The 143,109-nt window shown below is 41.4% G+C and overlaps 6 protein-coding genes and 3 non-coding genes across 10 annotated transcripts; 8 read left to right on the top strand and 1 right to left on the bottom strand.

Annotated features, from left to right (window-relative positions):
• Nucleotides 1-50,437: 50,437 nt before the first annotated feature.
• Nucleotides 50,438-57,072, top strand: AHSG (alpha 2-HS glycoprotein). Its single transcript, XM_058031005.1, has 7 exons — nucleotides 50,438-50,706; nucleotides 52,023-52,133; nucleotides 53,274-53,358; nucleotides 54,175-54,338; nucleotides 54,623-54,736; nucleotides 55,526-55,606; nucleotides 56,445-57,072. The coding sequence occupies exons 1-7, from the start codon at nucleotides 50,503-50,505 to the stop codon at nucleotides 56,718-56,720; spliced, it is 1,035 nt and encodes a 344-aa protein (XP_057886988.1). The 5' UTR covers nucleotides 50,438-50,502; the 3' UTR covers nucleotides 56,721-57,072.
• A 3,740-nt stretch (nucleotides 57,073-60,812) lies between these two features.
• On the top strand, nucleotides 60,813-70,539 carry FETUB (fetuin B). The gene is made up of 7 exons (XM_058031258.1): nucleotides 60,813-61,034; nucleotides 65,367-65,477; nucleotides 66,804-66,891; nucleotides 67,425-67,591; nucleotides 68,418-68,531; nucleotides 69,461-69,544; nucleotides 70,017-70,539. The coding sequence occupies exons 1-7, from the start codon at nucleotides 60,813-60,815 to the stop codon at nucleotides 70,431-70,433; spliced, it is 1,203 nt and encodes a 400-aa protein (XP_057887241.1). The 3' UTR covers nucleotides 70,434-70,539.
• A 7,753-nt stretch (nucleotides 70,540-78,292) lies between these two features.
• HRG (histidine rich glycoprotein) lies at nucleotides 78,293-87,869 on the top strand. The gene is made up of 7 exons (XM_058031294.1): nucleotides 78,293-78,490; nucleotides 81,106-81,213; nucleotides 82,172-82,259; nucleotides 82,768-82,934; nucleotides 84,580-84,696; nucleotides 85,724-85,810; nucleotides 86,432-87,869. Exons 1-7 carry the CDS (start codon nucleotides 78,293-78,295, stop codon nucleotides 87,413-87,415), a joined length of 1,749 nt encoding a protein of 582 aa, XP_057887277.1. The 3' UTR covers nucleotides 87,416-87,869.
• Nucleotides 87,870-90,491: 2,622 nt separating this feature from the next.
• KNG1 (kininogen 1) lies at nucleotides 90,492-107,207 on the top strand. Of its 2 annotated transcripts, XM_058031125.1 has the most exons (11): nucleotides 90,492-90,686; nucleotides 93,528-93,638; nucleotides 94,544-94,628; nucleotides 96,858-97,030; nucleotides 98,742-98,849; nucleotides 100,890-100,971; nucleotides 101,471-101,637; nucleotides 103,064-103,171; nucleotides 104,124-104,213; nucleotides 105,679-105,838; nucleotides 106,184-107,207. In XM_058031125.1, exons 1-11 carry the CDS (start codon nucleotides 90,492-90,494, stop codon nucleotides 106,369-106,371), a joined length of 1,467 nt encoding a protein of 488 aa, XP_057887108.1. In that variant the 3' UTR covers nucleotides 106,372-107,207. The 2 variants fall into 2 exon arrangements, with proteins under 2 accessions (XP_057887108.1, XP_057887107.1); XM_058031124.1 differs by having other exon boundaries at nucleotides 105,679-107,207.
• Nucleotides 107,208-122,659: 15,452 nt separating this feature from the next.
• Nucleotides 122,660-129,532, top strand: EIF4A2 (eukaryotic translation initiation factor 4A2). Its single transcript, XM_058031121.1, has 11 exons — nucleotides 122,660-122,753; nucleotides 123,581-123,626; nucleotides 123,713-123,845; nucleotides 124,103-124,242; nucleotides 125,382-125,550; nucleotides 125,740-125,849; nucleotides 125,970-126,113; nucleotides 126,485-126,622; nucleotides 126,911-127,000; nucleotides 127,239-127,318; nucleotides 128,726-129,532. The coding sequence occupies exons 1-11, from the start codon at nucleotides 122,725-122,727 to the stop codon at nucleotides 128,868-128,870; spliced, it is 1,224 nt and encodes a 407-aa protein (XP_057887104.1). The 5' UTR covers nucleotides 122,660-122,724; the 3' UTR covers nucleotides 128,871-129,532.
• LOC131087872 (small nucleolar RNA SNORD2) lies at nucleotides 123,956-124,026 on the top strand. The gene has a single exon (XR_009115010.1). It is a non-coding gene; the product is annotated as a small nucleolar RNA SNORD2 (small nucleolar RNA).
• On the top strand, nucleotides 126,161-126,341 carry LOC131087869 (small nucleolar RNA SNORA81). The gene has a single exon (XR_009115007.1). It is a non-coding gene; the product is annotated as a small nucleolar RNA SNORA81 (small nucleolar RNA).
• On the top strand, nucleotides 126,704-126,831 carry LOC131087860 (small nucleolar RNA SNORA63). Its single transcript, XR_009114999.1, has one exon. It is a non-coding gene; the product is annotated as a small nucleolar RNA SNORA63 (small nucleolar RNA).
• Nucleotides 129,533-130,377: 845 nt separating the features above from the next.
• RFC4 (replication factor C subunit 4) lies at nucleotides 130,378-142,525 on the bottom strand. Its single transcript, XM_058031127.1, has 10 exons — nucleotides 142,289-142,525; nucleotides 141,637-141,715; nucleotides 137,243-137,322; nucleotides 135,967-136,086; nucleotides 134,958-135,101; nucleotides 134,548-134,668; nucleotides 133,983-134,108; nucleotides 132,332-132,412; nucleotides 131,331-131,447; nucleotides 130,378-130,593 (listed from the first exon to the last, which is right to left on the bottom strand). Exons 1-10 carry the CDS (start codon nucleotides 142,411-142,413, stop codon nucleotides 130,498-130,500), a joined length of 1,089 nt encoding a protein of 362 aa, XP_057887110.1. The 5' UTR covers nucleotides 142,414-142,525; the 3' UTR covers nucleotides 130,378-130,497.
• Between the last annotated feature and the right edge of the window lie 584 nt (nucleotides 142,526-143,109).

Below are 143,109 nucleotides of genomic sequence, written 5' to 3'. Positions count from 1 at the left end.
AACTGTACTTTCATTTAATGTTTCTTATGAAAAGCATTACAAACATATTTTAGTAAAATTCCAAATGTGTGTAACTCATGAAAAGTGATCACAGAGTTCTCCTTTCTCCCCTCCTCTGATTCTTCCAGTCCTTTCTCTTCCTTCTCTCACTGTTGCTGACACTTTGACACATGTGAAGAAGAGGTAACAAAGGACTCAGCAATGGAATGAACTGCTCCATGCTCATAAAATATTGGTAATAGTAAGACCTCAGTTTGGGGTGGAAAACCAGCTTCCAGACAGAGCTTCCTGGGGGTTAATAAAATCTGCTATACAGAAAGGAAAATCCAGGAGCAGGTGAATCATCTCATGCACTGGGAGCAGGCAAACAGGCAGAATCATGCACAGCACTGCACTGAAAGAGAATCTCCCTGTAAACACCTACATCTGGAACCTGCAGTGATTCTCCTCCACAGAACAAACATTTTAAAGCAATGATGTGAAAACTGCCCAGCAAAGCAGAGCACTAACCTGGACATTTGCTCTTTCCTCTGCTACTGTTACATCAGAAGAGCATGTTGCTGGTCTCCATTTTAACAAATATAGATTGAGCTCCTTGTGGCTCTCTGGGACAGGGTCAAAAAATTGTGTTACCTTCAATGAAGCAAGACCTCCAACAAGTCAACGGGATATATAAGAATATTTTTTATTTCTGAAGTGGCCAAGAAGCTTTGAAGTTACATTAATACCTCCAGATAGTCACACAATCCCTCCTGCTGCAAAGAAAACCTCAGTAAAATGGCTACATGAAAGTCAACAGCAAAATTCCCACCAGCTTCACTGTGAACAAGACTTCAGGCCATAAATCTGTTCTGTAAAGGGTTTCCTACCAAATGTTTGAAAATTATTTTTTCCAAAGGAAAAAAAAAAGATAATTGTTTCATTGTATTTTCTATAAAAAGCCGTAACCAAACATTTCATTTTAGATTGAGGTCGATCTCAGTTAAAAAATTTTCAGTTCCCACACACATTTTCACAAAGCAGTAGAACTCTGTTGGCTGACATGTTCTGTTGCTAGACTGAACTGACACACAAGAGATTGATAATGCAAGACAAAACGTTTTGAACTTTCAGCCCCACAAAAGAAAAAAAAAATCAGCATATCAGGGTTCTTCTCCAACCCTCACTCCCAAGTTTTCACAGTACAAATACATATGGTAGTACTGCAATTTTTGAAAGATATGTTAAAACTACAATTCACATCACAAATGGCTACCACCTGGCACAACCCTACCAAAGCTGAGAAGTTACTTTGGAAAACAGCATAATTTGGAACAGAAGTCAGCCTGAAGAGCTCCATTTCCCAAAGAGCCCAACAAAACCTTTCCCTTGGCTCTGCTCATTGCTTTCCAGGAGGAGCCCAGCGGAAGGGAGGCAGTCAGTGTGACTGCCAGTTTTGCAGAGTCCGTGAAACTCTTCAGAGACATGACCCCTGTTCTGGCTCCTGGATTTCCAACAGAGGACTCTATTAAAAATTATCCTCTCCAGGGCCCCAGCATCTTCACCCTTAACCTTTCTGAGTCATTAAAGAGTACTCAGCCCATAATACAACAAATACAAACTTCCATTTGCTGCATGCAAAGCAAACTTCCATTTGCTAGGGCACAGCAACCTCAGAAGCTGCTGAAACATGAAGTAACAGCCCAGACTTTGTTCTGCAAGGCTGAAGCCCCAGGAACTGAAAAGAACTTCAGCACTTGCTTAACCTTAAGCACAAGCTGAAATGCATGGCTGAATAGGAATGGCCTGAGGAATTATGCAAATGCTTAGCTGAATCCGGGTCCAAATATGAACTACTTTAAAAGATAGAGAAGCAAGCAGAGCAATTTAATCATTTTTATCTCCTTACCAAGAATGCACAAGTTCTTACAGCTAATATTACAGCATCTTCTGCTGCTGCCAGAAGCCAAATGACCTATTCTTTAACAGTCAAGCTCTCCTCATTTTCAAACTGAAGATTAGTCCATTTATGCTGAACAGTGGCACAGAATGACAATTTCATAATACACAGATTGAGAGCTATTCCATTCACATGTCACATTACCTTGCCCTTTATCCACTGCACTACCACTTGCAATTGACTATCATGATAATAAGGTGGAGCTGCCTCTAATCTCCAATTTTGTATGTTCTGGGACGCTGGCAATTCATTATACACTGCCACAGAGTGACCAGCTGGATCTGACCTTGAATCTGAACACAGAATCTGAACTCCAGAAAAAGTGGAGACATAACTTATTCATATGAACAGACTACAGTAAAGTTACAACATGAGCTGGGCACTTCCTTAAAATGCTGAATAAAATGAACCTCCAGCAATGGCACTGCCAAGGGCGGCCAGCACTTCCCAGCAGACTCTCAGCACTGTCCACAAGTGATCCCTCCCATAAACATGAAGGCTGATTGTGAAAATTTTTCTACACAGTCCTTACTTCTGCAAATATTCTCCCAGCCATGACCATTTTCAGGGTCAGATCCCACAGCTGTACTGCTAATAGGCAGTGCAGTAAGGGTCCAACACAGTTTCCAGTTTGCTCTCCTTGCAGGAATATCAGTGAATCCATAATATAATCTCTGATTATGTCACCATAGAAAACCAATGTGTTACAGTTGGCTATCATAACTGTTCCACACACTGAAGAAAGTCTGTATTTCACTGTGATCTGAGCAGAAATGCAACAGAGAAAGTGGAAAGCAATTAATAAATTCTGCTACCAGAAAGAGGATTGTGGTGATTACAGCACAATTGCCATAGAAGATGTACAAAAGAGCTCACTGAGAAAACATCCCAATTTAGACTGCACAACTCCAGGGACTTCTTGCTAACAAAATGCAGAGTATTTTACTTCTAGGTCACTGATTTCAATCTGGCCTCAAAGGAAAAAATGACTGGAAGTTAATGCCAGCTGACAGTGGTGTGAAAGCTGCAGGGTGGATCTCAGCCCACTTCCTAGCAGATTGGAGACCACAATCCAAGTATTTGTGATTTGTGTAAGCAATACGGCTACAAATTCAGGCTGTGATTCAATGATACTGCAAATCCAGCTGTAGGACTCTTAGGACAAGGAGCTGATATGACACACACAATTCTGCCAATTCCAGCTTGTCTGAAACCTTTTGACAAGTTAACAGTGCACAAACAGGTGCTGGGGCAGATCAGATATCATTATGCTTTTTACAGCTGTAAGAAAAATCCAGGTTGTGTGTGCCAGCCAGTCCAACAGGAATGTAGGTAAGTGCCACAGCTCGCTGGGTCCAGCCTGCCTGGTCTCAAGGGTCACCAATCCATGGCCTCCAAGCTCCATCCTTCAGTGACAGCAGGTGCAGGCTGTGTTGGAGCAGGCACATCAGAACTGAGCTGTTTTACTGCTGCTGGTCACTCTCTGAGCCAGAGACAAGTGAAGGTGCTGTCTACACCTCCGTCTGTCCTGCCACAGGGTGGAGGCTGCCAGATGGTTTGCAAGTCACCCAGGGCACATAAAGCCACACAGGCATTAAATAGCATAAATAGCGAGGCATTAAATGACACCATCCCTGCTGGCACCACATCCCTGCTCATCAGTGCTCCATTCATTTAAACACTTTAAAGAGAGCAGGGAAATAGGAGATTAGAGAGATGTGCTGCTGCCTTTGATAAGCCTGAAAATAGAAGCAATGTTTGTGTTAATCCTGTAGCACTAATATAGAAAAGGCACGATTAACTGCAGTTGCAGGAACAGTCTAGTGCAATCTATTTTGCCAGTGAATTTCTCCACGGAAAGATGGGTCACAGGGCACACCTGCAAAACGCATCCAGGCATTCATATCTGCATTGTGTCCATGGCCTCTGTTCCAACAGATGGTTGGCCAAAGGATTTCTTCTCCTTTTATTTTATTTTGAGTTTTTTTCTGAACACACAGGAGCAGAGCAAGCCCTCCTGCCAACAGCGCAGTGAATGCAGAGCATTCAGCAATGAAAGGGTGACCTTGATTAGTGTCTAATGTGTAAAAACCAGTTACTTTTCAGCACATAATAAAGTAGAAGAGTTCTGCTACGATCTGCCAGATTCTTCAAGCTGCTCTGAGGAATACTGTTGGAGATGCTGTCTATACAGTCTCTGCTTGAGGCACCAGCTAATCCTTGGTCCCTCCACCCTGGTGGTTTCTCCTGCTTCACTGCAAGATTGCTTCTAGAGAAGAATGTGTACTGCTTATTACATAACAGGCTATTCCTTAATCAGCAGCACAAATGTTAGGGCAGCTCTACCTGACTTGTACCTACAGATAGAAAATGCAGACAGCTTCTAGATTCCTTATTTTCTGTCTTATTTCCTTTTAAAATTATTATATTCTGTGAGCAGCATCCATCCCTCATTGCTGCTAGTAATGGAGAGGAGTGAGCAGCCCTGTAGGTAAGAAAATAAGAAATTCTGGATCCACTGATACTGAATGAAAATATCCTTGCTGGGTGCTCCCCTTAGAACTCTACACCTTTGGGAAAGAAGCCAAAAGAGGTTGGATTAGCTGGTGTGAAGGCTTGCAAGATCAACTGTAGCTTGGAAAGGCAATACCATCATAAAGGTGCTACTGAGAATAGAGGGGGATTAACACGGTGTTTGAATGGATCCACCAAGTCTTGGGATGAGGAAACATGAACAGTGTTGGCATTATGTGATTGTAATAAAATCAGGCTCATGATGGAGAGGGGGAAAAAGTGATACCTCATCTCTACTAAATAACAAGAAAAGAATGCTGGCTAGAAGGCTGCAGTCCCTGTGCACACAGCCACATTTCACTGGAACTGCAGAGAAAACCCCCATTTGGGACAGACTTTGTGTTAGCAGAGGCCACAGAGGAACAGGAATCAGGAACTGGAGGTAGCAGTACAGAAACAGAATAAACCAAGGACTTTCCACATTCTTTAAAAACCTAGGGCACTCACAGGACAAAAGCTTCCCTGGGGGCATGGGAGGGGGGTAAAATCTGTGCTTTGAAAGGGAAAAAATTCACAGCTTATAAAAAGGAGGGTGGGAATCACAGATCTGGAAACCAAATGCATACAGGGGCTGCACTCTGAGTGCAGGGGGAGGGGTGTTGCAAATGGGAGGAAATATTTTTGTGCTTTTCAGAGATTTCTAACCCATAAACCTACAGCCTTCCATAAGGTATTCTGCTCTCTCTCCTCCATTTCAGAGCTTATCTGGAGAGGAAAATGTTAAGTTGTTAGCATTAAAAAGAAGGGAAAAAAGTTAAGGTGTTTTTAATTTTAAAAAGAAGAAACTTCTTCATAGCTGCATGATCAGTTAAAAGTTGCCTGTGCTGTTATGTCCATGTGCTAAGTTTCCTTTGGGATCCACTTACATCTGCATAATCATCTATTTTAATTATATGATGCCATAGGGTATATGATACTGTATGGACAAGAAAAGAGACAAGGAGATGACAGTGGGACAGAAAATACAGCGACCACATTTCCATCAGCAAAAATGACTGTTGCATGCAGTCATGAGCATGGGATAGAGGAGGAAAAGTCATGTGAAACGAGTTACTTCAATCCTTCGCGTCCCTAAAATAAATTCCTTCAATCCCTGTGAGGCAGATTTTCTCTCTCTTCTGTTCCACATCTCAAACCCAGTATGATTTCTTGCTCCAGACTGTGACAGTATACTTCACACAAGGCATCCATCTTCTCCAGACTATGATCCCAACTCTTTGCCATTTCAGAAGCCTCCACCTCACAGCAACCCCCCCAGTCTCAACTCAAAATCCCACCATTTCTCCAACCTCCCTGTTATCACTTTAACATATATAAACATTGACATTATCTATACAAAAAAAGATCAGGAACTTCTGGTATCCGAAGAATCCCAGAGAACTCCTTCCAGCCCTGAAATGTTCCCATTTCCTAACCTCATTTGCAGTGGAGGTGATACAAAGAATGAGACTTGTTGACATCAACCACAGCAGAAGGATCTCCAAGCTGGAGAGAGATCAGGGGAATTTGGCCTGGGCACAGTCAGATCTCTGAGCAGCACATGCTGTTTATCACACCAAGCCAGAGTCATGACTGCATCTCTTCCTGGCAGATGAATCCTTTCTCTTCTCTTGTTTTTCTGCACCAGTGGCTGTTGTGCTCTCCCAGCACCTCTCCAGAGACCAGCAAACACAGTGGTTGGTACAGGGGCAGCACATCTGCATTAGTCATTTCCCAGGGATCTTTACTAGCTGCTCTGGCTCCTGTAAGCTTATGCAGATTTTGTAATGATGGATTTCTAGATCTCTTTTTGGAGGTGAATCCCAGCAAATTACAGCACTGATGAAGGCACCAGGACCAGTGACGAAGCTGTCCCACCTGAGATCCTTAGGGACACCAGGAGGTGAAGGGTCTACCTGAAAAACAGAGCAAGGCACAGGGAAGACTTTTCAAAAATTAAAATATTTCTAGCAGAAAGACAGACTGTGACATGAGCAGTCTAAAACAGCTGCCAGAGCTTGTCTTTCAAATGTTTGGGTCTAACTATCAGCACAGCACATCCAACCACTGAAAGTCAATTCAACAATATCTGGATTAGTAACTTTACATGCTCTATTACAGATTGAGACACACTTGGGTGGAAAGGAGTTTCCAAGCCTGGAACTGCAAGGGCTCAAATTTAGTTACAGATTGAGCTTTAACTCCTGAGCACACTTGAACTTTGCTCTAAGACAAAAGATGCACAAGACAGAACTAATCAGCTTAAAACAGTGCTGTTGACATTCAAAATTTCATAAAGAATGGTTTCACCTACCAAAGTGAAAAGATGATCATGCAAGTGGGTAAAATATATTAAACCAGGAAAACAGTGCTAGCATTCCCCATAAAGAAAATACTCTGTAATTACCAAGAGACAGGATATGGATAAGCAGTTTTCAAGAGGAAAGCCCCTCTATCTCATTAAACAGCTGCTTCGTTCCTGCATTTTTTCCCTGTTCAACTCTTCACCTTTAATCTGCAATCCTCAGCTATGCTGCACACACCAAGAATGCAAAGCTGACAAGCACAGGAGGGCCTCCCTTATCAGCTTAGGATAAAAGGAAGAGATCGAAAGGATGGATTGTCTGTGATTTTTCATTGCAGACTGGTAGATATTTTATGCTGGTTTCAGACAGGCTAAAGATTTGGAGATCTGAAGATTCATTTATCTTGAAAGATTTGGAAGAATATTGGTAGAAAATAACAGGTGAGGTTCCACATAGGAGAGAAGGAAGTGCCATGGTGTGGCTGTGTGGCAGGAGCTGGGGACCGCAGGGCGCTGCCCTTCCTCCCCCTCACTGAGGGCTGAGCATTCCCAGTGCTGCCAAGAGGAAGATGCAAATCAATGAGTCAGTCCTCTCTCCCCACAGGATGCAGAAAAGGGTACGTGCAGGTATAAAGTCTGCAGTAATATGCCAGCAAAGGAAGTTTCTTGCTAATCCCAGTGACTGCCTTATGGCCTTTAGAAGGAGGATTTCGATTTTTCCTGAGGGCAGCAGGTAACCCCAGAACACTGCTGAGCCACTGCGGCAGGCAAGAGGAGCACAGAGGCTCCCAGGCCCTCTTCCTTGCTGTCTGAATAAAGCTCCTGAGTGCAGAATAGACGACTTGGTCAGGGCCTTCCTTATCCTCCTCTCCCTGCTGTGATCACAGGGAGCTCCCACTCCAGGCCTCTGATGTGTTGGCAGCCTCTGTAATTTAGAGTAGCTGTGATTTATGCCTTCGACAGAGCCTGTACTTAGGGAGCACCAAGGCAGGGCTGGCCTGACCAGTATAACTGTGTCCTGTCCAGCCCTCTGTATTGATCCAATGAGTGATGGAAGTGAAGAATTCAATGGCCTTTGCTGTCTGTAAGGAACAGCAAAGGGACAGGAGCTGGGGTGGAGGCAGGGATTTAATTACCCCTCACACGCAGCAGCCAGAGGTGTGATGGTGACACTCTGTATTGATGGGGGAATCACTCTCTGCAACCTCCCCCTGCACCTCCGCTCGGTGAGGAAGGAAATGGGAACAAGAATGAGAAAATTTTTTGAATGCTTCATCCTGCATTAATCACGTACCATATCCTTCTCCTCATCTAGTCTCAGGGGGAATGTCACAGGCACTGGAACAAGAGAAATGAGGGGAAGTTTACAGTTGCCTAAATCTAAGAGAGAGAGAGGTGTTTGTGGCACACAGCATGTTGTAGCTCCCACTATAAATTCATGGGCAGATTTCCAACAAGTAATAGGGAGCCAAATCCAAACTATTCAGTGAAAGGCTTGAGCAACCTTTAATCAGACTCCTAATTGGTCTTTTCCTCTGTTTCAACATTTGTTGTTTGAGGAAACCAACAAAAGTTCCCAAATGAGCTTTTTAAAGTGCCATTCAGGATATAATCAGGTCTCTTTGAAAAGGGACAGCTCTAAATTCAGTCATAAATATTTAATACTGTTGTCTGCCAAATTTAGCAAATGGTTTTAGTGGGGACCTGTATTTATCAAATTACCACCTTCAAGACAAATGCTTGTGAGGAATGCTCAGTCTTCCTAGACCTTATTCTGCTAATGAGGGCATGCCCCATCTTTTCCAAAACACCACTTCTAAGACAATGGTCCAATTTTTACATTACAGCCATGTCTGCCTTGTACTGGCTGAGTAGCTGTCATTTGGATTCCTCCTATCAACTCTGAATTCCCTTTCATCTGGGGTCTGTGTTATGTGATGGCAGCCCAGAGCAGTGACCTATGACTATGCTTGACTTCTTATCTCATGACATGTGGACTAACTTACAAATGCAGGTAATTAGTTAAAGACGTTTCATGACAAATTAGACTAATGGAATTGTAATGGTTAAATTAAGTCCTGAGGTCAGTTTTAAGGTCCCTTGTTAGGGGTGATAGTTAAAATGCAAGCTGTCAGACTCTGGGAAGTATCTTGTTTCTTTTAATAAAGTGCTTATTTTGCATGTGAAAAGCCAAGGACATAACTGCTTCGATAGGGTCGGATCCAAGGGAAACAATCTGGTTGGCAGTTTTTGGATAAGTCCCCCAGACCTGCCCCCAAACTGTGTCCTATAGGCAAGACACACAGTGGAGAGGAGCAGTAAGTGTGCAGAAGGATCAAAGCACACAACTTTGCACTGCTCTGAACACTAATCTCTCACTCTCCCCTTGCACCTTTCAACTGAAAATTTCATCTGACATCTTTCTTCGGGGAGGAAGTTAATTTTGCAAAATCAAACAGTCCAACATAAATTAAACAGATAAATCATGTCCTGTTATCCACATCCTTCCTCCACAAGGAGTCTGCAAGGCTCTCCCTGTAGGCCCTTCTAACAACAGAGCAACTTGATAACTCACACACTGCTAAGGACAAATGGGAAAGGAAGAGGCAACAAAATGGAAAACATTATTCTGCAATTTTATCATTCCCCAGTGTGCCCATGTCTTGAGCACTGCCTGCAATTCTGTTTGTGCAATCTCAAAAAGGTACATTAGAGTGAAAAGAAGCAACAAGAACATCAGAGGTAGCAAATGGCTCCTGTAGCAGAAGAGACTTCATACACAAGGACTTGTTTTCTTGGCAAACAATAGCTGAGCTTGGATGTGATTGAAGTATTTAGCATGGAGTGGGATGGAGAAAACAAATGGAGTAATTGGTCTTCTTACAATAAAAGGAAACACTTTTTACACAGTTGGTAGTTGAATGTGGATGTTCACTGATGTTGAGTCCAAAGGAATAAGTGCATTGAAAAAATTAGATAAGTTCTTGGGAATCTAATAGGCACTACATACTGCAATTCAGATACAGCCTGGAGCTCAGCAAGTGCCTCCACATTGAGCACCAGAAGCTGGAAAGACATCAGAAAATTGAGTCCTCTCCACTACCACCTTATGCTCTTTTTTACACTTCCAGCACTGCAGTCTGAGACAGGACACCAGGCTGGGCAGGGCCACTATCATCACCTGGTCTTGGGTCTCTCCTCCCTGCAGACAACAGATTAGTCCCAGATAAGGTTAAGCCACTTGCCTTCAAAGGCAGCCCTGACCTCTGATGGCCACGGCAAGAACAGCTCGATTCAGAGCTGTCTGCTGGCCCAGGATGGGCGGTGGTGAGGGCAGGAGGATCTCATGTATGTCAGTACATGTACACGGGACTGGGAATGAGGGGGGGGGGGCCCTAATTACACAGTCTCCATTTTCAACTCCATGCACATGCTTTGATCTTTCCTTTTCCAACATAAACACAGAGCAGAGCACAGCTTTAGACAGACATCCCCTGCTGAAACCCTGCACTGCTCCCAGCCCAGGCAGAGAACCAGACAGCGAGTGACGCAAGGCAGCTGTTTGCTACATCCCTGCAGCCACACTCTTGGGACATAATGGCAAAAAGCACAGTGCAAGGACCCCTAAGGAAGAGAGAGAGTAACATAACTATGTGTTCAGATACCATTCCAGAGCCAGTCCAGGCAGCTCTGACAGGCACAGTACCCTTCACTGCTGTTTACCTCTTGAAACTAGGATCAGTCTATTGAATTCGCCTTAAAAAAAAAAAAAAAAAAAAAAATATATATATATATATATATATATATATATATATATATATATATATATTCAAGCTAGAAGAACAGAGCTCACTCTGATTTAGTATTTCTGCTTGGTCTTCTGCCATGTAGGCAAACAGTGTCCTCCCCAGTCCCTGAATGATGGTGGCTGTAGGAGATGGAGACCCCACATTCCAGTCACAGTGTGCTCCCTTCCTGTGCCACTCCCTGCCCAGGTGTGCCCCTGGCCCTGGCTGCACCTGGGGCAGCCTGCAGAGCTCCTCTCTGGAGCTCCCCAGGTCCCAGCCAAAACAGTGCTGTCATTGCTCCTCTTCCTACCCTGTTCTCCCAGCACACACACACAGAGTAACAAGCCAGATCTCTGGTGCTTAAAAGGAACACTTAAATTGTTAATGTGCATTGAAGGAAAAGAATTATTCTTTAGCAGACTTACTACACTTTTTCTCAGGATAAAAACTGCAGGGATGGAGAATTTAGGTATTCAATATGCATGTAAGTTGCAAGTAAGATGACAGGAGGAAATCAAGGCCAAAATCCACTCAGTGCCTTGACTTTCTGTATCTTTCATTTCCCTAATTCCTAGCATGTGTCATTCAGACTTTTTTCATCTATGCATAAGGACCGAATGACGCTCAAGTGCAACAATTCTCCTCCACCAAAAAAAACCAGGACTCAAAAGCTCATTAATAGAACGATGCAGAATTCATTGCATTGTGCATCCTTGTAAATATGCATGCACACTCTTTTTATCTCAGTTCATATACATGAAATAGTAATAAGTAGGAAACACAAAAATATAAAATGAGACCCTCATGTTGTTACTACACTACAGTTCTTCTTCTTTATATGAGAGCTTTTAGCATTAATAGCTAGAGGAGAGTACACACAAGTCACTCTGAGTTGAGAGAACTCATTAAGTTCTGCTGGTTTCTATTACAGAAATGGGACTATTTGGACCTTGAACATAAGACAGAAAGATGTGAATAATGATTTATTTGGAATATAAGAGAGAGAAGATACTTCCCATTAGTGGAATAGCAGCAGCTGTTAACTCTGTAGAGCACATATGTATTAGTTTGAAAAGTCTGTAGGTAGGGAAGATATTTCAGCCTCAAGTATCCTCATAAGACACTGACATACTTAAGCTGCAGTTTGCAATATGTTTGTAGAGTTAATGCTTGACAATTTTTTGGTTTAGTATTATTATACAGAAGTGATACCAGGATGGTGTTGTCAAATAAATTATTATATAAGATGCAGAACCAATGGATATAATAGAAAAATTAATTTGAAAAATGGATAACATATCTAATCTAATCTAATATCTGTCTTTAGTTTTGCTTTGAGAGAGCCAGAAAGCAGGGCTATTCAAGAGTTTGCCTTTGGTAGAATACTTACTCAGTCCAAGTAAGAAGGGATAACAAACACTTATCTTCTTTCCTTCCACTGCACAAAGATACAGATATTTCCTAAAATAACTTTGATATTTCCATGTAGGACGAAGCTAATTAGATTCACAGAGTCACAGAAATCTTAGTTGGAGGAGACCTCTGGAGATCTGCAGTCCAGCCTCCCACTCAAAGCAGGAGTGCTGCCAACACCAGATCAGGTCATCCACGGCTTGGCCCCTCAGCCTCTTAAAAATATATAAAGATGGAAATTTCACAACCACTTTTGGTGACCCCTTCCAGTGCTACACCACCCTCTTGATGAAGAAATCTAGCATGAGAAAGTCTGCTGAGAGTTGTAGTATCTTGTAAAAAACTAATGAAGGTCAACTAAATTTTGTTCTTAAGAAAAAAGCTGTCCCTAAAAGACTTGTCTCACTGTTAATTCTCACAGAAAGAGTAAAACCCAGTTAAAGAATAGTATTTGCTGGCCTGTCTATTTTAATCTCTCACCAGTGAATATATCTTCAAAACCACCTTCTGATGGTATGGAAAAGTTCTCAGTTTTAACTGATGGAAGGAGAGCTGAGGTGAGCAGACACTGTGTATTCAATTACACAGCACATCCAAAACAAAGCCGGGAGCTGAATCCAGATTTCCTACGCACTGCATAACTGAATTAACCACAAAAATCACTTTAGTGTTACTTAGCTTTCTTTTCCCACCAGCTACTGCAAAGTTAAGTTGCAAAAAGTTGAAATAAGTATCTAATGGCAGCAGGAATGATGATAGTCTTTGTCAAGATCTGAAATTTAGAATTGCTCTTTGTTACTACGTAAGAAAAAGTCATTCTTCCTTATCCCTGTAAGTATGGAGCTCACTCGGATCTCAGTCTGCCATTCTTTCACTTCATCCTCACTGAGACGGATCCTGCAGTTCCTCCTGGAGAATGTAAATCAAACTCATTGACTGGCACACACATTGACTTTAGATTTCTATCAGATTTCAAAGATGCCACTGGAACCTTTGAGAAGGGTTCAGTCTTTAAAGAAACACTTAAAAATGACAAGTGGGATCAGAATGCAGCAGCAGGGGTGGCAAAAGCAGGGTTCAGTATGTGTATCTACACTCCTAAAATGGATCAGCTGGAATGTCATTGAGTGTCTTCCCTGAAGAGCAAAAGAGCAGCCAGGTCTCTGTGCTCACTTCCTATCATTTTATTCCTATCATTGTTGTGCCACAGGGTCAGTTTATCTAACAGTAGGAACTGACTTCATGGAATGAGGATTTACTTCTGAGAATGGGACCACTCAAGCCCCTGCAGAGGTGCTATTTTGTACCTGCAAACCTTCTCTGCACTCATCTGGTGATAGCAGAGAGATGCAGCTCCCAATACTATCTCTGAGCACACAGCAGCCCCTGTTAGCCGAGATCATGCAGTGCCCCTTTTACTGCAGCAATGTAAACATTTACCAAGAGAAGACAAGGAAATATGATCTGACACAAGAAGATTAAGCTGTATGGGTTTTTCACAGGAAGCCAAGTCCTTTAGCTGTCAGGTAGAAGCCACAGAGTGATGCCTATTGTTTCTTAAAGAGTAATTACTTCTGATTGCTTCCGAGTACACTAATTTGTCTTGATACAGAATGACAGCATAACCCAGAGCAGTGGATAACTGCATTACTTTACCTGTGTACAGGTTTTCTGGGGCTGGCAAGTACACCTGTGCTGGTTTGAGCAGCACTAGAGCACTGCAGTCCCACTTTGCAGGGCTGTACCCACAGGAGCAAAACCTGCTGCCTCTGCCCAGGAGGGGCAGTGCCCTCACTTGGGGCTGAGATGGGATCCCAGAAAACCCTGCCTGGTCAGGGATGGGGCTACCTCAACACAGCATTATGGAAAGGCAGAGGGCACTGGGAACAGCTGGATTCTAGAAAGGAACAACTAAACTGACTGGCTGAATGAAAGGACTGATCAGCAAATACTGATTTTCTGATCTGCTCTTATTCTCTCATATTCTCATGTACATTGTATATGCTACATATGCTGCTACCTGAATCCATTCATGCACCTATGAAAAGCCTTTTGCTAATTTCCTCCAAATAAATTGTTTTCATTGGTATTCCTTCCAAAAGGCAGGAATAAAGAGAATGGAGGGAAAACTTGCTACTTCACAAAATTGTTAGAAATGTCAGAATACACTGTGGGTGCCACCAAAAGTCCTGTTGCTCAGGGATGACTTTGCTATGTCACAATTTTATGTGGTTGTTGCAGGGCAGGAAGAACCCCTGCACCAGCCAAAGAATCCTGGTTTGTCAATGCTTTGCTCCTGTGGTGCAGTCAAATCAGGAAAGTCTCGAAATTTTGCAAACTGAAAGCTGAACAAAATGTTCAGGTTAGGTCACTCAGAGTGTTTTGTTGTAATTTTTAAACATTTTGTTTCTATTTTAATTTTATTCATTTAAATCTTCTGATGTCAACTACCTTAAAACTTTGAAGTAGAAAGTGACTTCAATTGAAATAAAAATATTAAGGTTTCTGGTAAAATATGTCAAAAAATACTGTCATACACATTCTGAAAAAGCAGTTCCATGCTTTGGCTGAGCTAGAGAAGATTCTGGCTCATGAATCATTTCAATTTTGACAAAATTAGGATTTCTAAGAGGAGAAAAATAGTGAAAGGAAAACCAAAAATCATGAAAGGGTCTCTGATTGGTCCTAAACAAAAGTTCACCAAGGCTGTTGTCCAGTGATGTTGTCTATTTGCAGAAAACAACAGTTTTATCATTACTGACTGTTGTTTATCATAAATTGCTCTGGTCAATCAGAAGCTGCCCGGGACTTGAAAGTCAGACCCACAGAGCTGCAGTGAGGGGTCACAAAATGGTTTGGGACCATCATGCTCCCAAACTTCAGCTGTCATGCAGAAATTCAAAAGCCAGAGGAGAAGCATTGCACTGTTTTTCCCACCCTCCTGGCATCCCTCAGATTCTCCTTATGCCACTTTACAGCCATAGCAGCTCCCTGCTGCTCTTCACATTTTCTGACACTTCTAATAATTCTGATCTTAAAATTTCTTCTTTGCAGGGAGAACAGTGAAGGCATTTCAACACTTATTGCAGATTCATTGCAACATGAAAAAAAGACAATGCTCACCTCACGTTACCTCTGTGGTGGTAAAATTATTATTTTTAAGATCTGAGAGGGTTGGCTTAGTTTATCCTAACTAGGAGAATGCTCTCCTTGGCTTAACAGCCTGTGATTGTTCCCAGCTCCCCACTTCTGAGGCAAGATAATACTGAGAGTGCCACTCCTGTGGGCTCCACCAAGAGCAGCTCTCCACAAGGCCTCATTATCTGCTTTGATTCATTCTCACAATTGTGGCAGTTAAGCAGCTTTTAAGGAGTCCCTCCCTCCCAGGGTTGGCTCCCTGCCTTTGTTTGCCTAAATGATGTTTTCTTCACCTGGTTTGTTATTTTCTGAACCAGTATATAAGCTGGATCTCTGCAACTGCTTGGAGGAAGGGGGAGCAGAGAGGGGGGGATGCTGTCTAAGTATTCTCTCCCTGATCAAAGTTAAAAAGGCTTCTGCCTGACCTATTCCAAATTGTACCTGTGTCATGATGCTCTTGTTCCCAGTGCCTCCAACCTCTTTCCTGGGGGCACATCCCACTGTGCCACAGACACTGCAAAGGGAGACCAGAACTCGTGGGAAATGCAAGGCCCCAGCAGCACAGAAATCTCTGGGGTCATCACGGGAAGCGCCAGAGCCCCAGGAGCTGCACAGGGGCTGGGTGCCAGTGTGTGCAGGCAGAACAAAACCTGCCACTGGCGTAAGCTCAGGCTGGTAAGTAATGAGGACTCCAATAACAAGAGCTGCAGAGGATTTACAGAGCTGATGGCCAAGATGAGTGGCCAGAGACCAAGCAGGGATCACAGCACTGAGTGGTCCTGAGGAGCCCCTGCTGCCTGCAGCAGCCAGGAGCCACCCTCTGCAGCCAGAGCTGAGCAGGAGTGGGTCTGATGGCCCAGCACACACCTGACCCTCCATCATCCATCACATGGCACAGTAGTGCACCCAGTCAGGACAGGCCCCAAGGCAGTAAAATGTCAGCTGCCTGCTCTCCAAAGTGCACAGAAAATATCCCTGCGACTGCAGATGGATTTTTGGAATCCATGTGCATGGATGTTTCAGGTGTGACCAAGCCAAATTCTAATTACAGTCAATACAAGCACCTGTCCAGCATCCAGCATCCATGGATAGCACTCTGAAAGTAAATAGTGTTTCAGAGTTACTTCATTTATTTTCTCTGCAAATTTTGCTGGAGTAGCAAAGAAATTTGGCTCATGAAAGCCTAAAGAGGATCTCATGTATAATTTTTAGTTAGAATTTATTGATTTAATTCTGTCTACAACCAGAACATGATATCTAATTTTCCACTGGACATTAATTTAGAGAGTTTTCTGAATTTAAAAACAATAAAAATGAAGACCAAAATGTGACCAGTTCTTAAAATAACCTATAGAAAATTAAATAACTTTAAAGACTTAAAAATAAATGTGTATTTATGCTAGAAAACAGTTTTTTCAGATTTGAATTATGCATTGTGAAATAAAAAGAACATAATAAATGCCTCTCCTCATTTGTGTGGGTCTCATGATAAAAAGAACTGATAAATAGGTCAAGATTAAAAAAAAATGGATGCTGTGGTTTGGAAGTCTTGTTTTGTGTTATAGAAGTAATAAAGTAATAAATCAGCATTAACATAAACGCATTTACTCCTCCTCTCCAAAGCAGTTAATTGCTTCACGTTATCAATAAATATGTAACATTATTGATGATGTTTTCTTTTCTTAAATCAACCCTGAAGTAATTCTATTGATTTCCACTGAGTTACCAAAGACCAGTTTAGACCCACTATGACCATTTAAATATATAACTGTGGAAATCACCTTTCCATAAGATCTGTGACATTAGTTGCCATTATTCAGTGTTTCCAAATACAGTTCTTCCATTAAAGTTATTTACCGGCTTCTTACACTGCAGTTTATCACAACCTTCATTATTCCCTCTAGGAGTTGCACTAAATCACCCAGTTGACAGCTCAAGTGATCCAGCTCCCTGACTGCTGGTGCTTCTAAAATAATCAAGGTCCAAACCGCCTTCTATAAAGCTTCCATTTAATCAGTGCTGACATGCACCTTAGATTGCACTTCAGGAGGTGCCAGCAGTGCCTCCAGGGCTCTGTGCCTTTATCACCAGGCAGACAGGACCTTGTTCTGCTGGCAGGTCACGCCGTGAGCCCAGCCCTTCGTGAGAGAGTCACTGCCTGGGAGGGGGATTTGCTTTATTACCAAATCTCCCTGCACCTTTACAGTTTTGACCCAAGTCAAGGAGGTGGGGAGTGGTGTTATTTGTTTTTACTCCAAGGAAGCAACAAGAGCAGAAGGCTGCTTGCAGGATGAGCCAGGTGACAGTCAGGACCAGGTACAGCCTCTGAGTCCTTGCCTGCACATCATGGGTCCAGTCAAATGACTGTCTTGATGAGAAACTGGATATTTTTCTTCTTCTGACAACAGCAGTGTCAGCAGAAATGAGTTTTCTTCCAGGCATAGTTCATGCAGCATGGGAAACTAGTTTGAACAGATTGGCAGAAGATTACTATTATTCTGCCAATATAAGCCATGTCTGCACTAGGGAGCTTCTGCCCCCAGTGCTCAACCAGTCAAGCAGGCCTGTGGATAGACTGACAGATATACAAGGAATCTTCTTTTCTTTCAGTGGTGCTAGCATGGATTTGTCCTGATAAAACTGTGAAGCAGATACTGGCCCTCTGTTCATTCTTTGGCACTTAAATGGTTTTCTGAGGAGCCACAAGAGTCAGTGCTATAACAGTGAGCCATAAAAACAGACAGAAAATATAAACACATCTGTCCCCATCTCCCATAAAAATTAACAACATTGCACTGAAGAAATACTTCATAAAAGTTCCAGGCAAAAAATATATTCTTTGAATGATTTTTAATAAAAAAAGTGAAAATTTCCCACCAAAGACTAAACTTCAAGCAAAACGATCTTGTCAAGAATCCAATTTTCCACTGAAAAGCATGGTAGGCTCTCCCTTAATAACAATAATAACAATCACCACTGCCAGTGTGCTACAGATGGAGCAATGAAGCAAGGAAATAGCATGTTCTTTAAGAGAACAGGAAGAATAGGCAGCATTGCCCTGGACACGGTGCTAATAGCAGTTTTGATGGTGGTACAGCAGCGTTTCCTGCTCGGGAGCTGCAGCTGACATGGAGCACTGCAGGCTGCTTTTCAACACCTTCACACTTGCTGCTCTCACTTGGAAAACTGTCACAGGGAAACCACCACATACTGCAGCAGGATGAATTTTAATTCCACTTTGACAAATTTGCATCAGAAAACATTGAAGACTGATGGGAGGAAGCTTATCTGGAGGAAGAAGATAAGATCAAGCAGCAAAGCTCACTTCTTCCAGCCCTTGTGCAGAGGGCTGCTCTTTGCAGCAGAGAAATGCATCAAAAACAAATACATAAATCAAGATATATCAGTCCTTGGGATATAGAAAGATACTTCCAGCAAAATACAGAAGATTTGGAGTAAAAGATGAGACAGAAGAAGGAAATGTTTTTTCAGCAGGCCCATCCTGGTTTAGATGAGGTACCAGCAAGAAGGCAGAGCTGGGAACAGATTTCAGGTCTCCAAAGTCATAAGATGAACTGCAAAGAAAAACTGATCAACTTACAATTATCTGAATAATGCTCATGGTGGTAAAGAAACAGAGGTGGGAAATAGAGATATTTGGTCAGTGGCTTTTTTTCTCTTATTTCCCTTTTTTTTTTTTAAGATTTCTCTATTTTTGTGCTGCCAAAGCAATTGTGCTTCAAAATTCTGTGCAAAGCAGGTGCATTCTATGCAAGAACATATCCTTGCATGCATAAACTGAGAAGTTCTGAGTATCCCTGTGTGTGAGTCTGGGAAAATCTGTGCTCCACTGTGAACAGAGCCCTCACACCAGGGCTGAGCACAGAGCTCTTACACCCACACTGGCTGAAAAGCCAAGCCTCTTCCAGAGCTGCCTGGGAGAGGTTTGAGGAAGGGGAGCTCTGCAGAGCTCTGCTGCTGTGACAGAAGCCTTTGCATATTTTCAGTGCATGAACATTTAAGTAGGCCTGAGATGCAATGAAACCTTAGAGATTATGCCCTGGGAAGACTGCACGAGGATTCAGCAGGTCCCACAGATCTGTGAGTGAAGGCACCAAAGCTGCTCTGGTGGCTTAGCTCATCCCAGGGACATGAAAGGCACAGAGCATGAGAGGGCTGATGGCTTTTTCTCTCTGATTTGAAGACTGTAGCAGGAAGTGCTTGGCACAATTGTGGGATCATTTTCAGGCTTTGCCCATTTTCTTTGTGCTTCCTACAAAATTTAGATTTACACTGTCTTGTAACCCATTTCACCTATTGACAACATCAATAAATTGATGACTGTGACCTTAGAGGATCCTGAAGTTCAATCCTGCTCTATCTGAAAACAATAGGTATTGTCCAGTGACACCAGAAGAGCTGGGATGTGCTGAAAGGGGAGGACAGAGGTAGATCACTTGGTGGATCTACTTTTTAAAATGTATTCTAATCAAGGGAGAGGCAAAACAGGTATCTCAGCTTTACAGATGAAAGCAACAGTATAATTTGGGAAGATTCCTGCACTGTGGTGTCTAAAAGTAGGACTCTGCTGCAAAGAGACTTCTACAAAAAATCTACATACAGTTAAAGACCTAAGTGCTCAGAGGCAGATACTCAGAAGTGGCAAGCAGCCATAATTCCTCCTCAAACCACTGGAGTTTTATGGATGGAACTGAGGAAGCACTCTCTCCACAAGAGAAGTTGCTGACAATAAATCAGCAGCAAGTGTTGCAATTACTGCCCCACACAGTGTGATGCCTTGCTTGATGCTGCCTCCACAGAAAAGAAATTCTATTGATGGTACTTCTCACAGTGGCACTGGAAAAAAAAAAACAACAACAAACAAAACCAACTTCACAGCAGTTTTGGCACAAGGAAAGATCCAGACAACTGCCAGTCTGCGCTTCAATACACAATCCTGACCAGGAGGAAAATGACTCATGCAAAGTCTGGAGCAAGACATGGTATAATGCTTTCATATGGCCCCAGACACAATTATAATTCCTCCCATCAGCTCTTCCTGCTGACATCAGCTTTCTCATTGGTTTGGCCTAATAATTAGAAAAGTTCTTAGAACTTAACCAGAACATCATTGTTCCCATGGAAAACACCCCACTGCTCCTGTGATGGGAAATAGCTTTTTTCCTCTTTCCTTTTGAAAATTTTACTGCTGATCTGGCTAGGCCAGGCTCCAAGTCTAAGCTAGGTTTCAGTGTGCTTTTACAACACTGGCTTCGCATCGGCATCTCCCACTGCTTCTGAAATCAGCCAGAGAAAATGAGCCTTTGTAGGGAGCAAACAGAAATGTCCCAGAAAAACAGATGAGCAGCCTGGACTGTACCCTGGCAGCAGAGCAGGAGGGGGAAAGGTTTCTCACACTGCCCTCCCTGCCCCAGGTGCTGTGCCCTGGCTCCGGGCTGCTGGGAGGGAGGAGCCCTGGTGCCATCACCAACCCATCCAGGGGCAGCAGCAGCCACGGAGAGAGGGAGAAAGAGCAGATAATGAATGTCACTGAGAGACTGTGAGATGCTCCTGGGGCTCAGTGTGTGGCAAGCAGAGAGGTGATCAGAGGCAGCAGCAGCAGCTAGCAGATGTCTGGCAGTGCTGCTCCAAGGGAGCCCTGGTGTGGTGGAGACAAGGGAGGAAGGGAGGAAAGGAGAGATGGCCCCCAAGGACCAGGGTGGATGGTCCCTATTTGCAGGAGGCTGACAGGAGATATTCCGGCAATCCCAACCTGCCCTTGGGGGAATGAATTGGGTCAAGCTTCTCTGGTAAATCCAATCTCCCAACTTCCCTGCACTATTTCCATATTTCCTCTTAAAAGATTTCAGTCATGACAGGCGCTGTCACACTGTGACTGCTCAGGCAGGCACAAGGGAAGAGATGTCCTTGGAATACAGAGGAGGTAAGGGCTGGCCCTTAACTGTGGCTGGTGATGTGGACAAAGCTCCACCCAAAGCTGCCGTGGGCACACACTGGATTTGGTTCTGTCCCTTCACAGGCAGGATTTTAGTGAGCTTCTAGCAGGTGAGGTGTGACAGTGTCTGTCAGTTCACTGTCTCATTTACTTTTGCATGACGTTATAAGGATTTGGAGACTGGAGCTCCCAACTTTAAGATGGTAATAACCCTTTTGCAGCTTAAAATAAAAAAACAGTAAACCCAGTAGAGGATACAGTTAAGCAGTAAACCAGCTTAAACTCAGTAAACCAGCTTAAACTCAGTATGTTTCATTTGCTTTTCTCACCATCCATCATATCATCTTGGGAGAGCTGAAAGCATCTTATAATAATTTGAAGAGTGAGAATTTTCTGGAAGGATACTTGCTAGAAAATAGCTTTTTGACTCCTGGGCAATAGCAGTTTTACAAAACCACTCACTGTGCACACTTGACCCTTTGCCATCACCAAGGAATAGTTTTTAATATTCATCTTAAGGGTTCAATTTCAGATTCTTCCAGCCACATAAGCCACACTCCTTATGGCAGCTATTCCACTAGAAGAGATGCTCAGACCATATTATGGGTTATATTTATATATCCACATACATGCCACAGTGCTCTTCAAAGCTGGAGTGGTTTAAGGAGGAGCAGCAGCCAAACTGAGGAGCAACCCAGCCATGCACCACCTTAGCAGGCACTTTCAGGTGTAGTGACATGTTCTGTTCTCTTCAACAGTGACTTTATTATCACCTGTGCTCTGGGATGTGCTGCCAGGAGAGGTGATCCCCTGAGGGACCATGCTGTCACTGGAATGAGCCAGAGATGGGAATTCCTCAAGCTGGCATTGCTGAGAAATATTTTATACTGCGGAACTCTAGCCTGAGATTCATATGGCATTACAGCACATGGCTTTATGTGCCTGTCTCTGTGAGGAGAAAAGGTGTTCCTGACTGGTGTTAGTGTTGGAAGAGGACTCTCCCCTCCTGCTGTTCTCACTGACACGCTGGGTGTGCTGCTGTGACTCCACTGAGTGTTGGTCTCCCTGAGAAGCTGATGTGAGTTTTAATTGAATGCACACAAGAATGCACTCACACTAACCTTACCCAGCACTACAAAGTTGAAGTGGATGTGAGGGGCACCCAGAGAGCAGATTTTAGCCCTCCCTGTGGACAGCTGAATAGTTTGATGCATTGTTCCTGGGAATTGTGTGCTTGTTCTGATGAGGGCTGAGAGGGAGGATTCCTTGCTGGGCCACTAAACATAGCAACATTCCTGATAGTGAATCATCAAAATAAACAACGTCTTCAAAGGGGAGAACAGTTTCCAATTGTGCACACAAATTTGGCTTTTAATTTATTGAAAACATCAGAGAGAGAGAAAAAAAAAGTTAATTCTTGTGAAAGGCAGAAGTAGCAGCAGTCACCTGTAACTCAGCACCAAGGGGATCAAATCACTGTACAATTAACTCTCACAGTGCCCCTGCTGGGAGGATGATTATGTCTTGATGCAGAAACTGAAGCAGAAATGGTTGATGTGCTTAAGACTCTGTACTGGGTCAGCACTCAGGCAGGAACAGAGCCCAGGAGTCCCAGGCCAGCACCACTGGCTGAGGGGTTCCTGGGGGGTGTTGGGCAGAGGCACCAACCAAAATTTCATGAGTAGTTTCTGTCTGGAGGTACCTGCCACTGCCCTGCCGCCAGATCAGCAGGCAAGCAGGACACAGCCTCTTGGGGGATGATCCTTTAAGCATTCCCAATCCTATCAATCAAAACAAGACAGGTTTACTTAAAATGGTTTAAGTAATAGCTCTTTGCTAACTGAGAGGATTTTGTCAGAAGCAACTTAAGGATCCTCTTCTGAACATTCCTGCAAACAATCTGAGGATGTGATAACATCTGGCAGGAAGACACCAACAAACAGCTGGGAGAGGAGGAAAGACTGGGAGATAATAACCTCCTTTTTTTAGCAGAATTGGATTCAGAGAAGGATATCTGATCCTGCCTTATCACAGTATCACCTGAATCACCGGGTAAAAAGAGGTCCCACAGAGGAAAAGAAAGCTTTTTTGAGCACCTATCTAAGAATTCCTGTGGCCCACACACCAGGTCAAAATTTTGGCACACTAAACAGAGACAACACAATTAATTAAAGCTTTGTTTTTGTCTGGCTTTGGTTTGGGTGTTTTTGGGGTGGGTTTTTTTGTGTTTGTGTTTTTCACAGTAGAAAAATACACAGACATGCTATCTGTCTGATCTTCATTTTAAGCTAAACTCTGACAAACTTCTCATACCCCAGAAGAAGAATTTTCACCCCATCTTAAATTTATGCATCAGTTTAATCCACTGATTAATCATTTTTCCCACATAGGCAAAGCTTTAGTTATCCTATAGATACCACCTGTTTTGAAGCCAAGTGTTGTTTTCCACTACAAAAGAGCACTGATAAGTAGATGCAGACCTATTTCTGGCTTTGATCCTCACTATGCCATGAAAAAGTATTGATCAGTTAGCATCAATTAGAAAAACCAAGCAGCAAAACACCCCACCAAAACAATATTCCATGTAAACATTTCAGAAATCTTTGCTGTGTTTCCCAATGTTAGTGTTAGTCGAGAATAACTCAATGACAAACTGTGCAAAGAACAGAACCAGGTCTTTTATCAGTCTTGCAAAAGGATGTTGTCCTGCTGAGGGGATCAGTGAAGCTTTATCCAGGGTCAGGGGTTTAGAGAGTGTAGCTGACCCCAGTCATGCTGCTGGGTAAGCTGGTTAGCCAAGGTGAGGAGTGAATCCGTGAGGTCTCCAGAGGTTGGTCACACTGGCACGGAGCACAGAGCTCATGAAGCCCAGCTACTGAAGTGCTCCCAGTCTGGTTTGCCCCTCAGGTGGCTGTGGAGATTAACACATTGTTTTTTCTCAGTTGACAGTGCCCATTTTCAGGATTACTTCTGAAAGACTGGAAGGTGAAAGTACCACAGAGGCATTGAGGAGATTTGGAGAGCTGCAGCAATTAGAGCTGCCTTTGCTCATGTCTGGGGGAGCAAAAGGCAGGGATGGCTGTGGCAGCACAGCCCAGGGGAGCTCTGAGGTGCTGCTGTTCCTGTCACTCCAAGGAGCCAGTGAGCTGCACTTTCTGCCCTGCAGGGAGCCCCTGCTTTGCCTCAGAGAGAGCACAGCTGGGGAAGCACAAAAGGCAGCACCTTCAGGCTCTTCTTGGGAGCTCAGTCACACTGAGAGCCATGCTTATACCATGAAAAGATTGATTTAGGGATGAGTTGTCCATATATCAGAGTTCATATGATGACATCCAAAATCTCTACTTTGCAGAAAATCTCCTGTCGTAGGGGACAGCTCCCAGCTCTACTGAAAACATTTCAATCACTGAATTCATCGCTTGGCTGTGCTAGCCCAGCCCAGGGCCCAGTCCCTCAGGTTGTTACTCAATCAATGCAGCTATTGATTTCATCAGGAGCCCTGTCTGCATCAGATCAAATGCTAAGGAGTTCACGAGTTGCCAGGCTGATAAAGAGTTTCTCCATGACAGAGTGGCTCTCTCTCTTGGAGAGTATGGCTCACAGATATTAACTGTTAGTGAGCTAAGAGCAGCAGAGATCCACATGGTGCATTTGGTGTAAAACAAGTGATTTATTAGACCAACGTGCTGCAGCAACAGACTGAAAGAGAAAACTCCAAGAGACATCAGGAGGTGATAAGTGGGCAGCAGCAAGTGTAGTTTTGCTACCATCTTCTACACCCCTGCAGTCAGTCCGTTTGTACCAGTTCAGAGCCTAATCTTACATTCTGTTCTGGCCTGAACCCTGCAAATCTTGGCACCCAAGAGTACTCTCAGTGAGCACTGAGAGATCACAGCCTGCAAACAGCTCATAAAGCAGAAAATGTTTTCAGCACTAGACCTTGAACTAGAAAGCATCAATTCCACCATCCTTTCAGTATGATGCATGCATTTAAAATAACCACTCTTACACTTATACAAGGAGAATTGAAAAGTCTGACTTAAATTGAGGCTATATACTCCTCAGGCAAAAAATGTGTCAATGGGGAACTGATTCCTCATCTCAGATTTTGTACCCTCTCAATCTGTTTTGTGTTGCAGTCTTCATTTTTAACAAAATCCTAAAGAATAAGAGAGACATTAGTAGACTGCCATCAACTTTGACCAATTTCAATTCCAGCATCTGAAAAACACTGAGAGGTTATTATTTTGTTTCAGGGATTTCTCTTTCCCATCTTATATTTTGAATTCTTTAGGGTAGGGACCAGTCCTCTGAAGATTTCAGAAAGCACATACTGATTTTCAGACAGTAGTTGCAATGAGTATCATTGACTCTGGGATATTTCTGAAACTTGATTAATCTTTCTCTGAAATAGTCTTTCCAAATTATTCATAAGACTAAAGTATATTTAATGCCAGCAATATTTAACTGCTTTGAAATGCATAGTTAGGATTTTTTTCCTTTTAAATGTATTTTATGCCTAAAAAAATGTTTCTGGGGTATTTATAATAATGAAGGACCACTCACACTTTCACAGTATAGAAGTCTTGTCTTTGCACTGATTTATACAGGTTTGAGATCGACCATGAAATGAAATTCTGGCTCCACACAAGCCAATGGCAAAATTTTCATGAAGCTCAGACTTGAGCCATGCCACACAGGGCACATCTCTCTGTAATGTGAATGGTCTTTTAGATGGTACTGCATGAAGTAGAACAAAGATTAGATTATTATTTAGAATAAATATGTTATATTGTTATTTAATACTAATACTAGTACTAGTATTGGTAACCTAATTGCATTCTGCCCCCAGAAGTTCAGAGCTCCTCCTGCTCACATTCCTGAATTAAGTGGCACAGCACGATTACATATTCTCCCTCCTTTTCAGGTGAGGAAACTGAAGCTTACAGAGAGGTTAAGCAGCTTGCCCAAGGCTACAAAAGAAGTCTGGAACATAATATTCAGACATTTAGATATATTGCCAGTGGCTTAAGGGGTCTAATTTCTGAGAATTATAATTTTGGAGAGGCCCAAAAGCACCAACAGAGATCAGATTGGGGAATGTTCAAGAAAGTCTCTCTGAAGCACGAGGCAGAGCAGCACAGTGATTATAAATCTCTCAAACTGTGCAGAGGTCCGGAGCCAGTGGAAACCTTCTGAAAACTCTGGTCCAAGGCATCCAGAAAAGTGAATGATCTGATGAAGAAAGAGCAGTCTTTTGTCATTCTAAAAATACCAAGCCTGTACATCATGTGCACCGAGAGAAAAGTTCCTGTGTGAGACATCCTGAAGAGAGAGAGCTTCACACACTTTGTGTGATTGCCTCTTTCACGCCTAAAAGTGTTTAACAAAAATGAGTTTCACTTTAGTCACAACTCTACCCACATCCAAAGCCTTAATGTAAGAGTGCTTACATACATTCTTTTATTCTTTACTGAACCAGGGCTGATTTCAGCTCATGAGATACGGTCTCCACTGAAATCAGTTCATTTCTTGCATTCTGCAACAGAGAAAATAATGAGGACAAAGAGAGGATCTCCTACACATTTTGTAGAATGAATTTTTATGAATTTATGTTTTCTTAAAAGTGAGTTCAATATATTAAAAAAATTCAATATATTAAAAAATCCAATATATTCTTTCTTTGATGTTCCACTTCCTTTGGTAGAAAGGTCTGACTGAAAGATGCCCCTCAAGATTGAAATAAACAGCTCCACCAGACTCCCAAATCCTATGGGACTCAGAGTGTAAATCTCTGAGTGCTCAGCTGTGCTGCTTGCTGAGTTTACACCCTCTGTCCAGGCTCTCAGCCCGAGCCAGCAGTGCTGAGTTCCACCCATAAATGGCTTTAGGGCCAAAGCTCTCATCTTGAGCAGCACCTGGCAAGGAGCTGTGAGATAGTGCAGTACACAGAGCCTCAGCACAATACCCCTGTGCAGGCAGCTCAGAAAACCAAGTGAACACCTCATTCTGCTTATGCTGACATTTCCACAGGCAGCATTACATACTTTCTTGAGATGGCAGTTCCCAATGAGCATAACAACATCCATATCCAAAAAGCACGGGTTAAGTGTGTCCAAGAGCACTGCAAGCTGTGAGTCTTCATCAGAACACAGAAATTACCTTGTTCTTTTCCTCATTTTGCAGCAATTTTCTGCATTAACAGAATTTTTTTTCTTTCTATTGATCTCCTTAGACTGTCCTTAAGGTTCCTTTAGACTTCAAAATTACTCGGGAAATTTGGTGCTGCTAACATTACTCTGTAAGTTAGGAATCTGAGGGAGTTTGTTCTTTGTGCTGGCAAGCCTTCAAACTATCTTGATTTTATCAGCTATAATTCATGTTTTGTTCACGGGACAAGCTTTTTCTTTTGTATTATTTTGAGTCATCTCTGGAAAAAATCACCTCGCACTAAGACGTAATAAAATATGAGAAGAGATTATGACTTATTAAATTAAGCCAAAGCATACACTGTATTTTGGTATAGCACCATCCCTGGAGGGAAAGCGAATACATTTTCAAATGAGTTCTGCTTCCAATTAGGCAGGAAAACAAGTACCTAAATTTTCAAAGGAAACCAACACACAAGGTGTGCAGTGAACACAGGATACCAAAAATCCCAGCCCATAAGCAGCACCACAGAAACTGCTGGGTGCTGACAGTCTCAGCCAGGACTGGGGGCTGCACAATGTTATTTGTAATTTTTTGCTCCAGTCCTTCCCCTGTAAATTTTGCTTGCTCTGCATGTATTTTGCTATGTGGGTGAATCTGGAAGAAATGGTAAAGCATTTTTCATAGGCATCTTAATTCACACCTATAAACAGCTTCAGAAGAAAATGACCTTCTGCCTGTTGGATGTGTGCCTTCTATCACTAAGGGTCACTTATTTCAATTATTTAAGTTTGCAACATTAAATGCTCTACCATTGGAACAAACAAGGGCTTCAGTCATTGAATTTAACGTAGCAGGACCGGGCAGGTATTTACTTCCTGGCTCATGGAAAATGAAATAAGATAAAAACCCCTCTCTGTTAAGCACTCAGTGCCCCAGTATTGATAACCTTTAAACATTATGTCAAATACACATGAGATGGGAGGTGACTCAGCAGCTCCTAGATTCTCAGAGCAGATGGAACGTCCATGTCCCCAAACGAAAGATTTCTGTACAATTGCTTCTTGCTGGAGACACTGGTTCACAGAATCACAGAATCACAGAATTTTCAAGACTGGAAGAGACCTATAAGATCATCTAGTCCAGCCGATGTTCTAACTGTTCAACTAGATCATGGCAGCAAGTGCCACATCCAGTCTTTTTTTAAATTCTTCAAGGGATGATGCCTCCACCACCTCACTAGGTAAATGATTCCAGTTTCTGACCACTCTTTCTGTGAAGTATTTTCTTCTTACTTCTAACTTACATCTACCTTGACGCAACTTGAGACTGTGTCCTCTTGTTCTATCCGTTGTCGCCCGGAGAAAGAGGCCGACCCCCAGCTCACTACAGCCACCCTTCAGGAAGTTGTAGAGAGTGATGAGGTCGCCCCTTAGTCTCCTTTTCTCCAGGCTGAACAACCCCAGCTCCCTCAGTCGCTCTTCATATGGCTTGTGTTCCAAGCCCTTTATTAGTTTCGTTGCTCTCCTCTGGACACGCTCAAGTAACTCGACGTCCCTCCTGAAGTGAGGGGCCCAGAACTGGATGCAATACTCTAAGTGAGGCCTCACCAGTGCCGAGTACAGGGGAAGAATGACCTCTCTGTTCCTGCTGGCCACTCCATTTCTGATACTGGCCAGGATGGCATTGGCCCTCTTGGCTACCTGGGCACACTGCTGGCTCATATTCAATCGACTGTCAACCAGCACCCCCAGGTCCCTTTCCACCTGGGCACTATCCAGCCACTCCATCCCCAGCTTGTATCGGTACAGGGGATTATTATGGCCGAAGTGCAATACTCGGCACTTGGACTTATTGAAGCTCATCCCGTTTGATTCTGTCCATATGTCCAGCCTTTCCAAGTCCCTCTGAAGAATCCTACACCCCTCTAATTGATCTACACTCATTCCCAATTTGGTATCGTCGGCGAAACTACTAATAAAAGACTCTAAGCCCTCATAGATTTTTACTGCCAAGCTGGCTTTACTAATAATAAGTGTGAAATAAGGATATTTCTCAAGGGGATTTTCTAAATTTAAAATGCATTCTGCTTCTTAACACCTCCCATCCTATGGAGTGCTTTAGCCTACCACAGTCTAAATGCAGTAATTAAGTGTAAGTGTAATTGTTACAACTGTCTGTGGCAGGACAAAAGTAATTGTCAGGGAACTGTCACATCTCCAGACTGTCCTGCTTCCAGTCCATAAGTCATGGCTGTGGGACCAAATTATTCCTCCCAATTCCCCTCTAGTTCCACTCCAGTGTATTTAACTTGACTAGTGGTACCATGACAAATGTTAGTTACACTCCATCTGACTCTCAGTTCAAAAAAGCAGGAATATGCCCTATTTCTCACACCCACAACAAAATCTCAATCAGCCCCATTGATATTTAACTTCCTTGATCCTTTTAGTCATCATATTTGTTGAGAGGAGGCACAAAGTGTTGTCCTGAATGTGAGGTTGAATATTTGATTTCCTTATGGATTTTGTGTCCTCCATCCACTCATATCCAAAGCAACGGCCACTTCTACCCTAAGAATAAAGCCCATCATTCAGATTCTTTGACACTACTTATGCTGATCTATTTTGGCTCTGTTACTTTATTTTCTGAATTTTTATATGGAGACAGTGACTATAGCATGTAGCCAGGAATGATTTTCAAGGAGTAAATACTAGGGTTGGGAATTAATCACAAGACATTTGAGAAGGGCCCCTAAGCTCTTCTAGTCTGCCATGAAAACTCTCTCTGCAGGGCTGTTCCCTCAGCACACTGCTGGTACTGGGGACCAGAGACAGGATCAGTTTCTTTCCTGCCCTGGTCAATGTGGGGGCAGTAGCTGTGCCCTGTTCCCTGCCATGTCACAGGAGCTGGAAGCAGGATGCAGCATTTCCCCTGTTTGGCACAAACACTGGTACGAAAGGGAGGAAGCAGGCTGGCCCATCTCAGTGCTCTCACAAGACCTTCTTTCCCCATGGGCACCTGGGGGTAGGGCTACAGGCAATACTGGCATTTGTGCCCCTCACCTCATTTCATGAATCTTGAAATGATCCTGCCTAATAAATCTTAGTGGTAAATCCAATCATCCGGCCTTATTTCATTAGTTTTGCTGCTCTGAGAATGGCAGGCTAGTTTTTCCTGTAACCCTTCTGAATTTCACACATTCCTTTTACTCTCAGAATTTATTTTCCCTGTGGAGTCTGAAGTAATCTGAGAGAGCAACAAACCACTGCACCATTATAAGCCCCAGTTTCTCTATCAGTGTAGCCCAAATACGCTTCTTACTGTGCTTGCTTCTGTAATAGACGTTTGTACTAGCTGCCAGGCAGAGACTGATGGGAGACAAGATAGGTATTTTCTGCCCAGAAAACAAGAAACATTATTAGGCTGTGCACAGTTAAGAGGAAAACTTGGTAGGATTTAACTCCACTTGGGCAGTTTCCCCATTTAAGGTGAGCAGCAAAGACAGGAGACGCCCTTGCTGCAGCACCCACCGTCACTGCTGAGGTGAGACAAGATAGCACAATAGTGGGGACAAATAAATATTGGTCAAGGTTGATCTGGTACAAGTTCTTCCCTCATAAATGCACAGAAATTTCTAATGTTCACACAGATTAAATGGATGTCGCTTTAAGTCACATTTGGAAACTCCCTGAGTACCAAATTGCCTGTCACTTGGGCATTAAAAGCAAAGTTCAAACACATTTTCTCTAAGTCCAGTGAAATATTATTTCAGAGCTTTGGTGCTTTACTCAACAAAAACAATTTTCTCATTTTTAAAGGCCATGCCAAGTATTCTAACAACTGCAGCTACAGATCATGTAACTGAAAACCTTCCTAATGTGAGCTTGAGAATTTTTACTAGCTCTAAAAACAGCTGGTCATGAACATACTAGTCAGAAAAGAATACAAAACAAAACTAGTAAAAGGAGTGTTGATTGCTAGCTCTCTCACGGGTATTTTTAACCATTTCTTAAATATGCTTTGCCTGTCTAGAAGTGAGAATATTCACATTATTTATTTCACATCTATCTGGGAAAAAAGCCCCTAAATTCCTAATGAAGTGCATTTGTATTTGACCAAACTTCTAAAGCGAAACCTGGTGTATGTACTTACATAAAAAGTTTATTAATTTTGACTGTTCTAGGATGAAGCAAAACTCCTTGAAGACGAGTCCTAACCTCAAAAATGTTTTTGAACAGGTTTCAGGGATCTGTCTTCTGTAGCTCTGTGTATGCACAGACGTGCTGTGAGTGTAAAGGTGAGGCTGTGCGTGAGAGAAGAAAGACCCTGACTGTTCATCCACTGAACTGGATAAGGATCCTTGCACTCATTTCAGTGCTTTTGGTCAGACTATACCCACAACCTACAGGAAGCTTTCACTGATTTCCTGGGATCTGGATTTATTGTTAGCTTTGACTTTAATTGCTAAAATTCTTATTAAGTGGTACCTGGATGTAAGTATTGATTAGGAACTAATGCTTAACAAGGGCAATACAAAAATATGATTAAAATGTCAGTTACCAGGCATTGGCAAATGGACCTTTACTACATCTTTGCCAATTATTGTGCACATAAGCTGTGCACCTATTAATTGTGCCAAGCTGTATTAGCTGTAAACAGTGGTAAACAGGTAAACAAATGTGCTTTCCGTTGCTATCACTGGCACAAAAGTGAGAAGTCGATTTTTAACTTCCCAGACATTTCAATGAATAGTGGAAGGTTACTCTAAAACTTATAAAACAGGATGAGAGAATGAATCTGACATAAAACCATTCCTGAAAGGCAGGGTCAGTCTTAGTCAAACCATCCCTGGTCAAAGCTAAACCAGATCTTTAAGGTCTTCATCTCTCTCTCTTTGTGCTGTACATGAGCTGTACAAGCTGGCAGCAATTCTGCCTTCAAACCAAAACACAACCCTCACCTTGTCACTGCAGAAGAAGAGGAGTCCAGTGGTTCATAATGGCTCACAAGTATTTGATTGACCTTTCTGTGGTTGCTGAAAGGAATTGCCATATTGCAAATCTGATTGTCTCCCTGTAATCAGTCCTCATGGCAATTTCAGGGGGTATGTCTAAGAAGAGTCCCTGAATGCTTGAAATCCAATAAGGATATTGATTAGCACTAGTGACCTCTGACAAGAAAGGTCAGAGGGAAAATTTTCTTTCAACTTCTCATCAGCTTTTAGCAAATGAGTGCCAGATCCCATGCTTCCAGCTTAGCAGCACCATGGAAACCGGTCCAGGTGAACTGCTTCCCATTACAAAAATCTGTGTTAATCACATGCATAAGGATGATAGAAGCGCTCCCTGGGCTCCCCAGTGCAATGAAACAATGTGACTTAATGACATTTGCAGGATCTTATATAGAAAGGGAGGAAAGAATAGGATTTCCTTCAGAGATAATTAAGATAAGGAAGAGAGACATCAGTAGGGTAAAAAAAAAAAGGTTAAAATAAGGAGTAAAAATCTATGCTGCTGATCTCAAGCTTTGCACCTTGGCCTTTCATATCTTTGCAATAATTTTCAGAGTGCTTCCTCGGTACAGGCCAGAGAGAATTTGTTATGAACTCCTGAAAATAGATTTAAAATTCACAAAGTCTCATAACAACCGCTATGCTTCCTGCCACTCTCCTCTACGGTCGTTTTTCAGCTGAGAGCTCAGCAAAGCTCCACAGCCTGACGTGGGGCCGTGACCGGGCTGCTAAGCAGCCTGTGGTGTGGAGGGGATGCTGCTGCTGCTGCCCGTCCTTCCCGGGGCCGCTGCGATTCCCGGGCTCGGCCCCGAGCCCCGCGCACGGCGCCGGCTCGAGGTGCAGCAGCGCCACCTGCTGCTCACGGCCGCGCACTGCACCGCGCTCCTCCGTGCAGAGCCTTTATTTGTCTTGTAAGGCAAGAGGAATAAAAACAGAGGCCACTTAGGCAGGGTTGTGACATCAGCACTCAGGAACTCACAGGTGGATACACATTGCTGCAGCCAAAACACAGTCTGGTGTTAGAGAGCAGGGGAGGTGGAATAAATACATCCCCATGGCTTGGGAACAATTTTCTCACCTCCCCAGCAAGCACTCACACAATAAATATATTTCCAGCTCATGAGATGGGGAAGATTTATCTTTTATCACTAATTTAAGCTCACTGAAAAATCCAACTGGCTCTTTTACATAAGGAAATCAAATGGCTAAGTCTGAACATATTCTGGTAAAAATCAGCATAGCTCCAGGGACCTCTGCTTGGGTGGATCAGAGCCAATTAACTCTGCCTTGTGTACAGAGGTCTGATAAGTAAGCCTGTGCTGGGGATTAAGTCACCCAGAAGAGCACAGACAAGGGCAACTTTTATCTGCTGCTGTTTGTGAGCAAAGGTGAAAAGACAGTTGGTCAAGTGAACCAAAGTGGGCTGGCAGCCAGCTGGTAAAGCCTCAGCCACTGGGGTAGAGTCACTCCAGGTTCAGGTCTGCAAAATGGGGACTGCAACCCAGCTTCCCCCTCCAGCCCCATGTCATTTGACTTAAATATGTGTCCTAATGGCACTCCTAAGTAACACTGCCTTGCCAGAGAGCTGCATCCACATTCACATGACTTTACATCCATTTGCTTTATCCACTTGTGATGGCAGATCTCAAACAAGCCTTTGCACTAAATCTCAAGATTTAGCAATTTTATCAGCATCCTCCAGCTCTCCTTTTAAAAGGCTACGTAGACAAATGTCTGATAGTTCTGCAGTCAGTGCACACCGACCTCCCACACATGGGAGATGGAATTATCTCCACATTACCATTCCTCACCTCTGCAATTTCTCCTTTATTTTTGAGATGGGCCTGATTAGGCTGTCTCTGCTCTAAGGAGGGCCATTGCTGGGTCTGCAGGCACTGGCACGTGCCTGGGCCTTCCAGATCACTGCACAATGCAGAAGGGGAAGCACAATAGCCAGTGGAAGCTTGGGTGAACCTCTCTGTTTCAGACAAACAGACTGTTTAATCTGTCCAGAGTTTAGTGACTGATAATGACTGACAGACTGTACTGTTAAAAACAAAAAAGGCCTTATTTGCTCTTACCTCCCCTTAGTCTTGAATTTCCAAGAATAAAAGAGCTACTCTTCCCATGTCTGCTGCTGTGTAAGGGACTCTGCTCACCTTAGAAACCTTTTCCTACACCCATCTCCACAGCAGGCTGTTCCTGAGCAGGGTGCCAGACAGGGATATGGCACTGCAGATGTTCTACCAGTTCCCTGGGCATTCACACCTCCCTGTCCTGTTGCTCCTCACCATCACACACTGAAATTCTTTTCCAGATGCTACATGCTAACAGTCCAATCATCCTGAAATCAGGCTAAATGCCCACTCTTCCCTGTCCTCTCTTTTATACTATTGAAGAGTTTTACAGCACAATGTTCCCAGCTACATGGCTCTGCTTTTCTCCTCTTTCCTTTGTTACATTCCTTTCCATTTCTATTACTCCACTTCTGGAGGTCACCTGGCCCTTTGTGTAGTATATCCTGATCCTCCTTTACTAACAGTGTCCTCCAAATGCTACCAGCAATCTGCATAAGTGTCCCTACCTGTGTGCTGAGGACATGAACCAATACAGTAAAGCAGGATATGTTTTAAGACTAACCTAAGATATCTGGGAAACATCACTATCAGCTTTCCTCCAAGCTGGTATGTTTCCTATTTATAGTACATATTTTTGTGTCTCCACTTTAGCCAGCAGAATTGTAGCATGTAAGTAACATCTTTAGTAATTCCCCATATAGCAGCTATCAGATAGTAAAGCCTGGGAGATCCACCACATTTTTCCTGACTATGAAAATTGATTATCTTAAAAATAGTAGCGTGGCATGACCCAGCATTAGTAAAAGCTTGCTACATTTTATTCCACTTTCCTCTCTCTGTCCCTCCTATCCTCCCTCTCCTATTAATCTTCCCTCCAAAGTCTATTCATAAGTCTTACATGCTACTGTAACAAGTCAAGCAGCCCTGTTGTTACTGCTTGGAAATACAGGGCATTTTTTATTTGCTGTTCTCCAATCACAAGCCTGAGGTTCTTCTTGCTCATTTCTCGTGCCCAGTCTGAAAGGGTTCTAGTACAAAAAGTGCCTTGTCCTCGTGCCCACTTCTCTCCATAAAAGTGTACAGATTTTGCTGTGCAAATACAGATTTTGCTGTGACATTTTCTCTCTTCCATCCCTGCCAATGGCTTTTTAGGGAAGTGGTAAGCAGTTTGTTGCTAATTCTTGTTATGTTTGGAACAAGGCTACAGATTGTCATAAAATGAAAAGATGCAAAAGGTTTATGTACCATTGTCATCAGGCTTAAATGGACTGGGATTGTCTCTTGGATGAGCCACAAACTCCTCATGCATGCCTGCAGAGATGTAGCTCTTTCCAAGGCTCACTCTGTTTAACTCATAGCCAGCCTTGGGTCTGCTCAGCTGCGGGAGCATCCTCACACAGGCCAGCAGTGTCCAGGACTGAGCCCACCCAGTGTGGGCTTGTTCTGGGGAGATCCCCATTCCCAAAAAGGAAGCCAAGCTCTGTTTCTTCCCCAGCTCAGGACTTGCAGGCAACACCCCTGCCACAGGCTGAGTCACAAACTTTTGGTATTTCTTATTCCTTTTCCCCTTTGTCTTGTCTTGCCAGCCAGGCAGTAATTTTTGGAAAAAGAATCCCACAGGATCTATCACCAGGTGCTTCCTTCCACTAGAGAGGATTCTAAGACTTTCTCCACTCATTCTCATTTATTTATAATATTTTCATATCTTTCTCCCTCTGACTTCTCCAGTGAGATCAGGCTCACCTTAAAGTATATATATGCACTATATATTCCTGCCTGCAGTTAACCCTTTCAAGGCCAGCGTAGAATTTTTGCATAAGGTCCCAAAAATGTAATAAAGGGTGAGTTAAAAGAGACTGACCATGAACTTCTCCTTATTGCATCACAGTGTGATGGTCTGGGTGTTTACTAGAGAAAGAAAGTGGTTTGGTGTTGACTTAAATGTTGTTCATTAACTTATTTTCCATCTCCCATGTTTCAGATTATGCTGAAATACAGTGTTTGTTCCTTTGGAGAACATGTTATGTAAACTTCTGATGAAAAGTAAATATTTTCTTTGAAGGAAATGTTTATACCTGATCCAGTCTGAAACATGGAAGCTACTATAAAGGAGCAAAGAAAGTCTCTCTATTCTGACATCATTCAGTTTAGGTAAACAAATATGACAGCCAGTATCACATTAGGAACAGCTTCTAGGTAGTCACAGGTTTTAAATCTACTGGGAAGCAGATGAATATTTAGGGCTGTATTATCCCCTCTTCAATGGTGTGTGTACCAATATGGTTGTATTTTTTTCTACAAGCTGTGATTAGAAATGCTATATTTGAACAAATTGAGCATTCTTGCGCCTAAAACATGAATCCATATCATAAGCCTTATACTAAGGCCAGGAAAACCAGAATTCTTATCCTTGACTGCCAGCAGCTTTGAGTAGTCTTGTATGTCCTTCAAGCTAAGGCAGTGCTGGTCACCTGTTGATCTCCAGATGCTTCACCAAACAGGTATTCAGCTTCCCAGTGTGGTGCCACCCCTGTTTCACATGCACAGAAACTGAAGCTGAAACAGTTGCAATGCCGATGATAGTCTTGCTTTGTGTCGGCAGTTTGCCCAAGTGATCTGCAGAGATCCCTTCCAGAAAGGTTTGCGATTCGGTGACTGGACTGGTTCGATTATCCAGGTTCTCCTCTGGCTGTTGTTTCCCACGTGCCTGCACAGCCACTTGCAGGATCTGTGTTAACCCAACTCCTGGAGTCCATCTGCCAAAGAACCAACCTCACCACAATGACTGCTCCATCTTCAGATGGCAGAACTCACTGCACCACCGCACTGTGTGGTTGGGTGAATGAAGGAGCAGTGCCAGGGGAGGGTGAGAGCCGTGGCCGGGAGCAGGGAATGGCACCTCCCCTTTCCGGGGCCGTTAGCGCTACCCCGCACGTCAGCCCGTGCCATGGCACAGCCATGGGAACTGAGCCTGCCCCGTGCTCCACGCCTGCCCCGCTCCCCGAGCTGTCACCGTGCCACCACGGGTGTGCTTGAGTGCCTCTGATGGACATGTGCCAGCCTGGCCCAGGGCTGCTGCCATTGGGAGGCACTAGGCATGGATCCTGGCATCCTGCAGGCATGGAGCCGTGCCTGAGAACAGCTGGCAGGGGCAGCTGAGCATCGTGATTAAAACCTGTTAGTAGCACCAGCTCCTTAATTTTCTGCATGTTCACCATCTTGCTGAAGGTACAAACCCCTGCATCTAGAACATGCCTCAGCGGGACATGCCACTTGTGCACGTTTTCCACAGCTTTCTGAATACCAAAAATTTTATGCATTAAGAGAGTTTGGCAGCAGGTAAAATGTTCTTAAGCCCATGCACAGTGCCTCTTCTAGTTTCTAGCTACTCTGAAGCATTTTTTATTTGTAGGCTTGGGTTCTTCTGCCTCAACAGCTTATCTTCAAAAACATGCTCTTATTTCAGATTCAGTTTCTTTGACCTTTGTTACACAGCAGACTTGAACTTCTGCTCTAAGAAAGCCTGTTCATCTCTTCCTGTCTGCTTCCATAAGCTTCCCAAAGTACTCTGCAAGTCCATTTAACACCCTCTTGTTGTCTCTTTTGCTCTTGGTATATTTTCTATTCTGTAGTCTGTTCAAAGTTGGCTAAACTGGTTTCCCAGCTCAGGCTTTTCATTTGAATATCAATCACTCAAAAGTACAAACTTCAGTGTTAAGTGTCCCACATTGTCCCTAGTCTGAAGGGACAGGCCAGTAATGGTTTTTTAAACATCTACAAAAATTTGCAGGCTGGCTCTTCTAACCTGATTAGTTTCAGTGGAATTTAGTGGGTTTTCCTATTTTTCCCTTTCATAGTTCCTTTCACAGGCTTTAGTTGCTGAGAGGTTTCAATTTGTGGCATTCAAGGTCATAAATATCCAAAGATCTCTACCCAAGATATCAATCACTCGGGCTCATTGCTCCTGTGCTTTTTCAACAGGCACTGTTGCACCTTCTCCAGTGTCTCTGGTAAATATAAACTGGATGGGGACAGAGTGGGAACTGGAGAAGGAAATGGCTATTTCAGAAATTATTCCTGCCCCCAAATACGATATTTTATGTTCAGCTCCAACTGCAGAAAGGGCCTTTGGACTGGAATAGGGGAATTTACTCCTGGATACAGTGCTAATCTGTTGGTACCACGTGTTTCTTCTCACAGGGACATGCTTCTCATGGAATTATTACTTTTTCTGGATTTATTAGGGGGCATCTTTGGGGTGAGTTACAGTTGATTTCAGATTGCAGAAGAAGCAAAGGGCATACATTCCTTACAGAGCAAACTGTCTTTTACTTTACAAACACATATTGATCCTAGCAGTGGGACCCAATTGTGACCAAGCTCTGCAATCCCTATTAGGTTATTACTTAGAGATGCAAGGAAAAGGGGTTTTCCTCCCTCATTATTTTTATAATACAGCAGAGAAATTGTCCATTTCTTACTGACTTAAATTTTCTTTTCAACAAAACTGAATAGAAATTATTTAATCATTCATCCTCTATTTACCTTTCATATCAAAGCAAAGTTAGCATAGGCAGCTTCATGATGCATGTAAAATAAATCCCAACAGAGACTATTCCAGGATTTTAGGGGAAATTATTTGTATCATTATTATTCTACCAAGCTGCCTGCAATTTTCATCTCAAACCCAATAAATTTTACCCCCAGTATCTGCAATGACTTCCAAAATTATGCAGATGATTATTTTATTAGCATGTACCCAGATGGTAGACTGCCAGGCACAGTTACTATCATTGCATGTAGCTCTCTGTAATGCACGAATTACTAGGAAAACAGTGCATTTGGGCACTGGTTATATAAATTAAGACCAAAGCAACAGTAACAAACTCAATTCAAACAAAATCAATAAAAGGTATGTAAATCATCAGACTAGTAACATTAGACATAATGTTAATGCCAATCTCTTCATGTCTAGCCCTACACTGAATTGTGGGAAATGTCTGACAGGCTTCTGCCCCATAATGTCATTTCTCATTGACTTTGTTTAAACCCAGTTCTACTTAAAGCTGTTCATCACAACTCTTGCAATTTACTCTATGGATATACCTTAGACCACACCTGAAAGACAAGGACCTAAGAGCAGAGCAGACTACAATAAACAGGGAAAACCACACGCATTCACTTTGAAACATCATTTTTGTACCATGGCAATCAGATGCCTCTGTGACATTTGCCACACTAGGCTGGTAGTGATGTTTATTCCAATACTGTATTTTGTATAAATGCAATGTTTGTCTCTTCCTACCTCTGAGGGATAGAGTTTGTAAAATCATTTTGGATATGGAAATGCACTGTGGGGATGAAGAACCCTGAGCACTGTAAGATCACTGAGTGCATACAAAGCCCAGAACCCTGTGGCTGCAGAGAATGCTGTGCAGTGGTGCTGGATGGGCTGCCTGGTATCAGCAGTGGCTGATGCAGCAGGACCCAGCAGAGCCTTGGGTGTGTCAGCAGCCATCCTCACCCTGGAGCTTTTCAATTGCTGAATACTCCCCCCCTCCTCTCCTTGATTTGATTTCTTCCTGTGGTGTCCATCTCTTCTCTGTGGCTCCTCTCAGCAGCTGTGGGCTCCTCTTCTCTGGCACTGACACAGCAGTGACCAGCCAGCCTCAGGTGTGTTTGCCCTTAGGCCAGAGACTAAGAAGTATTTTGTTAGTATTTTATTCTGTCTGGGCCCAAGGACCAAATATGGACTGGAGATCCTTTCCCTCACTAAATCCCGGACTATCTCTCTTCTCTGCAGCACACTGTGCAATGTACCCTGCCTTCCTCCACAGACAGGTCCTTGGGGGAGTGTGATGGCAGCAGAAGTCACCTGGCTTCCTCTGTTGGACTGTGACCTGTAGGTAGAGACCTATGGCAGCATTTACTGCTTGGGAAACTTCTCCCCATCTTCTTCAGGAAGAGGCAGAAGGCTACCAGCTTAACCATGCAGGTTAAGGCCTGCCCCAAAAGTGTGAAAACATAATCCACAAGTGTAGGAGTTAGTATACCAACGAGACAGCAATCTCAATACACCTTACACTCTTTCAGAAATCTGTTCTCTATCTGTTCAGGCACGGGTGGGAAGATTGTACTGTTGGATCTGGACAAGCTAGAAGCCAAGTGTTATATTAAAATCTGTGTGCCACAAGAGGCTTGTGAACACAGGTCTTTTGTTGAAATATATTATATATACTATATCTGCAGATTGGGTTTAGCTTTACACCTTGATTCTTCTGGCACAGCTGTTCACATTAGGAAAGTCAAACATGATGACAGATCTGATAGCTGGCACTGTCTGATGCAAACATGGGAAGCAGGAAGCAAGAGAAATCAAAGAAGAAAAATGTGTCTCTCCTTTAATGCACAACAGCAAACACTCCAGCCATATTCTCGCTGAAAGGAATTTGATGTCTCGGTCAGTGCTTTGCCTAATGAGCTACCAACATCAATCTGTCATCATCTGTATTATTTGAAATGGCCTCTGCTGACACAAGGTATATTCATGTACTGGCCCTCCTGGGCACTTGAGAGTTCAAGTCCTGGGCAGTTTATACCACACTGAATGATAATGAAGGGTAACAGAATAATCATTGGCTTCCTTCTCTCAAGGGGAGGCAAGAATGTTGTTGCAGAGATCTCCCCCAGCCAAGAATGGCTTTTGATTACAGAGCTGGGAATATGAGTTATTTGTTTCTCTGTGCACAAATAGTCTCCAGCAACTCTTTGCAACAGTGCTTTAGCTCCCCAAAGCACATGTAGCGCATCTGTCCATCTGTCCAGGCATTTCCATGGGCCTGCCCCAAGTATCTGACTCTCAAAAACTTGAAGGGCTGTATCAAAAGCCAAGAAAGAGATGAACACTGACAATAGGTGGGAATTTCAAGGAAAAAAATCCCCTCTTAGTGCCTGTCTTTACCTGCTCCTATAATACACACATAACATTACACAATCGTCTTTAACATCTTCAGCTGTACTCAGAAAATTACTATTTCTGGAAATATCTTCTCAGTAGGATTTTAGATTGCAAGGTTTCTAACCAACACCCAGCAGTTGTTTCAAAACCAGAATCTTTAACTTGCATCATTAAACCGAAGCTTCACACAAATGAAGCAAATAAATTGTCAAGAAACTTAATGAAATGACAACTACTATATTTTTATTGGTCTAAAGTTTGCAAAAGATCTTATTTCCTTTCAGAAAGTACCTGGGAGTTGCAACACCACAATCCTAGCCAAGATTTATGCTCCCATGTTAATGCACACTTAAAACTGCAGGTGAGCTACAGGTGAGTTACATAACAAGAAAAAATAACAATGTTTGACACCAGTATTACCAACCTTTCTCTTAAGAACTCAAAGGTTTCAAAATGTATGAACTAGACCTCGCTTCCTCTTCTACAACAAGTAAATATTATATGTTCCCTTTTGTCAGTGAAAGGCTTTCATCCAGCTACCCCAAGGACAGTCTTATTTGCAAGACTTGTGTATGCACTACAGGACGGTTCCTTTGTTCCTCACATATCCCAAAATGAAGGCAAGAGTTAGGGAGGGGCCAGATAAGAGTCCCTCTTATCAAATAAGATTTGTTTTCAAAGGAATGTTTCATACCAAACTGCTTTTGGTAAGCCAAGAAGATAAGACTGTCCCTAGAGTGGCATAGAGTGTGCTCTTAAAGGCAGATTAAGAAGATACCTGTCAAAACAGAAATGTGGTAGATAAATTCACAATTTTAGGTGGTTTTCACACATTTTGCCTTACAAAGTCCAAATTTTTTTTAGTGTAAGTGCAGCCACCCATATAACAAAAACAGGTTTAAACGTCATGTAACGCTTTACTGCAGATAATGTGACAAGGGGCAGCTCTTCAGGCCCTGTGAGAGCTCAGAGAAGTGATGGCCTCAAGGACCAGCTCAGAAGTGGGATTCTTTCTGAAGAGAGTGCAAGAGACACATCTGTCAGTGACAAGGCTGAATGGCTCAAAGAGATGGTGATGGCAGAATGGACAAGGTGAGATCCAGGTGAAAGTTGAGCAAGAAGGTCTGGTCTTGGCCAGGGCCTTGCAAATGCAAGGAGAAAATTGAGCTTGATGTTCTTGTGAATGAGGAACCACTTGGAGAAATGATGAAATACAGCCTTGCTTAGGGAATAGGACCAATGGTAGAGGAAGTCATCGTATGGAGTTCATTGTAACATGAACATACTGAGCTACAGTGACAGATAAAACAGGGATTTCAGATATATTTGACAGGAAGAAAATTATGCTGTAGACCCAGAATAGTTGTGTAAGACAAGAGGACTCAAAAAGACCCAAGATTCCCTTCAAGAGACAGAATAATGGGAATAACTAATGGAAAAATTAGAAATTTACTGAGACGAACAATGCTCAACAGAACAGCAGAGGGGACATGTCTGGGGCAAAGGCTGAGATGCCCAATACAGAAATAGAGAACCTTGTAGCCTCACCAAAGCAGTTCTGTGAGTTCTCTTTGCCTCTTTTATTCATAAATCCATGAGTACAAAATCAGTGTTCTGCACTAGCCAGTTACATGTGCAATTTTAACTGGCAACATTTAACATCACTGTTTGGTTCAGAATTTCTGGGCTGAATGTAAACAGAGCTACAGCTCTCTTTGCTCTGGCATAACAAAACAAATTCACAAACACATCGGGAAAAAGTGTTGACATGCACCTCTGCACAGAAATGTGACACTGGAAGTTGTTTTTAATCAACCCATGATGCTCACATCACATCTCCCTTGCTCTGAGACACTGAGGAGGAGGTCACCTGGGCACGGGTGTGTCTGCTCAGAGAGCCTCGTGTTTATTGCTCCTGACAGCCTGGGCTCCCTGTCTGCTGTGAATCTGAGGCTGTGTAAATTAAGCAGGGAGAGCTGTAAGTGTAGTAACTTTGTTGTCATAAAAGTCATCCATACTTTATGTCTAACATGCAAAATTTCAACTCCTTAAGCAGGAATGTCTATATAAATTCCTTCAAACTGCACTGACTTGGAAAGACCCACTTCCCCTGTTGCAAATGTGTTATTAATATATCGCCTCCACGCTATTAAATTAAAATGTCCCCCTCATGTTTCCGATCTTACTTCCAGATTTTTAGCCATGTGGCTGGAAGGCAGCAGAGATTGAATTAAATGGGTGATTTAGGGACATGTAGCAGTAAAAAAAAACCACCAAAAACCCATAGGACTTCATCATCTGCCTAAATAAAAATAAATATGTTAAATTTTTTAAGACTGTCTTGCTTGTCAGAATTATGTAAATCTCACTGGGATATTGATTGAGTTTGTCATGCCCCTGAAGGAGAGCTCCAAGGTGAGAAAGGATATCATTTGCCATCCCCCACCTGCCATTCCCTAGCCCTGCCTGGAACAGTGTGGACCCTCCTGTCACTCATGCCAATGAGCCTCCACATGGAAACACAGGCACTGTTTTCAAAACAGTAGCCCAGCATAAGTAGGGAACAATTTCATAAGTAGGGAACAAATGTTCTCAGACTGCCACAGCATAAGAATTCACAAGAATGAATGTGCAGTTTTTTCTACAAAACTCAGTGGAAAAAGCACTTACCTACAGTGCCAAGAGTGAACTTCGTTTCTCACATCAAAAATATGTCATTGCAGCTGAGCATGTGGGAATCCAGAGAGCACAGCAGGCTTCCCTAACACTTGCTACTAAATTTCAGGGTTTAACTCAGCAAGGGAAGATAGCATGTGGAGTTATCATGTGGAGTTCTCCATCAAAGAGACTAACAGCGTCATAGAACATGACAGCACCCAGACAAATTGTGCACTTACATCTTTAAAGACTCCTGTAAGTAGCAGGAATTAATGTGGCATGTTTCAATTTGCGTTTTTAAACTGGAGCCATGTGTCTGTGGTCACTCTGGTAATGCCAGGACAGTCACTGGAGTGGAGCTGAAATTCCCAGGGAGTGGAGCTGAAATTCCCTTGCTGCTCATGGAGATGGGGAGAGGTCAGTGTGACTGCAGGGCGTTTGTTTGCTCAGTGTGAAATACCTGGTTTCTGCTTCTGATCCACTGTTTGCTCCGGAGGTTCAGCCCTGCAGTCTCTTCCCAGGTATCCTGCTCTGTTTGTTCTAGGTTCTGGTATGAAGCAATGATCAGGGGAACACCCAGAGAAGCTGCAAGAACAAACTATAGCATAAGAACATAAAGCCAACCCCCCCAAATCCTTCCACAGCTGCTAATCTCTGATTTCACAGTTGCCACCTATCCATCTCCAGCACAGCTTTCCCACACCCATCAAATTGCACAGGAATGATACTGAGAGAACCATGACATCCCTGCAGGGCTGAAGCAAAAATATCCCACTGTTTAGAGTTGCATGGCAACATAAATAACTTTGACCTCAATAAAAGGGTAAAAAAGTATAACAAATTTAGGAAGGGGGGGTCTCCCATACCAGGTCAGTGTAACACAGGGTAAGTCAATCAGGGGCTTGAAAACCCTCAACTCATAAAACTGCTCCTGTTACTGATTGCAGCATCAAAACACAGAGCAGGGAAAATGCGGAAATGGGGAGGAAAATTTAAATCAATCAAAAGCTTCACTAAGACAAAACATCTTATATAATCTTCCCACTGGGAAGAGAAGGAGAATAGACTTTCATGTAACAAGTGCTAGTTTTGTCAGTTGATGTACTTCTGGAAGGCACTCAAGTATTTCAGTGGCATAGACAATAGAAGAGCAAAATGAACGAGAGAGAACAGAACAAAAATAGACTTGGTTAGCTTTGTCTGGGAGAGCTGGTCAAAAATGTAAATTTTCATTTCAGTAAAAATTTCAAAATTCTTGACAATTTTAAAAGCTCTTTCAAAGGAAAAGAAAAATAAAAGCAATACAATTTTTAAAAGAAAGTCTAACCAGTGAAAAATGTCTCTGAAATAATAAATACTAAATCTGGAAGGCCAAATTTCAATCCCCTCAATCTTCCTACCTTTCTGATAAGTCCAGGAAATAGTCTTATCTAAGGTTTTACTGACTGGCACCTGGCTTTTCTGATTCTTGGATTCCTCTAATGTTTTGAATTCATCCTTCTACCCAGTGATAACAAACATTTTTACAAAATTCAGTGAGTTATTTCAGATCACAGAATTAAACAGGAAAATAGTTATTTTCATTCTACAGTTAAAAGAAAATAAAGGTTAACAGATTGAGATCAGCAAAGCTCACTGAAAAGGAATCTTAGCTGGACATCCAGGACTAAAGGCTCCCAAATTAGATGCCATGTCTGCACACTTTATATCTCACAGTAAGAAATTTCTCAACTGCAAATAGCACAGCAAACTAGGGCACATGGTCAGCCTTTCTTCTCTTGAAGATTCTAATATTTAATAAATATTAATTAATTTACATATAATATTCTACTATTACAATCTGGTAAAACTGTTCATACTTCACAGTTTTTCTTCAGCCTGAAATTCCTGTTATAGGGAGAGTGGGGGACTTGGACTGAAGTGATTCTGAGCCAATTTACATCTGCTGAAGATTTGCCCAGGTAGTGGAAAGGGGCCAATAAGACTATGCAAATCAATTAGTCTAATTTGTCTTGAGGTTTTTCTCAGACCTCTATGGGTTTTCACACACTTTATTTTTAAATGCTGATTATACTGTCATTTAAGGGAGCAATATGCTGCCTTGACAAGGCTGGTGACTTTAACTTTCTGACATTTTCCCTGCAGACATTTTCTTGCCTTGGCGTGCAGGTTTCTGAGTAGGTGATGGCTATATAGAAGACAGCCCTGATGTTCCAATATCTTGTGAACTCGATGATCCAAAAGTAATGTACTTAATCAAGTGTAAAGCAAAAGGTGATTAAGTTTTGCAGTACTGTACAATGCCTGACTGCTCAGAAATGCATCTTTTGATGTGGTACAGAGAATTGGACCAGTTCTGTCTGCTTTACCAAAAAATGTCGGTTTAGTAATCTGAAAAGAGAGCCTCAGAAATCCCCACAAGTGTTTAACTTTGATGTGAAGCTTTAAAAAGATGATATTTATCTGTTTGCTTGGTTAATTTGCATGAATCTTAAGCTCAGGAAGGTGTCAATTTGACATCTAGGAAAGTGGTTCTTTGCTTTTTTTCCAAATGAGTTTGAGCAGGGGCAGCAAATTTCCAATCATCGCTAGTTGTTCCAAGCATCCAACCAAAAAAAAGGAGAGAAAGCAAAAAGAAAACCATCAACTCACCTTTCCATTGTGGTTTATATGAATTATTAAGAACTGAGATTCAGTGAAGCCTCAATTTTTGAGCATAGAATCAATACTATATTTTATATAACAAGGGCAGTAAACCCAGCTCTTTCTGCTTCCATCACAGTGAAGCCTTGTCAAGTCTCTCAGGCAACCTAATTCACCAGGGCCAAAGCCTCACACCACTGATGTGAAAGGTGGATTCAGGTGGGTTGAAAACTGGCTGAAGAGCTGGGCCTGGAGGTGCTGATCGTGGCACAAAGCTGAGATGAAGCCAGTAAGCTGCAGTGCCCCACAGGGGCAATACTGGGCTCCAGTCCTGTGTAACACCAGCAGCGATCTGGATGATGAGCAAATCTGGGAGAAGTGACTGGGGTGCCACAGGGTGATGCTGTCATTGAGAGGGACCATGGCAGGCTGCAGAACTGGCTGACAGGAACCTCACAAAGTTCAGAGAGAAGTCTGAAATCCTGAAATCTCCAGGGCAGCACATGTAGGAAAATATGGTGGAAAGCATCACCCAGCTGGAAAGCAGCTTGGCAGAAAAGGACCTGGGGGTCCTGGCAGGCACCGAGCTGAGGCAATGGTGTTCCCTTGCTGCAGAGTACCCTGAGCTGCCCTGGGCAAAGCACTGCCAGCAGCTTTAGGGAGGTGATCCTTCCCCTGTATTCAGCACTGGTGAGGTCCACCTGGTTTCTGTGCCCAGTTCTGGGCTCCTCAATGCAGGAGAGACAGGGACATACTGGAGACAGTGTGGCAAAAGGCCACAAAGGTAACTAAAGTACTGGAGCATCTCCTGTGAGGAAAGGCTGAGAGCTGGGACTGAGAAGGCTTGGAAGGGCTTAATGGGTATAAATACCAAAAATCAGGGTGCAAAGGGGTGGAGCAAGGCTCTTGTCAGTGGTATCCTGTGACAGGACCAGGGGCAATGAGCACAGACTGAAATAGAAGGTTCTGTCTGAACATCAGGAAACACACCTGACTGTGAGGTGACCAAGCATGGGCACAGGTTGCCCAGAGAGGTTGTGGAGTCTCCTTTCTTGGAGATAATCAAAAGCCACCTGGACTGGGTGGTTCTGGGTGACTGTTTCAAGGTGGCCCTCCCTACTTGTGCAGTGGGGTTGCACAAGGTGACCACTCGATGTCCTTTCCAAAGTCAACCCTTCTGTGTTACTGCTATTCTGGTGAAAGACTCGTTCACTTCAGTGGGGTTGAGATGTCACCTTCTGTGCAGGAGCCCATGGCATTCAGGTCACTTTCTTGTGCTGTAAGAACTATTTGCAGCCACTACTGCAAATACAGGACAATGTGTTACTATGTCTCAGGCATGAAAGAGAGAGAATAGATCTGCCTGGGTTCAGTGAGAAGTTATCTCTGCAATTATTGCCTCTTCAGTGAGGGGGCTGTAAAAAGGACAATCGTGATGGGCCACAGGCCTGCAGGGAGCTGACACCAGCAATCCCACCTTCAGAGGGAATAGTTAGGCAGATGTGTGTCAGTCTGTACCCAAAATGTCAAAGGCTCCTTTGTCATAGTACCTGTACCCAAACTACCTGATTGTATTTTTAAGCTCCTTTTCCAAACATAAAAACTAAACACAAATTTCCTCCCACATATCACAAGTCACCCCGAACTGCCAACATTCCACATTGCACTGAGCATTAATAACCATGTGGGCACATTTCTCATCCTCTGTATGCCCACAAAGAAAGTTCACACAGTCACCAAGAGGGGAAGGACTTGAGTAAGCCTATAGAGGAACCAAGGAGAGGTACAGCAGGCTTCAAAGTATTTCCTTTTTGTCCTGCTTGGTAAATGGAATACGGAATGTGACTGACAATGAAGAGGGAAGAAAGAAGATAATAAATCCTGTTTGCTATTTGAGGCTTTAAGTTGTTCTTTGAAACTGGAACCTGAAGTTGACTGAACTGGGTTATACATTACATTTAGGAATATGCAGAACTTGACTGCAGAAATGTTATCCTACAGTATTTGCAATTCTAAGTAGAAAAGATGTAACCTAAGAAACTGAGTAATGACCACACAAAATTTAGATATAATATTTTAAGTCCTTCACTGGGATAATTATAAGTCACTCAGGTGGAAAACAATTTTAATCTGCACCTGATGGAAGTTCACCTCACTGTTTCAGACCAAAAAAAGGAAAAGGGGAATTAAAGGATTTACAGGTTAGAAACTGAACTGTGCATTAACGGTAAAGAGTAAAATACTATCTTTCTAAATAAATTTGCTGTAATTCAAAAGATGCCCACAAGGAACACTTAAAGCGTGTTTTTGGGACACCAAACCTTCATTCTTTAATTCTTGCAGGCCAAACTCAGGAAAACAAATGATCATCCACACAACAGAAAAATGCCAAAAAAACCCTGCTTCAAGTAATGGAGAAGAAACAAATCATGTTCAGACCAATTTTTTAATGTGAGAGAGAGAAAAAGTCTTTCTTTTCCCCGTGAATCTCTTCAATTTGCAAATCCTAGCATCCATAACACACCTCATGCCACACAACTGAAGCAAATAATCCAATCTGTTCAGTCACTTCCCATTCTCCTTCTTTATCACGTAATCTGTCCAACTGAACCATTGCTATTTATAGTGTTTCCTGTACTCACAGATTCTAGGAGAGAGAGGAATGACTCAAAACTGCTTCTTTTCCCAAAACTTTTAGCCTCTCTCACAATATCATGTAAGCTGAGGAGAAATGCTTATTATCTAAAGTAAAAAACCCCCAACTTCTAACTATGCCAAAGTCCTTCTATTCATCTCAAATCTGCAGCTAGTTCCTCGACTCCAAAAATGACAACAGAGATTCAGATGTATTAAAGCCAAAAGGGACCTTTACTTTTCTGATCACTGCCCTAGCATGGATGGTAGAAACCTGCTCTGAAGCCCCTGCAGGAAAACCATTTCTATTGATTGAGTCAGACTGTCTAGATAGAATCCATCTAGCCAAAGTCATCTCACCTTAAATTAAAGATTGTAAATGCTGGACACATCATAGATGCTTTATTCTGCTACATAGATTATTTTTTTATCCCGTTACTCTTTTGTAAATATGTACACTATGAATGTAAATATAAGATAGGATCCAGCATTCCTAGGCATTTAAGCAGCTAATTTTCCTCTATATCCTCCTTAAAACTCTTTGTGTTCTTTAAGATCTTCTGCCAAATCCTCAAATCTGTACAACATATTCCAGAAACATTCCTACAAGATGCCTGCTTTGCAAAATAAAACTCCAAGAACTATTGGACATATTCAGATTATTTAGAGAAAGAAAGAGCTGATGCAAAGAATTTAGGAACCATGCCTCATTTCCTATTCCAAATAAATTCAGTAGCAAAAGTTGCTATTCAATTACATTTGCTGTTGAATGTGATCCTTAGAGCTACTTAAAATTCCATTTTCTAAATTATCATGCTACTGATCTCACAATTTAGATTGGTGTCTGGTGAGATTTGGGCCCCAACAGAATGTCCTGTTTACAAGAAAGCTTAATTAGCACTAGCATCTCTACACATTTAACAGAAGGGATCCCATTCCTCTTACATGGACAGTATTTGGTTGGTAGAAGTGTCTAAAAATTGTGTTACATTTTTGCTGACGCTTTCTTCTTAAGCAGCTTTAGCAGACTTCGCAATATCCTACCTGATAAAATTTACTTTGGCCAAAATTAATCAGTCAGCTTGATGTCCTAACATTTACTTTTCTCTTTTGTTGTTTGCAATGCTTCTTGGAACTGGGACAAATATCAGACGTGTGCTCATGTAAATCTGAGGTATGTACTATATAAATGAGGCCCCAGCTCCCGCTACGTAGCTACCATCTGAGCTGTATTCTTAGATCTCTATTTCTGAAAGGGATCAGTTTTCCTCAGGTGCCATGAAGGCACTAGTAGCTTTAATACTGCTTGTTCAGCTTCCAATTCACAAAGCTGTACCAGCAGCTCCCCCTGCTCCCTTGGGCTGTGATGACCCAGAATCTCAAGCAGCAGCTGAAGTTGCTGTGAATTATATTAATGGCCACAGTCATCATGGATACAAGTTTGCCTTGAACAGAATCGAGGATATCCGTGTGGTACCCCAGGTAAGTGAGGAGCTTGCAGGCAGAGCACTCTGCTCACATGGGGACGCCTGGAAATCACCAAGGGCCTGCAAGGGCTGTATCCTCACATGGGGAAATCAGCATGGCTCTGTTGATTTAAATGGGGCAAGGACACCTGGTAGCAGTGGAGAATCCAGGTCAGTGGAATGTATCTCTCAAAGAGCAGAACAGAGGGGGAGGGAGAAATGTTCAGATGTTTTTGTACAGTGCTAGAAAGAGCTCGGGTTACAAATGCAGCACGTTTGCTAGGGCAGATCATCCCAGGTGCTGATTTGTAAGCCCAGTATAGCTAATCTGGAGAAAAACTGAGGATAATCTTTGAGATGCAGGTAATTACTTATTGGCTAAACACATACCTATCAAAACTCCATGCTATTTGTGATGTTGTAGTAGGCATTAATTTTACCTAATGTCCCATTGAGCTACCAAGGAGTCTAAATGGAAATTACTGTGGCTTATTCTCCCACAGATCTATTGCCATCAATGAAGGCATCTAGAAAGGCCATAAAAAGGTCACAAATACAATGTATGTGCCAATTCAGAACATTTGATTCTCTTAAAACATGGAAAATAGTCAAACAATGACATGAGTGAAACTCCATAGCTGTTTTCTACTTGTTATGAAACAGAAGATGCCAAAAGATAAGTTTAGAAAAGACTACAACAGACATACATGAGATTAGAAGTGTGTCCAGAGTTGCCCATACAAAAACACTGGTGACACTGCTTTGCTCATATTAATGCTTTTACACTAAAATGACTTAATTGGTTTAAATGGAATCACTCATGATTTGATCAGAATCAATCTTGGACCTAGAGAACCCAAGGAACTGTGTCCTGTGTTACAGATGCAAATGAACTGGAACAATTCAGTGTAATTCCAATGCACTAAACAAGGCAGGTCAATGTTCACTGGGGTTTGTTTGGTATCTGGTTATAGAAACATGAAGTTTTTTTCATCAGAAAGCTGTTGATTTTTTTAAAAACTACCCAACAAAATAAAATTAAGTTAACTTAAGAGAACTGACTCACTTCATACAAGCTTGACTTTGCCAAATTTATGAGCCTGTTCCTTATTAGCAGGAATAAACTCAGTGTGATTATCTTGACTTACTCCAGATTTGGAGTCCTGTTCTTTTATAAAGTTAAAAGTAAAGACCTTTACATTTACTCTGCTGTATACCTGGAGCTACCCATGATAGTGAGCAACAGAGGAAGTGCAGCCCCAGGGAAGAAATCTGGTGATGTTTTGTGAAGAAATTACATCAATTCCAATGGTTTATTTTTTTTCCTTTCAGGGGCCAAATAATGACATCATATTTCTTGAACTTGACTTACTGGAGACCACGTGCCCTATTCTCAGCCCTACACCTCTTGCAAATTGCTCAGTGAGGAGCTTTGCAGAACATGTGAGTATCTGAACATTACCAGCTGGGTCCAAAGGTGCATGTTCAATATGTTGATGCCAAAGGCCAGGCTATCACCAGATTCCCAAGCTAATGTCATATCCTTGTAACAGCCTTTAACCACCCAACCACTTGTAACATCCTTGCTGACTTCACTGCCTTCATGTCGTGAAGGACTTCACTCCTGGATTTCTTTCATGTCCTGTTATCTGGAGAGGACAGATCTCTGCTAACATAACATCCCACACACAGTCCATGAATGCCTTGGGGCCTTCTACAGGGGCTCCAGATTCACTCAGCCCACATGTCATTGCCTCATTGCAAACCACAGACAGGGCAGGCTGTCAGTGTGTGCAAAAATACCCTTCCCTTGGCTACATGTGGGCTGTTACCTGCTGCAGTTCCACCAAGGCTTCTCTTCCTAGTTACAACTGCAGATGAGCTATTCCTTCAGACAGGGCTCTGCCTCTGAAGTACTGCTCAACTGGAATTTACTGGCCTCAGATATTTTGTTCTTATGCAAGTGTGATCCAGCTGTGAGACGCTTTCCTGACCAAAGCAGTGGAAATGTTGTCTGAGCCTGCTGTTTCTAGAATGGGGCCCAATTCACAGAGCTCACTAAATATGAATCATGATCTACCCCTGTATTCATCAGGGCTCAGATTCTATTTTCCATCGGGGGGGAGGTAACTCTAACTGTTCCCTCTTCCCAGTGACTCCAGCTTTGCCTTTGACATCTCCTCCCTACTGGATCATGTTGCTCACACAAGGCAGCACACTCTGCTGTTACCATGGCCACTGACCAGCTGAGATTAGTGAGAACATTATCAAAGAGCTCTGTGGAAGGTCTTAATTCATAAGTATTCATATTCTCTGCCCTATATGAGAGACAAACCTGTACTTAATGTCCACAATCCTGCTACCCTGGTATTTTTGATACTTTTGAGATCCAGATTTGGATCCAGATTCTGTAGCTCTGATCTGCCTTTTACAAAATCACAGACATCAGGACATGCCTAGCAGTGCCTTTGCCATCAGGCTGATGTTGCCAGGAATGGTCAGCCAGGATCTGTTCTTTTGAATTTAGTGGCCCTTTATCAGAAAATCCAACAATGTAACCCTTTGATTTTTGTCTCTCTCTAGGCAGTTGAGGGTGACTGTGATGTTAAACTGCAGAAGGTGGATGGGGTATTATCTGTACTTGCTAGCAAATGCCACTCACATGCAGGTAAAGGCTTTGTTCTGTAGATTTGAATCTAGAGGCTGGAGTATTTTTATAGCAGTGGTTACAGTTCAGTGGCTTTTCTGATTCTAAACTCCTGGGTATAAATATGGCATAAAGGACAACAGTTAATGGGTTTTCTAAATCCAGCCCTCTTTTCTGGTTTCATTCCCTTACAAACCCACTGTTTCTCTTTGCTCCTCTTTACTGTGACAACTAAGATACTATAAGACTAACTGGGGAGCAAGTCCCAGATTTGAGTCTTTTCAGTCAGCAGTTTAATCTTAAGAATTTGATTCCATGTTGGTCTGAGTTTACTTGCACTTGTTGGTCATCAGAGTGCCATTGGCAGATGCAGCTTCTTTACTAAATCCAGCATTTTCAATACTGCCATGGGAAAGCAGAATGTCTATTCTGCCTGCTCAGTGTGAGATCTCTTTGCTCTGTACAACATGTCTTCAGTACTACTGTCAAAACTGATGACTGAAATAACAAATGCAACTCCAATGAGGTAAAGTATCTTCATTTTTCTACCATTCCTTGTGTGAGCTGAAGCACCTTTTCACTGCTGTCACAGATTTCCAGAAAGAAAATTTTCTAAAAACTGAGTAAGAACATATAAAATGTGCTACTGAAGTCCACAGAAAGATTTGAATGGCCAAGTCGTGTGACACACTGCCATCTATAGCCTGCACTGGAAAAATTCCTGCCACTTTAATTTGGGACAGGCTTTTAAACAGTGCTTTGTGTTACTGAATAGGCCTATAATGCCTTTCTAAACAATTTGCAATCTGATCAAAACATGATCTATTCCTCCTGCAGACTCCAGTGAAGACATTCTCAAAGTCTGCCCTGACTGTCCACTGCTGGCAAGAATGAATGACACAGAGGTGTTAGAAACTGTGTCAGCTGCACTCAATGACTACAACAGCAAAACCACTGATTCTTACCTCAGACTCCTCGAGATTGGAAGAGCCAAAATACAGGTGATTTCTACAGCTATGTCTAGCCTTTCATGTAAACATAATATTTCATCTACAGTAATTGTGCATTGCTACCTAGTTATGTTTGCAAAAAGACACAATTTGCTTGCTCTAATTTGCCCTCCTGATTTGCTTTTAATTTCCCAACTATTATGTGTCATTTTAGCCACAGGATTCCCTTTCACTCCAGTGGGAGATGAAGCCACAACATTTGCTTTTTATCTTTTCTCAGCAGCTCTGCAGTTTCTGAGTGCAAAGTCAGTGAAACATTTTCCCTATTTTATCAGTATCACCCAGGGCACGTTGTTGTTACCGAGTTTGCTGTGGGTGCCACAAACTGCTCTGCACAAGAAGCTAAAGCCAACGTGGGAGCTTGTCAGCTGCTGCCTGAGGATCAGTCTGTGAGTATGGCAGACATCAGCCCCAGCTCCCCAGCTCTGAGGTGGAAAAGCAGCATCATGCTGGGATGTGCTTGCACTGGAGCAGGAATAGACCCCTGTGGGGATCAAAGTGCAAGAGATGTGTACCATCCTGATATGTTTTTCAATATGTCATTCTTAAAGCTATATCACACCTATCTCTTTTCTCTGAGGTATCTGGACTGAATTCTCATGGATTTGAATACATTTGAAAAAGGCTTGAGGACCAGAGACAGAATGTTTTCAATGAATAGACTATATATTATTGTTTGTTCTTAAAATGAGCACCTGAGAAAATCAGGCTCTTTGTACTGAACAGTTCACAGTCAAAAAAAAAACAACAAAAAAACCAAACAGACTGTTTCCCCCTCCTACAATTCCAGTGCACTCAGTTCTGATATATATGCTCTTGAGAATTATACTGTATACTTTACCATGTTAAAATTCTTCTATTTCTGATGAAACTGAGTCCTAAGCAGTTTTAGGGGGTGGGAGCTCTTTACCTAAATTCTTATATATTCTTTCCCTCCCTTATATCCAGACATACAAAAGATCTTACTATAGAAGAGCACAGGAGTTTCCCTTATTTGCTGCTTATGCATTTAAAGAGCTTTTTTTTTTAAGCCCAGCAGGCTAAAATGCAAGCACTTTACTGCTCAGATAGAACATGAGAACAAGTAGCCATTTCTAAATGTGCTGAAATTAAAAGTTCTGATGCAGCCTCCCTCTATTTTCTAACTATTTTCTCTTGACTGTGTTCTGCTTTGCCAGAATTTTGGTTTCTGCACAGCAGTGATGGTAAAAGCTCCCTCACAAGACCTTCAGGTGGATTGCCAGTTGTATGGACATCAGGTACCAGCTCCAGATACTCCCTTGCTTTCCTGGGTATCCTAGCCTACTGGTACTGCTACAAGGCATCATCTTGAGTTTACTTTTTCACTATAGACTGCATTAGCCACTTGTGATAACCTAACTTTGTATCCTAAAAGCCAAGGTAAGGTAGCTCCTGATTATCCTATGGATTTCTGTGCTGAGATTTAAGTCATGTCTGCCATCCATGCCTGACACAATTTGCCCTCTTGACCATCTGGGAGATTCACACGTCTGTCAGGGCAAAGGGAACCAAACTCTGCTCTGCTAAAGGGATGGGGCAGATAAATGTAAAACAGAAATCAGCATTGTGGGGCTGGAGGCTTTTAGTCCTTAGACATGACTGAAATCAGGGACCTTGTCCCTGCACTGCTGTAGCAAGGGGAGGGAAACGTGCACTCGACCTGAGTACTCTCCAGTATTTTAGCTCACATTTGGTCTCAGAAGGACTAGGTGGTTGTTGGATACTTCCTATGGACAACAGCTCTTGGTAGCTCAACAGTAATCAGCTGTCTAAGAGGTATATGAAAGAGAAAATGAGACAGCTGGTCTTGAATGTTTCACCAGCTGTGCAGGTGGCCCTGAAAGATCATATATCACAGAATTTGGTCCTGATGAATCATTGGCTATAAAAAATGTGTTCCTGGGTTCCTGTGCATGTGTTCCAATGCAAATCAGACTTCCTGATAGTCAGGAACATTTGAACTTGGGTTGCAGGCCTGCAGCTTTTAGGAGCAGGGTAACTAGTAAGGTATCAATTACCTGTACATCACAAACCCCAAACCCCTGAAAACCAACATGAGCTGTTTTTCTTTTCCAGCCTGGAGTTACCTACGCTCATCCAGGTCAAGACACATCAGCAGGACTGGCGCCCAGTGCTGTGGGTGTCACAAACCACAATCTTGGGCTTTTCCACAATAACCCTGTTGCATCTGAATCCAGCTCTTCAGAAATGTTCCGTTCCATGCTCCCAGCAAAACCAGTAGCAAAGAGAGCAGTTGCAGAGGCTGCTCAGCATGACAAAGTCCCTCGCCCTGTTGGCTTTGTGCCTCCTCCTCCTCCCTGCCCTGGGAGGATTCGCTATTTCGATATCTAGGCTGTGTTTCAGACATGCAATGCAGCCAAACTGAGGGATCAGTGCAGCAGCAACACACAGACCACAACATCAACTACAAATAGTTGAGAACACGTGACTCTCAGCCTGAATGAGTTTTACCCTCCAGAGGGCAGAGCTATGGTCAGGGTCTTGCAAAGACCTGCTCCAAAATATAGATTATTACAACATATAGCAGTAGTTTACTTTACATACAGGGATTCTCTAGTTAAAATACAGAAAACATTGTTTCAGTGAAACTGTTGTAAGAGCTATACAACAGTTGTAGCTTTGTGATAGAAACACCACCTGAAAGGTTAGTTCACAATAAAATGTTCAAAGCTTTGCTACCTTCTATCTGTATATATTTTCATTTAGTTGTCAAGTATCTCCTTCACAGCATTATGAGTCATATTCTGGGCTTGATTTCAAAAACACTAAGCTCCTGCACTTCTCATCAGCTTCACTGGGATGTGTGGGTGCTGAGCACTGCGGAAAATCAGGTCAGTCCTCTCTTTTGATCACACACCAATAGCACTAAAAAAGTGGCAGGAAAAAAAGTACTTTTCCCTTCCACCTATAATGTTTCCTACCATGTACCTACTTTTGATATCCACCAGAAGTACCTCAAAACTTTTGGACGTGGCACAAGAGCATCCATGTCTATGAAAAGAACAGAGTCAGGACACAGTGATTGCTGGCAGGCTGAAAGCATCAATCCCTGCAGCCAAATGCATGTGCATTGTCTGCCTGCCAGCAGACACACAGGTGCAGTGCAGTCGTGGGGTCCTGCACAATCTGTGTGCATATGAGGAAATGCCAGTTCAAGGGAATAAAAAGTATATGACTGGCATGTATCTCATATAACAGGACCCTGACAGTGATGGCAATTTACCATTGTCCTAGCAGTCAAATCTTCCTTGAATTTCTGGCACATGTTAGAGGCAGAATCTATTCTAGGTAGAGAATTAATAAGGGGCTGGGGCCAGAAGGATCTTTACTGCCAGCCAGACTGGAATTCTGCAGGCCCTGGGGAGCAGTCTCAAAGACAGTCATGAATGTTTAACCAGGAACAGCACTTGCTACAAGATAATTATCATGCAGGCAGCAAAAAATTGCAGAACACATGTCATTTCTGAACTCTTTCAAATAACCTGTCCTGTTCTCCCAGGTACAACCATCCAGTACTCAGTAAGCAACACAACTAACACTTGCTCTTGGTGATAGTGCAACAGCTCACAATACAGAGAGGTTCTGCTCTGCTGTGCCAGTGGGGAAGGGAAAAGTCATTGGCACTTGCACCAGTGCTTCAGCTGGGTGTGTGAAGAAAGAAAAACCAGCCCAGACTCTATGAACCACAGCCTGATGTGATGGCAGCACACTGAGGGCAAGCTCTCCTGTGAAGGTAGCTGCTCTCACATTCCAGCAAATGCTGAGTTTTGCAGGAAGTGTGGTGTGGGCAATTGCACCAGGCACAGCCAGTCAGTGGCTCAGGGAGTTTTTGCTCCTCTGTAAAGCAGTGGCTCCAGTATAACCTGCATGCAGCCATTTCTTCAAAAAGTGCTAGTATTAAGCTGTAGAAATCTCTTAATGCAGTAAGATAGGAGGTCTTCCTATCTCACTGCATGAGACACAGCACAGGATTTAATGAAACTGCAGCTATTGAGTTTTGGATCCCTGTGACACCAGATACATGAGACTTTTCAAAACTAGGAATCATCATTACTTAACTATAGATATTGTCTTCTATATAATGAAATAGGAACTAATTAATAGAACAGACAGTGTTTTCCAGGCTTAGAAAAATTTCTGATGGTAGAATGAATGTTTATAGAAGGGATCCCTACCTATGGGGATCCCTGAAATCCAGAAATGCTGCATTTTCTTGTTGCCTTTTCAAACCACATAAAGCAAAGATATATAGCAGAAACATCTGCAGGCTCCATACTTCACAGATGTTCTCCTATAGCTGGTGAAACCAATCCCTTTTTTTCTAAAACAGGAAGAAAAAAAATTTCTGTGTACATTCCACTTTGGTAGCCGTACTTCTTCTTTCTCCTTAGCACTTGTCCTCTTAAGGACACATTGTGCCCCTTTACAGATCTGTTTTCCATGACTGCTTTGAAGCAATCACTTTGTCTCCCACCAGTATAGCCCCATTTTCATGCACCTAGGCCTTAGTAACAGAGTCAGTATTTAATAATCAATTCTCTGGGCAATGAGACATATGAAATGGTGGTAGATGAAATACAAATGCCTCCTCCCTTGAAATGCAGCATGAAGAGTTTTGCCTGGTCTGCATCACTGGCAGACAATGTTTTTCAGATTTTTCAGACCCTGTTTTGCAAAAGTTCATGTACTTCATGTGCTGCTTTGGCTGAACATGCTCGGATTTCCCAGCTGTGTCCATGTTTTGAGGTCAGCTACTTCAACAGAGAAATTTTTCCTTTCCAGCCAGAGGAAGAGTACAAAGAGCAGAGTCAGGGATATAACAATCCCCTATTATAAGAAGCACCGACACAGCCAGCACTAACTGGCACCCATCTCCATAGAAATGCCATGCACTGTAAGGATAAAGAAAATGAGTTATTATCCCTTAGCCGCAGGGGAAGCAGCCCCAGGCACAAGGAACAATGGGAGCGAGTCTGCATTGCTGCTGCTGCGGTTCCTGTACCATGGCTACAGCAGTGCTTCCCAACATTGAGCCCTTGTCTCCCCTCCCTCGGGGACACAGTCTGTGCATTATCCCTCACCCAACACGAGAGGGGCTCACTCCAGCAGCCATGTGCCCCTCCTGCCCTGCTAGTGGGGTTTTGCACCTCTGCCACCAAGCAATGTCTTCTCAGAGGAGTTTCAGCTCCAGTGCTGCTGCAGCTCTTCTGGCTGTATCTATAATCCCAGCTTTCTGTGCACATTCCCTGGGACACATTCTGCTGTCTCCAGATGCTTTAAACATTTCTGGACTCAGATTCTTTACACAGCCAGTAAAAAAAGTGACAATATAGAAATCTTTAACTACTCCAAACATCACAGTAACATTGAAGAGGCAATTATGCCCTTCACTTGCATTTTTTCTTCCTCATTCAACAGAACTTTCAAAACTAAAGGTACTGGATGTCCTCCAGCAGAAAGCTGCAATCACAGAGTCCCATGACAAAAAATAAGAGCCAGGGACATGGTAACCCAGCTTCTGGTATCCTTCAAGGTGAAATGCTGCAGAGTTGCCCCTTAGTAGAAAACCAGTGACATTCACCAGGATCCTCCTCAAGTAATGGTCCCTGTCACTTCTCCAGATCTTCAAGATAGAAGCTACTTGTAAAGTTATTCCCTCTTGTCTCCAGCATGGAGTTCCTGACAGGTTATTCACAAGGCACACTGCTGTCATTTCAAACTAAAGTTTCTCTGGGAAGAATTTGCCATGACCCTCGAGGGGTGTCAATGCCTCCAGGGCTAAGGGGTAGCATTCAACTGTAGGTATCCAGATGAGTGGAAATGCTCACAGAATGAATCCAAACTGAGCTTCCTATCACAACCAAACTGACTGCATATATTAGAGTCAATATATTTGTTTAAAACTGTCATTTAACAAATAGAAATTGCAAAATCAGTCAACCTTGTGGCATTTACCATTTTCTGTTCAAATTACTGAGACCTTTGTCTTTGTTTCATTTGGCAGAAGAACTGGATCACTGACAGAACAGAATTGGAGCCAGACCTGTTCTGCACATAGATTTATTCAAGCAAATCTGGTTTCTTAAGGAAGCAGCTTTGTATGTGTATTCTTATCCCTTGCCATGAGGTCAAAATTGCATGATCTGCCCAGTGAAGTCCAAATTAGAGACAGAAAGCCAGGGGGAAAAAGTGCTGTCTGGTCTCAGAGGGAGCAACAACACTTCTGTAAAACCTTGTAATCATTGACTTAGTGTTTACTGTTGCAGCTGTAGGTTTAAAGGTGATGGTCATTCTGTAATAAAAAGGGGGCACAAGTTTATAAAGAGACACAGCTCCAACATAAAGGTCTGTTATCTCACTCAGGTCTCAGCCCCTCCATCCTGACTCAGCACCCTGATCTGCAGCACTGGTTCTCTAAGCAGAATGGCTTGGCTTGCTTGGGTGCTCTTTGGCATGCAGGTGCTTTGCTCCTGCACTGCTGCCCCCCCAGCCCCAGGGGCAGGGGCTGCCCTGCTGTGCCCCCGCTGCGATGACGCCGCAGTGGAGGCGGCTGCAGACCTGGCTCTGCGCCACATCAACGCTGACCGAGAGGAGGGCTACGTGCTCAGCCTCTACAGGATCGTCAGCGCCCGAGAGCAGCCCCAGGTAAGTCACCCTCTTGCTCAGTATGTGCTCCTCCCCATGTCTATTTCTCAGAAATATCTATTTGAATGAGGAAATATTTCCAAAGGCTAATGCAAAGCTCTATTCACAGGACTCCAGAGGCCATGTCAACTTTATGCACAGACTAGAAATGATTTCATCACACTGTGGGCAATTAGAGAGCAAATCTCAGTCATGACTCTCTGCTGCAGGCCCTTGGAATAGCTCCAGGCATCAGTTCAAATTTGATATGAAACACCACTACTCTGATTTAATTTCATTTTACACCTTCCTCCCGCTGCCTTGAGCAGTTGGAGTGCAAAGGCTAGTAAGTCATAGTGTGTTTTGCACAAAAGATATGAGCACTAACAGGTGTAAACACATCCTGCTTGGGACCAAGGAATTCCTTTACAGACCTCTAAAAGATGACTCATTCTCCAGAAGAAACCTGAAACCAGTTCAAGGGCAAAAATACACTGGAAATACCTACAGAATATCACTCACATTTCCTCGAGTATCGTATTTCTCTGTGTGCGCTTAATTTATGACAATTTTGTGCTACAATAACTGAATCTATTGGCACTAACCAGGGACAGCCTGAAATGAATTCACAAGGGCCTGCAGCAGATTAGGCACTATGGAAGCCTGCTGCTAGCATTCCCTGCAATGCTGCTCACTTCCCATAAGCTTACCTTGCCTGAAAGGCTGAGTTCAGAACACTAAAGAAAATTAGGCTCGTTGCCAGATGCTTAAAGATCTGTGCTGGCAAGGATATGACACTTCTTCCTGCTGCTCTTACAAGGACATGGCTCCTGCAGACACACTGTGGACTCCAGCAACCCGAGATCTCACAGCTAAAGATGCTCTGCTGTGGTTTGCACTGTGTGCTCTATATTGCCTTGCTCAGGTGACAGAATGTGCCCACTGAGCAGCTGGATCAGGTCTCTTCAGAATTTTTCCACATGATGCAGGTGAGCTGGCCCAGAATCCACATCAGCAGGCAGGGAGTTAGCTGCTCAGACCCCTTCCTGGGGCTATTTCATGGAGTTTGGTACTCAGCCCTCCTCCTGGGGCAATTTCCTATTGACAATAATTAGAGCCCCCTATGAGCACCCTAGAGTGCAGCATGGTAGGTGCAGACATGCTGTAAACCACCTCAGTTATCTCCCTACTTCTCCCTTCACCTCTGCCAAAGATATCTCAACACTGGAGAATTTTGGTCCTTGGTTGTGATTTGTCTGTCACTCAATTTCCTAAAGACAACTCATTGCTTTAGAGCAAGAATACTTTGTTTATCTGAGGGTTAAATTTACTTATTTACTTTTATGATTTCTTTTTTTTTTCATCTATTATTGTATCCTGTAAATAAGATGTTTCAAGTCATTGCAATAACAAACTAGACATTCTAAGCCCTTTGTCCCATGGTTGCTGCTGCTGGGACTGAGTACATAAGGAGCAGTCAGCAATGCCAAGGGGTTCATGGACAGTAACAGCCTTATGGCACCTCCCATTCCTCTCAAAAAATTAAGAAATTTTTTTTTTCTCTGTGCACCAGTCAGTGGTCCTTCCTCTCACTTTCTTAAGTAGTACTGAGGATAAAAAATTTTCAAAGTTACTTCAAATTCAAATCTGCCCTTAAGCAACCTGTGGTTCAGGTTTGCTCTAATTGAAACTAATGAGCCATCTGCTATTAACTTATATGCAAGTAGGACAGAGCTTGCTTTCATACAAGATACTAATGATTAGCTTCACTGATGGGCACTTAACCAAAATTACAAAACATGCCCAAATATTTTATTTCTTTCCCTTGCACCAGGTCACCCTGCTGCCACATCTCCTCTGGCTCCCTGGCTGCCCAGCACACATTGCAGCCTGGCACCAGCAGTGCTGAGGGAGGGATCCTTTTGGCAATGGAAAGAGATACAACTTTTTATTCAAAACTAAGCAGATATCAAAAGGCCCTTGCATAACAGTCTTGTAATGAAAATTAAAATAAGGATGATTAAAATTTTCAGTGATCTGCTGAGCTCTGAATAAGCCCCAAATTATCCTTTCCCTGGGGGTGAATGATACATACAGAAGCAGGTAGACCAAAAGATGTGTAGATTTTGTAATAAACCTATCTGCTTATTAGAGCTGCTATTATACAAGAGACCTATAGGCAAGGGTTTGGTCTGCACTGGATGCATTTAGTATTTCTAAGATCACCAGTCTTTATAATCAATATTCATGATTCAGCTGAGAAAACCCATCTAACACCAAACACATTTGATTATAAGAAGATTTCTTTAATGAGGTATTCGTGTCCTTTTGCCTCCAGAATACCTTAACAACCAGTTTGAAAGCTCAAGTCACCAATTCCAAATATAAGACTCCTTAAAGATGCACATTTTTCTTGGCTATTTCTTCTTCATGTGGATAGTCTTAGTGATGGCTTTTTTCTTATAGAAGTCAAATGTAAAGTTACAAACTTGTACCAAATGCTGCACTACTCCAAAACACATTTTCAGCAAATAGCAAATACTCTTTGACTGATCTTACTGTGTGTTTACTGATTTAAGCTGTATTAGCTATCATATTAAAGAGAATTATCATCATGGTATTTAGATATCTTGTACATAGACAGAAAATGATGATTAGTCCCTTCCACAGAAGGATCTCTGCAGCCAGGTGTGGGGATATTGCTGTGCCACTGCACAAACAGCACTGCTGCACCTCAGTGTCACTCTTTGTCAAAATAACTTTTGATCTTTCCACAGCCTTCAAAATGAAACTTATAACTAAACCTCAGGATTAGTGTAAGCAAGTTCTGAGATCTCAGTGCAAGGCATTACCAGATCACTTCATAGAACACTTAGGGAAAAAAAAAGTTAATATGAAAATACAAAAAATAGTAGAAAGCATGAGAAGCTGCATATATAAGAATAGAACTAAGAGACAATGCTAACAAAGCATTTTCATAATTCTTTTTATTTATTTTCATTTTGCCCTTTCAAATTTAAAGGGTTTAGTATTACTAGTATCCATGTAGAGTTCACATACAATTACCATCCCTCAGATCTCTATAGATGTGATCAGAGTGGTTTGCATCTCTCAGTCTGCTCAGAACTCCAGAGCAGACACCACTTTGTGGTTTTCTAAACACTATGAAGACAAAAAAGTCAGCAGTGCTCCAGCTTCATAGGCCCTATGGACTGGTATTTAGTCACTGTTAAAGAGAGGCCAAAACTAAAGCCAAAATGACACAGATGTCAGCCCCAGACTTCCACAAGACTGCCACCCCATTTGGTGCTTTCTCCACAAACCAGTGACATCAAGCAGGGATGAATGAACACTGCTGTCACTCAGTTTGGTTTTTCTCCCCCTTCAGCAAAGACATAATCTCAGTCTAAACACACAGCTAACGCTCACATCTAAGTTCTTTAGGTTGTATAAATGACAGCTGCCCTCTTTCCAGCTTTCCACTAAGGATATAAATAAAACATGATCCAACTAAGCGGTATCCTTGATAAACATGCTGGAAAGGTGCTTACCCATGTCTAGTGTGGAGGCAGAATGAGGAGCTGCACCATGCAGCAGCTCATCCTCCTGCACTGCATGATGTAAGCACTAGATATATGGAACTGTATTTTTAGTCCTTGTACTTCCTGCCTGGAAAGATGAGCCTGAATTGCTTTGTGCTGCAGTGAACTGAATAAAGGTTTCTGGACTTAAGCCCAGGTCAGAAGTCAAGCACTGGACTGAAGCTTTAAGTGAGTCTGAGACATCCCTGTGACCCTGCAAGGTCTCTCACAGAACTCCCTGATAGCTGAGATAATATCTAAGCTTCTCTATCAACACAGCCTTTGCCTCTTTACAGCAGGTGAGAGCATCCACACTTGAAGAAGACACTGCCCTAAGAAATAAGATATTTCTCTTTCTAATGCCTGCTGGGAATGTTCCATGTTAGCAGTTTTTTATTAGTTGTGGTATTTACAATCTCATTCTTATTTAAGGCAAAATACCAACCTTTCAAATCTGATAATAAAATGCAGTTGACAGTGAAAACATCAACATGTTTAGTCTTTATTCTTGGGTTCTGGTTGGTACCAGAAACAGAAGAATAAAACTGACCAAAGGATTGTTCTTTATATACAGCTGGCTAGCTGCATGACCAAGCCTGTTCTAACAGGATCTGAATTTCACCTGATTTGCCACTTTTGTCACAGAGAGTGTTCAGTTCTCAGGATATCTCTGCATTCCATCTGTGTGTTTTCCGTTTTTTCATCTCTCCTTTTTATGAGTCCCTACTTTGATACAAAACTGGGATGTGACCCTTTTGTTTCTTGTTTTCAGGAGATCACTGGTTCTGTCTTCTATCTCATCTTGGATGTAGTAGATACTGAGTGCCATGTACTCAGCAAAAAGTTGTGGAAGAACTGTAATCTCAGATCTGCTCATTCAACTGTAAGGATTTTATTTTTCTATTTAATCTCGCATATGATGACTTACTCAGGTACTACTGATGACTGCAAAACCCCTACACTTGGATTTTTAGAGGGCAACAAAAAAAGCTTAGAAAAAAAAATCAAAGCCCATTTTATAATATCCACAATTTTACTCTGTACCTTCTAGTCAGTTTATAGACTGGTAAGATTTATTTGAAAAAGTGAAAATTAAAAGAAAGTTTTTGGCCAGAGCTAATAAAGAGACCAAACTAAATAGCCATGCTAGGACACTATTTAGAATAATGGTTTACTTTTTATAGCAACAGTATAAGAGTTTATTTTAAAGACAGCTTGTCAAGGAGGGAATAAAAGAATCACACTTTTATATAACATGTGAATTTTGGTTTAGTTTAATTCCACTTTGATTCTGACAACTTTGCAAAAATTGCACTGAAATAGGAGAAAAGGGAAAGCTCAGCAAGATAAGCTGAAAAGACAGAAACTGGTCCAACACTGTTGCTACAGGTGACCAAAACTGCTCTGAAGAACTGAAAAAACTCTTAGAAAATGAAGAATGATAAGAAAAAAGGTTCACATATATATATAAAAGTTATGATTAAATTTTCCTGGACTGCTTCTAAGGCAAATCAATTTTAACTTTTCAATGAAAAACTAGAAAAAAATAAAAAGAATTCTGCTCACTTCTCATTACAGTGTTTTCAGCAGAAAAAGGGCACAAAGACTATATGGTTTATATGCCTTCAGTGAAGCCAAGAAATGCATGTCCAGAGGCCTTGAGCACACATGCAGGAATATCTAAGAAGCCCTCAGAAAATATTTTTTGGCCATAAAGTAAGATTTTTTTGTGTGCAAGGATGACCCTACTATGCCACAAAACTGATTTATGGTCCTTCCTACCACTCTCCCTATGATCATAGGGAAAAGAGGGAAGGTGGAAGACAGGTGACTGGATCCAGACACTCTGAATTATCTGTGGGTTTAAACTCTCTGAGTTCCAGACATAGAGCCAGCCCAGGACAGGGACCCAGGAGCACTCTGTGACACTTGGGCACTTCTCAGCTGCCAGAAGAGTGGCCCTGGGCAGGCCACCCAGCAGTTAAGCACTGCATCTCTATAGATCAGAATCACCAGGGGATGAGCTGTCCTTTTGTTTTTAAATTAGATGCTTGGAAATGTGCTTCATTGTCATTTAAGTATCAACAAAACTTTTGTATTGAAAAGAATTCCATAATTACAAGAAGAAAATGAACCACTCCTGTCTAGTTACTAGATGATGAATAAAGAGTGCAATATTAATTGTTTCTAAATGTTTATGTTGTTTTAGGTTTACGGTCAATGCAAAGCAATTATCTATATAAATCAGGCAAGAAATATTGCTCATCTGAATACTTATGAGTGCACTTTACAACCAGGTATGTCTTTAAAATACTCTTTATAAGAGAACTGGAAAAATTCTTTGCCAAATAGCATTACTTTAAATTTTAAATGTAATTATGGCTGCAGTATCTCCATTAGCTTCAGCTGCCCTGATTTTCTCAAGTCAGTGATCATAAGGCCAGGGAGGTAATGCAGCTCAAAAGAGTTCAGTAATAACTGTTTTAACCTCTGGGACACTCAGCAGAGCCTCTATATGGGCTTTTACCCTCTGAACTGAAAAAAAAAAAAACAAACAGTTTGTGAAAAGGCAAGGAAAAACAGCAAGCCCACTGTCAATAGGTTGAATGTTTCCTTCGGTGTCTGCTTCCACTGCAACATTTTTATGGGTCTGTAAATACATAAAGATTCAAAATTATTGAGGGGTGCAAACCACAAATATCTTACTCTAGGGGAGTGGAGGACAAGTGGACAGGGTTGGGAGCATAGATGCATTTACAGTGACCTACGCTGTCAACATGCTTTTCTGGTTATGTCTTCTCTAACAACACTGTTGTGTTTGAATAAAAAGTTCCAGGCAAATATATTTGGTCAATATGTCCCGACTGCCCCATTGATGATTCTCCAACCAAGCCTCAATACTTGGAGGCTGCTGCCCGAAGCCTTGCCAAGTTCAATGCAGAGAGTGAACAAACTCATTACTTCTCTGTCCTCAATGTCACAAGAGCTTCAATGCAGGTAAGCCAAGGCTCATCTGACTTGATTTATCCCTCAAGAATCCTTCTATTCAGAATACTCCTGATTTCTGTGATCCAAGACTCTGATTCCATTTCTTGCAAAAAGAAATGCAGAAGTCAAGACATAGACTTGCTTCCAAAGTTCAGAAAAGCTTCAATGTTAACTCTTCTTCCACCACCATGAATTCACATTTCTATTCCTTAATAGAAAGTATTTAATAAAGTCAAGTCATACCTTCCAACTCATATCTGTAATTCACTGAATGAATATAAGCATGGTTTAGAACTAATTTTAGACTAACAGAGAGCTCATGATCTCATGGCAAAATCCTCTTTGTTTACCACAGTATTACCTCGTCTCTCTAAAATTCAGTATGTGTAGATAGCAAAGTGGTTTTTCTTGTTTGTCTAAACTGTCAGATATTACTACAATATACAATGTAATCACTTCCATTTTCTAACCCAAATTTCAGAAATAGTAAAATGATTCTGTTCATTAAAACAATCAGAAATTGTCAACAAGACACTGAACAGGATCTCTGGCTATGTAGTTCTATGTGGATGCTAATTTCTGACAAAATCTAAACCCATTTCCACTATGCCAATCCATGAGTTATTAAGATTGTGCATATATAAGAAGTAAAAAATGACCAGACAATAAAGCAGTACTGGCAAAAAATTCACTGTAACACAACAAACAGTAATGTCCAAGTATCACCTGCTCCTTCCATAGCAGGAGTTTTTAATATATTTCAAGGTCAGTAGAAATTCTTTATTCTTCCTGACACATGCACAAGTTCTAATTGCCACTGGCCTCTCATTTACAGTGGGTCGTTGGTCCTGCACATTTTGTGGAGTTTTTAATTCAGGAGACATCTTGCTCCAAAGATGACACGGTTGCTGACATCTCAATGTGTGAGCCACTTCCACCAGAAGTAGCTGTAAGTACTTTTCCTTGTACACCAGTTTTCCATGAACACCAGTTTTCCAGATACTATGATGCCTCAGCAAATATTTAGTATTTATCTCCTTGGCTCTTTGCAGACAAGAACCAAGAGTCACAGTCGTCTTTTTACGGATCATAACTCTATAGTGTTTTTCAAGGCTACAGATTGCTTTAGAATAGAGAAATATTTCAGCAAAACTTCTGAATTCTTACCAGAAGTCCATAAGCAAAGAAAACAAAAAAATACCATTCAAAAAAGGTGGAGTAGCAATCACCTTACAAAACTGAATGAGTCTAAAGGATTTCTCCCAAAGAAACAGACATAGACCATAATTCACTAACAATGCATGAAGAGTACACTCATACTACAATCAGGTCAGCTAGTAAAACATTTAGGAACTAAAGAAAAAATTGTAAGATAAACTGGAAGACTAAACAAGCATGTTGTCAAGAGGTAACATTTCAAGTCACATCTTAAGTGAGATCCAAGCCATGATACCTATAGATGTATATACCTATAGACAACTACTAGAAACAGCATTTTTTTCACAGTTTCTTTCACTAGTATGGCATGAAATTGATTCTGTGTGGAAAATTATACTATGTTCTACACACAACTTGCCTTTATAGGGATATTCTGCTGCATGAGAACTGAAGCAAGCTGTTGTAGTTTGGCCTTAAGTAGTCAGCTTAGTTTTGCTATTGTGTTACCTAACCCTCCTTTGCAAATACAAGGCCTTTATCAAAACACTGCCTGCCTTTGTGAGGTTGCCAATCCCAAAATAAAAATTTGCCCAAGCTGTTTATCCCTACAAATACACTTAGAAGCTATAATATTCAGCCTTTCATAATCACTTATTTTACAAGATAGGAGCTTAGTATCAGGGCTCCATGTGAAAAAATGCTTGTATTTTCTTCTTACAGAAAATCGGTTTTTGCAAAGGCTCTGTAGTAAACGGCCATGTGGAACAGTTTGTCACAATATCCTGTGAAATCTACAGTCAGCAGGTATTTCTTAATCTAATCTTAATATTGCAAGAGTAATACTCCTTTACAAAACAAGTATTGAACTTTTGAAAGCCTAGCCATTTTTAAGTTTTCTTATTCACAAAGATGTGCTTCAAGAAAGTGATAAGGCCAGATCAGGAAGAAATCTCTCTTGTGATAAAACCAGCTGTTGTTTGGTGGACAAAAAGGCAGTAGAGTGAGTATAGAGACAATCCTGCAGAATGTGTTCAGAATGATCTACAATGAAATTGTAAATCACAAAGGGAATGCAAGGGGATATTACTGTAGTTACCCAAGTTCCATGCACCCATCTCCACTGGCACAAGATGTAGTTACATCCATTTATACTTTGAGCTTCTGTTCTGTAGCTGGTCTTGGAGGACTAGAAATCCTTAGTGTGAAGGGTAATCTACATATCTGAAGGAATTTGGAACTGCTTCAGTTTAGATAATGCTTAATCCTTGTTATTTAGGAACCTGCCACTGAAGAGGAAAACCAGGAAGCCAATCAGACACCTGGTAAATCCACGCAGGATCAACAGGCCTCCCCTTCAGATGACAATTCTTTTTCCCCACACCTGGAAAAAACAGTGGGCTGGGTTAAAATTCTACCCCCTTCAAATGAGGACATCACTTTCCATAGCCTACGAGAAAGTCAAAATGAACATAAAGACAGAAAGCCAGTTCCTCCTAAGGCTGTAGAATCTGCCCACAGGTGTGATGGAGAAAATACTCAAGTAAACAAACCAGACTTGACCAAACCAGTCACTGGACCAGTTTTTCTCCCTTTTCCTGAAGAACCTTCTCCATCAGATTCATGTCCAGGAGAAGCAAAGCATCCAGAAGGCATCCTCCATCCTTTGATTACTAGAAAGCCAGCCACAGTCTAGCCAGCACCGAAGCGCCTCACCTATCTGTAACAAAATAACAGCAAAATGGCAACATGGTTTTCAATTTGTGCAACACCTTCAAATAAAAAAAGAGTTTGATACAGTGTTCACCTTTGGAATTTTCAGTTTTATGAAAGCACAAGAACAGATTGGGAAAAGAAATTTAACAGAGGCATTTTCCAGCTACAGTATTTGGCTTTTAATTCTCAAATTCTCCCCATCAAGCAGGGCATGAAGGAAAGGTAACTGTGGAGGATAAAAGAACTTGCAAGGCTGGGACAGCCCAAAGACATCAGAAAAAAATTATCCATGGTAGCAAAATCTGTCAGGGCCCAGACGGGGATGGCTGCTCCCCAGGGGATGGGGAGATAAGCCAAGTGTGACAATCAGGCTGGCGGGCAGGGGCCCGTCCTGTGGTGCCTGAGGGAGGCGAGGAGGGCACAGCCAGGCGTGGAAGTCAGGTTATTGAAGGAGCCAGGTCGCCAGTCAGGGGCAGTCCTGACTGCCAGGTCACACCAGCCAGGTGTCAGCCCAGGGGCAGGAGGCAGGCCTGAGGGCAAGCCCTGAACGCGAGTGAGCAAGGCATGGTCAGGGCTGGAGTGGTCATGGCAGCGAGTCAGGCACAGCCCAGCACTGTCCCAGCAAGTCCACAGTGACCAGACAGCGTGAGGGATGTGGGGCTGTGGGTTGGGACCTGCTCCTCCATCTGTGGGTCTGCACCTGCCTCTGCACCTGGGGCCAGGCACAGGCACAGCTGTGATGCAGCAGGAGCTGCAGCTCCGGCAGGGCACAAACGCTGCAGCCTCGGCCTAAAGCAGCTCCTGAGGGAAGTGGGGCCGTGGCCTCCCCCAGCACTGCCCAGGAGCCTGTCCCCAAGGCCACCTGTCCCCAAGGCCACCTGTCCAAGGAACAGCCCCGGTGTGCTGAGCCTGGCACCCCGCATCAAATTCCCCTGGAGCAGCCACACTCTCGGGGCCTGAGAGGGTCACAGCATAGAACAGGGCATGGACAGGGAACAGCCCTGCAGCAATGGGTAGCGTTAAAAGCTAGTGAGGTTTTGCTATTTTGTGGGTAAACTTAATTATAATGTGAAGAGCCTAGCCTATTTAGTATTTCCCGTAGAAAACCTCAAGAAAGATTACTTTTTTCTTAATGCTTCATACCTCACTTAAAGCATGTGGAAGAGCCTACCCACATGTGAAGCCTCTGCACACAATTCTGGCTGGTGAAGAATCAAACCCAGGCTGTCGAGATTGTTATGCTCTAGTGATGCTGCTGTGCAGGAAAAACAATGGTTTAAAAAATCAGCCTAATTCTTTCTTGAGATAGGTCATATTAACTGCTTTATAATAAAAGCCACAGGGACACTCGACAGCATGCAGCCAAGAAAAATCAATTTCACTAAAGTCAGACATGGTAATTGTACTGACAAAAACAAACATAAATAAATGAGAAGACAAGAAGAAAAAGAATGAACATAGGAAAGAAATGTCATCTGTGGCCAGGAGTACACTGATATTTGCAATAATTAAGGGGTTTGTATGAGACCATAAAGCCTTTTTCCAGTTGCCACCAGATCTGTAAGACCATTTCTTCAAAACAAAATCAATAAAATATTGTTTCAAGCTTTTATGAGCTGTATCATCCCTAGAGATCCTGGATAATTTCTACATTTAAAGAGCCTTCCAACAAAGAACTATGGTTTTGTGAAAGTATCCTGGCATTATGCAAGTTGATTAAAATGTATTATTTTACTATTATAAATAAAATATAAAGTATTATTTTATTTTGAGCGGGGACAAAATAATACTGAAATTTTTAGAATTTTATTCACAGAAACTGTGTTTGCATTTTCAGTCTGCAAAACTCTTACAAACATAAATTTGATATAAAGAAGTAATTTAATTGCTTCAAAGATTAAAATAAGCTAAAAACAGATGTGTGAAACATATCAGCTGAGCCAAAAATAATTCCACTTTAATTCTACATTATGAGAAATTTCAATATATTTTGGTTTCATTCATTTCAGAGTAGAAAAACTTTCAAAATCAGATAGCTCTTGAAAAATCCTAAAATTCAAATGCTAACTAGCAATAGGAGCTCTAGGCTGTGTCAGCATTCCCTTTTTCATCAAGTCATCCAATTACTTCGTCTTGTTTTTCCCTCGGGAAGTTTCACCTTTGCCAGCTCAGGTTTCTCTAACACAGCCAGTGTGTTCTCCTTCCCTGGACAGGAACTGCTGATCTGCCACATGCCCCAGTCTGGGATCCCAGGCACTCACACAGAGCACCCATGGCTGCCTTCAGTGAGCCAGGGAACAGAGCACTGGGGCAACAGCCTGTCACACTTCAGGGATCTTCAAAACACTGGGTCTGCTCCTCTTTTCAGTTAATCACCACACTTCTCACTTCTGCTGCACGGTCCTTTATATTAACTGCTTGCATGTTGATTCTATTCTCACTGTGGCTCCATCAGTTTAATGACATTACTGAGACTTTTATCAACATACACAACCAGATTCTTCCCCTAAAGGAGCATTGGGGAAGAAATCAGCTTCATTAACTGCTAGCCACAGACACAAATACCCCGTTTCACTCAGTTATTTTTCTTAACTATGGCTCCTTACGACAGTAAATTGAACAGCCACAGTGAATTGAGATGAATGGAGTGGAGTTGGTGTGAACATAAGCAGGGGAAACTGGAAAGTCTGGATGCCCAGTTTTGAGCATTCCATTTGGATACTGTGTAGCCTGCTCTGCAGATGAGGCTCAGAAATGACATTTGAATCAATAATTTCCCTAACTTGGATTTGGGATTTGGGTTCAAAGACTTCTCTGATTTAAAAATAAACAGAAGAAGGGGTGTTTATTTGAGCAATAACTGCACCTCCAGTACAGATCAGCAAAGCACCAGTGGCCAGTGCAGAGTCACGAACATTTCCTTTATTTGCTGTGGCCACTCCAGCACAGAGTCCATCCCCAGTTTCAGTGTCACCTGACCCACCACCAGTGTTACCATAATAGAGTCCTGGTACTGATGTCCAAGATTAAATTCTTGAATTACAAGAAGGAGTCTGAGGTTGTATAGTTTCTGTGTTTCCTTTGTCCTCAGGACATACCTGGATACTGCAGCACTCCATATGGCATTGATATTATTAACAGCTGGTAGCATTTATTCATCAGGACTTCAAACCCTGCTGCTGATTCAGCACCTTTATGCCAATCTGTGAGTGGGCCAGCACTGCAGCATTCTCCCTCCAGCGCACCCACATGGGCAGTTTGTCTCCACACAGTGACTTGAGACAGGACTGTAGGAAATCCTTAAAAACTTGCCCAGGTTGTGCTGAACCTCTCCATCTCCTGGCCTCAGCTTGCAGGCAGTGTGAGCAAAGCAGCTGGGCAGTAACACACCCTGTGTCCCTCCAGCCACACCCCAGGTGCCCCTCACCTCCTGCCAGACTCTGAACTGTTACGTGCTGCTTGTCCTTGTCCTGCAGAGAACAGGCCAGTGACACAAAGAAGCCTTCATCCAGTACTGGAGGTGAGAAGCAGATGGATTTGGGCAGACCATTCCCAATTCACTTTTCGATTTTGTTTTACAGTTTTTCAACACTTATTGATCTTATGATATAATACCATCCATCAATAACTTATCTGGGCAATATGTGGTCTAAAATGTGGTCTGATGCTTGTTTGAGCAAACATTCCAATTTCACATGAACAACATTTTTTATTCAGGCATAGATAAGTGATGGTCAATAACCTCCAGGAATGTTGACATTTTTATCTGATACTTTCAAGCCTTCACCTCTGAATATAGTGAGGCACCGTGTACAAAAACAGGAACAGTAATATTCAAAGGAAACAGAAGATTTTTAAAAGCAAGATCCAGACATCAAAGTTCTTAAGAAGAGTTTTAAAAACAAGGTTTTTATAAAATAAACTAAGTATAAAATTTATTTGTGTGACTTCAGAACCTACCTATTGCACACACTTCATAGTTAAGCATTTTCTTCTGCATCTGAGATGTAGAACTCCCTCTGACTCTATTCTTAACATCAGATTCTTAACCTCACCTTTTCCCCCAGCCTCTCAAGCCCCTCTGCAAAAAGGTCAGTCTTTCAACTTATCCTTACAGTCATCAATTTACAATTAGACTGCTTTTTTCTGAAAAGCAATTTGCAGCCAAAGACACTGAGGACAAGACAAGGAATACTGACACCCTTTTTATCCCCTGTATTAGTCCTTGAGGCCTCCTAAGCAACAAGACTTGGGTAACTACATTGTCAACCTGCTCACTTGACAGTTTGTCTCCTCCAAATAGCTTTTGAACTTAAGGTCTCTTTGAGTGAAATTTGATAGACAAGGTGATGGAACTTCTACAAGTTTGACAAAAAACTGGTGACTGGTAAAGAAAAAAAAGCTGGCAGGCTTAGAAAATAAGCTGCAGAGAGGGGGAGCTGGAGCTGGAGCTGCTACTCTGAAAACCATAACCAAAGCAAATTTGTCTAACATTGCATTTGCATTGGAGGCATCCTGTTTACACCCAGCAGACAAAAATAAGACATGTCACATTTACATATTTTTCTGTCCTACTTGGGGGCATTCCTGTTAAGTGCAGAGCCACCCCAAGAACTGCAAATCTTTTTTGGTTTTTGCATCAAGACCAATAAGGCCTGAAGCTCTGGGGAATTTCAGACTGAAGAAAAACAGAAGCCAGCCTAGAATTCACCTCTAAGCAGCCAGAGCCACACGTCTGTGTTAGCTGGGCTCTGGCTTGGGAGCAGGAGTGGCTGCAGAGCAGCACAGTGCGAGATGGGAAAGGCTTTGCTGCCTGCACAGGTGACAGAGCTGTGCCATGTGGTGACACCAGCCTGGGTGTGAAGCACTGCTGCAGAAGGCAGAGAACAGTCTGCTCAGAGCAGCTGTACTCCCAAGAAGCCAGGGATATCTGTAAATAATTACAGCTGTACTTTAGGAAAGGAGGAATTGGCTATTGCATATCATCTCCTTTATGTGTCAGCTCTCCTTTTCCTATCCCTCTAGTTTAAAGTTATATTTATTGCACATTTCATACACTGTTTTTCAAGAGGGGAAGATAAGCCTCTGTGATGTGTTCTCCCAGTGCTCTGGAGAGGTTTAGGATGGATGTTTATTACCATATCCTTAAAGTCTGAACGTGGATCACCTCTTACTGTTGCAAGTCAAGCCTTGGTAAAAGTCATAAACGAGGTTTTGATACACTATGCAAGAGAAATGCCATGTTTGGATAAATATTTCTATTCCTTCCAGCAATCTATTTACAGAGATGTCTTCCTTAAAGCAACACACAAAACTTAAAAGTAATAAATATAAAAACAAAATAAGATTTTAAAAAGATATCAAACTGAAGGAGACGTGATAAAAATACATTATTCTGACTTAAGTACAACCAATATTTAATTAACTGCTCTTACTGTGCCTGGAGTTCTTGTCAATGCTTTAATAAAAGGGTTGAATCTTTCTTTTCCAAAGAAATCAAGGACAAAACTCTCTAGAGTGGAAACAGAGTCTTACTTTACTTCTGCAGTCAATTTTGCAGGAATTGCACATTTTCCACTGTTTATTCATACTGTTTCAATTTCATACATAAAATATACATAAGCTATGGTAAAAAAAAAAATTATGAGTGTCACAATGAACAAGAAGAGAACAGAGGAGGGAAAAAAAGAACAATCTGCAAACAACAGACAGCTGAGAAAATTATGTTATAAATCATCTAATCCAATCCTTTTCTTCAGTATCTCTGCCCATTTGAAAAAATTAACAAGTATTGTAATAAATGAGTTGGGGTGCAATTTGGAACACAGCAATAACAGGAACTTTATTTTTAAATGATGTGATATATTTCAAATGTCTTTGATTATTTACACAACATTTATTTCACTGCTTTTTTACCATTATCTGGAAGAGATTCTGAGTAATTATAATGAAATATTGTAAAATCAAGCCAAAAGAAATTATATATTTCATCAGAACAGTTGTACATCCAGCCCAGTATCCATCTCTCCCAGTAGAAAATTGTGGTTAGATGAAGGTCATGACCTGTCCCAAAAAGGCAATTGTGGTTAGATGAAGCTCATGGCCTGCCCCTCTCTGCAAAGCATTCCCCTTGTACTTTTCCAGCACCCAGAATCATTCTACCAGGGACTTTAAAGGATTCTCTTCTGCTGAGTCTTTTTAGTACCAGGACCTGCTGCCCATGGACTTTTCTAAGCAATTTCTACCCCCAGTGACAGTATCTGCATCCAGATCCTTCTCTGGCAACAAGTTCCACAAGTGGGGGAACTATTTTTAACCATTTTAAACTTACTCATGATGGTTTTTGGTGTCCCTGGTTCTAATATTGTAAGATGTTCCATTTAGCTTATCTATTACCAGAGATCTGTTAAGTGTGTCCTGAACTAACTACAAATGAAATATACTGCTTCAGCTCAGTTCATTTTAAAGCATGGTTTCTTAGACAACAGACATGTTAAGAGGTGGAATTTTTAAAAATAAAGATTAATTAAATGAGGTAATTGTTAAGGATAATTATTCACTGTATTTCTGAAGGTTTCTCAAAAAAATAAGTAAAAAACCTTTCATGGTCAAACATGTAAATCCAAGTCATAGAATCATAGAATGTTTTGATTTGGAAGGGACCTTAAAGATCATCCAGCTTCCAGCTCCCAGGTCAATTCTACAGCCAGCACTTTTTCTGTGAGAAGCCAATCCAATCTTCACATCAACCTAGATTTGGAAAATTCCTCATCTGAGTCTGACCTTGTCATTTTGGACTCACTTTGCATTTTTGTATTTTCTTATTTGGCATTTAAATTTTGTACTCCATCTTCAGCCACTCCCTGACAAGCAATTACTGCCTTTTAAGAATGTCTTAAACCATCCTGAATAAAAGATTTTGAATACAATGAGAGAACATCTCATCCTTTCTGCTTAGGGGAGGATATTGGCATATCCTTGAAAGGTATAGATCTTACTAGGCACTGCATTATTTTATTAAATAAAAAAAGAAAAATTACCAGCAATTCTCTAAAGAAGTCTATGAAGGCTACCACAGCCAAAACACACACAAAACTGCTCAGGTTGAGAATGCAAAGGCAGCTTTATGTAACTTCTTGCCACATCTAGATTACACAGTATTAGCCAGTCAGTCCCTTTCTGAGCACCAGTCTGAAATGATGTAAAGCTGATAGAAATCTGCTCTAAATTTTCTTTAGCTGGAGGAGTAGCAGGTACCCACATAGCAGCTACAGACCACCAGCCTGCAGTGCACCTTGAGCTTTTCCACATCTGAGTGAATTCCTTATTTCTCCTTCACTAGTTGCCTGGTGGTTAAGGATCTATAAAAACAGGGATATGAATATAGCCATAATTTGACCACAAATAATTCAGCATATTTTCAGTTCAACTGTTTTAATAGTAAACAGAAGACCAAGATTGTGTAATATCTGCACACATAAACTGGACCTTCTTACTGCCAGGCTCAGCCTAACACAGTCAGAAGTAAGTTCTTTCCATGATAAAGCACCGTTGCACAACATCTGCATAAAGATTCATAAACAGGCCCTTTGATGGGTAGTCCAGAGAGGTTATAAAGCCTATTTTCTTCAAAATCTGATCAATCACTATATAATCATTTACTTGCTGTTTGCAAATGTTAATCCAGGGTCAAGGTAATGGCTGTCTGACATGACACTTAAACTTATATAAAACCATGCCCTTTTAGCATTTATTTATAACTTTGGAGGGCTGCTCTGATTTAAAAGCAGGCTGGCTTTATCAGGGCATGGGCACAAGTGACCGCACACTGCAAACAAAATGCTGCTTTTAGCTTCAGCTTTTGTTCTAACACTACTGCAGTGCTCTAATGCCCAAAATGAAATAAGCATTACACCTGCAGACTGTAACACCATTGAAACAGATGCAGGAGTGGCCCTGGATTTGGTCAACAGACATCGCAGAGATGGTTACGTATTCGGTTTGTTCCGTGTTGCTGATGCACATGAACTACATTTAGTAAGTATGAACTTAAAGGCTGATTTACACAAGACTGTGACTTTTAAATAATGAGCCAGGTAATTAAGAGCTTATGTTTATTGCTTTTACTAGAACAATGTTGATGCAATCCAATGAATCAGCTGTGATTTACACTACCTCAGTATTCATTTGTGTATGATTTACTGCACGTAAACTTGATTTCAAACAATGCTGAATGGCCTCTCTTCTCTTGGCCAGCAGGATGTTTGCATAAGAGATGCTCTAAACAGCTCTATACAACTCTGGAAATTAATCTGCTCTGTCTGCTCTCTGATTTCAGATGTTATATTCAGAAGGTTTCTTTATTTCATGAATGTCTAACATTAATTAGACCAATGTATCCTGCAAGATTGGTATTTTGTTATTATCTTAATTTCAGACATAGCTGAATAAACTGGTGGAAAGGGAAAAAGGCAGAGGAAGTCAAAGAAGTTGCTACTCTGCAAAACAGGGGGGGACTGGATAGAGAATCCCTATCAGTCATTTTCTATTTCCTTCCTATTTCCATTTTTTTTTTCCTTGAGAAGATACATAAGCATTTCTCAATGACTGCTGAAATGCCAAAACAAATCAATAGCAGAAAAAGCAATAGAATAAACATGTCTTTGACTAGTACATAAAAGAGATCAAGGACAAGCAGATTTACTAATCCACCTGGTAGCTTTCAGCTGCTTGATTATGAAACTGGTATCCAGGCACACATGCACCATCACAGAAATCTCAGTATAGCAACAGAAGAAACAGGCTAGTGTTTGATGGAGCTGCTTAGTAGTGCCTGTAAGGACAAGTACAGATTCAGAAAGGGACCCAAAGGCCAGGTTGCCACAGGTCTTCAGCAGCTATACCTGCAAAAAACCTGATGGATTTTTTTGCTTTTCAAAGACAAGAATGCAAGACAAGTTATACCATTGAGTTGTACAGAGTAGTCAGGCAGTTAAAGAGCTTCAGCTAGGAAGAATCTCTTCTGCATTAAGAGATTTAAACCCTGAAGTCTCCTGTCCTTGAAGAATTCTGCTGCCATGCAGATATGTGTGTGCCACCCCTCTTCAGCTGTCACAGTGTCTACAAGAATAGAAAAGACACTTTATCTATCTGACTGCTAAAAATCCTTTCTGTAAGGTCTCTGTATGTTCTCAGACCCAAAGCTACCAGATCTGATCTCCTGCACAAGAATTTAATTGTACAAGAATTTTTTTTGTTCCATTGCCAAGATAATATTAAGAATATGTATATATTAAAAAAAAAAGATCAAAATATTATTTTTGTTTTTCCATGCAATAGTGTGCAACAGGTTTATAATATCAGCCCCCTCAGAAACCTAAGCAGAGGAATTCCAGCCAAATCTCTACTGGGTTTACACAGGAGTTCTAGAAGCATAAGACACTCAGGTATCCACAGCAAAACAGTTCTGGACTTGTGCAGAACTGTAGTGGGCAAAATGCTTTTAAAACACCTAAGAAGATACCATATTTCCATCAAAGAGCTATTGAGCAGATGAACAGAGGAATTTTCTGTGTATTTGGATGTAGACACTTAACCCCTATTTTAAGATTATACACAATGCTAAGATATACAAATATTGCAAAACCAGTGTTCAACATGACATTGGTGGACTCTTTCTAGTGAAAATATTACACTAGACTGCAGCAATTCTTCAACAAGGTCTCATCTATAAAGAAACACTGAAAAGGGAATCTGAATGGATGGAATTTCATAAAGCCCAAGGACACTTCTTCACAGTGAAGGACTTTGCATGTTTTTATCTAAATGACAAAATAAAATACATATGTGTTTATTCTGAATGTCCATACAAGGGCTGAATAAAGTTTAAATAATCCATTCCAAAATTGTTTCTGTGGGCCACAGAAAATTCTTAGCACCAGATGCCATTACACTGCCATCCAAATTCAAATTTTAATTCTCCTAATCGTATTTGCTCAGAAGACAGAACATACTAGAATAGTTTCAGAGTTGAGGGTTCTGATTGGGATTATTAAAGTTTTGTTGCATCACTCCCTGAATAAACTGAGCAGGAAGCAAAGTTCTGAAAGTCTCTGGTCACTAAGGTAATTTGAAATGGATGTACATACGGAATTGGCTGCCTAGACAACTGATGTCCAAATAGAACAGTACATTCTATGGGAAAATCAGAAATAGGGAATGGCAACTTTTTAACACTGGCATTTTCCCTACCTGATGAATGTCACATTAACAACAGACACTTCTCACAGGTTATCAGCAACAGGATAAGAGGCAACAAGTGTAAGTTGCAGGAAGGGAAATTCTGACTACATATAAGACTAAATCATGGAGAAAGTGGTGAAGTACTAGAATGGCCCAGAAATGTTGTGGAATGTCTGTCTTGGTGGTACACAGAATGCAGTTTCAGCTTTGCCTTGAGAAAGTGGCTTGGCAAGATGACCTCCAAAGGTCCCTTCCAGCCTAAACATTTCCTATACTTGACAGCTCTGAAAAACCTTAATAAAGAACTGGAGGAGCTTCACTAAAGATTAAATATAGTGACCTCAAAAAAAGTTTATTTCAGATCAAACTGCTTGTCTACAAACTCTGTTTTACTTGCACTTCTCTTCCAGGGAAACTCAACAGTCCTCTACCTAACTTTGGATGTGCTGGAAACGGAATGCTCTGTCTTATCCAGAAGACACTGGGAGTCCTGTGACTACAGTGACACCTATCCAATGGCAAGCAATGGCATCTGCACCTACTCATATCCCAATAATGCACTAACTTGATCTTCCTCTGGACTGCCCAGAAATTTGTGTCTCAGTGAACACTGGGCTTTAATATGGCTCTTTCTAAACCAAATTCTATCTAATTCTAGAATGTTAAGCATATGCTAAAGGCTTGGGAAAGGATTGAATCTTCAAATAAGTATAACTTTATTTAACTTGCTGTCTCAAAGGAACTGTACTCCACATTCCACTGCTTGTGGCAGAACTTATGTTTTAAGGGTAATTTGCTGACAACTAAAGGGCACTAGAAATTATTTTTAAAGCATGTTCCTGGTATATGAGCCAGAAATACCAGTGGTATATTTTGTCAGTTTTCTGTCATAACATTTGTGGTATGACAATGGGAAAGATTGGTAGTGTCACTACATGAACGATATACAGCAATACTTGTCTTTTCTTTTGCACTCCAGTGATGAGAACTCCCAGTCCAAAACTTTTTTTAAATAGGAGTTGTGATACTATGACAAAGGAGAAAGAAGAAGGGCCAGGAGCAGGGAAGAGAAAGCATTTATTCTTTTTTTTTTTTTTATTGGAGAAAAGGAATTGATGAAAAGGTACATCCACTTTTGACCAAGATTTGTGTAACATGGCATTCTAAGTTTCCCCCTCATCTTGCCTTATCCTACTCTAAAAAAGCATCAGGATGACTAAGAAAGCTGTTTCAGTTTTCCATTGTCTACTCAATCATGCAAACTGAGAATTAAAATAAAAGCTCTTGTACAGAGAGATCCCATTTTATCTGAAGACAAATTTTGAGTGGTACCTGATCAAACATGCCATTAATGACCACATCTGTTATTCTTAGAGGTACTGCACATTAAAAGGAGGTATAATTTCTATGATCGCCTACATCCAATTAAATCCAGGGAAAATAACATCATAATCATGTGTTCTTTTTTCCTCTCAGGACTTTGGGCAATGTAAGATTATCACATATACAAACCATCTGCTGAAGAAACCTCAACTATATGGATTTAATTGTACATTAAGTCCAGGTAAAATAATCACTGCTGTAAGCTAATGCATACCTCAAACCAGCCCTTGTACCAAAGTCTGTACACCACCAGTGTATGGAAACCATAACAGATCCATTCATCTGCTTGTAATTCATATTTTAGATAATTCAAATGGAATGTTAAGAATGAGTAATAGAATTAAGGTTACCCTACTCCTCTAAACCAGACTTTATTGATGTCAGCTGATATCACCATTCCAGTCCACCAAAATATCATAATGAACATCAGAACAAATGTAAATTTGGGAAGACTGCACATTTGGGGTGGTAAGAATCTAAGGTGATTTATAAGAATACTCATTTTCATGAGTTTGGGTTTTTTTTCACATTACAGAACAAACCTTATTTGTGGAGCAAGGGACAGGTATTTCACTTCCAAGGAAATGCTGCATTTAAGTTTCACATTATGAGTTCACATTAAAGGCCTGGGCACACTCCCAAGAGTATTAAGATCCACGGTAATATTAGTCAATTATTTGTTTTCACAGTTCCACCTGACTTAGTAGAGTGCAAAGATTGTCCTGTGAAACTTGAAGCCTTAGAAGTCACTGAGGAACACAAAGATATTGCTGCAAAGGCCCTGAGGAAATTCAACAGTGAAGGTAACCACACAAACAATTTCGCTGTGGACAAAGTTGAAAGAGTTTTAAAGATGGTAAGTGGCATTTTCTCCTAGAATTACTTAGAAATGACACAATTTTGCGAGCAACTCCAAGACCATGGGACCAGAACTGAAACCCTTGTGGGATCAGATCTAAGTTGAAGGTCCTACTTTAGCAAAGACTTGTTATCAACTTTAATTTAGGTGTGTGAAAGCAAAAGGACTTCTCATTTGCTAAAGAACTATGACAGTATGATGGCATTCAGAATTCAAGGCCTCCTTTGTGTACATTTTTTAATTTTGACATACGTGACATACATGGGTTTATTTACTACTGAGCAGACTTCAAGATGGACAGTCAGGTATTATCACAGTCACACTTTTGTCAGTTGCAGACAGATAATTTTTTACTCTTAGAATATTTATCCCATGGTACAACAAACAGTAGAACATGCTCAGCATCATTTTGACTCTTGCTGCAGAGCAAAGCAGCACTCTGAGGAAGGGATGTGAATTTGTGCTGTAACTCTTGAAGAACATCTGGGTCTGCTAAATATCACCATATCTAAGTGAAGTCAACATGAAGACTTATCCTTTGGGTGATTTGAAGTATATTTATAACAAAATTTCTTGTTGGTAGATACTGGAGACTTTCACTTAAACAGCATGGGATCATTCTGCCAACACATGTGTCAGCCCAGGACACCTCTGTAATGAGGTCCCAAGGCTCCCACCATAATGCATGTTTATCTTGGAAACTGCCTAAATGATAGCATGCCAAACCCACCTCCCTGCAGCTTTTAATATCGCTCAGAAATCTGACAGTGTCCCCCACTGGAGCCCTGTGCACATTGTATCCCTACTGCCTTTTAGAAAGGGATTGTTTTCACATTGCCTGGGTTCATGTGTTTCTCCCCAAACACTTGGTTTTCATGCTTCACCATCTTCAGCTACAGCAACACTTTACATTGTACTGCTGTATTTTAACACTCAGAAACTATGAATTACAATAAAAAACCATACCATAAAGTATGTGCATGCACTTTCAACCAATTTAGTTTAACTAGTGAAACTCGTATGTGCACACATGTTAAGGACACCTTCAACACAGACTTGATATAAAAGTACTGCTATAGCTGGAAATTAAAATGAAACACCTCTTTATGGATTTTAATGGGATCACAAAGGCTTTCTCCCATGTTCATATGGAGTAAGGCCTTCTCTATAACTAATGCCCTTGACAACAAAGAAAGCAACATTTTTACAGTAACCGGCAGAATTTCACTTCAAATTAACATCAGCACTCTAACACTATGCACTCCCAACACTGGAAATGGGTGGTTGCCATTCAAGAGATCTCTCTGATTTCACAGAAGCAGCAGTTCAGTTTAGGGAGAAGACTCTAAAGACACTATTTCCTAAAAACACAGGCTGTAAAAGTAACAGATTTTATAACATACGCATATTAAACAAAGAATTAAAGCAAGCATTCCTGGAAGCTGTTAGGGTGTGATATACAAATTATCTAACCTGTTTTCCTTGCTGAATATGTGTGTGTGCATGAACATTTGAACAGGACAGGTAAGAAAAGCATGAGGTAGATGGGATTTTGACAATAAGATGATGTATGGTTGTTCTGAAAATTAAAAGACTTTAAATACACCTAGTCACCACTTCTTCTTTGACCTCTTGGTTTCAGACTGCCTCCCGTGAAGGTCACATTTTAGGATTCTCTATAAAAGAGACCAACTGTTCAAAATCTACGCAGGAAACAGATCAGGCACTGGAATGTGATTTTCTGCATGACTGGCACGCTGTAAGTAAAGTCTTAGAACAAGAACTGATATAAAGGGCGGTACCAGGAAGATTCTACCAATATATTTTCAAGTGTTTATTATAAGCATGCACCCAAACTCAAAACTAAAAATCCAGTACGTTCAAGCCCAGATCCTAATTTTACAGCTGCTCCATTATCTTTTATAAGGAAACAGTCTGAACTCTCAAATCTTAATGTAATTGGAATCTGGCATGTTAGAGTCCTAGGGTTTTTCAGGTTGTATCTAGCTTTTGGATTCAAATTGTGGCCAATCCCTAGCAAATCATTCATGCTTTGTCCATAAAAACTTTTACACCAATATGAGTCATAGATCCTGAAAAAAAATATATGTCTTATGTAATCCCAATGAGCTCAGGGTTGCTTTTTTTGCTGCAGAAGAATGGAGAGTGGAATAATTCAAGGTCATCTTCAGAAAACTATCAAAGTGTTCTCTTCACCCCATTTTTCCATTACTATTATAGTCTACACCAAAGAAACAGCTAGGCAAGATCTCATAATTTCAGAATAATTATTTCCCAGAAACTAAATTGAAATAAAACATGGAAAAAATAAAATATGTAAAACTTTTGGTTTATATGATTTACATCCATCACCTTCTCTGGCTTTTTATACTCCAATCGGAACAGATGTTTGACAAGCAAAGGCAGGAAAAAAAAAGGAAGAAAAATCAGGCACCCAAGAGTACTCATTCTGGAGGCATTAGTGGCTGGCCAATTTCTTAGACATCAAAAGGGAAGTGAGATGCAGAGTAGTAGCCCCCTAGGTGCACATGGTGAAGTGCATCTAGAGCGCATCACAGTCAAGAACCCTCAAAACCAGCACTTATTTTAATCATTATTAATCCCTAGCAAGCATTGGTTGGAAGGCTCAGGATCTTATGTGAAGATACTTAGCTGTCAAAGGAATAGCCTAACTTGCAAAATGTTGAACATTCAGTAGTTTGTATTAATTCCATCACAAGAACCCAGATGCGCATTGTGGGTTATTTTCCTTGTCTTTTGCTTAGCACACTGGATTCTGCAAGGCAAGAGTTATCAGTGATGCAGATGAAGCTGATGGAACAGATATAAGCTGTGAAATCTACCATCCCTGGGTATGTACTCAGTTATGGACACATCCCTGCTGTATCCTCATGCAGGTTGCAGCAATCTTGCTTAGTCCACACTGGCAGATGATTGTAACATTTATGCAAATTTTCTATTGCCTGGATGTGATACAACATGTCAGGACAGACTGACCTGCAAGTCCTAGGTCAGTCAAAGGATGAATCAGAATTGAGCTGTCCCTACCACTCCTTTCAAGTGTCTTCTCTCAGTTTAGTCACTTGACTAAGTATCAGTGAGTAGAGATTGGCAAAAAAGTTCAAGGGAATTTTAGAAAGCAAGGAGAGGGGAGATGATCTTTATCATATCTGGTATTCCAGTTCATATCACAACAGCTACTCCAGTATGGATTTGTTTTGATCTATCACAAATACTTCTCAGCTGTTTATATAATTTCAACATGGTGTAGTGCTTCCAGCAAATTTTCAGTAACTTGGCATTTTATTATCTATTCCTTCTCCTCCATCTTGAAAAAAATATGTATTTTTCCCTTAAAGATCATAAGAGCTATGAATGCAAACCTGCTAACTCTCATCTCTCTCTTTCTCATCAATTTCTTCTGCCCTACCAACACCTGATTAATGCTTCCTCCTCGGTGTTTTTATAAACAGCACCATGGCTGTGGGCGGAGAGGGAGACATTCAGCCTTGGGACATCCACACAGACATCACCATTTTGGTCACAGACATCACCATAAGCATCACCACAGACATGAATGTCCCTCCTCTTCTCAGTCCAGACCTGAAGACCCTGAGCATAACCCCAAATCCAGCAAGGAAGATGAAGACAGCAACAAAGAACTTTCTTCTCCCCCTCCTCCTCATGATGAACCACATCATCATCCTACTCTACCTCCTCATGGACCAGACCATGACCACCCTCCTCACCACCATGGACCACCCTGTCCTCCTCCTCATGGACCACATCATGACCACCCTCCTCACCACCATGGACCACCCTGTCCCCCTCCTCATGGACCAGACCATGACCACCCTCCTCACCACCATGGACCACCCTGTCCCCCACCTCATGGACCAGACCATGACCACCCTCCTCACCACCATGGACCACCCTGTCCCCCACCTCATGGACCAGGTCACCATCACCCTCCTCACCATCATGGACCACCCTGTCCCCCTCCTCATGGACCAGGTCACCATCACCCTCCTCACCATCATGGACCACCCTGTCCCCCTCCTCATGGACCAGGTCACCACCACCCTCCTCACCATCATGGACCACCCTGTCCCCCTCATCCAGGACATCCTCCTCATCACTATTACAGACATCATCACAACAAGACAAGCATATCAGGGAAGTACTTTCCATGCCAGGTAACAGGAGCTTTCTATCGCATCCCAGTTCTAAATCAGCAGGATTCTCTCACACCTCCCACTGCAAACTTTTCTAAACTATCCCAATGCAACCTTCATTTTTCCAGCACTGGCTCAAAACTAAAGGAGATGGCAGAATTTCCAGGTTTTCCAGATCACCCTACACAATCAAAATCATGCCCCGGAAAACCCAAACTTGACCTTCCAAAAATTTTGCCTTTATTTCCTCATAGCTTTGTAACAGAAAATTCTCCTATATGACCTCAGAGAAAGATGTTCCTGGCTCAATAATTTCAGGGGCAACCACAGTCCTACAGTCAATGAAAACAGCAGATGGAGAAGTGGGAAAAGCATTCTGTATCTAGGAAGGAGAATCACTGAAAATATTCATTAAGTATTTCAACCTACGTCTTCATCATGGCTACCTCAAGCTCCACCGTAACTGAAAGGTTCAAACTTCTGAGTCCCTCACATAATGGGTAAAAATGTCCTCAGAAAACAATGTTCTTTCATTTCTAACACAAAGGAAAATTCTCTAAGAATGCAAATTACCATCTATAATTTTTTTTTCATAATTCATAATTACAATGTACTTCTCCAAGGAATCTGACTTAGAGGAAATTTGACTGTTTTCCATAAAAAAGTAATCCATGACACTACATTCATGCTTTATACAGATTTATAGAAAATAAAAATGCAAGCATTTTTTTCTTGACACAGTTGCCTGTTTTGTTTTTTGTTGGTTTTTTTTTTTTTTCACTACACATAATTAGCTATTGGATATTGAACTAGAAATTATATTAAACTCTGAAACTATTTAAGTATTAAACATCCTCAAAGCGAACTGTGGCATAAATTGACTAATGGTGTTTGGGTTAGCACTGTTATCTAGAAGGGGTCTGAGAACAGTAAATGACTCGCTGTCTCACTGCAGGGTGGCCTGCACAGGTGCTTCCATTGCTACAGCTGCTGGTGGTGATACACAGAAATATTGCAGTCAAGGACAGCCCTTCTCAAATAGTTCATAATTGCTCTCAGGGGAAGACAAAAGCAGATGCATGTAATAACTCTTTCATGTAAATGTTTTCTTTATTGCTGAACCTTCTTCGCTGGAAACTGAGTGGGGAGGAGCAGGGAGAAAGAACAGTGGTGCCTCTCTATACTCCAGCCCCCATCAAGGTCAAGTCCCTTCAGACTGTCCAGGGACCAGCAAGCTGGTTCAGAACAGCCATGTCATCAGTAAGAACATGGGATTAATCTCAAAAAAGTTAGTAACTTGATCATCCAAATAGCTTTTTAATGGCATAAAGTGAAACACAGTGCAAAGGCCACACTGAAGAAAAAGAAACAAAATGAGGACCCATTGTGACTGAGTGAAGATTGACTAATTTTTAAAAGTTTGTTATAATGTATGAACAAACCTATTTCTGGTTTAGTTTATCCACAGTCTCTAAAGTGCATTTTCTTTAATCAAAACTTGTAGCAAGTGTGGTGAGTTTGCCCTGGCTGGCTGCCAGGTATCCACTAAAGCTACTCTGTCACTGCTCTCATCAGCCAGACAGGGGAGAGAAAATATAACAGAAAGCTCATGGGTCAAGGTAAGGCTTGAGAGTTCACTCACCAAATATCATCACAGGTGAAACTGACTGGACTTGGGGAAATTGGCTTATTACTAATCAAAACAAAGTAAGAGAATGAGAAATAAAGTAAAAACTTTAAAACACCTTCTTCCCAGGCTTAAATTTACTTCTGATTTTCTCTACCTTCTCCCTCAGCTGGTTCAGGAGGATGGGAATGGGAGTTGCAGTCAGCTCATCACATGTTGCTCCTACCCCTCCTTTTTCCTCAGGATAAGGACTCCCTGCACTCTTCCTTGCTCCAGCCAGGGATCCCTCCCACTGGAGGCAGTCCTTCATGAACTGCTCCAGTGTAGGTCCTTTCCATGATGTGAGTCCTTTAGGAAAAAACTGCTCCAGCATTGGTGCCCTCACAAGTCCTGCCAGAAAACCTGCTCCAGCCCAGGCTTCCAGAGGGTCACAGCCTCCACTGGGCATCCACCTGCTCTGGTGTGGGGTCTTCCATGAGCTGCAGGTGAATCCCTGCTGCACCAGTGACCTCCAGGGGTTGCAGGGACACAGCTGCCTCACCATGGTCTGCTCCATAGGCTGCAGGAAAATCTCTACTCCTCACCCACAGCAGTTCCTCCCACACCTTCACAGGCCGTGGGATTTGCAGAGCTGTTTTTCTCACATATTTTCTCTCTTCTCTCTCCTGTTCTTTCCCAGTTCCTTTTTCTTTTCCTTCACCACTATGTTATCCCAGAGGCACTACCACCAGCACTGATGGACTCAGTCTTAGCCAGAACTGAATCCATCTTGGAACTGACTGGCATTGGCTCTGTCAGACATAGGAGAAGCTTCCAGCAGCTTCTCACAGAAGCCACCCCTGTAATCCCCTGCTATCAAAACCTTGCCACACAACCCAAATACAGCAAGAAACAGCTGGAACACAGGAGCCAAAGCAATCCCAAGGTGTTCACAGAGCCAAAGCAAAGCTATTTGGTGCCACATACAGGAGACAAGCACCAGATGTTCTCAGCCATCTCTAATGCTGGCTTGACCAGACTCAGATGATAGTGTTTAATCCTTTGTTCTTGGGTGTCACATATCTGTAATGATAACAAAGCACTATGATCACTAACTAATCCATAAGCCAGGCAGTCTCCACGTGGCAGCAGAGATGGACTTTCCAACAGGACCATGAAGGACAAAGTTTATCAAGTGCTATTGAAGGGTTATGTGACATTCAACCATATGCACATGTCCAAAGACTTTTCAAACACATTCTGAGTACCATAGTTCTCAGAACTGTTGCAGCCTGAACACTAAACAGATCTATAAAATTTACAAGGTTGTTGTCCAAAATTTCATTGCCACTGTGACCTTCCTGGATGTTTTATTTAAGCCTTGTAAAATTCATTCTCAGTAGCAGTTTAGGTGTTAAGAAGTCAGAAAGCTACAGCCACTTCTTTCTCTTATGCTTTACTTTGCCTAAACTGGTCCCCAGCTGCAGCCATTCACCCTGCTATCTTGATGGCAGGTGGATAACCTTAGTGTCATTCTGGTGAACAAACAAAGTTTATTTAGATAAACTCAGAGTTTATTTGCAGTATAAACAGGGTATGATGAGAACCAACCAACCCCAGGAACGCACTCATTCTGTTTGCTTAACTCCTGCTCCTGAAAAACAGAAGAGGTGACTACAATCCTGTCAGGCATTCCTTTTCCATTTGGTTCTTAAAGAGCCTTCTAATTCAGGGGGCCTTTTTCATCCAATTATGAAGGCCTTCATTGTACTAGCACTCTGCTGTAGTTTTTTCTCTAGCAAAGCCATTCCTCTTGCATTTGAGTTTTCAGACTGTGATGACCCTGATGTCTTTAAAGCTGTTGATGCAGCACTGAAGAAATACAATGAAGATGAAGCAACTGGTACCCAATTTGCTCTATACGTGGTGATGGAAGCCAAGAGAACTGTAAGTAGACTTTGCAAAAAAAAAAAGTTGGAATTGTTTATGCATTTTGAATCAGCTTATCTCCATCTCGTTTGTTAGGGGGCAAGCATGACAGCACAGTGTCTTCCAAAAATGTTTTAAAAAATCAAAGTGACTTGCACAGTAAGATACTTGTTTCCCTGACGAGTAGGGGTGTATATTATGTTTTTATCAGCAGAACTCTGTGTGCTGGTGAATTGCTTACTAATGCAAGGACCAAAGAATAGAAAATTTCTATCACCAACGTAATTTGTCTTATTATTCCACTCTGTTCTCTTTTTTCTTTATTGGGATTTCTACCCCTTTCCATCATCTCTAAGGTTTTCAGACCAATGGCAAAACCAGACTTATAAAAAAAATATTATACTCTTGACTTGGGAAGAGCTGGTGCTGCACAAAAAAAGAATCACCTGATAAAGTTTGGCACTATTCTGACCAGTTTGTGAATATTATTTGATTGACACCTAAGTCACAGATGTATCTAAAATCACTAGGTGGTATTTTAGTCAAATAGGATGACAGCTAAAATTACAGGAGAAAAGAAGGCAACATGATCCTTTGCCTGGAATCCTTCTATATAGCCTTAATCTAACAAAAGAGTATTTACCTCGGAGAGGTATACAAAGATGGTATTACCATAATAATGACAAGCATTATTTTACTTGAAAAAACATCAGCATATTTTTTCCACTGGATTGGATTTTCATATGTAAACCACAAGAAACCCAGTGTTAGACAGAATATTTTGCACTCCAAAATCACAAGACACTTTTACCCAGACAGAAATTGACCTCGGAAAGGAGCCATGCATTGCTAAACACTTATGGCAAATTACCCACATCTCCTGGCACCTGCCCTCTTGTGTTCCTGTTTACACACTGGGGAGATTTCAGCATGTGGAGACAAAGAGTAAAATCAGAAAGGCCTTTATATAATTAATATTAAGTAAATGAATAGTCTCATTGAACATTCTTAACGTTCTCATTCTTAACAACAGCCAAATGCAAATATCTCCATATCAGATCTGTAGTATCATCTACCTTCCTTTTGCTGGTGTTCCCAAAGGAGAGAGAGGAGTTTCAGAATTTTATCTTAAACAATGCTGTATTTTTAAGAATACATATTTATTGCAATTATTATTCATCTTTCCTTCTCTAGATAGCAATCTTTCCTTTTCTTAAAAGATACAAAGTGGAAATCAATTATTACTTTGAATCATTGATCTGATTATGAAGTTAAGTAAAAAACAGAGAAAATGAATCTGCAATTAAAATTTCCTCATATTTGAGATTCTTTTTCTAAAAAGAGTATAGATTTTATTCCTCACTAGTCTCACAATGTTGAATGCATTAATTAAATAGCTGGTTATTACATATTCATGTACATTCATTATTGATAAGGTAATAAAACATAAAAGCTTACTAGTGAAAGACTAAACCTGCCCCAGTTAAAGGCATAGCTGTTCATAATAGTAATGAAATAAACTAATAACAAATAATACAGAAACAATGCCTTTTCTTACTTTGTTTACTTACTGAGCTGATTTATTGCAGATTTAGAGCACTGTAACAGAGAACAGAATTTGGCTCTTTTTAAATCCAAATAGCATAATCTGATGTAATTCCATAAAAGTAAATTTCTACCTGCTGAGGATTAAGTCTATTATATTTTTAGAGCCCCTTTTATCCTTTTTTACAACTATTATACGAGGTACCTCTACACTTCTTCATACCTCTAGCAAAACACAACAGGAATTAAGAGAAGACAGAATATAATTCTGTGTCTACTGCATCAGTGTAAATCCAGTATATGCCAACCACATCAGCTCAGCCTCATTTTTTTGGTAGCACTAAAACAAGAATTATAATTTAATCCTCCCAGCAGAGACAGAGAATAATAACTGGATATTTTAGAATAATCAGTGCTAAACTACAGCAGTTGCCTGTTTGTATTTGAAAAGTCACATTGGCAGAGCATTTTTAGTGGCTGTAAAAGGTTAGTAACTTCTGACTTTATATCTTCTCTAAAGGATAAACCAAACCTTACAGTGTTGTCACTGTCACCAGTAGGCACAGGCCTGCTACCTGGTTTATGGCAAGGAGAAATGCCCATTACTGATTTACCAAATTCTGAAGTACTTACACTCGCCAGGCCAAACTTTGCTTAATGTTTTTATTTCATCTTATGGGATTGCTGAGGCTGTCCTGCCCTGCAGCCCAGCCTCCAAAGCCTGTAGAAAACCACAGGCAGTGCCCAAGGCTGTCTCCAGAGCACATCCGTGCAGGCTGGGCAGCTGAGGCTCCCTGGTACCACCAAGCAGAGGCTGTTTGGGCACTGCCAGGCTGCCTGAGGGCTGCTGGTTCTGGGCTGCCAGGGCAGCTGCACAGAAAGAAAGTGGACAGATCTGGGAGGAGGCCAAGAGTGAGAGCGAGGGAGTCAGACTGGAGCACAGTCCAAGCTGGTAATTATGCTAACTATCCAAGCAGCCACCCAAAATGGCTTTTTGGAGTACATTTGAATGACAGTATAAAACCTAACCACTTCCTTTTGGTTCTAAACCCATTGGTACTATAAGTTAAAATGAAGGCAGTTGAGAATATTGTACCCATTATATCAAATATTGTCATTGTAGGTAAGGGCTAAGTAATATAATTAGGTAAGTTAATATTTGAACTACCAAGATCTGAGAGACCAGCAGCTAATGGGAAACCATATTATAAAATTTAAGGTAAATAAATAATACTATTTACTTTTTTGAAACTCTTATCTTTTCACCAGATTTATTACCATGCAAATGATGACATGTGTATTGTTTTAATCCAGGCAGGTCCTGACCCACAGTTTTATGTGAAATACAGAATACTTGAAAGCACTTGTGCCACTGAGGAAAACAAACACTGGCAACACTGTCATTACAAAGTATCTGCAGAGGCTGTAAGTATCTGTTCTCTTTAAAAGTTCTCTGTACAGAAACATAAGGACCAGGACCACAATTGCTTGGGGAAAATACAGTAGAAGAATTAACTTTTTTAGCTGCATTGCTTTTGAAAGCTTATATGACTACAGTCCAGAAATGTTTACAACCCCAAAGTTAACCATTATAGTCCTGAGTTTTCTAGTACAATCCTGAATATATGCAGAAATGAACATTTCAGTGCTTCAATATGAAGGTTCTCAATTAACCAAACATAAGATTTGTGCACTGTCAGAGTGTAAGAACTGTAAAACTTGGTATTAACTATGTGTAAAGGAAACTTGCACAATCAAATACTGACATGGAAACCACTATGGCAGAAATTTTAGCAGAGGGCTTTCAGCAGTGCCAAACTTGTCTGGCTTGTGCTACCAGAGGGCACCCAGGGGAGGTACAACAGGGCACACACTGCAGGGACACTGCACATTCCCAGGGGGTGGCACTGCTCTTTCACTCAGTGCACAGGAAGGGGTGATGGTGACAATACAATTTGGATCTACGTGAAATGCCGTGGTCATTGCTGCATACCTTGTACTAGCAGAGGGGAAAATGGATAAATACATACTTTATATAGTCTTTAGTCATGTGTTAATTTCCATTATTCTGACTGCAAAGTCTTCAGGTAATCAGTGCACATCATACAAATATAAAGCATCATTCAAGTAATCTGCTCAGTTTGTCCTCTGCTTTCCTCACAATCTGATCCTTTTTCAGTAACAAAACAGCAGGTTGGACATTACTACAAATATATACACATGAACCTCTTCCTCAAAATCAGTCTACAACTGTCAGCTGTGTTCAATAGCTAAAGCATTGCATTTCTCTTTAGCAAGTTTCAGACAATTGTTGCCATATGTTTTTGCAGAAAACAGGAGAATGCACAGCTCGAGTTCATATGAATGATGCTGATAAAACAACTAATGTTTCACAAGAGTGCAGAATTTTCTCAGGTATGTAACTATATGGGATAGCTTTCAACAAATACATTTACAAATAAAAATGGAATAAATACAATACTGAAACTTTCAGGTAATTTTAAAGGTAGAAGCTCCTTATCATTCTAGTCAGACATTTATGAATAATCTTTTGTAAGCAACTATTGGTTAAAGATAAAATTTCACTTCACTGTTATACACATATAGACAAAATCAGTGAAGCACAGGAAGTTTCTGGCCAGGGTAATAAAATTCAGCATGTACGTGTAGTAAGTTTCTTCAAGCATAGAATTATGCCAAGTTCAAATTTGTTTGCTTAAGACCAAAAGCATACTAATAACTTAAGAGACCAGATGCAACTTGTCACACTTAAACTTTCTGTCCTTAATTATTTAAGCATAAAATTGTCTGAGGAATTACTGGAAAAAACTTGGTATGACAAAATTGCGCCTTCATTTTCTTCAAACTGAAAATGACTGAATTCTTGCTGTTAAAGTTTACCAAAACAAGTATTTACCTCAAACAATAATAGAAAAAAAATTCATTTACAAGATAGAAATCTGGCAGTGATGTAATCATGTATGATTAAGAGACTGATATTTTACACCTTAACATTTTTCACCTATAAGACACTCACAAATTACTATTACATTCACATAGGAATTTCCCTTAGTTAAAAGAGATCACATTGTTTTAAAGACTTCCAACTGAGATCTCTGTGCCTGGTGCTCTGAAAGACATACCCAAGTTTGCTTTAAAATATCCATCTAATTACTAACTACAGAAATATTCCCCCCAGTTTCTGAGATGTTTGGCAGCCAGTATCTGCTTTTTGTTCCTAGCTATCTTGTTTAAAGCTGAAATGGCTTTACCTACAGCCAGTGTCTTTCTAGGAACTGCAGTACACAAACTCCATGTTCTGCATTGAACAAATGCTGCATTTGTAGGGCAATGGTGACACCTAGTTGCCAGCAAAAGTTGTGTGAATCTTACAGAGGACACACAGGAAATTTGCATTTGAATCTTAGCTTAGAAAGCAAAAATCCCAATATATGAATTAAATTAATCAGGTATTCAGCCTAAGGAACTCCTCTCTGCTTACTAAGTTGTTACAACTCTGGAAAATAACACAGGTTTGTTCAGCAAAATCCTTATGAAAGTTCTGAGACCACAGTTGGTCTAGAAGTGGGTGTGCTGTTGGTTCATTATCTCCTTTGTGACTGCTCACTGAAAATGTGGTCATACTTCTCTGTAAGGTATCTATTTGTCATTGCTGAGTCAACATAAGATGTACTTTGGTCTGCCAGGTGAGGGATTTCCCCACTGTATTGGTACCACACTGTTCAGCCTCTCTGATCTAACTGACCCTGGACTGATTTCCTGGCTGGTGCAAACTGGCATAACTTCCTTTAAGCCAGTTTATGCCAGCTGAAGATCAGGCACATAAATTTTACTTCAATTCCACAGGGACCACATATTGTCCCACTTCCATTCTCATGCTCACTGACTTGTGAAATTAATTTATGTACTGAACTATAAAATTAATTTATGAAAATCCAGTCCATGATTACTAGAAAGGAAAGAGAGTTAATAGGATTAGTAGTAGGAAACAGGAGTTTGAGCATCCCTGTCAGGCTTGTCTATTCACAGCCAATCCAGCTGGTTAAGCCTGAAGGTAGCACCAAGTGGTAACTGGCAGCCACAATGACTGGTGAGGACAGCAGAATAGTCCAGCTACAGTCCCTGGGGCACTCAGAGTCACATATGGGTGAGCATATAGAGCAGCTCATATGGGTGAGCCCAAACACTTCTGAAGTCCCATCCTGAAACACGGTGAGGACAGCAAGCAGCTGCACACTGTGGGTGAGCTTTGAAGAATCTGAAAACCTTTCCCTTAGTTGTAGCTTCCACTGGCTCCTCCCTGGCTGAATGAGTAATGTACCTTCCTTAATGGTGTCAAAACTACACACAAGGTTTTTTTCTGCAATTTGTAATTGCTGGAATGGGGTTCACTGCCAAAACCATGCCTGGACCCTAGGGTCATGGATGGCCCCTGCCACCACAACCAGAGCATGTTCCTAAGCATAAAAATGTCTTTGTAGGCCTTGAAACTGGAATATAGGGTTTGCTTATCACACCAGTTAAAAAGGAGGAAAGGTTCTTGCTCACTCCCAGATAGGAAAAATGAAAACCTAAGGCTGTTTTGCATGAAGCCCTATGTTTTTTGGTTTGTTTCTTTTCCAGATGTGTCAAAGATAAGACTTACTGAGGCTCCATGTCTTGGATGCTTTCATCCTATATCAAGTGATGGTTCAGAAGTGTCAGAAATTCTGAAAAAAGCCATTCAAAAGTTTAACAAGCACAGTGGTGAACCTGCCCTTTTTAAGCTTGCGGAAATAAAAGAAGCTAAGAGACAGGTTTGTGCATGATTTTTCTCTAAATTTTACTGAAATAATTCAGCCCAAAGCAGGTACCTTGTTTGTTTTGTGTATGTTTCTGATATTAAAGTGGATTAAATTTAATAGTAAAGCATACAAAATGCATATAGAGGGTAGACTCAATAAATAATTATCTTAATTTATAAGGAATCATTAACAGCTACCTAGTAGATTTTCAGAGCTCTCAACTAATAGCATACACATATTTTTCTTTATCTGCAGTTGCTTCTAAGCAGTGTTTAGCACCAGTTTATTTGCATTCTGGTCTGGCACATGCAACCTGTATCATCTCACACCCTCCTGGGTATTTCCTTTGGCCTTGTCCTGAGGCTCCAGCAGGAGCAGATCCCTTCTAGGGGCTGAGCCAAAGCTGCCAGCCTGCACAGATGTCTCCCACACTCACCAGCCTCTCAAAGAGCAGCAGGCATCTCTGTTTTTGCAGGCAAAAAGGCCCATTTATCAACAGCTGCTATGTGCTATAGGACAGCTAAACCCCACATAGGAAAAGTGGGTAAGAGAACCCAAAAACCCAGCATGCCACTTGCTGCAAGATTTCTGCTCATGGGAATATCTGCTTTGCAAGAAATAACTACTCAGATTGCAGAAATTCTGTGTCATCTGGTATTTCATGCACTAATTCCTTCCCTGTGAAAAGCTTTCCTATGGATTGGTGTGACATTGCTAGAAAGTAAAGTTTCTTATTTGGTTTTTAACTAGTGTAGAACCCAACAGCAAACACAGACTCTTTCCTTTGAACCTGTGTATATTTACTAAGCCAAAAAGCAACTTCTAGTCTCATGTCAGCTTGACTCATTATTTAAGCCAGACTGTCCTTGTTGTATTTACTGATGGCAGCAATCTTCTTTGCTGAAACACAAACTTGCACAACATTTAGGCCACATGACAAAGTGTTGCTGATAGACTGCAATCCAGCAGCTGGAAAGAGAACCATCATGTCACCTCTGGCACACAGAGAAAAGTCAGAGCTTTCCACTTCAATTGATCTGGGATAACAAATTCTTATATTTGATTGGTTTTCCTTTTTCATACAATGTTACCTGGCCCAACAGTTTGATTTTGAGAGGTTTCATGGGTGAGAAGAAGTAGCCACTGTTAGAAAAATGGAACAGCTTCCTGGAAAGAAAATTTTTAAAAAAGGGTTATGAACCTGGACAAAGCAGTGTGTGTGGGAAGGTAAAGCCCAGGATAGACACAATTATGGGTAAATGATAAATGCAGAACACTCAACAAAAAATGATGCCAGCAGTATAAAGTTACATTACTCAGATACTGTTTTACTGTGTCCCATGCTCAGGAATGCAGGACTTGCCAGGCTGTGTTACTGTAGTCATCTATCTAGAGCAGCTTCCTGTCACGGGCAGTAATAAGTAACAGATCTTTGGAGGAAAGCACAAGAAACCCAGCAGTGGGAGGCTGCAGGCATGCCAGAAGTGGACACCAAATACAAAGTGCACTTCTAACAAAAGCAGGATTTAGTTTACACTTTGTACTGCAAGGACAAGGTTTTTTTGCTGTCCATGAACAATCTATGGTTTAATGAGTGTGAAGTGATTTGATAGATAGAAGGCACTAGATGAGTAGTTTTGCTTTCTTTGCTAATCTCATGTAATAGTTTAACTTTAAAGTTTGAATTATTTTACATAATATATAACCTAAATATCTCTTCCAGGTGGTAGCTGGATGGAACTATATAATTAGATATAAAATTGAGGAGACTAATTGCACCAAAGACCAATTTCAAGATTTAACTCCAGAATGCAAAATCACTTCTAGAGGTGTAAGTAATCTCCAAATCTGTTTATCAAGAAAGTATCACATTAATGAATGGTCATTGAGATCTGACTTGAGAAAATATTTATAGTCTTGCTTCAATTCAGGAACAAAGCTTAAATCCAGTCTTATTCATAACTGTTTATGTAACTAGGACATCTATGTCTTCTGAATCAGTGACTAAGAGGGCCACTGAAAGGTTTACAGATTACACCACAGAATCTAACCAGTCTTACCCAAATAATAAATCCCTTGAGTTTTTATCCAGATATTCAAGGAGTTACTCATGAACAACCCAAAAAGTGATAATTAAAATTAGCACAATTTCCAGCCTAAGACATATTTTCGCAGGAAGGTCAGTAGCTGAATTATTACTTAACCTTTACCACAGTCCAAATAATAGCTTCAAAAGAAATATATTAACATAATTTATACATAATCCAGGTAAACAGTGCTGCAAACCCAGGCACTCCCTTGGCTTCACTGACCTGGAACTGAAGCAGCTGTACCAAAAATAGAGGCTTCCTCTCTCAACTGACCTCCCTGAACCAGCTCACAAGGGCATCAGAAAGATGATTTTACAAACACAAGGCAGAAGGCAGGAATGCAGAGTCACTATGAACAGTGGTGGTAAAGGGGAGGGGACAGAATGGCATCTGTTTCAGCTGTTGAGGAAATGCACCATTGAGTGCTACATTCAAGAGCCTCTCCTGTTGAAAAATTACTCCTTGTACATCTCAAGAATGTTTCAGAAGTATTGATCAAAAAAGGGAAGAATGACAGCGCTGGTAAACAACAGAAGCATGAGAGTCAGACTAGCTGAAGCAAATCCCTCCACTACCCATGTGCCCTTAAACCTTAAGCAAGTTACTCAACCAGATTGAGTCTGAGTTTCCCCAGCTGTCACCTAGAGGTGATGACTTCTGTCACCTCACCTACTGCAGGAGCACTGCCTCACTCACACTGCTTTGGTCACACAGGGCTTCTGGAATTAGATCATAAGCACTTATCCCCTGAAATTACCAGTAGATCATTGACAGATACTAGAATACCATATTCCAAGAATATTGGAGTGACCAAATTCCAAGGAAGTTTTCTCATACCTTTAATCAGCTCTGTACTATTATCTTGAAATGGGAGGGCCAGAATTGCACCCTGTATTCAACACACACATGAACCACTGAGCTATACTGGGACATCATTCAATCCCTTTAACCTGGGCAATTAGCCTTGGCATTATTCTTCATCAGTTTTTCAAAAATACTGAGTAGATTTTTTATAATTACATTTTCAAGTAACTGTCACGGTCCTGAGGTCTGAATTTTAAGTCTTCCTTCTTATTTATGGTTTATTTAGTTTCTTTAGTCTTTGATAAAGGATTTCACCAAAACCTTTCTTAAAATCTCTGTATATCAAGAGGTGTCTTTATCCACCTTTGTTGATGCTTTGCAGAACTTCGACAAATCTGCAAAATATTACTTCTGTTTACCATAAAACCTCAGTTTCTCCTGGATGTATTCATTGCCCCTAGTTCTTTCCTTTTTACTATTTTTAATAATTGGAATGATGGAATTGGTTTTAGGCTCTATAATCTTTAAAAAAACCTGACAATCAGTATCTGCTTTCTCCAAGCTTTAAGATATCAAGGCAGTTTTAAGCAAGTTATCTACCACAGTTCCTTTAGAAGACCTGAGAAAATACAAGGAACTCAGTAATGTTTGATTTGATAATTGTGTAATTTTTGTTTTTACAGTTTGAAACAGAAATTCCATGGAGTTATCCATAAAATATGATTCTGGCTTGTAGACATTCTCATTTTTCTCTTCAATGAACACATACAAATAGTTCATTTGGCTTCTCTTTTAGGGTATTATTTTCTCTGAGTGAGGAAGGAAGGAAGGAAGGAAGGAAGGAAGGAAGGAAGGAAGGAAGGAAGGAAGGAATCATTAGAAGCATGCTTGGTTTTATTCTGTTAGCAGGAAGGTATTAGGATGGGTATTTCGTTATTTCTAAATAACAAGGAGCTGTTTTGCATTTTTCACTCCAGCGTGTAGCTAAATGTGAGGCCAAAGCATTTCAGAATCTTCATGCAGAGATCGTAGATACCATCAGCGACTGCAAGCTTCCAGGTATGTCTTATGCACTATCAGCTTTGAAAGTTCCAGTTTTCAGTGTCTTTTATTGTTATTTTTTCCTCCAGACTATCTGGACACAGATACTGTTCCATGTAGTAAATGCTGCATTCTCACCCATTCAGACTAGATTTTCCTCAACACACAAATTCACTGCCAGTCACATGCACCTCTTGTTTCACCCAAATCAGGTCTTTCCATACATGTAGCTGTTCCCTCTCCATATTTTCTGGCTACCTACAACTGGCACACGCAATTCTTGTTTCTACAAGAGAACTGTTGTTAAATGTCCCATGTGACACTGGGTGCTGATGCTCCTTTAGATAACAAAGACATGATATTGCTGGTCATATAAACCTCAAATATACTTTATTTTCATTTCATAGACCCAAACATGAAGAGTTCCAGAAAGCAGGGCTTTATAACTGTTTTTCCCAGCCTTTATCTACATTGAACCTTTTGTTTCTTAGATCTGAAACCTGTTGCTCTCTTTCAGTTGAAGAAACAGTAGTTGCTGCCATTTGCCCAGGTTGTCCAAAGACTATCCCAACTGACAGTCCAGAACTGAAGGAGCTACTGAAGGTTTCTACAGAGAAGTATAATTCAGAGAGCAATGATGACTTCTACTATAAAGGTGGAGAAATACAATCAGCGACAGTTCAGGTTGGGATATTTCACAGAGATGAGGAACAGACATGACATTATTATTGGCCTGAGCTAAATGTTACCTTGAGTTTGTATTTAGATTTGAAATAATGTTTTTGTCTAAGTGCTGATACATGTGGTAACTGAAATATCCAATCAATTTTTCCTGTAAAATCAAATCCATATTGGTTTGCATTCAAAAATTTCCAATCTCTTGAATTTTCTTTTTTTCTTAAAACAAAATGATTTTAAAAGTATGTAAGGAAAGTTGGCTCAGGGCATTTGATTTCTGTGTATCTACCCTACTTTTTACCTTTGTAACATACCTTAGACTTTTAAAGTATAAAAGTTTTTTAGACAGGACTACTCCCTTGATCCATCACACCAATACTCTTCATGTTATTTAAACAGTGTCTACCCTACAGTTGTTGTATGGTCCAAAATGAGGCATCTTAATTTCCCTTAGAAATGTGTTGTTTTATATACTGATTTTGCTGCTAATAATACTCTAGCTAGATTCAGAAAAGCACATCTGTGCATAACTTAATACATACAGATAAATAGAGCTTGATAAAGGATGAGGAATCAGGAGGATAATATTGGTCAGCATTTGCATAAGCCTTGTTTACTGTCCCAACACATCAAAACAGAAGTTTAGAAGAGAATTAAAAATTTGACAGTGGAGTAGCTTAGAAAATAATTGGTCATAACTACTCCTGAGCATGAGGTGTCACTGGAGAAGGCACTAAAACCACACCAGAATTTTTTCCAAATAGCTGATATTATCTTACTGATAATATCTGTGCCTTTTCTTCTTTCAAACTTTTTTCTTCCTTCTGACTTTCCCTATCATGACAGATATTAGCATGCATACACCTTTAAAATAGATTTCAGGGAAATAAAATTTCATGTCTTGCCTGATGTCCCCAAAGGAAGATATATTTTTTCAAGCTTTGTGAAAAATACTAAGAGAACACATAGCAGGCACATTCTTGAACCCATGCAGTTTCTCTCTTTAATGTGTTTGGCAAATAAGTTCATTCTCAACTGAGCCTGTTCATCACACACTTTGTTTTACTCACATTCCACTTTTCTGACATCGCATTTGGCTCTCTACAGTGCTATCACTAATGATTTCATCTGTTACTAATGAAATTACTACAGACATTTAATAATTGTGGGCCCAATATTATCCTGACCTTTTCTGTTTCTTTCAGTTTCAATGCCAGAATTTTTGAGAATTGGAACTGGAGTAAATAAGTTACTTGATTAGAAGCAGATAAGTTTACTGCCAAATATTTTAATATTGTTCTTCATATATGTTGGCCCAGTGGTTAGGACTTGTAGAATACAAGTAGTTTAAGCTTGTAGAAAATCATCTTTCCGGTGAAACCTTTCCAATAAAATGCCTTTAGTGCAGAAAGCTTTCTTGCTAATTTTTCAGGTGGTTGCAGGAAAAAAGTATCAAGTAAAATTTACAGTCTGGAAGACAAACTGCTCTAAGAGTGAGTTTGAGAAACTTAATGAAGACTGTACAGCCACATCAGACAGTGTAAGTAATGATAATCTTGCCAACTGTAATGTTTCTAATGGACAAATTCATTTGCATCAGAAACTGTAAACGCTTAAGTAAAATCGCATCCTGGGTTCTGTTACCTCTTTCAGTAAACTTTTGTTCCAAGAAGAAGGGCAGCTTTCACTGTTTGTAACCCAAGTTAAGAAACCCTGAAACTTGAACCGCAGCTGCAGGATCAGTGCTCACTGCAAAAGCAAAGGAACTTTCTTTTGATAATAATCAATCAAAGAAAGGAGAGGAGAAGGCTGCTGCCAAATGAAATAGCTGCAATACTCCTGACTCCGTGGACTTGCAGCTAAGGAAAATATGAGACTGGATTGTTACTTGTGAGCAAAGGAATGAAATTTCTGGAGTGTGTGCCATGCTCTTGACAGCAGGAAAATGTGTTCTGGACACTGGAAAGGAATGTTGATAGGGCCAGCAACCATTGGCAAGGGGGTTGTTTGGGGAGAGGGCCTTTACCTCCCATCTCTTTTCCCACCATATGAACAGTGCTTACCTGTGAGATTTTAGAAATTGTTAGTGCAGCAGGAACTAAAAGGAAAAAAAAAAAAGGCTTTATTTAAATTTCCCAATTTTTAGTAGGAGAAACATCATAAACAAAAAATATTTCTTAGGAATATCATGAAGATTATGCAGTCAGTGCTCCAAAAGCGAGAGAGATGAAAAATCCAATTTTCAAGATTTAATCTGAAATCCAAAGTTGAATTCAAGTGTTCACACGCATAATACAACCTTGAAAAGCTAAGCTGTGATGTGTCCCAATACAGAAGTATCCATCACTGAGACAGATTTAATAAACACTTGGTTTAAGTTCCAAGGATTTTAAAGTATTATTAAAAAACCCATTTCTTTTTCAGGCCCAAGTCTCTCCCTTTGTGTCTGAAATTTTGTTGCCTTAATGTGTTGGTTTTTGTTTTGTTAACAGGCATCACTGTCATGCGATGCACAAATTCATGTGATCCCATGGCAGAATAAAATCTATCCCCAGGTGAACTGCACTGAAGAGCACCAAGTGGTAAGATTCTTCTTCAGTATCCATCCTATTAAGCAGAGTGTAGGACAAAGGCAGTCAATAAATTCTTTATCCATTCCAAATTATCCCATATTTTATACCAAAATTAAAGGAACACAGTTCTTTTAACAGCCTCATTCACATCATACTCTTTTCTCTCACCCTCTAACCTCAACCCTTTTACATCAAAGCCGTTTCACCACAAGCAACAAGGTGATCACACAAACAAAGACCCTGCAACAGGCAGAAGTTCTGCCTGTTGGCTGCTCCTCTGCCTTCTTAGTTAAGCTCTGGAGTATCAAGCTCCATCAAATCCCTCAAATTGCTACTCATACTAGGTTTAAAAGTTTTTTTAAAATGTATTTGCTGGCACAAATACCCCACAGATATCCAAAGCGTCTGTGCACCTTTCCATACGAGTCGAGTGGTGCCTGCTGCAGCTGTCAGTCTCTGCACAAGGATCCTCCAATTTCTTCCTACTCAGCTCCACAATGAGCTAGTCCTGAATGTGAGTCAGTTTGAAAATCTCACAATGGGATACAAATATTTTTATTGTCAGATATTTCTGAGGATTGCAGAGACTCCATTGTGACACTGAATAAAGACAGATTACCCTGCCCTTGTAACTAATACCTTCACTCTGCTCAGAACCTTCATAACTACATAGTCATTTGTTATGTATCAACTAATGTCTCTCCTCTCTATTTTCACTACAATATTTTATCCATAGCAACTTTCAAATTCAGCTTCAACCCAAATAACTCTGATTTGCAGCTAATAATGATCAGAGACTTTGGAGGAGAGAAATGAAACTCACGTTGTACAGTGAGAGTACACCATGTATTCACAGCCTTTGTCTCCCAGTTAAACACTGATGAGGGAGTAGAGATGACTCAATAACAACAGAATGGTTGATATTATCAACTTTAATCTCTGTGTGTTATTTCCAGGCAGTATTCTGAAATGCATATGTCAAATCTAGAAGTAAAAAATTGAATACCTACATTTTATATAACAAGATTATACAGATGTTCTGCATATTCTGCCATTGATGCTATTCAGAGATGTGTTAACTTTCAGCATGAATTGGTGCTATCCATGGGAGTGTAACACTCTAACATGCACTGGGACATTTAGTTCTAGAATCCAACTGTATTGTTCATAAATTAAAACCAGTACATATGTTTTGCTCTCTGTAGTGTAATTCCTTTCTTACACTGACAAAATTTCAGTGATACAAAAAAAATTTTTTTACACATTTAGCTGCTAAAATACTCCAGAATTATTTGGGAGGATGTTTATGTTTGCATGCTTATCTTAGAAGAGAGACTTGTTTATTTTAGATTTTAGTTTAAAAATCTGCTAAATGATTCATGTACTGCAATGAGCCAGCTTCTGAATTTCCCACATCTGAAGCAATTGTTCTGTTTCATGTAACAAATGTGGTTACTATTGCAATGTTTTTTAGGTGTTCTTTGCAAGGAGGCCTCCTGGATTCACACCTTTCCGGAGCACTGTCATGCTAAGCCAGCCACAAGCAGTTTCACAGGCTGATAAAAATGAAGGAGAAAGTGAAAGCCCTAGCACAGAAACAAGGAAAGACAATGGACAGGAACCAGAAGGTGAAGGTGAACCTGAGCATAAACACAGGCACAAGCACAGGCATAAGCACAGGCATGGAGTTAAAAAGGATCATGACAAAAGGCACAGGCATGACATTGGTTGTGGGCACAGAAGTGGCCATGGGTGTGGGCATAAAAAACACAGTAAGAAGAATAAACATAAACATCCAAACCCCAAATCTTCTGAGGAGTCAAATGAAAGGGGTTTTAATCAAAATGAAACCTTCCCATCATCATCCAGTGCTGAAAGTGCACTGGAGCTGGTTAGTACAGGGGTTGCAAGGGAGGAAACCAGTGGACCTGCAGAGCCACTAATTGTTCCTGATACTTCTTTATTTAATGGATTGCCAGATCGCCCAGAATCTCCTGGCCCCAGATGTCCTGGAAAACCATGGAAACAACTTGTTGGCTTTCCAGCCCCTCCTAGCTTTCCCAGAGAATTCACAAATGAGGATCTCTTGCCTTCTGCAGCAGGAAACATCGATCCAGCTACAGAAAACAACGAGAAAGACTTTGATCTCACAGATGCTTTAGCATAATTCAAACATTGCAGGATCCTTTTCAGAAATGTTATATAGAAAATAAGAAAAATACTGCCTTTTGAAATGTATAAAATGCAAAGAGGCAAAAGCTCATATTCTGTTAGCTGAAATACTCAAGTAGGTCACCAGCACTTCTGGGGACCTAAGACCATATGGCAATACTGTGCATTTGCATATATTTGCAAATATGTAAATCTGTGTAACTCATCTGCCTCAATTTTCTATAAGCACAAACTGAATCACTGCATCAAATCTTACTGTATTATATCTAAAAGAATGGCAGAAAGAATTTTGCAGATTACACTAAGAATCTCGACCAAATATGGGTAAAACAAGTCAATATAGAACAAGAGAGCCTCTCTTAGATATGTGAAATATTTTTTCTTTAATTTACTGGAGTGGATCATTTAAAGAACAAAATAAAACAAAGGAACCTTTTAACCTGGTAATTGCTTTAAAGAAATCAATATTGCTATCAGTCTATCACTAGTGGTTGATGTGTTGGATGAGATAACAGGGACAGCTGAGAGAATCCTAAATAAAGCAGATTTATTATTCCCTACACATATTATGTTAACTACCTAGCGAAGCACCTTGATTGCCAGATTTTCATTCAGCAGAGATGAACAAATCCTACAGATCAGATGACAAAATCATGAACTCTTGAGACGCCTAAAATTTGTGTGCCTTCTTCCGTTAATAGGTTGTGCATCATTTTGAGACTGGACTGATTTTCCTGTTTGGGGTATCTTCCAAAGGTTGAGTTTTTGGTGCAATGCATTAGCTAAAAAGCACCAGATATTTCTTGCAAAATAAAATGCTTTCCCTCTGTATGGATGTGATAACTTACTCAGCTGAAAAAACCCCCAAAACCACAAAGCAATAAATAAATAAATAAATACTTCAATGCCAGATCAGTTCACAGTTGAAATGCTACTCCATCCTGTAAAGGGTTAGTGACAGGGTGAGGTCCTACAAATGATAACACATCACTGATTTTGCTGTAAAAGACCACATTACTTGAAACCACAGTGGAAATGCCCTCCACCACAGCTGCTAGGATTGCTGTGGCATCGAGACTTTATACTCAACAGCTGGGAGTGGCTCCTTTTGTGTGCTGTGCTTCTACAGTCGGGGAGGAGGAAGGGGAAGTCTACTCAGAGAATGCAAAAGAGATGGGAACAGGATCAGGAGGTCTTGGCATAACAGGCAAGGGATGATCTGCAGACAGGAGACAGCTACCAAGAAAGGTCAGAAGATACAGAAGTGGAAATAACAGAGGCAGGATGGCATGATATGGCTGGGGTGAGAAGAACAAAAGAAAACAGCAAATTAGTGGTAAAAATTGAAACAGAGTGAATGGGATGGAAAAGTGGGTGAAGGTACAATTGTCAAGGAGCTATAAAAGACAGGAACTCAAGAAGGGGGGCAAGAGCAAAAATAAGAAGCAAGAGAGAGGTCTCTGATTGTGCAGGAGAGTCCCCAACTTATCACAGAACAGAACTCATACTGCCTGAGTCTAAGCATTCCCTGACAGTGTAGGCACGCCTCCCAGTTTCAATGCCTGGTTCCTTTTTTCTAATTGCATTAGAAAATTCATTAAAAGGTATTGAAAAAGTAGGGAAATCTAAAATTAGAAACAGTGCCTGTGAGTAAAAATTCAGCATAGTTGTGTGCATCTGGATGTTTTTTTACACAGTATAACTGGCTGCCACACAGGGATGGATGGAGACAGACAGATATCTATAATGACTGATGGCATCAGAACCATTATACTTCCTTTCACAAGATAATCATTCAGAAGTCATAAAAATTAGCTGGAGCCCAATTTTTAAGAAAGATAGAGTAATAATAACCCCTAGATCCATCACTAATCAAATCCAGCCTTTTTCATTCATTCCTTTCCTTGCAGCATAATATGCAAAGGCTATCTTCTTGTTTTGACAAGAACTAAACTTACAAAGCTATGCCAATGAAAGCCTTGAGAGTTATCTTTAGTTCTCTGCTTCTTTTCTTCTGAATATCTGATTGGTATGATTTTGGCTGTAACTGGAAACTTTGTGTATACTGAATTACTATCGGGAGTACAAGCTCAAAACAGTTTTTCTTTAGATTACAGTAGCAATTTAATAATTAATGCAAAATTACCATAAAAACATATAGATGCAAATATAAGAAAAACAAAGTTTTCTTTCCATTTCCAGTCTCCCTGATGTGAATGAAAGGAACATCACACTCTTGATGTATTCTCCCCACAGAGCACATACACAACCATGAGTAGTGAGACAGGACTGAGTGGTCATTTACCACGTGCTATAGCGATGATGTGAGGCTCCATTATTGTTCAACACAAAGACGACAATTTCAATTTGTTTATACAATTTACAAAAGTAATTACCTTAAAAAAATCATTCTGGAATAAAAATCAGTGTTCCATGTGTAAAAATTCTGAAACAGAATGTTTGGATATTTTTAGGACAGAACATTTCCATTCCTCATTAACGTGTTCCCACAGAAAGTTTCAATTATCACAAAACAGCACTTTCGGATGGAAGAAGCTGCTGTGAGAAAACTCCTGACCAGCCTTTTCCTGCTCCTGCTAAAGAGCTCTGCAAAACTTCCAGCTTCTCCTCCTGCTGGAATCACGCTGGAGCGCTCTCTCCAGCCTGCAGAGCCGAACACGCACTTTCTTCCTTGGCCAGCAGATGGCACAACTTTTGTCACAGGGTTTATGATCGCCAAATTTTGTCAGGTTTGTCATTGCCAGGAATGGTTTAGTAGGCTTAACACTCAGCGTTTCTTCTGGGTGAGTAACACTGTAGCTAAAAACACCCCATCTGTGCAATCTGTTTTAAATATTAAGCTCTAGCAATAGAGCTTCGATGCTTGCCAGTTACTTACTATAAGCAAAGCATATAAATAACACTGTAAATGTAATTCCATGAACATGAAAAATCAGGGCTACTCCCGCACCAGAAAAACTGAATTCTTACTGATGCAGATAATCGGAACTAGGAGTCTGGGCTATGAAAATATGTCTGAATTAAACCTCTGTTTACTCATACTGCTGACATCCAGAGCCACATGATGGCCATTCTGCAGCTGTCTGAATTTAATGTTCTCCCTCTCCTGTTCATTCCATCTGTGACAACAGCACAAAACACATATGTTAACTGACCATATGAAAAATTCCTCAGCTTTGCTATGGATGGACTATTGGATTTTTGCCATAAGTCAGACATGACCTTTTCATCACACTCAGCAGTTTCAATCATCCTCCAGTGCTATGTTCACACAGTGTAAGCCACGGGAGAGAGCTGAGCAAACACCTGACATCAGAACATGTGGAGCATTAATGATGAACTCTGCTATTTGATAGGAAGGAAAAACCCATTTCTTTCCTTGTTTTCTCAGGTCTCTCAGCCAGCAAGAAAATTCTCCCAATTTAGGAATAACAGCTCTGAGGATAAATGAGTCTAAGTAGCTACAGAATTAGAAATGACACTACTACATGGCCATTGTAATGTAGACAGAGCTGTACCAAATCCAGTGTAAAAATTCCTCATATATTCTTTACAAATAACAATGGGGATAGATATTTTCAATTCTGCAACCAGCTACTCACCCACAATTCCTAATTCTGCTGTGTTTACAAGACCACATTAATGTAATGCAGCTCCCACAGTTTTAATTAAGCTTTATGTGCAAGTTCATTTGGGAAAATGTAATTAATAACACAATGTTTCTACTGCATTCTAAAAGAAGAGGAAGGGTGTGTTAAGGAGTAAAGAGTGAAGGTTTTTCTAGTTGGCTAAGGCATTTTGCTGCAATGAATACTCCCAATACTGCAGCTCCTGCAATGGTTTCAATCTGCTGCCCACTGAAAACTCAACCATAACCTTCAAAGGAGTAACTCCTACCACTGTGGATTAGAAACCTCACAGTGATTCTTTTCTCTTCTGCCATGACTACAGACAGTGCTGATCTGTGGGTTGAAGATCAGGCACTAAAATACTTACCTTACTCAAGCCACAGAAAATCAGAATGCCTTGCAGAATCTAGTAATGCCAAAGGAATATATTTGTTTTAAAAATGCAAAGACAAAATATATTTATGAGGGGCCCTGTATGAATTTGGTGGATGCCTCTCCACCTTCCCACTGGATGCACTTATCACAAGATCCAACAGACCACTTGGCTTGAAAGACAAGAAATACTATAGTTTCAGTGAAAAACAAGGGAACAAAACAAGTCTGACTAAGGCAGAGAATGAACAATGATGTATTTTTAACTGAAACTTAGATTACTATTAAAAAACTCAAACAGTTGGGCTAGACAAGAATTGACGATTATTGATTTCAAGTTGGGGAACATAATGCTTATGAACAGAATATCAATAGGAGCATGTTTCAAGAAAAACTTTGTCCTACATGCCCAAAACACTATAGTTCAGTGCCTTGAAAATCCACCAGACACATGTAGAAAAATATTATTTTGTTTCTTATTCTAACCCTTAAGCATGTCAACAGAAGTTAATTTCTTGCCATTTAATCCAAGAGAAAAAAAGACTAATGCCATAAAACATTATGAAGAAGTAAATCTACTATAACTGAATTCTCTTCCCTTTCTAAGTCAATTGTTCTACTAGCTGTAGAGTGACTAAAAGAGTAGTAATGCTCACAAAATCAATAAAAACAAAGGGGTATAATGGGATATAACTCGGGCTCTGCAAAAGACAAAAAAATCAGTCCCAGAAGGAATCCAGAATTCGGACCCATCATTTAAGCAGTCTTGTGACTGCTAAACTAAAATCTCCTGTTTGAGTGCAGAAGCCTGATTTTACATTTTGCTGAGAAGTCTGTGCTCCCATTAACCTTAAATAGCACTATGGGTACTCAGCATTTCAAAACTCAGGCCTTGGACCACTCAGCCAAAGCCTATCGTGTCGAAAGCTGATATTACCTGGAGTGGTTGAGATGGAAATTGAGCAGTGCAACACCTCAAAAATGTAATTATGGGCAGCATTAGCCATCAAAGTAGCTTTTATATTTTACAGTGTTTTGGGAATTAGTGCAAGTCCTGGCACTAACCACAGCAGCACTAGTGGCTTAACAGCTTTCTTTCCTGGCCCAAACACAGAGATTAGAATGTTCTGGGCAATGTTTGCCACACTTCCTTTTCCCCTTGATGACTCCCACAATACAAACCAGGTGGAAGACATAGGCAAACCAAGCATAAACTACAAGATCACCTCTTTCTTCAGAATTCAATACAAACATGTGGACAGATTAGTAGATTTACAAACAACACCTCTGTCTTGTTCAGCTCCATTAAGTTGCTTTTCTATCATAAGACAACCAAGATGCCTCTGAAACTTTGACTCAAGTTGATAGATCTGTGGGTTGTAGCCAACAGTTTGGCACAGGAACAGCAGCAGTATGAAGGTTATAATGTGGGTGCACTTCACTCAAGACATTTCAGTATCAGCACTACTGTAGCTCTGCTCTTATTCACTGTAAATACATACTAGCCACCATCAATCCATCAACTGGAACAAATAAATATTCATGCTATTTGGAAACTTATGAGAATAGCTTGTCATTTAGCAACACTGGGCTTCTGCCCACCCCTCTGCCAATGAAAAACTATTACATTGATCTTAGACGGCAACACTAACCATCCACTAAATATTTATATAAGGCAACCAAATTTTTATCTGGATAGGGCCCATCTATTCCTTGTTTAGCACTTATTCCACAAAGTGTTTATTATACAGTCATACTTGTTTGAATAATCACCTCACGTCTCTGAAGAACCCAAACTGCTTTGACTCAGAAGTTCAGTGATCTCTTCTGAAATATAGCACCTAATGCCCTGTGGAAATCAGTCCTAATACACTCAGCAAGGCACTATCAATTGTTCAGAGAAAGAGACTAAAGCCCTTGCTGACACTGAACTAAATTACCATCATTTGTACTGCCAGGGGATGCCTCAGTCATGGATTAAGACTTGAACTTCACATGCACTGGCTCAGAGGACCCCCACAAACCTTAACAGGATGTTATCAACTCCAAGTGCACTGGAGTTGATCTTCAGAACCATCAAAAGAATGGTTCTAAAGAATGCAGGAGAGCTTTTAGTAGCTTACAAGTTTGACAAAATCAGTCTGAATCAAAAATGAGTCTGGCTAGTAAAAATGCACTTGAACATCCAATTCCACATGACAAACTTTGGAAAGGGAAACTTATGTATGCATGATTGATACATCTCACCCAGTGCCATTCATGACTGGGAAATGTATGAGCTAAACTCAAAGAATAACAATTTCACAGTGAGAGATGGTAATACTAAAAATAAAAATCTGAATCCCTAACATTAACAGCCTGAATTACTCACTCTTACTTCCAGGCTGCTATAGAAAAAAAAATCCCTCTGACCCAAACTGCAAACAGACTACAGGAGAACAGTCAAACACTATTTGATAAATGGTGATAAAGTGCAAAACAAGAAATTGTGAGAAAGGGCTGATCTATCCAAGCACACTCAATAACACAGCAAACAGATGGTTAAGCAATATCAACACAGGAGTATCAACATAGCTAATACAGTGTTATCACTGCCTCCACAGTTTGTTTTATTGTCCTCAAGGCCCTGCCGTGCAAAACATGGCAGGTGTGCTGGGTTTGCTGTGCAGGGCACGTGGCTTCAGACACCTCAGAAATGTCCTAGGGACTGAGAGAAGGAGCAGGTGAAGGATAGCAAAAATATGTAGAATGTAGAAACAGCAGCAGCAGATGCAGAAACAGCAGCAGCAGCTTTTTCATGAGTGTGTTGCAGATAATTCTGTAATGATATTGAAGTCTTAAACTACTACAAAGCTCACTTCATTAAAGATTTTCCACAGAAAGCATGTCTGATGTTGGTCCTATAGTCAGTATGCTTGAGTATCTAATATTAATTTTTATTTATTTATTATACATTTCCACTCAAAAGACATCTACTTAGATAACAGAAGACAAAAGATCATCGATAAGAGATTGATAACACATCAACATATCACAACAATCTTATCACAAAAAACATAATTTCACTTGCATTTTGAGAGGTTTCACAGCACTGCACAGCTGAATGTAACAACTGAGGCATTTTAATATATACAAACTGCATTCATCAGCTCAAGATTATGCAGAATTTTTACCACCATTTTTTCTTCTTGTTTATCTCCCTACTGAGCTTTTTCATGGCTGTCTCTACCCAGGGTAATAACGTTAATGCCCAAGTAGTATCAAAAAGCAGCTACCTTGAAGCAGCAGTGAGTATTTTCTAAAGGAAAAAGTCACTCTTCTTCTCCCTCCTTTCTTTGCAGCATTTCCTCCTGAAAGCATGGGAGTGTGCTTGCTTGCTCATCACTCCTGCTACCCTAAACAACTGAGATACATAGCTTTGTTCTTCTGCACCAGCAGTTCTGCTCATGAACACTGACACTGAATTTCCTTTTTTAGACAGCAAGGACGCAGACTTTCTTCCTCTTCTCCCTCCCTCTGCCTCGCCTCCCCTCCCCCTCCCACAGTCTTTGCTGTGCCCTCATCTTACCTTCAGCAGCACAAGAAATCCATGCTGCAGTTTTTTTTTCCTCATAGCAGCTCTATGGCAACAGCAGTTCTGAGGCAGCAGTCCTTTACAGTTCTCACTTCATTCTCCTTCCTTCTGCATAAAGATACACAGCCTGTTAGCCCAGGAAATCAGCAAAGACAATTCTGATGTGAATTAGTAAACACAATTCCACAATTATTTCAGAAGAAAGCGTGTTGTATTCCAAGAAGAGATGAATATTAGCAATGCAAATGAATAATATTAAAAGGAAATCAGAGAAATTCTTTTGGGTAATTAACTGTAAAATCATCTTTGTGATAACTCAGCTTTCTTGGACAGAAAGGTGAAAAAGAGAATTTTGAGCTTAAGATATACACAATATTACATTCAAATAAAGTCCTCTAAGAATTCATTGTTGTTTGACGGAGTCTTTATTTGTTATTAGCACATAAATTAAATCAGTGCTTTGCTTGTTAAAATCCTGCTGAAATAAAGGCAATAATGGCATACAAAATCTTGTAGTCTTGTAACCCATGGAAAAATATATACCAGAGTACATTTAGAAATGGTAGCACAAAGCTTGGAGAACAAAAAAGCAACAAAAGAAAAACTATAGCAGCTGCCTGCTTCAAAATCAGGTTTTTCCTGATTTTTTACTTTGTTACTTCTAAATTAATCAGAACAATGAGCTACAAATAAATGCAAATATGACAGCAAAAAAGCCAACTACTTAAGACTCAGAAACAATTATTAGCAGAAGCTCTTAAATCAAAGCACAAGATAAAAATACTTTGAATAGAGGCACATCCATTCTCTCTATGTACTGCAAAAACCTGCCAATATTTTATAATCCAATCACTTTTATCACATGCACAAAAGAAATCAATCGATATATTCCTGCAATTCAGCATGAACTTGCATTTCTCTCTCCTGCTGTGTAAAGAACAAAGGTTTCTGGCCACTGCCAGCTGCTGTGACAAGAAGTGTTAAAGGGCCTGTCCCTGAGTGGCACGAGCAGCACCACAGTTACTCCTGGCTGGAGGGAAGGCATCGCCTGCATCCTGTCTGTGCTTGCACCAGCCATGTCCATACCTGCTGGGAAAGCTGGAAAACAGGGGCAGGTGTTCCTGGGCACAGTCTGAGAGGAAAACATTGAATTCCTTACTAATCCAGCTCCTCACATGTTCATTTTTGTCTCATCTGGCAATATTCAGTTGGCATACCAAATAACATAGAATAGTGTTTGGGATGGGTTGAAGCACAAACAACTGGGGCTAAGGACTGGCCTACAGAGGCTTCCCAGCACTGAACAGAAGCCCCAAAAACCAGAGCAGTTACATTTAACAGCTCACTTGGCACTTCAGCCTCATGGGCACACAACTGAGACTCAGCCACAAGAATATACATTGCAAACACTGTTAAAGAGAAAAGCCTTTGAATAGTTATTTTTCATCCACAAAAATCTCAGAACGATCAAGAAACCAAACAAAATGATTAAACAAGTCAGAATGTTAATCTTGATTAATTTTTTAAACTTTTTTTAAACTTTTCCCCACCCTGATCTGGCTGCTTTGCAGCTGAAGCACAGGTCACAAATCAATCAGTCCAGCTTTACAAAAAGAAATTCTTCAAAGAGAGATAATAATTTCCATTTTACAAAGAGATGAAAGAAGGGCACAAAGCTGAAACTACTCATCTATAGTTTCACATTGTGCCAGTATCAGTGACAGAAACAAAACTTAGGGAATCTGAGCTATTATTACCTGAAGAAATGAACAGTGTCAATTTTCTTATGAAAAGTACAGCTCAGTAGAAAACTTCCAGTTTATAGAAATTAAGATTTACCTCGAGGCCAATACTTCTGATCACAAAGCTCATTTTATTAATGACAAAGTATTTAGCTTAATTGTTAACTTCTACATGTTACAACAAGCTCTGTAAACTGCAAAATACTGTTGTGAAGGTTAAAATCCTCTGATAGAAAAGAAATAAGAAAATTCAGTTACTATGCAACGCTGGATATGGACAGAAAGAGCTACTGTTAGGGAAAAATGAAATTATTTCTGTGATGTCTCACTGCTTAGAGATGCACACATTTGAAATATTCTGGCAATAAATACAGAGTGTATTACAGCCTGTAACACCCTCAAAGCAAAGCTCTCTGTGCAGTGCTGTATCAGCTGATAACACCAGACATTTTGTTGTCACTAATTTGAGAAAGCCCTCATAGCTCACAGTGCTGCACGCTCTGGAAAGCACAGTGTGTTTGTTCTGACATCCAAAAGTGTGACTGGGATGGACAGACAGAGTCACAAGGCTCACTGCTGTCACCAGGCAGGACACAGGCCAGCTAGCAAGGTACACATATGTGCAGCATACATTAGAGATTGGTACTTTTTTTACCACTAATGGGTTCTGTGAATTTACCCCTGTAAAAGCCAAAGAACTGCTTGGCCTTTTTGGTGTTTTCATCTTGGGTTTGGTTCCCACACATTGCTTCCTCCTACTAAGCAAATAACACTCAACATTTTAACCAATAAGGAAAAGTACTTGAATTAAATACAGACATAGGTGTGCCTGCAGTGGCTGTTCCAAAACTGAACCAACTGAACACAGCAAATTAAAAACTCAAGCAATGTCAGTGAATAGCAAATTTGTATCATCATGAGAACAAACAATGTGCAGAGATGGTTAAACCAATAGCAGAAGGAAAACAGTTTTCTTCAAAATAATGCACAGGCTTGTATTTACCCTTCTCTCAGATCTGGTAAAAATATTCTTGGCCTATTGTCTCACTGAAATATATGACATGCAGTATTTCATGGCTTAAAAAATAAATGTAACCACAACTATGTCAGGATGTGATCATCTGCCACCTGCTTCATCTCTCAGCTTTATTTACTTTTGAAATATAAAAACATACTCTACCCTGAAAGTAGCCTGCAACTTCTATCAAAGATTTCTAGGCCTCCTTCCATTACTGATCCCCACATTCTTTAAGGATTTGCCCACACATAACCTTTGAGACAAACAACATCACCTCACATTACAGAGAAGAAAACTGAAGTACAAAGAGAGCTCTCATTCCAATAAAAGTTAATGGCGAGTCTAACAAATATCTTCTGCTCAATTTTAGTGCTAAAATTCCAGTCTGTGGTCACACTAGGAGCCCTTAACACAACAGAGGAACAGAACTGAGCTGATTTCATGTCCTGGGCTTGACTACAGACCTTGAAAACTTGGAAACAAAGAATCGCAGTGCTCAATCAAGAAGAACATTCAAGACATAAAACTGTAATTCTCGAGTTTTATAGCATGCAGAGGCCTGGATAACTACAAAATCATAGAAAGAAAAGCACATTTATTTCTGTGTAGGCCACGGGGGTCACGCACGGTAGGGATGGACGGAGACGAGATCTCTTTGAAGCCAAGCCATGAAACCCTCGGTTTCAAGTATTTGGGTTAAAATTGTATTGTGCCAACATTCTTCTTATTACCAGAATTGTTACTAAAATTACAAGACCACCATAAGTGATTCCATATGACAGTTTTCTTATGTTACACTCATTTAAAGAATTAACAGTAATTTACATACTTCCACTAAAAAATTAAATACTGACTTTCTAGAATTAACCCTAGTTTTTTATTAGAAGATCAACCAAATGCTAACCAAAGTAAAAGGGAAATTTTTCACAATTTTAAAGTTTTGGAGGAAACTATACCCACTATAAAATAAGAAGCAATTAACTTCTCTTAGTTCTTTAGATTTTTTTTTGATCCCCTGGGAGAGGGCTGAGAAACCAAGGTTCCTTTGAGGGCCCAGAGCACTTCTGCTGCTTCCTTTTCAGCAGCAGTTTACAAGAGCTGTCCCACTGTATAGAGGAAACACCATCTTTCTTAAAAATTCAGCAAGAACTTCACCATTCCAGAGCAAGAAATAAGTAATAATAACTCCAAACCCCTGCAGGTGGTTTGGTCACTAAGAGTCTGAATTTAAACTCCAAACTCTAAGAGAAGATGAATTAATGGATGAATAACCTGAAAAATTAAATTCACACAACTTTGTTGTTATTTTTTTGTAAACCACCCAAGTAAGTTAGTCTTAAATAGTTTAACAAATTATTATAATCAAGAAAAAAATTTATCTGGGAATGAGAGAACTTGAGCTAAGAAACAAAATTGTGCACATGTGAAGAGGAGCACTCCTTGGAGGTGTGTGCTCCAAGCAATGAGGAGGCACAACCATAAACCACAAACATTTCAGACAAGTGAGTCAGCTGCCAGCCAAAGGCCCATCCACCCCACATCCTCTGCACAAGCCTGAATATCTTGAATAGACTGAGCATGTGGGGCAATTAAATCAAGCAAAGCAGTTGAAATCCCACTGCCTTTCCTTAGTGCTTGGCACCTAAATCATTTAAGCATCTTTGAATATGTTCCTTATTGGCCTGGTGCACAACTATTCATGAGACAGAACTTGGACACAGAGAGGAAATTCTGGATGTACTTTCAATTCACCCAACAGGGACATCACTGAGATTTCACAACACATCTGACTACAGTTACAAAGACTAGAAATATCTGTCAAAACATAACAAAGTTGTAAAATAACTTTAAAAAAGGATGACAAAGCAAGCCTAACAACCCAATGTACTAAAGTCATCATAATGTGCATTGCAGATTACACTGAGGTACTACAGAATACAAAGCCAGCATTCTCAGTCCATTAAAAACATTGTATCTTATACATTCTTATTGTTCAACCTTTTTAGATTGTATTTTCAATGGAGTAACCAAAATTACTTGTTAGCATTAATGACACCCCAACTGCATTTAAACAACAAGCATGGGACTCCAGGAATTTGGACTTTCTTTCTCCTCTGGAGGTTTTCCAGAACATATCCACTCCTACATCTGAGGAAGTATGCTTTTGTTTAGGCAGGATCCTTTGGGACTGATGAACTGAAAATATCCCTTCTTGCTAACAACACCCTAACAAATCATCTTGATCCTTAAGATGACCTACTGTGAGCAAACTCTGTCTGTTTACCATCACCTTCCTTGCCCTGCCAGTCATGGCAATCAAATAAAACACAGCCTGAACCCTGGCACCAGACTTAAAAATGCAGGAAAAGAATTCTGGGATCTTGCAGGTTTCCTGTGAAGGACCTGGCAGTTTCATGGCAAATTCAAATCATGCCATGAGATTATTAAAAGGAGATTTCTGAGATTTCCTAATGCAAATGGTACCATTGCCTTTAGCAGGATATTGGTGAGCAGGGATTGCTCAACTTGGGCTCAGTTTCAGGAGGTGTCAGCTCCTACTGCTTTCTTTAACTACATCACTCCTTCCTTCAGTCTGCCTGAATAATCACTGGAAACCCAGCTGCTAAACCAGATAGTCCATCTGTTACCCCTGCTAATAAATGGATTATTATGTTCACTCTCACTGAAGAGCCATGATTCACTGGGATTGTCTTTTTGGGAAATATCTACAGAAGTATATTAGGTGTACATATATATGTGTGTGGTTGTGGATCCTATCTTTAGCAGCCCAGACATATCATTTAGTGTCTTCTTGGTTTCCCTTCTGCCTGAAGATAACATGAACCTGGTCCTTGGGGAGCAAGTTTTCAGCTGAGGCTTCTCTAAAAAGCTTAATCAGATTTAAAGCCAGGGGACCATTAGAAATCCCAGTGGTATTGCAAGATTTTTGTCAGTGACAAAATCTGACCTTTTGGCACCTCTCAGTTTGATGCTTCCTGTTCAGAACACAAATAATTCCAGGCAGAGAATGGCTAACACTGGCACAAAAATAGACAAAGTAGATGGGAACACACATGAAAAGGCTATTTGCACTACTGTAACCAAAGAGATATTTGTCAAACATTGTACAGAGCTTTTAAAGGGTATAAAATGTAGGATTTTTTCCTCTAGTGCAGTTAGGGGTCATTGCTAATACAAGAAGCCTGGATATCTTGTTTCATAAAAAGAGAAGACTGATTCTGTGTTTCCAGCTGTTTGCTTGAAGTTTATGAAACAACATTTTTTTTCATCTTTTCATTTGGTGAAAGAAGTTGATGATTTCCACTGGAGGAAACACTGGGGTCCTTTTCTCATGTCCCTTAATACACCATATGGATGTGCAACATCCATATAATAAACACCTTTCACGTGGGAAGTGATGATTTGTTTCTTAAATCATAATTTCATTGTTCCAGTCATACACACGTGAGGCAAACAGAGCATCTGCCAAGAGGTCACTGGACTGAGGAGTGTCACTGCATTAAAACAGCCATGAACCAGAGCAAACAACACAACCAAGTAATTTATTAAATTCTGCCAAACTCTGCCACGACCACGTGACAGCAGAAACCAACCTGCTCACAGGCTTTACTTTGAATTTAAGCATCAGGTGAATCAGAAATGAACAAAATCCTCAGACACAGGGATATTTTAAGCTCCTCGATAAAGGCCAGCGATCAGGAGCTCAGGGGGACATGTTTGGCTCTGTAATTGCCTCATGCCAAGAAATCTTGGCATTTAATCAAGAGACCTCCCACTATTTTAGCCAATAAATTACACTACCAACTTTTAAAATTGTCCTTCTTGATTGAAGATAATTTTTAAAATTTTTTGAGTTTTTTTTTTTTTAGTAGAATGAAGTTTGAGCAAGTGTTGTAAAACAAGATTTGCTGCAAGCTAGAGCAATGAGAACAATTTCTCCTTCAAGAATGCCAAGAAAGCCTTGTTACTAGACAACTGTAATCAAATCTGAGCACTCAAAGTGATCTGAATACCTGGGTAATCTGAAATGACACTGATTTCTTTACTGGAAAAGTTAAAGCAGATAGTTGTTTCTGAGATGCCATTCCAGGTCTGGGAAGAATGATGGCTTACCTTCCTGAAATTCCCACGTCTGGAAATCTTTTCCTCTCAGATTTGCAAATCTACCAAGACTTATATGCAGTGCTCGAATAAAAATATTCATCTAAATTCAACAATTTTTCTGATAAATATTCAAGATCCTTAACAAATATTCAATAGTGTTATTTCTCCATTTAGATTCAAATCACTTTTAATGCAGTGGGAAATCCAACTGTGCTAGCCCAAAACTGTTCACATTCTTTCTTCAGTCCATCCTGTTTGTTTTTCAACCAGAGGTTAATAGTCCACACAAACTGGCATCGTTCATTTAAAAGGCCTCTAGCTATTGTTGTGTGTCTAGCTGAACTGCAAACAAGGAATATCCTCAATATTTTCTACCCAGCAGGGGTGGACAGAAAGAACTTGAGAGCATTAGGATAGGCTGACAGTGCAGCTGCATTTATATAATTTTGCTGGGATAGTGGTAGGTTGTAATATTTCTTACAGATAATATTGCCCCAGCAGATGCTACCATAGGAAGATTTAAGGTATATTCAGTCTTTGAGAGGTTCCCTTTATGGATATTCTAGATGGTTCTAGACAATTTACAATATTCTAGACAAGTAAAGGGTTGAGTTTTTCAAGCACTGCCTCCATTTCTTCATATATAATCACTATGGAAACAGACTGCAAAGTGATACACATAAACCATACAAAGGTGGCACAAAATTATCACTTATAATTGATATTACTTGCCACCATAAGAAATACTGATTAATAGATTAGATTATTGTGAAACCTGATATGAGCATTAAAATGATGGATATTTTTTCTGCCACAGAAGAAAGCGCTGGGCATGATCATGCAATCGGTTTGCACAGTAACAGTTCTCTTAGTGTTTTATTTTGGACTGCACTAACCTTTAAATCATTCCTGCCAGGTTTTTTCGTGTACTGCGATCTGCAGCCCATCACAGCACCGTGCTTTCGGCAGCACGCCGAGGACCACCTAACCTGCGTCCTACAAATACTCCCGCATCCCCTTCAGGAATGATCCACCCTCAGCGCCAGGGACAAGTCTGGGGATTCAGCCCCGGGCCCTGCACTGGGTGTGAGCCCGGCCCGAGGAGCCCTCAGAGGCGCCTCCATCGGCCCCCTGCCTCAGGGCCTCTCCGGGAGCTCCCAGCGCTGCCCCCTCATGACCAGCGCTGCCCCGGCTGCGGGAGCGCAGGGGGAGAGCCCAGGGTGTGTTCCGCCTGCCAGGGAGGAGGAGGAGGAGGCGGGAGCCATTTCTGTGTGAGGATGGGGCGGATGCGCGACCGCCAGCCCCCGCCCGAGGAAGCCTCTTTCTCTCTCCTGTCACCCCCCCGACTCCGGGGCTTTAAAAACAACCAACACGGTGGGCAAAATGCGAGCGGGAAAAGGGGCCGCTATGCCGCCGCTGCCGCAGGGCCTCTCGCTGTGCCCTCAGCCCGGCCAAGCGGCGCCGCCATTCCCCCTCCCGCCCCGCGCTGCAGCAGGGACCGGACGGGAAACCCCGTGCACGCGGGGGGAAGGGGAGGCAGAGGGAGGAAGGAGTGGGGCGCTGTGACGCACTCAATGGTGCAATATCCTTCCGCGATCCGACAGAAAAAGTAGTTCTATGTTCCACGTAGCCTCTTAGACCCCAGAGGTTCATACGCAGCTTTGGATTAACTGAAAAAGTCGCGTGACGGGAATCTCTTGGGATACAGGGCTTAAACTGGAGGGATTCTTGCTTTTTTGCGCGTGGTGTAAGGTGAATATCCATGCGCAGAGCAGAGCGCAACGAGTCCGGCAGCAGGGCGGGTATATAAGGCGGGCGCCGCGGAGGGCTTGCCTTTTCAGTTGAGGACAGAGCTGGTGTTCGGAACATGTCAGGGGGCTCCGCGGATTATAGCAGGTATGGCGGGGGCCTGGGCTCTTTCCAGGTTCGGGGGCTTCGTGGGTTATGCGGGGGCGGCCAAGGAGAGAGGAAAAAGTCGAAAGAGGGTGGAGGGGGTGGGAGCCGGGGGGCCCTGGAGGAGGCAGGGCGCTGTGCTCAATCAGCCCTGCGCCCTGGCCCCTCCCGTTCTAGACGTTTCTGTCCCTGCGCTCCCCTTGCTCGCGGTTCTCAAACGGTTTTAGCTCTAGACCTCGGGGCTCGATTTACGTTACTGGCTTTCTTAGCAATCAAGTCAGCCCTAGAAAGGACTTTTTCGAAATTATTTCGTGTACGGCTGTGTTGTAGCTTTAATATTTAAATGTCTTTCTGTGGACTGTTTTTTCCTCGACATTCTATTCTCCCTCTCGCCATTGCTTCGCCCCGGGTTTTCGGGCCGCGCTGAGCGCGAGACCATTATATTTTTTTTGGCGGGGGGAGGGGGAGGCCCCCCCCGGGCGATCGCCCGGCGCCGTCCGCCCGCAGCGCCCGGTTTGCGCAATCCCAGGGGTGGAGCTCTCGCGAGAGTTCCCGGCGGGGCGGGGCGGGGGGATCCGCTGCAGCGCCGGGAGCGCGCCCGCCCCCCCCTTCCCCCCGCGCCGCCGCGGGAGCGCGCGCTCGGTGCGCCCATGGCCGCGGCCCCGGGAGGTGGGCACCGGCTTCGGGACACGAGTCTGGCCATTGGCAGCAGCTCAGAGCACCTGCTGGAATGATCTGTCACGGCTCCCGCCGCTGTCTTAGCCGACGCGTCAGCTCGCTGTTGCGTGGTGGTGGCTCCTGTGCTAACAACGTGTTCTCTTTAATGGCAGAGACCATGGCGGCCCAGAGGGAATGGAGCCCGATGGTGTCATCGAGGTGAGCACTTACGAAGTGACCTGAGAATTTGATCGCTGGTGGACAGGGGTATTGGATTTATTTTTTTTTTTTATTCTTTATTACAGAGCAATTGGAATGAGATTGTTGACAATTTCGATGATATGAATTTAAAAGAATCCCTTCTAAGGGGCATTTATGCGTATGGTTTTGAGAAGCCTTCAGCTATTCAGCAGAGAGCTATTATTCCATGCATCAAAGGTATGCAGTAGATTCATTAATATCAACATCAGATAATTAAGAAAGCATTGTGAAATGCATACATTGTTTCATTAGTGTGCAGTAATAACTAATTTCAATCTTCATTGAACAAGTGATATGATGGTACACCATCTTTCGGGACTGACCTGAAATGGAGAGACCTCTTTAGTACTGATCACTTACTTCAAGGGGAATTAAGTAAAACTAATGTGATTGACCCGTGTGGGAGCAGTAAATGTGTATCCTACTTTTTTTAGGGTATGATGTGATTGCTCAAGCTCAGTCAGGTACTGGCAAGACAGCCACATTTGCTATTTCCATCCTGCAGCAGTTGGAGATTGATCTCAAGGAGTCCCAGGCACTAGTATTGGCCCCTACCAGAGAACTGGCTCAACAGGTATTGATAGTGTAGTTTAAAAAAACAACAAAAAAACTTTGTGTGTTGCATAGGTTTCAGGTTTCACAACTGTGAGACAATATTACCCGACTTCTTGAGGGGCTGCAATGAATGAATATCCATTCAGAACCCTTCTTGTGCCCAATAATGGGGGATACAAGCTGCCTTCTGTCCCACAAGTCCTCTGCCTCCTTGAAGAGCTGAGTTAAAAAACAAGGAGGGTGTGCTGGGGCAGGGGTGCAGGAGGCAGCTGCTGTGCTGTGTGTTAAGTGGAGGGAGCATCTTCAGCAGAAAAACTCAATTACTAAAGCACAGTGTTCTGAGTGGAAACAAAAAATACACTTGCTGGGAAGCTGTTTAAACTTCAATGCAGTTGTGCAACGTGAAAACTGCAGTGCACATTTGGTTACTTGAATGGTTTTGTTTCTTTGTATGTTTTCCTGACAATATAATTGCATGTCTTCCACCTTCAAGGCTTGGTATTCTGTTATGCTAAGTGGGTGTGTGGTAATAACTTTCAGAATACTTGAATATTTGGATTAACTGTCAGCAATGAAGGGTCTTGAATTACGGTGTTAAACCAACTCTGAAGTAGAAAACTTAGTGTCATTTTCAACTATACTGTATTGAAATGCCAGTGCAATGTGACAATTCTTCAAGGTAAAGCTAAACATACTAAATTAGACAGAAAACAAAATAAATGGAGTAAGGGCCTTTATCAGAATGTTAAGCCTTTGTTCTGCTCTAAAGCTGTTAAAGTGAGATTTGTTTTGAAATCTGGCTGGTAGTGGTGCCATTGGAGAGAGTTCACTGGAGAGTGTCCAAGTGCTTTACGTGCAGGCCTGAGCACCACCTGAGAGCTTCACTTCTGGTGGCCCTGCTCTCAGCTTAGGAATTGTCTCATGGCAGTCACTCCATCAGCAAGTTCAGCCAGTAAAAAAAGGTAACTTAACTGTTCCTCTGGCTTCTAGTTAGCAACTTGAGTTGTGTCGAGTTGGGCAGGTTTTTTTAGCAGCTCTCAGTTCAAGCGCTCCATAGTCCTTATTTGGTGTCTTGGCTTCCAAAGTCCATAAAAGCCAGTGACAATGGGGCTTAATCTTTATTGTCCTACAAGCTGCTAATGGAAGGTTCTATTTTAGATTCAGAAGGTAATCCTGGCCCTTGGAGACTACATGGGAGCAACATGCCACGCTTGCATTGGTGGCACAAATGTGCGCAATGAGATGCAGAAGCTGCAGGCTGAGGCTCCTCACATCGTGGTGGGAACTCCAGGGCGTGTGTTTGATATGTTGAACAGGCGCTATCTGTGTGAGTATGAACCTCATTGTGCCCTTGCTGATCAATCTCCAGTGAAAGCCTCATAGCCACTGAGAGCTTTAGTGTACCTGTTGTCACTGTGGAGAGTTGTGCTGGAAAGCTTAGTAGTACAGAAGCATGATGTTCTTTAAGGATTGTGTATTTGTGAAACTTCATGGGACGCGTCTCTTTTTCCAACAGCACCAAAATGGATCAAAATGTTTGTTCTGGATGAAGCTGATGAAATGTTGAGCCGTGGATTTAAGGATCAAATTTATGAGATCTTTCAAAAACTAAGTACAAACATCCAGGTAAAAAAGCTTTGACATGGTGAAGTGATGCATGCAGCTTTGGGTTATGGTGTGGCTGAGACCTGAATTGCACAAATGAAAACTGCGGGGTATGTGCTAACATAGAGTAATGTATTTTAGGTTGTGCTGCTGTCAGCTACAATGCCAATGGATGTGTTGGAAGTGACCAAAAAGTTCATGAGAGATCCCATCCGTATTTTGGTGAAGAAGGAAGAGCTGACTCTGGAGGGTATCAAGCAGTTCTACATTAATGTTGAGAGAGAGGTTGGTACTGGTTGTACTCGCTCTGGCAGGAGGAGTTAGATTCTCTTACCTTCTTGTTAAAGCACTGTGCTAAAATTGCGGAAACCAAGGCTGAGCTTTAGTTTCTGCAATAATGCTAGTAGAGTAAATACAAGAAGAAGAAAAACTATGCACTAGATCCAAAAGGACTAGGGTGGACCTCTTTCTTAATGTCCAGTGTCCTGTGTCTGAAGATTTGGTGCAACAATTGACGCAAAAACTTAGTTGAATGTAGTTGTGTGCCAAAGCAGGCTTAATTGATTGTTGTATTGGAGTTCTGTTGCTTGCTTCAAATTTGTGTTATGTATTGAACCTGTGTCATGATGTTTCCTGATGATCTTTGTTCTGCTCAGGAATGGAAGCTGGATACTCTCTGTGATTTGTATGAGACACTGACCATTACACAGGCTGTTATTTTCCTGAATACAAGGAGAAAAGTAGACTGGCTTACCGAGAAAATGCATGCCAGGGACTTCACAGTCTCAGCTCTGGTAAGAATTGCTACTTCAAATCACTTCTGAAATGCTGTGTACTTACTGGAGAAGAACTGGTGAGGAGGGGATATCAGTAAGAAGCAGGAAAGTTATAATATAGCTGTGCAGTGCTGTATTATCGTTCCCCCTGCTTAAAGTAAACTGTTTCCTTTCTATCCCTACCTGCTTCGTTCCCACAGCAGGTAGGGACGCTGGGATTCATACAGGGCTTTGTTCTTTGAAGAATATTCTGGTTTTGGACCATTGAAACTGTACTAATTGCAGCTTTTTGTTTTAACTCCCCAGCATGGTGACATGGACCAGAAGGAACGGGATGTTATCATGAGAGAGTTTAGATCAGGGTCCAGCCGTGTCCTGATCACTACTGACTTGCTGGTGAGCACTGTCTTTCATAGAATATGTTCTGTTACAGCCTTGTCCCAAAAGCTTCATAATTGAGTGATGGTTTTTGTAACCTGAACTGCTGGGAGCTTTTTGGAACAGCAAAGACCATGCTCCACTATGGACTACACAGTTGTAGTTCATAACTAATGATGTGGTTGACAAAAGCCTGAGATGGATAAATTTGAAAATAGCCCCTAACATGCATTAAAGACTTGGTGTTGCTTTGCAGGCTCGTGGCATTGATGTGCAGCAAGTGTCCCTGGTTATCAATTACGACCTGCCGACCAATCGTGAGAATTACATTCACAGGTCAGTTGGCTCTGCCCCCATCTGTCCCTGTGCTGTGCTGGATGGGCATTGGCACACACCCTCACACCCTCCTCCCTAAACCAGAGCTGTTAGCATCCATGCATGAACTTCTCAGAGCTAGCAGGGAATGCAGCCACTTGTGGATTGGCTTTCTAAAAGCCCTGCCTTGCACAGGTTCTCAAACAAGGGAGGAGCAGAACTTTTTAACACTTGAAGCAGTGGGAAAACTTAAAAGATAATAGGTTCAGTGATAAGTGATGAACCTTGGAGTTGTGGGGAAAATGCCAGCAACTGATTTGCCTCTTGTCATGTAGGCTGTGACATATTAGTGTGACACTGTTAGTGGTGCAGCATCTTGACAGCAGGGTCAGCTTGGTCTGGGTTCTGGCTGATCTGGAGTTGCTGCTGCTCAGTGACAAGACAAACCTTACTTCTAGCTTGTAGGGCTGCCTTTGCTTGTGGAGGTTCAGCTGTGTCCATGTTGTGTGTGCCATGTTTGCTGTTGGTGGCTCCTTAGCGGGATTCTTCTCTGTGGTGTCTTCTGGCAGCAATTCCAGTTTGTCTCCCTAGGTTTAGTTAACTGCTTCTAGTGACTGTCCCTAAATTAAGTAAACTGTGCTTTGTTACTTGATGTAAAAAAATACAGGAGTCGATAGCAGCAGTTGATGACACAAGATGGTGCTCAGAAACGACGTTGACGTAATTTAGGACGTGGATTCGTAAGCGGCACAGTTTGAATAAAGAGCGAGTTGGTATTTATTTATTTATTTTGTCACAATTATCCCCTAAGTTCTGTGAGCCCTTTCTGTGAATTTAGCTCCTGCTGGCAAGGTGCTCTGTCGTGCAGTCTGTAGGAAGGTGGAGCTCATGGTGGGTGTAACTAAACCGCATGCACTGATGTGTCAGTGACTGATGTGGGCTTCAACACAAATGTTGAGCTTGGATTTACTCTCTAAAGGAAACCAACAAATCCTAAGTTTTCCCACTGGAAACAGGTTGAATTGAAATTCTGAAATTAAGTGTGCTATTCCATGTTACTGGATTAACTTGGTAACAGTCTGATTGTTAAACAACAGTGTGTGCTCTGTGCTGGGAGTGAATGCATGAGGGGTGGGTGCATAGTTGAACAGAGAGACTGACCCAGGACTTCAGAACACAGCACCAAGCATTAAATGAAGATCTTACTTTGCAGCCAACGAGTAACCATGTGTGCCCTGCTGCCTGCCACGGAATGGACCTGCTGTGCTGCTGGCACCAGCTGCTGGTTTTCCTGACCAGATGTGACTTGGGTGGCAGCATAGGCTGGCCAGTGGCAGATGAGAGCAGCAGTGAAGAATGGATCTTGCACACATGTAAAGCAGATGGGTGAGGTTAACTCGAGTGTAAATGTGTTTTCTTTTTGTGCAGAATTGGCCGGGGTGGCCGTTTTGGCAGAAAAGGTGTGGCTATCAATTTTGTCACTGAAGAGGACAAGAGGATCCTGCGAGACATTGAGACTTTCTACAATACTACAGTGGAGGAGATGCCGATGAATGTGGCTGATCTCATTTAATCCCCGGGATGAGGTGGTTGTGAATCCAGTGCTCGCTGTTGCTGAATAGGCGATTCACAACGCGCATTGTGCTTCTTTCTTTGGGGATATATTGAATCTTGTCTCAATGCTCATTACGGATCAGAAATACAGATTTTTGATAAGAGAAGCGACTTTCTGTCGTGAGCTCTTGTGGGGAAGGCCATTGGCTTTGTCCACTTTAGGGTTAGACTGTTGGGGTTGGGTGGAAAGTCATGGGGTCTGTAAATTTTTTCTTTATTAGAAATTTATTTCCTAGTTCCATAGAAGTGGTTGTATTAGATGTTCTTTATCATTTAATAATTTACTTATGGACTAAAAGATATAAGTGCTGTATAAAGTCAGCCAATTATGTTAAACTAGCCTACCTTCCTTTATTGTATGTACTTACACCTCAGATTAAATTGGAAAGGCCTTTCAAAATCTCTAAACTTTTATAAGAGCATTAAAATGCATTTTTGTTTCATATGTATTTATTCAATAAAGTATTTAATTAGTGGTAAGTGTGATCTGGACCCTGTTGCTAAGCCCCAGCAAGCAAGCAATCATACTATTGTCTTAGTTAGGGTTAAACCCAGTAAAATTTGCCATATTGCACATGTCTTAATGAAGTTTGAATGTTCAATAAAATACTTCTATATTCACTTAAATTGTAAATAATTGCTTCTTGGGTTGAGGGGAGGGGTGACAGCAGAGACTGCACTGTCTCAGGGGTGGGAGCTGAAGGTGGCAGCTGCTGCAGCCTTGTGCCCACAGCTCCTGTACTGTGTCATTAATTGCAGGGGTGGTTCTTCTGGAGTCCCAAGTGCTAGTGTGGTTCTGGCATGCTGCACCTGTGTCCTTAAAACTGGAACACCCCTTCATCAGAGTAGAAAATGGCTCACTTAATAATTGGTGCTGGCTTGATGCAGAAGCTCTGCACTGCATCATTACTGCTTCATGCCTGTCCAAGGGTACTTTTTTTTCCCAAGCCATTCAGGAAGGAGGGACAGTTGGTCAAAACAGCACCTCTGAAAGTGTTCCCAAAGATCCTCATCCAGGTCACAGCTTTAAAATGGCTTGTGAGCAAGAACAGTGAGATGACAGGGAATCCTGTGACACCTTCAGAACATGACCTACCCTTTGCTGTACCTTTTTTTTGAGAGCTTGAATGGAATAAAACTTGCAATGTTAGCTAGTAAAGTGATTTTTGCTATGTTTAATCCTAAAGGATCATCAGAGAGATAGATACAAGATGGTGGAGGCGTGGGCTGTGTTCAGCCTGAAGCTGTGTCCTACAGGGATGTGATCATTTTACAAAGCCAATGTAGGCTACAAGGACTAATCCTTGTGTCTCTGCTTGCAGCTGATGAAGACTTTGGTATGGATATGCTCACTTCTGATAATTTGCTTGCATGTGTAAGTGCACAACAAGGAACTGCACACTAGGAGCATTACACACCCCTGTGCTCTTTACCAGTGTAAAAAAATTGAATTAAATACTCCAGCCTCAGGTTTTTCAACTGCAGTGCAGTCCTTTTATTGCAAAAAACCCACCCAAAAAAGTACAAAAGTACACAGGTCCCTGCTCTGAGCCCCAGCCACCCCTGAACAAAGGGTGCAGGAGGAGTCAGATGTTCTGTGTGAGCTGCTGCATCACAAGGGCACAGAGACTCATCAGCTGCAAGAATTCATCAGCACCGTCTGCCAGGCATTTGTCCACTTCCTGCAGAGGGAACAGAGAAGGGAAAACCCTCTGAAAATGGCCATGCTCAAGGCAGCTGTGTCTTGGGGTACAGTGGAGAACAAGAAGTTTGCCAGCTGGTGTCTTACTCTGCACAGATTTCTCCACATCACATCCCCCTCCAGCTGGACTGGGAGCCCTGAGCTCTCAGCCCCCATCCCATCTCCTAGAGGAGGCCACCAGTGAAAGCTCCACACACAAAGGGGTGTGGCACTGGCCCTGCCAGGAGCATCACTGCAGGGCATCCACAGCACCTGCCTGGCTGCAGTCACTCAGGCAAAACCTCCACCACAGCTGCCTTTCCTTCTTCATCAAAAGTGGAGTGAGTTAATTAATCTTCTCTTTTTTGGAAAGGCATATTTCATTCACCAGAACAAAAACTTGCATTTTGCATCTCCCAAGTTTTTTTTAAGTGCTGACTTGTCTGACTTATTCTCATCTTAATTTTCCCTTCTACATTATATTAAAGAACCTCAAAACAACCAAACCCACAAATCTCTCGATTGAATTCACTAGAATAACATAATATGGATAAAAATTCACTTAAATATATTTCAACTCCTTCTCATGAAATTTCTCAGGACAGAAGTTTACATTCTACCAAGAAACATTCAGAACAAAAAAAAATCACCATGTACTTCTTGGGAGAGACTGTGCAAACAAAAATCAATCTGTAGAGACTAATGAGTTTTGGTTTTTTTAACTCAAGTTAGACTTACTGCAAGTTTCTCAACTATGGCAGATTTCTGTTTGTCGCTGTAATCCTCACTCGCCACAATGGTGTCATGCAGCTGGTTTACAAGCTGAGCAACAGCAAACCCCTCATTGATGAGATTCTGCACAGGGAGAGAGGAAAATGGCAGTAATTCAGCAGCAGAAACACCATAAACTGGAAAGATAATCTTGAAAAATTCTGTCTGAACTGAGAGACTGCACTGCAATTTAGTGTGGAACCTGTACATTGTAGAGGATTCAGTGGCCTGTGCACAGCCCTGCCCTGCACCCAGCCCAGCAGGGACAGGCTGCATGAGCAAGGCAGGCACAGAGCAGCAGTTCTGTCCAACAGCTCTTCCAGCTTCTGACAATTTACATCTCAGAAATTTTATGAGACATTTAAAGCATTTAACAACCTCCACTGAACCTGTCCAATCCTATTCTAAAATTAGGAGAGCTTGGCATCCACAGCCTCAGATGGCAGTTCCACAGCCTTCACATTTTAAAGGGCCACCTACTTAGGATTTATTTTCTTCATCTGGTCACTGCTAGTCTCAGGAATTGAGAGATCTGTAAGGCCAAAGCTTTTTTTAATAAAATAAAACCCATGGCAACTAGAGATAGCTTAAAAAAAAAATAAGTAGTGCCCAGTTACAAAAATGTCAAGTATTGAGAACAATGGTCAGTGAAGCTATTTGGGAAGAGAGAAGTTTATGAAAATAGAAACATCATTGGTGCAACCTTATTTTTCTGTTCAGCTGAACAGATCTACATCAGTTTAACCCAGGAGAAAACCAGAGTCACATTGGTAGGGAAATTTATTTGCAACTTTGACAGCTCTTCCTCAGAAGGGAAAGACTGGGAGTCCTGACTGGTAAAAGACACTTCCCAAATGTGCATCCAAACTGACTGAGGCCAAATGCTCCTCAGCCACAGCCTGGGAACAAAGGATTCACAGGGCCTTGACTGAGAGAAATAGCCAGGCTAAGCACTAAGAGAACTCTACCTTTGCCAGTGCTTCCAGTTTCTCAAAGGAACCACTCTGGCAGCCCAAGAGCAGCTCATCAATTGTTTCTTTAGGGATTACCTGTAACAAGAAGTGACATTTCTTAATTTCAACTTTGTAAACTTAAAATTGGTGTTGATGCTTACAATAACAAAGTGTTCATGGCAGAAGGCATTTCAGGATTTCATTCCTCTACACACCCATCCACTTCTAGCAAGTATATGGGACAGACTAAATAAACTTTAAAAGTGAAAACTAGGCTGTGATATTTTTCCTTTACTGGAGATATTAAAACAAAAACCATATCATGACAATAGACTGTCAAAGTCACCTTCCTAAATCCAACTACTTATTCAGGACACTGACTAAGATGAGGGCATTGTTCAACAGTTAGATCAGCCAATGCTTTCTGTACCATTCTACACCTAAACAACACAGCAAATAGATTTTATTTCCAGTGACAAACCAATAGCATTCTAAAAATGCCCAATGCAACAAGATTAGACAATAAATCAGAAGGAAAAAAGTTGACAGATGCCATTATGTCACTCTGTGCAGAGAAGAGCTGCCCCTTTCCCCCTTCACTCATTGTCATTCCTGTCAGTTGAGTGCCTGGACAGTTTGGTTTCAAAGCTTCTTTATCAAGCTTTTGTCCTAAGGTCACTCCAGGGTCCCAGAAGTTGTGAATGACCAAGAACTTCAAGTTTTTATGGAGGTGTAAAGTTGGGTTCCCTTGCTTTAAATGAGTATTATTCATTCAATAATGGAATGTCATTCTTCTCTTTCCAACCACTACAGTCAATTTCTGCCAGGTTTCAGATGTCTGATATCTATTCAGATACTAGCTGGTTTACAGATGCACAAAACTGAACAGTGACTTCACTGTGAAAATTGTTTAAAATTGTTCTGTAAACTCTGCACAGCAGCAATTGCCTATGGTTTCATCAAAGTCAGAACCTCTCAACCCCTACAATGAGCTATGATGGCAGCACCCTCATGGGAAGTGTGTCCATCATTAAAGCCCATCTATTTTTCAGCTCCTAATCTCACTTCTCCTTCTTCAGGGGTGTTTTGTTGCTATAGGAACACCTTCACACAAGTTTTATTAAATGCATTTTCTCTCAGGTTTCTCCTGTGCCTCTCAGTATTACCCATGTCATTCTAGAACAAACCACTGCTGTTTCATTAAAAAGCAGGAGCCACACAGATCCTTGTCACTGTCACTGTGAACATTAAGGTGAAAATGAGCTGCTACTGAAAGTCATTTCCCTGTGGTGCTTCCAAACCAATATTGCAATGATCTCTACTTCTACACACATACAGAAAAGCACCAAAAATGTTCTAATCTACTCTCCCACAAAAAAAACCAACCCACAGTTTGCATTTATGAGCAGATTATTTCAACTTCACTTTGAATTATAAGACTGTTTTACAGGTTTCCATGATTTACAGAAGTTGCTAGAAACCTGCTATGTATTAAGTGTACAGAATCAGGCAGTCTTTACAATTCTGGTAGATAGTGCATCATTACCACGCTGCAATACTAGTGAGTATAAAACTATTTTTTAACCAAACTTTGAGCAATGGCAGATAGAGATAGGAAAAATGCTTTTCAGAGTAATTCCAGGAGAAAATGTAAGGCACAGCTTACCCCAGCAATTTCAGTGATTATCTTCTCTGTGATCTCCTTCCCACCCATTAGGCGAGTGGCACTTTGAAGAAAAGTAATTGCTTTTCTCAAGTCCCCTTCTGACACTTTAACCAGGTATGACACTGCCTGAAAAATGATGTCAGAAAATGCTAAGTGTTCACTGTTAATTAAAATCTAATACACTTTTTCAGCAGTTACTTTAAAACACCAAGTAGTGCATAAAGCAGATTGTCTGAGCCAAGCACAATACACAAGTTACAAAACAACCTCTCTACTAACACAAATGTGTGCTGGCAGTTTGAGAAAGAAGCACAGTTCTCTGCCAGTACAATCAGCAGAGAAAAAAAAGCCCTACAGTTTGGTACCAGTTTTCTCTGGTGGATATTTCTTTGGTTTTAGGACGACTTAAAATTCATCTCATCGATGGAAGGAGAATAAATGAGTTTATATATTTTATTTCATACAACTGAGCAGCCTGGAAAAGTATGCTGACTTGGCCTCTTTTGCTGCCATGCAATTATGCACTGGATTAAGCAGTAAAATTACATGGGAACCACAAAGTTACCTCATTACTGATTTTCACATGTTCCTTCTCAGAAACATCCAACAGCCTCTGCTGTTGGATGCTGTCAGACAAAGGCTTGAAGCGGAATTTGGAGCATCGAGACGTTAAAGGTTCAATTATTCTGAAAGAAAGGAAGGACAGGGGCAAAGAATGTGTGGGTCAAGTTCTCACAGACAAAGCTAACAAAGGCAGAAAAGGTTTAAAATACCTTAAGGTTTAAATAACTCTAAAACTGCAACATTGTAAAAATTAAGTGAAATCTAAGTATTGTTTCAGGCTTGCATGCATATAGTGACATCTCTATTAACTGAAAACTATGAAATTAGATATCAACTTTTAAGCAGGGAAAAAAGAAAAAAGAGACTACAGACCAGACAGCAAATCCAAATAAGCACCAATTCCAGGTGTACCTGCTGATGTAGTTACAAATAAGACAGAAACGTGTTGTTTTAGATTCTTTTTCCATTGTGCGTCTTAAGGCTGCCTGGGCTGCTGAAGTCATGGAGTCTGCTTCATCCAGGATCACAATTTTAAAAGGAGGACACATTTTACCACTGAAAATTACAAATCTGTTATTCAGCAAACAGGAAATGTACAGACAAAGAGAAAAAAATTAAAAACATACACAGGAAAATCCCCGCAAATAGCAAGTAATATTTTACTTAAGCATGTATCCTTGAAAAACAGAACAGATTCAGAGGTTCAATCTTTTTAAAAGATTTCATTGATTTTTAGATTAAAGACTAATATTTTAAATAAAGGCAGGTTACCATAAAAAGACCAACACTTGAATACTGCAAAAGCCCTCTAAAATACATACTCTTACTGTAAGCTGCTTCTTTTGACCCCTTATGTGCCTCTTTTTACATGCTTCCTGATTCCCTAAACTCCCAAGAACACTCCACAGACTGATTCCAGTACACAATACTGCTCTGGAATCAGTCAGGCTCTCTTGGCATGCAGTTTGTTCCTGCTGCTTTCCACAGTCCACACACATGGCTTGACCTGCACTGAGCTTCCCATCAACTAACAGCAGAATCCTTTTAGAAACCAACACCCATGTTGTAGAAATTCCTGCAGATTAGAAGGACAAGGGAAGTAACTTCTGCCACAATTTATCCAAAGAATTTTTTCTATGGTAGTCAGACAACATCTGCAAATCTGCAAAGGCAACAACATGTGCCCAAACCCAGAAGTCTTGACCTTGTGGAGTTTTTGCTGTCTGCCTCCAATGATAACAGCAACAGTAAAAATCCTCCTGGGTACTCCAACCCCCAATGTGAAATTCCATGAAGTAAAAGCTCAGCCAAAGCGCTGTGTTTTGCCAACTTCTGGGCACTGCTGAGCCATCATTTATAATAGAAACAAAAACAACCACATGCTTTGTCCTGAGCAGGAGGGGTTTGATGCAGCACTCACTCTGAACGGCTTCCAGAGGCCGTCAGCTGAGCAAAAGCCTTCACTTTCTCGCGGATCACTTGTATCCCACGCTCATCAGAAGCATTCAGCTCAAGGACTCTCTGTCGGAATAAATCAGCCCTGCAAAATTTTTATTGCAACATGTTAGCTGCTAACCCCTGTAATGATATGTTATAAAATATAACAACAACCCTTCTGGCTGTTTGGAATGGCAGGGATTATTTTTATCAGCATTACTAAATAACATTGTTAAAAGACACTCAAGTTGAGATCATAAAATGTTAAGTATGAATTTCCATTAGATATTTTTAGAATCTCCTCCCAGGCTACAGAAAACAATGAAGTATAAAATTATATCAGTTAACCAGGAAGCAAAAAAAAAAGCAGGAACTTGGGCTCATATGTTCAGAGCACTATGTTATATGCCTTCTTACTCACAGCCCCTGAGCAATGTGAAATAACAAGTAAAAGGCCACAATACACTAGCAGTACTACCAGAATGAAATATCCAGAAAGTGTATGCAGTATTCACCTGCAGCACTATACTCCATTTAAAAAAACAAACCAACAATTAATACACTGGATTTTAAATCCTGAGAATTAAAATGGACTCACAATGTGGAGTTGTCTTACTCCTACTAAATTAGAAGTGGTTCTCTTCAAAAAACAGTGAGTCAAAGATTGAAAATGACAAATGGGATGGGGGAGGTATTAAATTCAGCATTACATTTGATCAGAACATCAAACCAGCTTTTCATCCATCTTTTGCTTATAGATCACTGAATTTGCTACTCAAAAACTCCCAAGTGCTACAAGTGAGTTAATGAACGTATACATGCTGAATTTTAGTCTGAGTCACAACACTACTTTCCAGACACAATTCAATGGTGCATAACAGAGAGATTAAAAGTCAGACATTTTATGAAGCACTTTGAGATCTATGAGTAGCTAACAAGTCACTAAATAAACCATAAAAATTGGAATTCCTTTACAAAGTTTAGTAAATCATATGCAAACCACATTCTTTCCATAGTCTTCGTTAGGGGGTTCCATGGCTGCCAATCTGAAGTCCATGCTGGCAGCAGGAATTGGTGACTTGTGACAGGACAAATGAGAAAGAAATCTTAGTTCAGTTAGAGCTGAATTAGAATACAAAGATATTCCTGAAAAAGTGCTGGGAACTACCTAAGAGCAGGCTATGACCAGAGGCACTTCACCACATGATTAGGAGACATGTGAGAGTTGATTACACCGAAGCAACTTGATTCCAGCTTACCCAAACAGTTCTCTAGCAGCTGCTAAAATAGTGGAAGTCTTTCCAGTTCCAGGTGGGCCATAGAACAACAGATTGGGAAGCTGAAATAGCAAGGCATCATTTGTAAGAAAAGGAAATTAAAAAAATATCCACTAACAGGAAAACCTGCTGACAATCTGAGCTCCTAATAGAACAACAACTGTCTATTCCTCACAGTAAATAATGGCAAGTCTTTCTCTTCTGGTCTCTAAAGGAGGACAACCAGTTGCTGTTTATAGTGCAGTATGAACAAGTGTTATTTGTGGCACCATCCCATGTTCTATTCAAACTGATATTCCAATCTATATTTATTTTTATATATACACTCCAGGGCATGTCTGAGATCACTAAACCTACAGAGCCTACTGTTCTGATTGCAGTGATACCCAAATTTAACCAAAGATGGCCTTAAACAGCCCGGGCATTAGCAGCAGTGCAGATGAAACCATCCTTTGCTGTGTCAGCTGCCCAGCCAGGCTGAGGGCTCTGTGCTGCCACCAAGAGCCCTGCAGGGAGCAGGGGCAGCGCTGACACAGCCACGGAGCCACCACGGGGACAGCGCCACCCACTCCCGGCACTGCACGGCCCCGGCAAACTCCTGCACGCATCCCAGCCGTTTGCAAAGGAGACCACGGGCATTTCTTACAGAAATTAGGTTAATTGATCTTTAAAATAATTTAATTAATGACCTCAGCATGAAAAATACAAGTGCATTAAGGAGATATGCTGACACAGGGAGATCAGAGCAGCACAGCAAAGACTGCAGCAATAATTTGAGGATGACATTTAGCAGCACAAAGCAAAAATATCTCTCAATTTGAGAACATAGCAAACTACCTTCAAAATATCTGAAATTCATTAGGTGGAATGAAACTGATAATAGGCTGATTTTATTTTGCCTGTCAGAGGAGCAGTATAAGCCTGTGTAACATGGTGGTCTGAACTGTGCACTTTTAATGCAGATGTAAATTATTAATACTAACAGGTAATGAGCTGCACACAGTTCAAGTCATCCTTAGACAAGGATAATGAATCCAAACTGGGAAAAGTAATTAAAGGAGTGAAAAGCCTATCTTATGAGAAGTGACTTTTTGAAGAGTTTGATTTAGTTAGCTCAGCAAAACAAAAGCTGAGAGGGAATATGACTGATCTCCATAAATACACAAAGAACAAAGCTGGCATAAACAAAATCTGTATAAGCCATGACTGAATTTTGGCTGAAATCAAGAAGCTTTCCAGCTGACACAGGAGTGATAGTTTTCTATATTACTATTTCAAGCAATCACTTTTATAAATTATCACTTTAAAACTGCTGTCTTTCACAATAGGGGATGTTCTACTTCTACATTCTTAAAACAAGGATCCAAAAGTTCCCTCCAACCAAACCCCTCAGTCTGACTTGCTTTCTAGCCCCTAATAAGCATTCTATTTTTAAAGAGTCAACTAAGATTAGATTAGAGAATTCTATGCTGAATATAGCATGTAATGCAGACAGAATGGGAACAGCAAAACCAAAACCATTCAAAGAACAGAGAAGAATGCAGGAGTACACAACCCATGATCAGAAAATGAAATAGAGAAAATTTGGTAACAAACATCCTGTTTTAACAACCAAGACAAGACAGTGCACACAGTCAACTGTGTATGTACCTACAAGTAGAGATAGAGGAATTTCAATTTTCAATCAATTTCTAGTAAATAAATGAATTTCAAGTTTTGCCTGCTCTTTCTGCCAATCAATTGTTGCTTGTTTCTCTAATTACTAATAAGCAAAGAGCATCCCCTACCAACAAACACCTTTTCAAGTTTAGATACCACAATAGTGTTATCCCCCTCTTTTGTGACAGCCAGAGAGATGGAGAGTGTACTGAATGGCAGCTGAAAATTCACCAATCTCTGTGCTAGGCTGGCACATTGCAAGGGCAGATGTTTGTGAGGGCATTCATAATTCCATGTCTCTGTGCTCATTCACACACTACTGTCCTCAAAAAAAGCATGAGCAGGTAAAAGGTTTTAATTAGAATGTTCCCTAATTTCATTACACCACAACTTCACCAGTGTTTCTGTTTCAACCTCATTTATGCTGGTTTCTCACTGAAGTATTTACACCACTTTTCACCAAGCACAACCTAATCCTTTATGTAACTGTGGCAGTATTTTTAAATAAACTGCAACCTGATCTGGTTATCCATTTTTCCACGCTTGCCAGGAGTAAGCAGGATACCTGCAGGCATCACTCTGCTCATGGGAAAGCTACCTCATATAGTGCAAATCTCAGCTGCTTTTCCAGAAGTTTCAGTACAAGTGAAGATGGAAATTGCAATAATAATCCTACACTCTCTTTTCAGTTATTAAGGTATCATGAAGCAAATGAAAACTAAAGAATACCATGAACATTTTCAGTTTCTTTGACAAAAGAAACCAACAAATCTACACTCCTGGCAGACAGAAATCTATTTCTCCAGTTCAAAGCCCCTTGAACTCTGCTGTCCCCAGTTTATAAGAGGATGATGTGTGCTCTTACAGATGGAGATGTGTTGGCTACAGGGAGTTACAAGTCCTGTATTAGTTAATGGGAGTTACAAGTGCTGCTCCATTGAGCAGCTCCCAAATCAAGGCCCACAAACACAGGCCAACTGACAGAGGACTGAGTCTCCATTTCCAGCACTGTGGTTTAAAAAAAGCACATTACTCACACCCACAGCATTGTCACAGCTGTTTCTTTGATCTCACCACATCACCAAACTCAGTAAGAACCTCTGCAGTAATGTGTATTTACTGAAGTATGAGCCACCTCAGAATTCAATTACACTTTTGCCTGTTTGACAGAATGAGTCCTTTCAAGAAACTAATAAAAATGTCTAAATTAAAAAAAAACCAAACAAACAAACAAGTTTGTTTTTATTTTAAAGTACTTGCATGATTTTGTTCTCAAATGCCTTGCTGAGTTTGGGTAGCTATGGCAAAATACAGAGCCCCTAACCATAAGGAGGAATTATAATTTGCCTTTTCAACTCAGGAGGCCAAAAGTCAACACAAGTGCACCAGGCTCAGAATCCAAGAAACACTGCTGGATCCACAAGCTGTAAGGTTTTAAATAACTGTTGCTGAAAATAGAACTTCCCAACCCATCACCTAAGCAATGTTACACAACTGATATGTCCAGACAGAATAGGTGGCAGCAGCTCATTTCTCCTTTGCTGTTAACAGTTCCTTCCTAATTACCTCAACTCTATAAATACTGCAATGCAGCAGCACTGCTGCTGAAACACAATTTCTGGGGTACAACATTACCTGCCAAGGTCACATTTAAAGAGCATTCTCAAAGCAAACTGATTGTGGAGAAAGGAGCTAAAGAAAGAAGCACAAATCTTTTGCAGTTGTGTGGTACCTGTTTGATTTTGGCTTCATATGCTCAAATAAGGTGTGTCTGTTTGCAAGCTTTGATTAAATTATTATTTTCAGAAATAAACAGACTCATATCACCCAGAGCAAACCAAAACTGCAGCCCATGAAAACAGACAGCTTTTGAAGTACAAGTGGGATTGTCCTGGGTGAGGAGGAAAAAAAGTCTCAGTATGTACAGATGAAGGAATTGCTCAGCTTTGGAAAAAAGCAGAGCCATCTCTTGGCTACATACTTTATTTCTTCCTTCAGCCCCTTCACCTTCACATCAGCTGCTTTGGAAGAAATAACCATCAAACATACCAAATATTTACTACATTTTTACCCAAAGGCAAATGCAAGAGTAAACAAATGCAACTACAAATGCTCTGCTCATGTACTCTCTTAGGACACATAAGCCAACACTGCAACTGCCACATTTAGCTTTTTAAAGCCAAAGAGAAACTTGGAAACTTTAACAAAAAGTTTGGGAATCACTATCCAAGCAGTAGATCTGGCACTTATAAATTAAATTTCTCTCATTAGCCAAAATTGTTAGAGTTCAGCAGTTTCACAGAAGCTGAAACACTAAAAATGTTTAGGAGTAATTTCAGACTTGTCTATGAAAGAAAAACTTTCTCCTCCTGTCTTAAACATGAATGTCACAAGTACTGGTGGAGTAGCAGTGTAGAGACAACAAAAGCTTTTCCAGGTTGGAAACTATTAACAAGGAGTTTACTATTTGAGCTTTTCTAGAAAAATTCCAAACTGCATCATGGAACTTACAATTCTACAGCGTTCAGAGGACTGGGAATATAAGAAGCTTTACACATACATCTCAACAGGATACCACAAGAAAGTCACTTAGCCTGTTCATGAAGTGCTACTGCAAAAATGATCATTGCTGAGTGGGAAAAGAGAAATTTTTGTTACCAGTGACATAAATGTCTGTTTAAAAATGCTGATTAGGTAGATGTTGTCATTGCACTCACATCAGCACCTTCCAGGGACTTCTTCAGCACAGCTACAACTTCATCCTGGAATGCAACTTCATCCACATTTTTGGGACGACTAAATAAAAGGACATTAAATAAAATATATTAGCTAACAAAGTTTTATAGGAAAGCTGAAATGGAGAAAAAACAACATTTCCCCTTCTGACTACATCCATTACTGAAGAATTACAGTGAATTTTGCAGTTGAAATCAAAATCACAACAGGAAGTCTAATGCCTCTGGTCTCTATGAGTGAAGCAATCCAATTCATCAGGGAGCTGTTTGTCTTTTTCTGTTGTAAACACCTGTCTGAGATGTTTTTAAAAGCAGAACTGCAATACTTTACCACTTTGTGATAAAGGCTTCTCAGAAATCCAAAGCATTAAATGCATTCATGCACCAAAACACAGCGATGAAAGAGCACAGCTTGACATGGCCAAGATTTCCCATTCAGTGCAGCCACAAAGGGCACTTACAGCACCTCCCAGCCCTGGAGCTCCCCCAGAACAGGGAAAGTGAAGCTTTCTCCCTGGTGGGGACACCCACACCTGCGACCCCATTTTGCTATGCACCAACTACCTCTCCACATCCTCCAGAGCAAACCTCCCCCCTCACGGCCAGCCCCGCACTGCCCCAGAGCATCCCTTACTATTTCTCCACCCAGGGGATAGGTTTGGTCCTCTTGCCCTCCCCGCTGCTCCCGGCCGCGTTCTTTTCCTTGGCAGCGACGGGCTTGGTGCTGATAGAGGCGGGGCCCTTGAGGAAGGCCTGCATGGCTGTACCGGGCTGTGCCGGGCTGTGCCGGGCCGTGCTGGGCCCCTCACGGTCCCGTCAGCCACAGACCCCAGAGACCCCTCAGGCCCCGCCGCCCTTCCCGCCAACTCGGCCGCGCAAGGGGGCGTGGTCGCTTCCGCCCGCCGACAGCCAATCACAGAGCTCGGCGGCCGTGCCGGACGGAGAGCGGGCGCTGACGTCACGCTGCGCGCGTTCCTGTACCTGAGGGGCGGGGGGGTGAGGGGGACAGCGCGCGCGCAGGGCGAGGGGCGGGCGGTGCCTCAGGGCGGCCGCGCGCGCCGCCTCACGAACGCGCCTCCCCACAAATGCCGAGTGCCTCCCCACAAATGTCCTTCCCCACAAATGTCCTTCCCCACAAAGGCCCCCAAGCGTGAAATGAACAAAAAGACCCCTCTAGAAAACAAGCGCTGCACAAGAGCAAGGGAGGAGGGACCTCTCTGTGCAGTGGGGCCTGCTGGGTTCCTGAGACAGGGCCTGCTCCCTTCCCCTGACGGCTGAGGCGCCTTTGGGGGCTCTGGAAGCGCCCCCGAGTGAAGTGAAATGAAACCCAGGAGGGCCCGAAGCTGGCCAGGGCCTGTCCTGGGACAGACATTTCCCTCATGGGCGGCGGTGCTCAAAGCTGCTCCGGCCCTCGGTGCTGCCGTGCGAACAGCTCCCCCAGGTGTGCAGGCTTAG

This window comes from Melospiza georgiana, chromosome 10, assembly GCF_028018845.1.
Source record: "Melospiza georgiana isolate bMelGeo1 chromosome 10, bMelGeo1.pri, whole genome shotgun sequence".
Taxonomy (NCBI): Eukaryota; Metazoa; Chordata; class Aves; order Passeriformes; family Passerellidae; genus Melospiza; species Melospiza georgiana.
The sequence above is the reverse complement of the archived record's forward strand: the minus strand, read 5'-3'. Positions and strand labels throughout refer to the sequence as shown.

What these genes read in the sequence shown, in the direction of transcription:
- AHSG (XM_058031005.1), top strand. Translation starts at nt 50,503, where the DNA reads ATGAAGGCACTAGTAGCTTTAATACTGCTTGTTCAGCTTCCAATTCAC. An exon ending in CAAATGCCACTCACATGCAG is followed by an intron (nt 53,359 to 54,174) that starts GTAAAGGCTTTG and finishes TTCCTCCTGCAG; the next exon opens with ACTCCAGTGAAGACATTCTC. An exon ending in TTGGAAGAGCCAAAATACAG is followed by an intron (nt 54,339 to 54,622) that starts GTGATTTCTACA and finishes CTATTTTATCAG; the next exon opens with TATCACCCAGGGCACGTTGT.
- FETUB (XM_058031258.1), top strand. Translation starts at nt 60,813, where the DNA reads ATGGCTTGGCTTGCTTGGGTGCTCTTTGGCATGCAGGTGCTTTGCTCC. An exon ending in TGAGTGCACTTTACAACCAG is followed by an intron (nt 66,892 to 67,424) that starts GTATGTCTTTAA and finishes TTGAATAAAAAG; the next exon opens with TTCCAGGCAAATATATTTGG. An exon ending in GTGAAATCTACAGTCAGCAG is followed by an intron (nt 69,545 to 70,016) that starts GTATTTCTTAAT and finishes CTTGTTATTTAG; the next exon opens with GAACCTGCCACTGAAGAGGA.
- HRG (XM_058031294.1), top strand. Translation starts at nt 78,293, where the DNA reads ATGCTGCTTTTAGCTTCAGCTTTTGTTCTAACACTACTGCAGTGCTCT. An exon ending in ATGCACATGAACTACATTTA is followed by an intron (nt 78,491 to 81,105) that starts GTAAGTATGAAC and finishes CTTCTCTTCCAG; the next exon opens with GGAAACTCAACAGTCCTCTA. An exon ending in GTGAAATCTACCATCCCTGG is followed by an intron (nt 85,811 to 86,431) that starts GTATGTACTCAG and finishes TTTTATAAACAG; the next exon opens with CACCATGGCTGTGGGCGGAG.
- KNG1 (XM_058031124.1), top strand. Translation starts at nt 90,492, where the DNA reads ATGAAGGCCTTCATTGTACTAGCACTCTGCTGTAGTTTTTTCTCTAGC. An exon ending in AGAGTGCAGAATTTTCTCAG is followed by an intron (nt 94,629 to 96,857) that starts GTATGTAACTAT and finishes TTTCTTTTCCAG; the next exon opens with ATGTGTCAAAGATAAGACTT. An exon ending in GCACTGAAGAGCACCAAGTG is followed by an intron (nt 104,214 to 105,678) that starts GTAAGATTCTTC and finishes AATGTTTTTTAG; the next exon opens with GTGTTCTTTGCAAGGAGGCC.
- EIF4A2 (XM_058031121.1), top strand. Translation starts at nt 122,725, where the DNA reads ATGTCAGGGGGCTCCGCGGATTATAGCAG. An exon ending in GTTGAACAGGCGCTATCTGT is followed by an intron (nt 125,551 to 125,739) that starts GTGAGTATGAAC and finishes TTTTTCCAACAG; the next exon opens with CACCAAAATGGATCAAAATG. An exon ending in ACATTAATGTTGAGAGAGAG is followed by an intron (nt 126,114 to 126,484) that starts GTTGGTACTGGT and finishes TGTTCTGCTCAG; the next exon opens with GAATGGAAGCTGGATACTCT.
- RFC4 (XM_058031127.1), bottom strand. Translation starts at nt 142,413, where the DNA reads ATGCAGGCCTTCCTCAAGGGCCCCGCCTCTATCAGCACCAAGCCCGTC. An exon ending in GCTGCTAGAGAACTGTTTGG is followed by an intron (nt 136,087 to 137,242) that starts GTAAGCTGGAAT and finishes AAAATTTTGCAG; the next exon opens with GGCTGATTTATTCCGACAGA. An exon ending in AACTGGAAGCACTGGCAAAG is followed by an intron (nt 131,448 to 132,331) that starts GTAGAGTTCTCT and finishes CTCCCTGTGCAG; the next exon opens with AATCTCATCAATGAGGGGTT.